Source organism: Strongylocentrotus purpuratus, unplaced genomic scaffold (genome assembly GCF_000002235.5).
Source record: "Strongylocentrotus purpuratus isolate Spur 01 unplaced genomic scaffold, Spur_5.0 spur5_contig_839, whole genome shotgun sequence".
In the NCBI taxonomy this organism is placed as follows: domain Eukaryota; kingdom Metazoa; phylum Echinodermata; class Echinoidea; order Camarodonta; family Strongylocentrotidae; genus Strongylocentrotus; species Strongylocentrotus purpuratus.
In genome coordinates this window covers 1,173,756-1,302,204 of record NW_022145545.1, presented here as the reverse complement: position 1 = coordinate 1,302,204, position 128,449 = coordinate 1,173,756, and the positions used below count along the sequence as shown (strand labels likewise).

Sequence of the window (128,449 nt, the reverse complement as noted above, 5' to 3'; positions counted from 1 at the left end):
GCCAAAGTCAGAAAAGGGAGGTTTGCCTGCCACTATCGCATAAACTAAGCACACCTTGTTTATTCGAAAGGTTTTATCATAATACACAATATTTCAGAGGTTTTTTTTCTTTTTGTATTCGTAGCGAACACCCCTCAATAGGAGGGGGCGTCAAAAAAGCGGCCCTTTTGAAGATAAAGGGTATTTTGTAAATAATTTTTCAAGGAGACCTTAAACCACCAGGAGTTTGGTGTTATATGAAAGAAAATTAAATTTTCCACATTTCGATACATTCTAACGAATTTGGGATTTCAGTTTAAACAAAAAAAAGTTTTGTAATTTTTTTTCGAAATATTGAATTTGATCAAAAACCATAAATTTCTATGTATCAAAATCGGAGAAGGGCATTTTTTCATAATTTTCAAGAAACTTGTCCATGTACAGGGAAAATATCCTGTGCAAAGGAGAGGTTTATATCTCTTTTTAATAAAAAGTTATAGCAACCCAAATTTTTTATTTCCACAAAAACAACATATAATGCATATATGTATATCCGTGTATTAGTGCATTAGAGACCTGTTTGGTGTGTTTACATCGAGTTTTAAAGATAACTTTTAAGTAAAACCTCTAATCACCATGGATTGGATTTCAAAAGAAGGATAATCAAAATAACTTAAATGTGAGAAAGGAAAATTTTGGCCAAAAATGTAATTTTGTCCAGTATCTCGGTATATTAACTGAAAAAAAGGTGATTGGACATTTTAGTAGTGCAGAAAGTTCAAAGGATTTTGATTTTGATAAGTACTTTTTCTGTACTCTGGGATGTTTCTGGAAAAGTGGGCATTGGCAGTTGCCCCCCCCCCCCCCCCGTGATATAAATGTTATTTCCATAGAATATATATGGTTTGTCTTTTTGTCTCTCTCTCTCCCGCTCTCTCTCTCTCTCTCTATCTCTCTCTCTCTCTCCCTCTCTCTATCTCTCTTGCAAACTAAATACCCAGTCCAATATTACAGGTTGGCAGAAGGTGATGTGGATAGTAGCAGGTTTCTACGGATTCGGGGGTTTGACCTTTATTATCTTCGGCACAGTCGAGCTTCAACATTGGGCTAAACAAGACTATCAAGCAATCCCAGACAGTCACGGTGACGAATAAGCGAGTTTTTATGAAAACTGATAATGTGGAAGGACTGATGTATTTTGCAATGTATTATATATCCATGTTTAGAACTGAGTTTGAAAAAGAAGTCGTAAGAGTGAATGAAACACAATCTTGGAAAACAGGAAATAATATTGTGTGGTAATGTCCAGCACTGTTCGGTAATAATTTCCATAAGATTTTCTATAAAAGAAGTCCACTGGCTCGTATTCTCCAACTAGTAATTCGAAGGCGTTTCTGCCTGCCAAGTTACCTCGTCGATTGAGCAATATTCTTACTGTTTTAAAGGTCGGGTTAAGTTGATTCCTGTTGATACGCAGGGCTGCATACATTTCATATTTTGTTATTCAAAATCCAAATTTATTTCATAGATTTCTACATATTATTCAAATTGATTTTCTCAGACCTCCTAACCTCCACCCTAAAAAAACTGCTCCAGATCTCATTCTTCTTGTGACATCATCTGTCAATCATTAGTGACTTAACAAGAGATAGTGGTATGTATTCCTTCCTCCTGATCAACACATGCTCACACTAATTGCATTCTTTCATGCAATACCTCCACATTACCCTTCTTTTCCTGGTGATGCTACAGCACGTCTGACATAGCAACTCCGATATAGTATGGTCTAGTGTAAATAAGGTGGTCAGCTCTGATCAAGCTACATACATTGTACCACTGTCTCTTGTTAGCTCAATAATGATTGACAGACGATGTCAAAAGATGAATGAGATCTGGAGCATTTTTTAGGGTAGAGCCTAGCAGGTCTGAGAAAATCATTTTTAATAATATTTAGAAATGTATGAAATATATTTAGATTTTGAATAACAAAATATGAGATGTATGCAGCACTGCACATCAACAGGAATCAACTTATATTTGGATGTCACCCGACCCTTACAACCTTCTACTATTGTATTTAGTCGTTTACTGAAATATCTTAAAGAGTTCGTGTGCTTTAATAAGATTAAGAGGCTATGAGTTTGAAATTATACCTGTTCTTATTTCTCATTCGTTTTTACATCAATGGGTATTACAAAGTAAAGAGTAGAAATTCTGTGTGCATTTAATTTTATAATAATCATGAAGTATTGGTGGGTCGCAGGCATATAGGTATTTTCACCTGGGGCTTTAATCTATACGTCAAAGTTGCCAAACACTTCAAATGTGTAATTTCATAGACAAGTCAAAATATTCAAGTATGTAACTTCCTCCCCCCAATATAAGAAACATTTTCACAATAGTAGGCCAGTTGTATTGCATGAAACTATGTGCTGCAAACACTACACAAATGTAGACTATTATGCACAGTAAAGTATATAGATTAAAACATAGTAGATCAAAGGTAGACTAACAAAATATCGGCAAATCCCTTTTTTTCCAAAGACTAATTGGGACATTTCCACCAGAGTAAGGGCCACACGTGCTTCTGTCAGTTCTGTGTTATAATTTGTATAAGCTTGTATATTAAATCATGTTGTGATGTCAATTAATCTTAGCTCCATTGAAATGTGTATTTTGAAATGTCATTCCCTTCCAAATGACATCAAACTCATAATGTAAAATGGAAAAATATTATCTACAAAATACTATTTTTCGTCAAAAGAGCTGCTTTTTTGGCTCCCCCTCTGATTCAGGGGGTGACCGATACAAAAAAAAACCTCTGAAACATTATATGTTATGATGAAATCTTTCGAATAAAGAAGTTTTGCTTGGTTTACGAGGTAGTGGCTAGGAACTCAAAATCTAATCATGATATTTGACTTTGGCCCTCCGTTTATAAGTGTATGCACCGGGGCCCAGAAACGCGAATGTGTTGTGTGTGCGTGTGAGTGCGTGTGAGTGTACGTGCGTGTGCGTGTGAGTGCATGTGGTGTGTGCGCGTATGTAGAGATAAGTATTGTATCTCTTGCCATCTCTTGATCCAGAGGCTCTTCAGAATTACCGGCCTGTGTCGAACCTTCCATTTCTGTCCAAGATCCTAGAGCGTGTTGTCTTCTCAAGACTATCAGAATATCTTCTAGATAATGATCTTCTGGACAATCGTCAGTCTGCATATCGGCCGCATCATGGTGTAGAGACCTCGCTCGTCAACCTATCAAATGATGTCTTAAGGGACATGGATGATGGAAGAATTACTGTTCTGTTACTACTTGATCTATCTTCCGCATTTGATACTGTCAATCATATAATTATGTTAGATACTTTGAAATCACTTGGTGTAGATGGAAAAGCTCTTAAATGGTTTAAGTCATACTTATTTGAAAGGTCTCAAATTGTTTGTGTTAATGATTCAAAGTCTGATCCTGCTGCGTTGGTTAGTGGTGTTCCGCAAGGATCTGTTGGAGGCCCAACACTTTTCTCAATTTACTTAAGTGGTCTAAAACAGATTTTACAATGTCACTCTTTTAATTACCATTGTTATGCAGACGATATCCAACTGTATACATCATTCCTACCTAACCAAACCAATGTCATTGATACCATCACAAAACTTGAAGCTTGTGTTCATGATATCAAGAAATGGATGAGCTCTAATTCCTTGAAATTAAATCAAGAGAAATCAGAGCTGTTGTTTATCGGTTCTAAAACTGTATTAGACAGGGTGAGCCTTCCCTCTATTAGGGTTGATGATGATGTTATCACTCCATCTAAATCATGTAGAAATCTTGGAGTTTTATTTGATTCTACGATGTCCATGTCAGTTCAGATCCTGGCTGTTTGTAAATCTGTCAGGTATCAACTACGTAATTTAGGCATTATTCGCAAGTATTTAACCCGCTCGGCCACAGAAAAAATAGTTCATGCCCTCATATCGTCTCGACTGGACTTTGGTAATGCACTTTTGTTTCAGCTGCCACAATCTCAACTCTCACGGTTACAAAAATTACAAAATTCAGCAGCCCGTATTGTTACCCTTACTAGACGTATTTCTCACATTACTCCTGTTTTGTCTTCACTACAGTGGTTACCTGTTGAATCCCGTATTGTATTTAAATTATTATTGCTTGTTTTTCACTGTATACATGGATCTGCCCCAGAGTACAATATTAATTTGTTAATGTCTTATAATCCTCCCAGACGCTTAAGATCTTCTGATTCTCAATTGCTTGTTGTTCCGAAAACTAAGAAATCATGGGGGGATCGGTCATTTGCACACGCTGGACCTTACCTATGGAACCAATTGCCACAACATATTCGTTATATTTCAAGTGTAGATTGCTTTAAACATGCCCTTAAAACTCATTTGTTCAAAGCAGCTTTTCAGTAGATTTAGTTTTATTTTCACATTGTCGTTGTTCATTTTTGTGTGTATTTTTTTGTGTACTTATATCTTTTCTTCTCCATGCGCCTCGAACACATTATTCATGTGGAGTTGGCGCATTACAAATACTCTGTATTATTATTATTATTATTATCTGTATCAATGGGTTGTGGAGAACGTGCATACACTGTGTGCGGGTAAGCCTGAGTCCGATGACCGGGGTGATTTTGCAAAGCGCTGTGAGAGGGCCTGCGGTCCTGAAAGGCGCTATTATAAGAACTAGCTATTATTATTATTATTACATACCTCTATCAATATTCATATGAGATAATTATATGGACACATTTTCTGCAGTATTCCTAAGCCTCTTGACAACCGACAACTATGATATTTATTTAGTTAGAAGACACATCATAAACTGACTGCGCAGTACACTGATCTATATGTAAATAACTTTATCTTTTATTGCTTCATACAATATTCGGCAAACTTATACACTATAGCAAAATAGTTAATCATCAGCATTGCACAATATACATTCGTATTTAATTTAAACTGATACATCTGTATCTCTGTTGACTCTGTATATATTATAATGTTAGTTTTGATTTCCACAAATATATAATTCCTTACATGAAATGTTTCATTCTTTCGTTTAACGTCGATCATCTTAGATAACTTTCAAAAGAATTGGTTCTTTTGTTTGATTGGGTTTCAAGGCAATTCAGTCATAATTGACTATTTATGCGGTACGAATCTTTAGCAGTATCTTATGCGTTTTAAATATATTTTTCGGCTACCGATGGACATTTAGCCCCTTGTAAGATGGGTTTGATAGAAATCGTTGACAGTCAGCTTCTAGATTTAGTGGCTTTTTTCTGAAGAGTTTTATATGCCTGTATATGCTACCACGCTGAGAATTTAACGTGGTAAATTATAAGTACAGTAAGTAAATTATAAGTACAAAAGCCTGTGAATATTGGAGTAAAAACGTATATTTCCATTCAAAGCACCCCCCCCCCCTCAATATAATACACTAACCATACCTTACTTAATATATGGCAAGATAAAATATTTATGCACACAATTTTAGACAATATGGTAAAGAGAAAGGTTCAACTTTGCAAGCGAAAACATCACAATCATAAATATGCGATTCGTTGCGGAAAGCTGTTATCTTAGATATCTTCTGGTGTGTTTTTTTTAAGTAGCCTGTTATTTTTTTCACAATCTTGAAGAAAACAAAATCATAAACAAAATCCAGGATATTGCAGATCAAAAGTATGTTTGACGGCAATTTGAACACGTCGGTCATAAAAATTAAAATGCATACAAATAAAAATACTATAGTCTATATGAAGAGTTGATGAATATAGGGAAAGACGACATGAATGATTTGAACCTTGAGGTAAAATATATACATAGTGGTTGTTTGCTCGCAGTGATACATACAAGATTGCTTCATGGAATACACTATTATTACATAGCTAAAATAAATGACAGCTCTTGAAATAAAAATTCAACTCTGGAACTGCATCATGATCCTATATAAAATGCCAAGAATATATTTTCTTGATTACGAGATTGCACACGCTCATTAACGTCATAGTATGCAATATTAAAAAAAGTGGAAACTGAAGATGATAAAGATGTATCACTAAGTTTTAAAAGAGAGTGTGAGAGATAGAGAGATAGAGAGATAGAGAGAGAAGGGGAAGGGAAGGGGGGTAAACAAGGAGAGAAAGAAAATGATAATGTAAGCACTGATAAAATAGTTGTAGAAGTTCAGAGAAAGATATATTATAAAAATGGATCAAAAGAAAAGAATGAGACAGGCAGAAAGGAAGAGAGAGAAATAACCGAGAGCATGGATAACAGAGGAGGACAGATTGCGAAAATATTAGATAAAAGCATATTGTTATGGTTCATTGAAAATGATTATGATGTCGGAGAATTCGGACCACTGTCTTTGGAACATTTTACTTCGATATCTGTATATACAGGTGAACCATTAAACCCTGCTTACGACTAACCTCTACTACTTAAATACAAAGCTACAAATTGTTTTTATGATTGTCAACGACTTAGTAGAACAATGAGTATTTACATGTTCCAGTCGCAATTACCATGCTGCAGGGCGATTACTAGAATACACACCCACACCCAATGAACAAGCAATTATCATTTAAACAGTGAACAAAATTCTGACACTATGTACGGCATATTGAACACGGGTATTAATATATCAAGATGGGTAACCAAGAACTAACTGGGATGGGAACATTGAGACATGGAGGGGAAAGACACTGCGAAAGCATACTAGGATGGCAGAAAACAGAGATATATGGAAAATGTTGCAATCAACCTCCAAACCGGGAGGAGATACCTTGATAGTAATATATATATATATGCACGAATCGTAACACAATGATATATACCCTGAAGATGATATCCAATTTAAAACGTTGGATGGAATGGTAAACTAGTTCCTAGTTTCGTCTGAACAATACTTAGCTATCAGGCTGATTCTTACAATAATGTAACAATGTAAATATCCATTGACCCTTTTTACAAAAAAGGGCGAGGATTAATGCATATTAGAGTAATTACCATCATGTTGGTATCGTCTTAAACGGGTACTTCTACTTCATATATATTTTATTTTCATTTACTCTTTTGAATTAAAAATTTGGAAATCAACTCTGTGGGGAGTCATATTAAGGATCACTTCCTTTCTGGAGTGGAAATCTATGCTAAACATGGAATCCACTCTAAAAAGAGTGATTCGTCCACTACTTTAGAGTGAATTCAACTATACTTTTAAAGGGAAGTGATCCATAATAATGATGACACCTCGAAGAGTAAAATTTTCACTCCTCTACATTCAATATTGGTCAACTGACCAATCTCTCAAACTATTTTCTTTGCTCGAGTATCAAAAGAAATATTCTCCATAGGAGAGTGTAATATAGGATGACTATCATCGATGAGAAGCACGTTCATTGGTGCAAGTTATCAGCAGGTACATCCATTCAAAAAGAAGTGACCATATTTTTAATTCAATTGTTTCAATCTTTGGTCCTATATTTTGTTTTGTTAAGGTACACCCCCTCCCCTTCCTCATCCCCTCTTCTCTTTACTGCATCATGATTAGGTGCGCTTGAGGTCAAAGGTCTTTCAATAGGGTATCCTCACAGGTCCTTGGTAGCGTAGAGAGGATCGGAAATGATGCTTTCATGCAGGTCGATGAAGAGAGGGATGTAAGTCAAGAAGTCCAGGAAGTCTACTGTTCCTTTGCCTTCTCGGGTAAACTTCTCCATCACCTGAGAACAATGATTACACCAATAGAGAGGAATTTTATCAAACAATTATTCACTTTAGACTTCCACTTGACCTATTCCTACATTGTTTCAGATATCTTTTTAGAAAGGTACAGGTAAATGATATTCTATAAGTTAAACAATTGACGTTTCTTTGAGATTTCGAGGCTGTAATCCTCCTCATGATAAACTGTGTCATGGTGTTGTACTACATCTATGCATCAGTTTTAAAAAAGGAAACATCTGGCTATATTTTATTTATTTATTTATTTATTCGGTTTAAAACATCAACACGTAAAGTTCAGGACTCATAATGGTTGATTTACAATGAAATTGAATAGTGTAAACAAAATTGAACCAAAATATGAAATTTGATTTCCACACTTACCAGGTCGGCATGCTCCCTTCGAAGGCCTCCTGCCTCTAGCTCTACCTGCAAGTTCCTGACGGGGACTTCCCCGGGGAAGCCGTGCTCGTCCTCGTCCTCCAGCAGATAGAAGAGCTCCTTGGCTCGATCCATCTTCACATCCAGGGCCTCGAAGTTGATCTTGTTGATGAGTTTCTTTATAAAAGGGCTATAAAGATGATAAGGAAGGAGGCAATGTTAGGATTTTTTAAGAATACCCGCATAAAATTACGCAAAATGTCTTGCATATTTAAAACATGCCAGTCGTCCTTATGTCTTATTTTGGACTCAAACAAGTGAAATAAATTCATGAAAATGCGTGATTTGTTTCTTTTTAAGAATGAGTGTTTCTGAATTGTCTTTCATTTAGTGATAAACTTTTGATACTTGCATAAAACAGGTGTTCAACTTGATATCAATACTATCACTAAAAAGCACAAAAGGGCTTTTTGTGCTTGCAAATCACATGTCATACCACCTCATGCCACGTGTGTATACTAGACGAAGAAAAAAAATTAAAGTGCGCGGAGGTGGAACATGGGGGGAATAATTAATATTGTGTTAAAAATGGTTGAAATATAACGTAAACGGTAAATACGATTATGTTTTTTAAAAAAGAAATGAGAAGGGACGAGTAATAAACATTAAAGAAAGACAAAAACGAGAGTTGAAATTTTCGAAGTAGTGGGGAAAAAAAGGGGGGGGGGGAATCGTTCTTTAAAATTAGAATGACCAGAAAATAATCGAGAAAAAAAAACAGAAGATAAAATAAAACTTAACTTACTCCAGTTTTGATATTTTCTCAGACAAGGCTGCAACAATGGTGAAGAGCTTGAAATCGATCCGACGCCGCTGAGGTAAATCAAGAACCTAAAACATAACACAAATTAATCAATTCTTAACAATTTTAAGCAGAAATAAAAGGGTTTTTTTTTTGTTTAAACAAAGTTTTAACTCGTTACGGAAGTCTCCCTGCCTGCACATATGACATAGCTCTATGCAGTCTTCTAGTTGGACCCCATAAGCTACATTTCATCTCTTTCATAAACATATTTGGTTGCCGTTTCCAACGGTCATTGTTATATACTATACGCTATATTGTAAAAAGAATTCACTTTAAAACTGATCAGGTCATTTACGCTATTGTAAAGGTCACAGAATTATAACCGAAGAATTGGGAATAAATATGTACCCGTAGTAGGATTATTTAAATGTAATACTCACATGATACACATATTGACATTCTTTTTCTGATATCAAGTGGCTGTTGACTTTTTGCAGTAAACCTTCCATGTTCGTCGTCTCGATTTCGTATGGCTGTTGGAAAGAAAAATTGAAAATATGAAAGGAAAAGAAAAAGTGTGAAAGTAGTTTTTATACAGGGTATTTCGCAAAATATTGTTTCTCTTGAACCTGTGGCATTTACTGGAAATAATGTGAATATCCTATTTGCAATCCCTCATGATAGATGATGTCATGCAGTGATTAGTATACCTCTCTTACGCTTCATTAAGTATCCTACCCTAAGATGTGAAATTTTATCCGAAATTTTATTTTCATAACTCAGCATTCTTATGATATTATCTCTATCAAACATTGCAAAACAGTAACAATCTTTCGTTTTAGGCAGGTCAGGGAGCAGAATCTTAAAAAATGACAAATAATGATAATAATTCATGATGGACAAAAAGGAGAGCATACGTTAAAGAGAAAAGAAGTGTGCGAAAGAGAGAGACTGAAAAAGACACGATGAAAGAGATCACACAAGTTATGTGTGTGATCTCTTTCATCGTGTGTGGGTGTGCGTGGGTGCGCGTGACTGTGCAACAGGTGGAAGCGAGACGAGAGACGATATATATATATATATATATATATATGTGATATTGGACAGGATGAAAAATAACGTGTGTGAGAGAAAAACGGATTAAACGAGAGCTTTGTTTATATTATTATATATAACAGAGAGAATGTGACTGAAGATGAAATAGAGAGCAAGAAGAGAGACTCAGGGAATAATTAAAAGGGGAGAGAGAGGGGAGAAAGAGTTTGTTCCTACCTCTTCTTGGTTCATCATATTAAAGAGAGTACTTTGTTTCCTTCTAAACTCTGGTTTAGATGCCATCCGTTCAGATGATTCGTTCTCTTTCATCTTCGTCTCCAGTTCTTCCAACATCTTCGTCTCACCTGCGCAGCAAAAGAACAAAAGTCAAAGTCAAACGCGGCAAAGAACTTTGCAACACCTCAAAGGGCAAGCATTTTAAAAGCTAAATTAAATCAATGTTACATCTGCTTTCGTATTGTTATGTTTTTAATTGTCCTTTGACTCCAGAAGATTGGTTGAGATATAGCTAATGACCATTGCCCCCCACCCCCTCGGTCACTATTCATTTGAAGTTTATTACATGACCTATCGTCCATCGTGCAACGAAAAAATATTTGTGGAGGAAGTTTAAATAAACGTTAACAAGTTAAACATAATCAAAAACTTTTGAAAGCGTGCAATTATATTTGTTGTCAACTTAATGAGTGGATAGTACTGGAAAGAGTCATTCTAGAGTACTCTCGTAGGCTGACTTCATTGTGATTATCTGTTCTTTCACTCGCGTAATGCTCAGATTTTCTAGAATCATATAGCGAAAATGTTTTTGATAACTTAGGATATTGTGTTGTATTACTGTATAGGATACTAAACGCGGCATGTTTTACCACCAATCAGAATTTAGCAGTTACTTGACTTTCCTATTAATAGCCAATTTAAAACAGTGTTTCTGATTGGCTGATAGTATCCTACCTTCTCGTTCTTTGATTTGTTTGTTCGCTGCTTCCAATCTCTCCTCTGTGATCTGTTTGCTGACTGAGAGTCGGCAAACCTCGGCATCAGTCTCGGCCTGTCAAAATAACCATCATCATTCAATTTGTAAAATTGAAAAAGAAAATATTGCAATTGCACAACTGAACTTCAAGAAGTATTCGTCTTGCAATAAATATTCCTCTTCCAATAAATATTCCTAATCTTAACTTCAGAAATGCTTAGAATGCATTAGTAAGTGATGTTAAACAAGTTTTTAGTATCTATCAACAGTTATGAACTGCATACTCCTCACTGTTCGTAATCACAGAGAGCCAACAGACGCACGTGGGTGTATCTCTCATGGAAGTTTTCTCTTTTTCTTCCTCCTTCTACTACTTCTCCTCATTATTGTTTCCTTCTTCTTCTCCTTATCCTCCTTTATTTTTATTTTTTATTCTTCTTTGTCCCTTTTCTCCTTGTTCTCCTCCTTCTTCTTCTTTTTTTTTATCTTCTTCTTCTTCTTCTTCTTCTTCTTCTTCTTCTTGTTTTTCTTCTTCTCCTTCTCCTTCTTCCTCTTCTTCTTCTTCTTCATCTTCTTCTTCTTCTTCTTCTTGTTTTTCTTCTTCTTCTCCTTCCTCTCCTTCTTCTTCTTCTTCTTCATCATCTTCTTCTTCTTCTTCTTCTTCTTCTTCTTCTTCATCTTCTTCTTCTTCTTCTTCTTCTTCTTCTTCTTCTTCTTCTTCTTCTTCTTCTTCTTCTTCTTCTTCTTCTTCTTCTTCTTCTTCAAAGGGGCAATTCGTCATATTTTCCCTTACCATAGCGACCTGTTTGTCCGTCATTCGGCTCAGAACCCACTGGTCGGTCCCATTTTTCAGGACAGGAAACTTGAAACCGCCGGTTGTAGGCGGTTCTGACGGCTTTGATGACGACGATGACGATGGTGGCGATGATGTGTCTGCTTCGCCAATTATCACGCTCTTTGGTTCCGATGTCTTGGAGTCTGTAAGAAAATAAAAGTTAATTTAGCCTTGATTTATAAAAGACTGACCAAACTGTCAATTTCGGATTAGTTTTCAACCTTCCAGCAAATAGGCTGAAGCGTCAAATGTTCCAGTTAAGTAAGCAAAAATAAGTAAAAATGAGCAAAAGGAACGAGAAGCTAAAGAACGTCACTGTGCCTTTATTCTAAAGTATTTCTTCGACATAAAGCATTCTTGACGTTCAGGTTGAAGCATAGAACCTATGATGTGAAATATATTTCAAGCAAACGTAACGATCACTGTTACTGCTTATTTTGTGCCGGGGAACTACATTCATTCCTAAACATCACAACCAATAAATAGCTCTCCCTTTTGTCATACCTTTGTCTTTCTTCTTCTTCTTCGACTTCTTGTCCTTCTTCTTCTTTGCCTCAGCTGCTGCTGCTGCATCCGGGTCCCAATCGAAACGGAATATCTCGAGAAACTCGGTTCGTGCGATGTTTGCGATCGCCTTATCACGAGAAGCTGTAACAAAATCGTTAAAAAAGGTCAATTAATACTTCAAAAATTATGACAAGAACTAAACAAGACTAAAAGTACTGCTTACTTTCAGTCAGTATGAGCTCTAGGGTTAAGACCATGGTGGAAATTCTGCCAAATCGATAACGACCCACCCCACCCCCACCCCACCTCAATAATTTCCATTTACAATTCCTATTTCAAAGATCTAAAATATTTGAACAAATTTAATGAGTAGGTGAGGAAACAAAACACTACGTTTTGCTATCGTCCTGTGTACATCAATAAAACATCTACATTGGTGAAGCTTTTTTCGTCTAGGTTGACTGATCTTACTTTCTAACTGGGCAACTTTCTCCTTCAAACTGGATACTTTTTGCCCTTGCCTCTCCAACAAAAAGCGGCTCTTGTCCAGTTTTTCTTCTACGTCAAACTAAAAAAAAGAAAGAAAAAACAGAAATAAGAATGGTGAGTCGATAATTGAACTGAAATGATATTAAATGGTTACCATTTTTTTTTTAAGACTGAACTGAAACCTATGAGATTCAATATGAAGTCAATACAAATCCTTAAACAGAGTCAAGCAAAGAAGTTGACGGAATGTTATATACGAGCTCTATTTGAAAGATTTGTTCAGCTTGTTTTGTTGGTTCTAAATGTTTTGTAATGAAACCATTGGTAATGATAGACAAAATATTTGGTATCCTGCCTGATACCTCTTTTTCTTGTTTATGAACCTATACAAGATTGCAGGTGATAAAATTACTATTGAAAATGTACCTGCGGGAAATAATAACAGCGTTCTGAACTGGTGAAAACATAGCTGTTAATTAAGGCACCCGGTCGATGTAAATGATAATCAGAAACAAATATTTAAAAATATGATCAATTACAAACAGTAATATAATTAAGTCCACGTACTTTGTCCTGAATTCCATATGATGCAATCTTCGCCCGCAACATTCTCTCCGGGTTGTCGCTGGAGGCGCTGTCCGCTCTGCCGCTATCAACGTCGGAATCTTTCCCACCGCCTTTACCGCCATCATTCTCGGCATCGTCCGCCGATAGCTTCATCGGACTGACATAATCGTCTTCATTGACCTCCATGGGCGTGTTTTTAAAGGTGGCATTGAACTCTTCTAAGTCACTTTTGAACTCGAGATTGACCTCACTTGACCTCACTATTGCACTTCCGTATCCGGATGATTGTTCTGTCATTATCGACCCCGTCTCGGATTGATCATCGACATCGTGGTCACCGACTGCCTTGTTCGTCGTCGTCGTCGTGTTCATCCACTGTCGTAACGTACGGTCTTCGACGTTGACCCCTGTACTTCGGAGATGGGTGTTGAAGATCCGCTGGTAATGGGGCACCCGTTCTTTGCTGAAGGGGTAGTAAACATAATAGCACTTCAAAATTATGCACAAATATTTGTCTACATTTTTCTATTCATCTGAACTCGTTAAAGGCAACTCAAATTTGATTCTTTAGATTTAACACTAATTCTAAAGATCATGATGACCTAGTGGATAAATTCCATTAAATAAAACTTGTCTTCAGAGTTCTATCATAACAAAGTACTGAAGCATAAATCAATGAGGTGTATAAATCAGTTCAGAAACGTATACTATAATTGCACTTGAGTTGTTGATGCCAACGTTTAGAATAAAAGAGAAACATTTCGATGCAGATGTAAGACAAAAGAAAAAAATTCTCCCATTACAACTAACAAATCTATTTAGGTTTCTATCTTTCCAAAAAGTTGTAAGCTTGCTAAAGAATTAAATTGCATTAATCTGTTCCCTAAACATTTTTTTCTGTTTCAATTATCAGATGCTCTCTGCTGGTTTCATTTAAAAAACACTCGACAATGAATATCAATTAAACATAGATAAGAGTGATGTTCAGAACAACAACAACAGTGATACTTACTGGACGATGCAGTACTTGGCAAGATAGTCGAGCGGATCTCTGACGGCTGGGTCTGGGCTGCTAGGTGGATTGCCGCTCGCCTCAACCTTCCGCCATTTTTTCTTCTTAGGTCTGCAAATGTACATAAGGAAATAGTGAGTTGGACTGATTTAAAGTGTATCATCACTACTATAAGCATGATAAGTGATACAATCAAATCGAATCCGGGAATTTATAGAGCGGCAATATCTTGTTCCCTTATGGTGAGACTTGAAACTTACTGCATATTTATGCTCTTCATGATTCACCTGCGAAACAACAATAGTGGCTAGTTTTAAGCACATATACTCACATTCATGTTATGTATTATATGACCAATAGTCTGAAATATTTTCTCCTGGCGATAAGGTTCTTTTTAATGTATCATCGTGTATAATGTGACCTTAACTCCTTTAGAAAAAGAGATAAGAGATAAGAATCCAAATGCCAAACTATTGTCGTGATTTTGTTAGTTGCTTCTAAAACTATGATAAAATATATTCCTTGTGATTAGTTAATTATGATTATATATTCGTCTTCAAAGCCGTTTTGAATTAATGCTGTTTATCATAATAATACAGCATATCATACAGTCAAAAATTAGACCGACATGCATAACAACAGCACGGTTTGGCACTTGCGAATAGATGATGCTAGGACTAAGTCCATATTTTTCGTTATATTTTTGTTACTTGTGTGACGATGAATCTATTTTCTTCACTTGAATCAACTAACTGAAATTACAAAGAATAACGTAATTTAGATGAATTCATCACCAATAAAATATTCAACATAAAAAATTACTAATAAAAGCATGAAAATTACTTGTATTCGGGTCGCCTCCTCCACATAATGGCCTCTGGTTGCTGGGGCACCGGCATGGGTTGTTTCCGTGGCTCGGGAACGGGTTCTTCGGGTGGTTTCGGGGCTGGTACGGGAACGGCGATTTCGGGAAGCGGCGGGAATTGTGCTTCTACTTTGCGAGCTACCGGGAACATGGGCACTTCGATATCCGTAAGCCTCGGACCTGTGTCCGGCAATACCCACTCGTCTGATGGCGGTGGCTGGTTCGATAAAAGAGTTGATAGTAATTTAGTCTGGAATTTTCTTCCATACATTCAATAATTTCTGAAACAATTTTGTTTTATCAGATTTTATTTTCCCAAGTTCGTAACTCATCCAAAATATATAAACAAATACAATAACGATTTTTGGCAGTTCAAAATGAAATGAATCTTAAAGCCTTTCCTTCCGAACCAGAGTGAATTTTTGAATGGAAAGATGATCTTAAGTCATTTTTCGTTTTAAGATTTTGGAGAAAAAAGATCTTACAATGTTTCAGAGCAAATAGCCGCTCTATATTTGTGTTATGGTGAACATAATTATCTTATATTAATGTATACAGTATTTTTTATAAATCATTCCAAGCGCATCAAAAGGTGAAGCTTACAAACAAATTGAGTTGAACAATATGATTATTAAAAATCTTTGTGAACGTTTTTCGAGGTTGCAAACAAAACATGACAGCGAGAAGGGTGATGAATAAAGGATAGCTTACCCTGACTGGCATAGGCGCGGCCACTCCGAGGGGTTTACTCTCTTTTCTCACCCTCTTTGGAACTTTGGCTCGTCGGGTCTTCTTCGGGGGATTGACCTTCGCTTTAGGCTCTGAAGAAGAAAAAATTAAAAAACTCATAACAGTTGTACTGACTGAAGTTTATACCACTGCCTAATCAAAAGTGGCTGTGAACACCTTCCTTTTTCTTCTCATTTCAGCCGAAACTTTGTAATTCTTATATCCCTTTCATACATCGAGACCGAAACAAATAGACAGACGCCAGCGAGAACATCAAAAAATTGCCTTGAATGGCCCAGATGGTTTGGAATCGGAGTGGAGTCGGTTTGGATGTAAGGCTTGGCTACTATTGTTTAACTTTATACCTCAGGAACCCCAGGGTTTGTGACCACCACTGACTTGACTACACATTCGCATATTCACGATGGCAATCCAGTGATTTTATGCACTTATTGGGCTACTAAAACTGCATGTAAAATAACAAAAGGGAGCCTTTAGCAGCTGAATGAGATTTGTAGAAGCCCTAACAAAGCTTTTTTGATTTAATACCACCTCCGGGAATCCATACAACTCTACTTCGATTTCTGAAAGAATATCTGTTCGTTCACATCCTTCATTAAACATCGAAGCCACTAAGGACTAAATTACTATATCATGGTTGTAATATCATGTAGAGACTCATCGTAATTACCTAACGTTAAGTCAACCTACATAACGAATAAATTGAACATAAGTAAGAAGAAAAAAACGCCCCTTTGTCTTAGTGCTTTCTTTCATTAGATCCCTTTGATTCCCAGTTCATGCTCGCTCTGCCGTGTCCTTCTACTATCAAAAGAAAGAGTGCTTCCTGTAACCATGGAAACATGGGATCTTCTGGTGGATAAGCTCGCTTGAGCTAAAGCCAATCCGATTTGTTTTCTACCAAAGGTTTTTGATGCTCTACTTGAAATATATATCCTCTCTTTCTCTCTCTCTCTCTCTCTCTCTCTCTCTCTCTCTATCCCTCTCTCTCTCTCTCTCTCTCTCTCTCTCTCTCTCTCTCTATCCTCTCTCTCTCTCTCTTTATTTGTTTTGTTTGGGGGTTGACGGCTTTGTTTGAATAACTTAGCACTTCTGGGGGGTGTTTCACAAAGATTTTAAGTCGAACTTAACTCTAAGTTGGACTTAAACATTATGGAGAGCCATATGTAGCCTTAAAGTAAAATATATTCAAAAGCAAAAAATTAAGTATTTTAGACTTTTCATAAATTCCACATCGAGAACATGAAATCTCCTTGATGATAGAAAATATGAATGATTTGAATCAACATTTTATGCCTTTTAAAATACCTTTTACAAAATATTTTCAAAGATGCTAACGGCATTCCATAATTGTTAAGTCCAACTTAAAGATAAGTTCAACTTAGGATCTTTGTGAAACACCCCCCAGATTTGCTATACTCAATATCTTCACAGCTAATAAGAATTATGTCAATAAGAAATTATATTTACTGATCACCTTCACTGCATTTCAGAACTTCTCTTTTTAACCCCATGCTCGATTTACCGATATATAAAACATAATTTGTACCTACACTATATGTTCAAAAGAGTAATAGCTTTCCAAGTTCTTGGCCCATTGAATGCTTTATGATTTTAAAATAGTCATATTTCATAACTTATCTAAAGCAAATTCGTTATTTGGATCATCTTTAAAAGTGTTTTTACGAGTACTTTACACATAATTATCATTATTTAACTATTTACGAATCTAGCTACAATATGCATATCAGTTCTATATAAATGCCAGAGATAGTTCATCTACACATAGATATATTTTCCTAAGAGATAAAAACAAGTATGTACCTTTGTCTTTGGATTGAAGGGAGAGAGGTTTAACTTGTTCCGGTTCAGAGGCAGGAATAGCTTTCTGTGTGGGTTCAACGGGTGGATCAGGAATAGGTGGTGGGAGGGGGTCTTGTTTCGGTGGAGGTGCTGGATCTTTTTCTGTAGAAACAATATAATAATCATGGATGATATATAGTTAGATAAACCTTTATTCTTGTTCGTGCTTTTCTGTTAGAAGCAGTTTTTAAGAAAATTGTGTCCAGTGATTGGACCACTCCATTTGACATTATTTGTATTTAGTTGGAATGCCGAATGCACACTGAAACAAACAAAAAACAACGAGATGCTTGTCAGATATTTTCTTTATCAGCCACATGGGCGTGAAGGGAATATCGTTGAAAAGACTGACTTCGTCCAATTATAAAGAATTACATTAGAAAAACAGCAGTCAAATATAACCAGCAACATAAACAGAGATAAATGTATTGGATGTTTTATCAAACCGCAGGTGTATCTGTCAGGTACTGACAATCCTGGCATTCAAATGCAGCAGTGATTTGCAGGAAAAATGGTGCATTATGATTATATTTACCTGGTGACTTATACGGTATAATGGGTATCTTGACATATTCCTTCCTTGATTTTTCTGAAAAGAAGGAAAGATATTGACGATAATATGGTTTAAAGAATAAAATAGCATGTGAACTGACAGTGACATATGCCTATATATAGCTTGAAGATCATTTGCCCTAACCCCCTCCTCCCAGCCCCCCCCCCCCCCAACGAAAAACAGGTTGAGGAGAAAAGAATAGACATGGGGAATGATTACGTCCTTTTACACATCCTTTTCAGCTTCATTGCAATGCTCCATAGCATTATAATTCATCTTGCATGCATCTTCAATGACTGGCGCTAAAATGGTATATTTGGACAGTTTAAAGCCTGGCTGCTCTATTTTGGCCATGAGGTATTAGACCTCCATGCGTGGTCCCTGACAGGTGGTTATCTCATCAAATCCACTCTTAATTAATATGAGAAAATGTGATCATGGGGGACCAACGGGTACCGCTTAGGCATTTCTTTGCTATATAGAGGGCGCAAGTAGCTACAAGTAGTGCAGTACCGCGTTTAATGCAAACTTTAATGAAATCATAATTTATCACCTTCTAGCAATTTTTTTAAATCACAAATTTATCTTCTTTCAAATGATTAAATTGTTATTTTGCTGAATTCAACTCCATTATGCACAAAAATATTAGTTTAGTTTAGTAATATTAGCTATTGTCACACGCTAGGTTAATACACTGAATATACAAGGGATCCTGAGTAAACAAAGGCTTGATGAAAGTATTATGAAATGTATATTTAAACAAATTAAGGAACATCTGTGAATTAAATCTTATCTACTTAAGGAATTACACAAGAAAAGGCAAAGCAGAGAAGAAATCTCAAATAGTATTAACCATCATCTTACCAAATATTGTACAATTAGGAGTTTGAAAATTAGTTTCCCTTTTGCAATAATGATTAGGCCTTAACTGTTTCGCTTTCGACAAAAAAGTTAAGCCAATCAAAATTCATCAGTAATTTTACTGAGCATTGAAAATTGTCATCTAAAATGGGTACGAAATGCATATACTGCACAGTTATTAATTCATCATTAAAGCTACGGTCACAAAGGTTCATAAGAATATCCCTGTTTTTCCATTGTCTGAAAATCGTTCGTACGGCTTGAGCTGTATGATAAAAATGCTTTACTCCACTAGCAATACTGTATTGTCTCTACACATTCACGGGAATGATTTTATTATTTACTTACAATCATAACCAACCTCCTTTAAATATTTTTTTATTAAAACAGCCTGCCACCATGGTTACGTTCAGTATAGGTTAGTTTCCAAACTTGAGTTAATTATACACCATACTCGGCTTACCTTCCTTTTTACTTTTCTTTTTCTGTTTCTGGGGTTTCTTTCTCTCAGGTGGAGGTTTTGTTTCTGAAAGCGTGCGTGAAGTTTCAATCATAAAATACTAATGATTCAAGGATTCAGAACGGCATCTTACATTTTGTACCGCAACAGGTAAAGAATTCTTTAACCACAAGCTCCAGCGAAAATACTGAGCAATGTAGTAAGCAAGAGATTAGACGATGTTTCAAATCATTGACTCCCCCCCCCCCCCCTCCATAAAAGAGATTCTACGATACACTAATATTGCGAAGATCAAAAGATAATTCGAATTTCTTTTAAAGGTAAAGACCAGTTCTGGTCATGTGATTGCATTGTGAAAGAAACGTTGTGAAATCGATCAGAAAGGTTGATCATCTAGCATATAAGTATTGGTGTGTACTGCAATGTTCTGGAATCATTAAAATGATAAGAAATTTGGTAAAGTTACAAGCACTGTAAACAGAAAGATGAGGACTACGCGATATCTATCCAGTCCGGATAGATATGATAATTTAGTCTCCCGGCTAAATTTGCATCATCATGTATTAGTCCAAACATATTCCTTCACATGATTGATAATAATAGCTTCCACTTCATTTTTAGAGAGGGGGGCATTTCCAAAACTAGTCTATACCTTTAAAAATGAGACAATACATGAGACAAAAAAAAGATATATTTCAATGCAACAGATTATCAATACATCTATGATCATACAAATTCTACATAATTTTAACCTAAATTGAAAATCAAGAACAATAGACAGCAACTCAAAGAATGCCTCGTTTAGCATTTTAGAATAATACTCAGTATTTATGAATTTCGGAATTGAAATAAAATGTCAGTACCTTTCTTTGGCTTCGGCGGCGTAGGGTCTTTTGGCGGCGGTTTCGGAGTGGGTTCTTTCAGAGGAGGTGGTGTCGGCTCCTTTGGTGGAGGGGGGCTGGGTTCGCGTGGGGGAGGTGGAGGCGGGGCCACTTTTGGTGGTGGGTTTGAATCCCGTTGAGGTGCTGAAAGAAGAAGTGTCAGTCATATTGATATTTTGACTAAGACTAACCACTTTAAGTGCAATTTTTAACGAAACAAGAACGTAAGAGAGAGTGGAACGTAAAAATATAAATTTTGAAAGTCCTTTTCTAAGCACAAATTATGATTTATTTATTTTTTAGACAAATATACACGGATATCAGTTCTGCCAAAATTTCCATAAGCAAATAGAGAAATAAAACAAATAACTCACCCGCTACTGGTTTCTTTGGAGGCTCTTGTTTCTTACTGCAAAATCAGAACATATAACACGAAATTACTTGTTGCGATCATGTGAATTCATCTATTCAGAAGGGCCCTAATCTCGTATTTCTGAACATAGAATTGAACATCATCTCAGCATACATGTAGATCTCATGCAAACTTTAAACAATGATACAAAATGATCTTAAAGGGAAAGATATAATGGCTTTTTTTCTTCAAATATTTATATAATGTGGGTTCAGTTTTCATGCCATGAGATCAGTATATTATCATTAAAGTTGAATGAACTTCATTTTACTGTTTTCATCATGAAAGTAGTAATCTGTTAATGAGCATTGAGTACATATGCTAGGATATGATTTCCTTGGGTAGTAGCATACACATTGATACAAAAATATAAATGATTAAATATAAGAATGTCGTTATATCCCATATCAAACAATATGACTATATGATTGCAATACATTCAGGATGGCTTTAATAACCTTTACTCCAAGATATGATTCAGTCACAATAAACCTGTCGAACTTGTGAATTTTACTGTTTTATATCAAGAAATGGGTTTGAAATTGAATTAATCAAAATGGTCAAAATACAAAAAACCTCACACTTGCGAGAATAACAATGATCACACGAATATAGGAATGTGATTGTAAGTGCACACTGGACCGGATAAGCAAGATCACGTGATGTGCAACGTTATAAAAATGGGTGAGCTGAGATAGATAACGTGATCAGGTGACTTTATCATGTGACCACACTTTTATTCTTTGTAAACCAGCAGCCCGTCCTTCTATAAAGCGTTAATTGACAGCAAGAAAGCAAAATATTATTTCATTTAGAAGGCATAAACAATTAAGCTCCATTACCAAGCAGTTTTGTGTCAGTATTATCACTTTTCCGTTGCTTGTAATGATTTATTGACAAACTAACAGCTCCCAGCTCCTGCAAAGCACAAATTTTCATGGGATAACAATAATTTGAAGATATTTTACTATTAACAACCGTGGCTACTCTATAGTTGTCCTATCGGTATTAGTCCCAAATTACATTCCGTTTTAAAAATATGGTAAGGTATTGGTTAAGCATTTTCTAGCGGAAGAGATTCCTTGATGATATTTTAAAAAAAACCTGTATATTAGATAATATCTTTAAAGGTATTTTTAAAAGAAAGCATATATTGTGTGTCTCCTGCATTTGTTTTTATCTAGTGGAGGGGACTTTTTTCAAAATGCAAATATTGAGTAACATCATTAAAAAACGCAGTTAGAAAATAACATAATTTGGATATAGAGTATGTGAAATACATTTTGTTTAACAGTGAAATAAACACGTCAAAAGATACCGATGAGGTTATGACAAAATGTGATTACAAAATAATAATAGTGCGGAGGCAAAATGTAGACTTAAAAAAAAGCACGATGATGTTATAATTGTGAATAAATGTTTTATTTTTTCACAGCTACGTGGAAAAAAGAAAACCACATGAGAGGTATTAGATGATTATTAGGAAGGTAATACTATGACGTTCAATATGAAAGGTTTAATTAGTGAATACACACAAAAAAATGAAGCAAAATGTATGATAAAACAAGCAAGGGAAAAGCATATAATGTCGCTTCGGTTATATTTGTATTGCAGGGTTTCCAGTATTAGAAGATATGGGTGGTGTGGGTGCGATGCAGTGCGTGCGTATAGTGCGAGTTGGTAGGTTGTGGATCCATTCTACTCACACTGGCCGAGTTTCCTTCTTCGGTTGCTCCTTCACGATTGGTGTGGGTTTCTCCTTAACAACCGGCTTTGGTTTCTCCTTTACAACCGGCTTTGGTTTCTCCTTTACAACCGGTTTGGGTTTCTCCTTTTCAACCGGTTTGGGTTTTTCCTTCACATGATCCTCTATTGTGATGACAGGTTTCTCTTTTTTAGGAGGTTCTTCCACTTTCTTCGGTTTCTCAACTGGTTTCAGAAGTTCCTTCTTAACCGGTTCAACTTTCTTTGTTACTTCTTTCTTCTGTGGCTTCTGTTTCGGTTCCGGTTGCACTTTTTCTTTTGGAGGTTCTTTAGGTTTGGGGACTTCCTTCGGTTTGGCCAGTTCTTTAATGGGTTTTTCGATAGGTTTTGGTGCGGGTTTCGGTTTCGGTTCTGGCTTGGGCTCGCTTTGTTTAGAATGAAAGTCCGAAACACAGGGATAAGACATAGACCGAAAGAACATGCAGTGATGAATCAAAATAAAAAGTATATTTGGAAAGAAAGAGAATGATTATACTACCTGTATTAATTATCTCTAACTCTACACAGGATGAACAATGCTTGTGAAAAATGTTTTGACTGGCAACAAATTCTTCTTTGAGAAACAAGAAATAGACAACGACAAATCAAAAACCTTTTGGGGTGACACGCGATAAGAATTTTTTACAACAACAAAAAAAAGCTTTTAGTGAAGAAAGTAAAACCTTTTCGGCATTTGGGTAACAAATTTGTACAACCTGAAAACTAGAAATAAAATGTAGTTAAACTGACAAATGAAAACAATCACATGAAATGCACGCTTTCAACAGTACTTGTAGCAACATTACGTTTACTCTTTAAAAGAAAACAATACAAAAGGTAAAGAAACGATTAATGCTCGCTTTTTTTGTTACACCATATTATTTTAAGAAGAAAAATCTGCTTTAATAACAATGACTGAACACAGATTTTTAAAGCAAATAACGAGAATCGATAAGTTGAGAGACCAAGAAAAATCAAAAGGGACCACAGAAAGACATAAACTTAGAGAAAAGGAGGGAGAAGAAATGAGATTGAAGCCTGAAGAAATACCGGGAGATAAAATGACTCTTGAGACTGTACAAGAGAAAATAAACCACGATAGCGGGTCACGTTTTAAACAAAATGTGCATGGACTATCGTCATATCTATATAAAAAAATAATTATTATTATTATAATTGAACGATTTATCATAAGAACACTATGGAAACAAAAGAAAAGGAAATAAAGCAATTTGTCAGCAACCACAGAGGTGTAAGCTGATATCTTGTTTGATGTACGCTCTTACCTTTTTCGTGGTGGAGGCTCTTTGGGTTTTTCGACAGGTTTGGGCTTTTCGACCGGTTTCGGCTTTTCGACAGGTTTCGGCGGCGGTGGTGGTGGAGGATCGGGCTTCTTCGGAGGAGGTTCGCGCTTTTTCGGCTCAATAGGCACCGTGGGTTTCTTTCCCTTCGGTGCAGGCGGTGGCGGAGGTGGGGTCAGCGGCCGGAGCCGTTCGGGTCTTTCCGGTGGCTTCCAAACCGTGCTTGTCGTCTTCGGTTCAGTCTTCGTCAACTCGAATTTTCGAGGCTCTTGCCATTCGGTTTCCTGTCGGGTGTGCTCGGCAAATTTCGTCGTCTGTTTCTCAGTTTTCTTCAGTCTGAATCCTTCACTTTTTGGAATGTTTAGATTTCGATCTGAGGAGAAGGGATCCTTGGATTCAATCACGTTCTTCTCAGTCTTCTTCAACTGAAATGCTTTAGGAGCTGAAATATAAGAATATGGTTCATCAAAAATTAGTCAAACAACCTGTAAACAAATGCATATAGGTGTCGGTAAAACCTTATGAATTGGAGTAGACAGTATCTTACCTGCCAAATAATTACCATTATTGAAAAAAGCTATACAGATTTTCGGATTTATAAAACAAATCATGAAATTAAAAATTGTCAACGATAGTGTGAGCCATAAACATTTAATCAAAATGTACCGTATTTGTCACGAAGATAAGGAAAGCCTTTGGAATCATTATTATTTTAATTGTAGTAATTAGAATACTCTGAATATCTTACGTTTGTATAGATTCTTCCTCCTCTCCGCCTCCTCCTCTTTTCGTATCACCTCTTCTTCCAGTCTCAACTTTCGAGCTTCTTCTAACTGTCGTTTTCTTTCCTCTTGGCGGCGCTCTTCCTCTTTAAGAGCTGAATACCAAAAGAAATACAAAGTTCGTTAGGACAATGGTGCTCGATTATTTCGGGGGAAAAGATCAATGTCTACTGGAAATAACCGTGATAACTGTTTTATTCCATCGTAAAAAATACTTTTTATAAGAAAGGGCGTCAATTATGAGTTTTTTCTTGTGATTTACGTAGTGGAATTGCAAAAAATAAACTGTTCATGAAAACAACAAAGCAAAACATTATAAATCGAACTGTGTTATGTTTAAACAAAACAATGACTCTCCTTTTAATTTGCAAGTTAGAAGAAAAAATTTAACAATTTGAACAAAATTCAGTGATGCTATATTTGAGATAATCATTTATTTTCGGTAGATAGTACACCACAAGAAAAATGAGGGAAAACAGTTGTTTATTTATAGAAGATAATCAATGCAATATGCATAGCTTTGACCATCATGTGTGACAAAACAGGTTTTTAAAACAGTTTACATGTATTATGAATGAGCACTAGATATATTTTTAGAGAAATGAAAATACCATGGTGGGAAGGGAAAAATATGATTTGATAAATGATTTGAAGAATGTACTATAATTCTATAAATATGGTGTTTTCCAAAGTATGAGTGAGAAATATTATGAAATGAACAGAAGTATGGATGAACCTTCTGAAGCAACACGGGTGGCAACCCCGGAGTCATCTGATTCGTCTCTCAATGTGAAGTATTCTGGCCAATAGTGTTTGAGAGCTGTGATGACGTCATGAACAAAGAATGATAATGCAGAGTAGCGAAATGATGGTTGATGATTGGCAAAATGGAGGAGAAACAAAAACAAAATAACGTTATTTCACATTAAAATAAGGTGCGTTTATTATTTTCAATGTTGCTATTTATAAGTAGTTTCTTTTTTTCCGTTAACCTCTTCTTCTTATCATTTTCCAATTAGTTTGTCCTCTATTCTTATTTTATATCTTATCCTATAGTATATGAATATCAGACGCAATTTTTTTTCACATCTTGTTTAGAATTGTCATGCAGTCAATTCAACTTATACAAAATGGACATCTAATACCTCTATAATGTTTAATAACATTAGTGTACGAAGCTATTGCCAGTAATGACATTTTCTTACATTTAATCAAACCGCATTATTGCATTTCATTTATCCGGTGCAATATGACCTGCTTTATCATTTTCGGTAGGGAAACTAATTGAAACTACGACGTAAAAGAAAAAGAAACTACGACGTAAAAAAAAAAAAACACTTACCTTCGCGACAAGCGTAGCAGTGTTCTGATCAATGAATTCGTAGGGAGGAAGAAAGTAAAATGTGTAAATATGGTTTGAGTGGAAAAGAGATCACATAATACAATTTGCTATTTAAGATTAAACATACACGTAGATATACCATTATCTCAACGTCGTCGAGTGAAAATGTAAGGTGATAATACGTTATATCATACCAAGAAGATCCAGCCAATTTACCAAGTGGAAGTAGACAGGCGCGGATCCAGGATTTCTTAGGGGAGGGGGCCCAACTTTTTTTTTTTTTGCTCCCGAAAATTTGAAAATCGCGCCGGCCGAAAAGTCGCTCAGTGGGGGGGGGGGGGGGGGGGGGGGGGGGGGGGGGGGGGTAGTGAGCACATTTTTTTTTTTTGATCCTCAAAAAAAATTCAATTTGCACCCCCCCCCCCCCTTGAGCGCCAGGGGGGGGGGGCCCAACCCCCCAAAAAGGTCAAAATCACGTGATTTTACATGATTTTTTTCTCAAGGGGGGGGGGGGCCGGGGCCCCCCCCCCCCCCCTGGATCCGCCACTGGAAGTAGAAACTGATTTCTTGATTGAATTACTTATTACTGAATTTTTCGTTCGGTGAATAAGTCATTATTTCATGCACACAGTGCACATTAGTGTTGTAATAAATATGACTAATATATCAACACGGGCATGCTCTTTAAAACAAAGTAGGTTCAAACACTTAAAAAATGTCTTAACCTTATAAAATAATTAGCAAAGCTCACTCGCTGTTTTAAACTTGTGTTCTTGAAAGACGAATTGACGGTTATTCCATCTATTTTGTCAGAAGCCAGTGAATAACACAGAATGCTAAACCTATTGTAAACAAGAGGTTTTTTCCACTGCGTCATTGCAAACGCCAATCATGGCTTTGAAGGCAATCAGCATGCCTGGAACATGTTAAAGCTAGGCAATTATTTCAGTAATTCAATGCCATGTTACTTTGCACCCGTCATGTAACAATCATCTTCTAGTACGATGGAACCTTTTGCATGACGCGTCAAACACTCTTACAAGTCTTTGACGCAGTAATACGTCACCAAATAACGCCTCGTGTGCAAACGCAGCAACTTGACTATTATGTGCACTTACGTTCATGCAAACTGACCCCCTTGACGTCTCCTGCCCTGATCTTCTCCATGATAGACAGCGGGATCGGGAGCGGTTTCTCCCGCGGGATCGACGGGAGCGGGAGAATCGGCTGCTCCAGTTTCGCTACGTTGATGTAATTCAACATCGCCCATTCTCCCTCGTCGATCTCGGCATCGTAGTTGCTTTCGATGTCATCATCGCTAGAAGACATGTCGGCTTTAGGTGGAATAAGGGTGTGATTTTGTGGCATGGGTGATAGGAAGAGGAGGAAGATGGGAGAGATTGAACGTTTGAGATGATTATGGATGGAGAAAAATGGGAGTGTATATGCAAGAATTGTATTCTGAATAAAAAAAGACCTGAGTGAAGAACCTAGTGATGAAGGATACAATAAAATGATTTGTTTTTCTTCCTGTAGAGAGAGAAAGTAGACTAGTTCGAGTCCAACTGGAAAAGTTTGAATGACAGACACCTTAGATCAGAAGGGTCCACACAATGTATGAAACGGAATGAATAGAAATAAACAGGTTTCATAGATGATTATGGGATAATGAATGACCAACTCGACTTTGATGACGTAATAAAATATGTAGAAAAGAATATTTATGCATGTGTATAGATTGAATTAATTTGATGAACAAAAGTATATTGAAAGATATTTAAAGCTTAAAATTCTTTGGAATCGTCTTTTAAGCAAGTGGAAATACATAATAAATGCCATTAATGATCATGATTATAAAGATGAAATGTAAACTACATGTACTAGTAGGCCCAAAACCAACACCATCTTCATATTAAGTATACCTGATATACCCGATGATGGTTGAGGTGAACCGCCATCTTTGACGATTTGTCCGCTGTATGGCTCGGCGGTTTGATGGAACATGGTGTAACCACCACCTACACGACGTGGCTTCGTCACATGGACACTGAAATGAAATAAAAAGATACAATAAATAAAGTTTAGAAATCATGACTGAATTTATGCGTACAAGCCGACATTCGGCCCAATTGTGAACTATTTTGAATAGAGGACGAAAGTGTGTTCATGAATCAAAATTAAAGCTTTGTCACTAAAGAAAGAGAAATATTAAAAACATAACATCAAGACAAAGTCATATCCAAAGTACTAAAGGCACTAAATAAGGTACTAGAAAACTGAGACTTCATTTTGAACCCGGGACATTCAGGTTCCCAAACAGCTGCCCTAATACTGGGTTACTAAACCACATTTTGGTGTTTTGCCCATGTACAAGTAAAAGCGTGTCGTTCAAAGTCACTGATGCCCCCTCCCCCGAAAAAATGAGTTGTGAATAGATGATTTAATTTACAAACAGAAGGCGATCTTCAACATTGAAAACAAACTCGTTTATCTTAAAAGGAAATGTTATAACCTTTTGTGAGTAAAAAAAATTGTTTAAACCTACAATGTACAATATGGTAAATTAATAGACAAAACTTACTGTGGTACTTTGCTGAGAGAGCAGCCATAGCAGACTTGAGTGGTAGCAACGTGTTGTTGGGCGGGGCCATTTAGTGGAAGCAACTGTGCATGCTCGATGCCCCCTTGATCAACATTCGTGTCATCCGCGGGATTGTCAAAAATGAATATTGGTGCCTAATGATCGGAAGAAATGAGGTGAAAAATACTGAAATGTGAGAGATGAATGAATTGACTTTTCTCGCCTATGCTATCACAGCAATAAAATGATTCTAATGATATTTAACAATGTTTTCGCATCCATTTTCATGACAAGACCCTCGATGCGCTATTGAGATCAAAATCAGTTGAATGATATCAAAATGATATCAACATAGTTATGAAATATTTCCGAACACTTTAAGTATGATAGGATTTGCGTGGTATAAACACGAAAGTGAAGAATCTCTTCGAAAACTATTGACTGTGAGACAGGTGAACTTGCACAGCTTCCGTTTTATGTACATATTGTACATCATTCTGTAATTATTACATAAAAAAGTAACACATTTAGATACACATGTACCACACAATATCATATAAGCAAAATATGTAGTTTTTAACAGTATCTTTCTATTGCAATTTGTTCTTGCTACATGTAATTTCAAAATAAATATGTTCACTAACCAAATGTTTTAGATCATCAATGGACCTCGATTTCCTTTAAATTTTTCCCAATTCAAAAGAAGATTGAGAAGAAGACTCCCATAAAACATATATCAAAAGCGTCACGGTCGGTATCATTATCAGTATCTCGCAACCACAAATCTTAGTCGATCTTTCTTTCTTCTTTTAAAGAAAATGCAACATTTATTATGAACCACAAAACGTGATTTCAAAAAATCTCAAATTTTATCTCATCATCTTGAAACAAACGAACAATTAAAATAATAATACCTTAATAAAGCTCTTACCTTGACACCAGATTGATGAGCAAGCTCGGCTGTACAGCCGGAACAGAACTTTGGAGGTTGGGAGCTGTCATCCCGCCGAACGGTAGGGGTGAGTTCCTTGGGGTGGAGGCGGGCAGTACCGACGAAAGGAAGATAGTCGGTGCTGTTCGGATCTGACGAAACCGACGTCGACCAGGACGACGACGCTGCCGCGGAGGCCTCCCATCGTTTCCTTAAGAGGTGAGAAGGGTAGCTGGCAGATAAGTTGGCGAAGAGACTGTCGTACAATCTGCAGATTTGAGAGGGGTAGATCAATGATTGTTATTTTCTATTGGAAGCATAATCTCTTTTTAGCATGCATAAATATGCAGTGAAAGAAAAAATAGCTGATAAAGAAACACCGTATTGCAGAATCATTATATATGAGCTTAAATTTCCAAATTATCGCTCTCGTTTTTGTCTTTTTATTTCATTATTTCTCAACCTTAATCTCTCTCCCTTTCTCTGTTTCTTTCTCTTTTTATCTCTCTCTCTCTCTCTCTCTCTCTCTCTCTCTACCTCTCTCTCTCTCTCTTCTCCACTCTCTCCTCAACTCGGTTTTTTAATGTGTAATCCAGAAATTTATTAATGTTGTCGAGATGGTATGCGTTACGCTCTTCTTAATTGAGGACATGGGGGCGTTAATATCGCCTCACCATACCGTGTCTATACCTTTCCCAGTGCTCGAGTTCCTTGCGATTTCTCCAATATTCCCTTCTTCGTATGTACGCATTAAAAGCACGACAGCAATATCGTTCATTTCGTCTACTCTTCCTTGGATTATTATCTTGTGGTGAATTGTCAGTCATTTTCCGGGTACTTAGCACATTGCCCAAAACAATAAAAAGAATCCTTCCTTCTAGATTTGGGGTTGAACCCAAGTTTTCATCAATTCGCGATCGTTCACCGTAAAACAAAACGAAAAACCTCATTGGTGTGCAACGCCGATAAAGAAGCTGATTACGATGCTAGATTAATAATAATACCCGGCTGTCTTTTCTCCTACACAGTCATGTACATACTACATTCCGTGTTACTTATCGTGATGGTGCGATAACTTCAAGGAAATTATTATACTGAATCCACGAGATGAATGGTGTAATCACACATACAAATTCTTCAGCCAATCATTTTATTCTCTGTTTAACGCGAACAACCACTGATTTCCTCGAACATATACAACATCATCAGCCAGAATCTTTGCACCTTCGAACAATTCCATAAACACGTAGGCTATATTCGCTATAATACTAAAAAGACGCAAGAATATAGGCAAACCAAAAATTGTCACATAATTATAGAGTTTAGTGCTGTAGGATGCAGTTGTCATGACATTTAATTATTGAATCACTCTAACGCCTCTCAATTTTGTCAGACTGATGTGAATGGGTGTTGAAGCTTATCTTTGCGTGTTTGTGTGTCTCAGGATTGCAATATTCCCACCTGCCTACCGACAGGCATAGTCGCCTGATAAATTGATTTCTTCAATTTCTGGTCAATAATTAAAACATTGCTCAAATTTACAATGCCACTACTATGAGCACAGCGCGTGAGCAAATCGAGCACCTGTTTCAAACGGAGGCAATTAAACAAAACGGATTGCCAACCTACACTCTGCATGCACTACTGCATTGTCAGCAACAGTCAGTTACTTTAGTTTTTATGACTCGGAAAGCTGTTTAGTGTCATTTTAAAGGTGTTATATTTCTCGGCATGTTTATAAACAGATGATTAAATATCAAACATGAGAGGATGCAAAGGAAAACTACAACATGTCCGTTTACACTAACAAGTGTCAAATTCACGCCCTGTGAAATCGATTGCCTCTCAGCTTTGCTTAAACAGTTATTTCAAACGTCGTAAGTATTCGGAAGGACTTGAAAATATAGAATTTAAGACGTGTTACTTTCCGACATGTTTGCCGGCAGACGGTTAAAATGTTACACATGAGTGAAACACTACAGTATACATTGTCCGTGTATATCATCGGTATAAAAACAATACCCTGAGCACAAACTAAGTCGTTGTTCAAGTATGTTGATACTTTAAGAAGTTCGGTAAAATTTACCCAATATTTGTTTAAAAAATAACATATGCGTGTTTGTTTGGTAAAATGTTACCCGATTATGGTTAAATTTGTATCCATTTTTTTCCATTCAAAGAGTATATTAGGTGAGTTAAAGGAAGGGAGTATACTTACGCATCAATAGGTGGAAGGCAAGCTTGCTTTTCGGCACTCTTCGCGTCCTGTAGAATTATAAAGGCAAAGGAAAATGGAAAAACAAATTTAGCAATCATCGGGCATTCCTGTATAGCTTTGATAACAACAATAATATAGTTTGGATGGTCAAATGAATGTAATTATGTAATCCCATCTCAACAAAAAATGTGCAGTTTGGAATAAGATGAGAACAAATGTGACAAACATACAATGATAAGCGCGCAATATACATTAGTTAAATAGTTGACATCGTCCCTTAAAATAATCCTTATTAATTAACTTGGCAAACATTTAATTGTAAACATTGAAAATATTTATGTAATTAAAATTTATGGCACATGTATATTTTTTATCTCTCTTTTTCTCTCCCTCTGTTTCATTGTATGCCTTTCCTGCATCCCCCTCTCTCTTTCTCTCTTTCTCTTATCTTCCTCATGGCCTATTCAGATCATTCTATAGCATTTAGACCATATACATACCAGACAAATTGTTTTCACGATAGGAAACTGAAATTCGAAAAACGATAAAGTTGGCACACTTAATGTTCCACCGAACGACATTTTAGCAGATTTAGGCGCAGCCTTACGTTGCACTCATTACAAATAAAACACACCAAGTATCACCCTGCTTATAAGAAAGCCTTTCCTCTAACATTCAAGTACTGCTTGTCCTAACCCATTCATGCCAATGTATCAACTTTCTTCAGACAGAGGAAATGTAAATAGTGACCTAAGAGTAAAACAAACTTTAAACAGAATGAAGTCGGACTTCATTTGACTTAGTTTTCAATTTAAAAGCTTTTAGCGGGTTCATACTGTTTACCGATGTAAAGAGACACAAGAGGTGTTGAATGTGTACTTGATATTCACAGGTGAGGCAGTTGGTGCGATGTCGCCCTCTGGTGTTGGTGAGAGAAAATTCATTGACAAAATGTGGACTGCAAAGCATATTTTCATTTTACACATGTACATGGGCAAATTGTTTAATAGATCTAGTGTTAAACGATTAAGAAAACTCGTAAAATTCATAACAGTAATAATACAATTCTTTTCGTTGGATTCTAAGGCTGAAAGGCATGGTCCTATTTTTGTTATTAAAACTGTAGTTACTCGTAGTGGTAGACAAACCAAACCACGTGATATTTTAGACTTATAACTTAAAACTGTATAGTGTATACTTAGTCTTTAGCTCATGTTTATTGTGTTTTAGAAACATCAAAATGTATATATCATGTCTATGTATTTTATTATCATATCTTACTTTGTTTTATATATCTTTCTGTATTGTATTGTAAATATGTTGTGCTCACATATCCCTGAAGGGGGTCGATAGAGTCAAATAAATATTATCTTATTATATCTTACATGCTATATCAGGTGTCGACTCTCTTATTTATTTTATCAATCCGTTTTATTTTTGTTGGTGTTAAAGGAAGATATGCTTACTTTTTGTAATGTAGCACGTGATTTCGTAATGTCTTTTGTAAAGATGCATAAATTGAAAACTTGGTAATGGTAGAATGGTAATGTATTTACCGCGCCTCCATCTTCAGCATTATTTATAATCGAATCTAACCTCTTGCACGAGCCAAAGAATAAAATGTTGAAAGTGCATAATATCACATTATCTTTACTGTTTAAACAACACAAAACAAAAATAAAAAATTGAATTGCTTATTCTAGTTTCCAGTTTATTGAGCTTTGTTTGATTAATTCATATTCCACGAAATTAGCCGAGATTATGACAAATTATCATCACCTCACTATATTTTGTTTGTTCTATCATTCTGAACTTTGTCTCCCGAATTCAAAGGACACTTTTCTACATGGTTTTGCCTTCAAATACACAAGAAAATTGATCTCTAGCTAGTTCACGGTCGTTATTTTAGGGACTGTTCGACAACTAAATGGACATAACTTTTACAATAAAGGAAGTCCGAGTTATTCATTATCGTGCCTGTTTCTCGATCGTAGTCAGGGACGTATGTTTTTGCTTTCCTAAAATATACATAATCTTTATTAATTGATGATCGGACTTAAAACTTATTATATCCTTCAAGTTTCTGGTGAGAAATTATCTTGTAACTTTCGTTTTGCTACACACAATACGGGACATGCCTGTGAAAGACTATAACTATTTTTTAAATGCATGTTTTCGATATCGAAAACTATACGTGCACGATCGGTTTAGTCCACCACTTAGACGATAATGGTACACCGTCATGAAAAAGAAGTGAAGCTGGTCCAGTTCCTTCAACAATTATCATAAGGAACGGGTACTTCATTTTATCTTTGGGAGAGGAAATTCCATACATTAAGCAAATTAGACGGTTCTATGGCAAATGGCTTGCTTCACACCTCCATTGCATGACGTCATAGGGTCTCTCATACGACAATATTTCCAAATGGAAGTTTTTATTTTTGAAAAATCTGCTTCCATACCAGCCAACGACTTCACTACCCACATCACTTGCAAGACTGATAATATATGGCCCAACGATGTACGACACATGCTCCAGCAACAATGCTCCGAGGTTAATTTCCATCATTAATCGAACTCCTGACTTTAACCTGTAAAATTAACATTAAACCTTATCTAAAACCCTAAACCTAATCTAAACCCCAGACAATCCAAACCCTAACCCCATAAAATTGACAAAATAAAGCCCGTGTTGCGTTTGTCACCGGAGCTGCATATTTAGTATGTCGGATCACCGAACCGAAAGCACCGAGAAACGAGTACCACTCTGGTTGCTAAGGGGAGCGCGACGCTTGTCGTACCGCCCCCTTGTTCGGAGCAACGTGCATTAGCGTGGCCGTGTCAATTTTGTGTGAAGCAGAGTCGGCTGTCATATAATACCATGAAGATGGACTTGCTTGACCTGCAGATTAGGAGAACATTCCATCTTATTGAGTCAATGTCAATCCGTATTATCATTAGTCAAGGCTGGATGAGAAAAGTGCATGACCCTTTCCACGGTATTGGCAAAGTAAAGTTTCGAGTTTCACCTATATATCAAACCACAACCACTCATTATATTTAGTATAGGCCTACTTGTTCGACTTATGTAAAAAAAAACAGATGAACAAGTATTTCCAGTTGTATTTTCTTTACATTGGCAATAAGCAATACACTTACTAAGGTTGCATAATACTAAGAAATATACTATCTTCTTATAAAATTGAGTCTGGTGTTGGTATATAAAAATGTCTCTCTCGAACAGACTTTTTGTTTAAATCCATTCTCAAATCATAGAGATTAAAGTCATACGTTTATGGGGGGAAAGGCTATAGGGGATCTCGTACCAAGATTCCGGGGGTGTTGATCAAATAATAAAAACACAATAAAACTAGAAGCACAATGACATATGGGTACAGTCTATATTGTTAGATTCCTTGAAACGCGCTCATGTTGTTCATTTGGTCATTTCCCTGTCCGTACCATTATTATAACCCCCTTAACATGCATAGTTCTATCATCGATGAATGACAAAAGAAATAAATATTTTATCGAGGGGTCAGGTTCTGCACTATCACGTTCGATAAGATAAAAAATATATTTTGTCATTAAAAACCACATGAATAGTTCGCATTTTTTTCTACTGTAGACTCACTTATTATGCTAAGGGTAAATCTTTGATTTGAAGCTATCAAACGGCAATAAATAAACTTGTTTACTATTAATTGACTATTTTATTCACTTTCGATTGTGACCTTAAAACGATTTTACTGCGGTGGATACAACCACATTCTCAATGCCAGCCACGTAATGAGGTCCATGTTGTATTCAATCAAGCATTAATTTCATTGTATCTCTCGGTAAAGCATACAAGAAAATGGCCAAGCTGAAAGTAATTAGCAAAGAGAGACTTCGATCACTAATTAAGGGTTGATTTTGCAAATAAGCATAGAGGTATTGGCTGTTTACCAAAGGCCTATCAAAGAATCATCATTAAATAGGGCACCATCATGAATAAATGGGATGAGGTGTTCTTTTAGTACAGATAATTCTGTAACATTGATTATGCATGACATGTGCCGATATAAGCGCTATATCAATGAAATGATTACTAATTTCGTTTTTTAAAGTTATTACTCTATCATTAGTGGTGGAGATCGAAATATAACGTTGAAAAAAAGGAGCAAATTCCGAACTATATATTTGAATCATCTCAAATTAAATATAATTTATTTCTTGAAAACCATTTTCATTATACACGCTTTTTGTTTCCTCAAATTTCCAACCCCTTCCGTTATGATCGCTGATCTATTATTTAAACCAAATTTCATCCTTTTTCACTCTGATGACATGCACGTTCGAGCCAAGAAAGTAAATGAAAAGGTCTTGATCCACTTTGATCTGGGGCTATTAACAAGTCAGACAAGGACTGTATACCAGTACCACCACAACCACACTAATTGCGGTTATATCTTCTCCCATCCAAAATCAATATCGTTCATGTTTTGTATGTTGCAGTATAAGACTCTATAAGGTAAAGGATTGTTTTGTTTGAGGCCGCTGTGGCAAATTGCCCTGAGGCGCTCATAAATAGTTGAAGTGACGGGATCGATAGTTAGATAAAACGAGAAAGGTGGAAGCTTGTATTGTTTCGGTGCTAAGGAACATTTTAAATACATGTTTTTATTGATTAGAATGCCGGGAGAATGAGAACGTGCTGGAAAGATGTGACGAAAACAAGTAGAGAAATGAGTTGGTGGAGGAAATAGACTAACATGGTAACGAAGGATGCGATCATGCGAACATACTCTAATGAGAAGGCCCCGAATAAAAGGATGACAGACATGATAGAGAAAAGCGATGGAATCGCACTCCCATACCAAGAAACGGAGAGACGCAATTTGCAAAAAGACAAAGAGAAAATAATCATCAGGAGCGGTTCTAGAAGAATAACTGTCGGGGGAGCTTGTGTTGAGGCGTAAAATAATGGCGGAATGCCCCCCCCCAAAAAAAGAAACACACACTCAACAACAACAACAAACAAACAAACAAAAAGACCCCCCCCCCAAAAAAAAAAAAAAAAAAAAAAAAAAAAAAAAACTAAACAAAAGGAAAAAATATTGTTTCGTGTTTTTGTGATGACTAATCATCACAAAAACACGAAACAAAACACACAAAAAGTATGGGAATTAATCAGGATAATATGAAGTTGATAAATTCTGATGATACATCACGTATAAGAGGTTTTCATGGCATAGGATCATTGTGGGAAAGCTAGGACGGTATCATTATTATAAAGTTTTATATAATTATAATGATAAATATCTAAAATCTAAAAATATGAAGGACCTTTATAATATAGTTCGATCCAGCATGTTGAAGAGGTGGTCATTCCTCGGCCCTTTTAAATGGTGATTTAACATTTTAGTTTTTAGAGTAAATTTGTTTATCTAACCTAACATTCTTCTGTTTTCATCTATCAGAAATATAAACGCAATAGTAATGCAAAACATATCGTTTTTGTTATTCTAAATTAAGAGCAAAGTGTATCTTTTTGTTCAAAGATTTCGTCAAACGAGAAAAAAAAAGATCGTTGGCATGGAGACAACCCGAATGTAAACATGTAGTCCTCTTATCTGTGTTTAATTAGTGACGCTCGTTATCAGATTTCTTGCAGGAGACATGTAGGAAATATTTGCCAACCAGATCTCAAAGATTAAATAACTTAACAATCAATTGTTTCCATTTTAAAACGGGGTCATAATACAGAGGATGAATTCAGCTTACAAATTACTTATGTTCAAATCCTGATTCCTCTCTATGCTATAATCATAATTTTACATTGCACGTTTCTTGTAATCTGTATTTCATGCAGTATAGAACCGGCTTGCCTTCAACTGAAATGGACGTTAAAATAATATTTCACCAAAATCATTGCTAAGTTTTGGAACAGAAATTAACGGAAATGAATAGAATTGAAGAAAACTACACATTCCAGTGGGCTTTCACGAATTGCCTTGAATTGTATTTAGTGTCTCAACGAAATAAGGGATTAAGTGGAGTTTAAGAATATACATAAAAGAATCGGATCGGGTTAAACTTACATCCTAGATTAAAGAAGGAAGAATGCAGACAGTATATAACAGGAAGAACGTTGTTAACGCATAAAGACAAGGAGCATATAAAAATACTTCGTAGACTTGGAAAAGAAAAAGAGCACGATTTGGACGATATTTGTGAATAGAGAGAGAAAAGGGAACAAACATCTAATCCTAAAAGTACACTAAAAGTACATAAAAGATTCACAGAAGATCCTACATTGGAGTGTTCTTGAGAATTGTCCCATTTATTGATACAAGAGAATTGAGAAGCCATACTTATGAATAGAGAGTGGATCTGGTGTTGGGCGACAGCGAGCTCGAGTCATTCAGTGAATCGGATTTAAAATAGGAGAGAGTATTGTGAGAATATAAAAGGGATGGCCCTGGAAACCATATAAAATAGACAAAAAGAGTAAATAGAAACCTTGTGAATCTTTTCTGTAATTGTTAGACTTAAAGCCCACGTGGTGTTCATAACTCCCTTACTATTCATGATACTAATATACCACATTCTTCGTCTCTTAACCATGAACACCTGTTGAAGATTATGTGAAACTTATCAATGCTGATACCAAACATTTAATACAAAAAATAAAAAATTAATTGAGCCGCCATCCTAGTCAAACATCGCTTATGATTGCGGTCTCCTGCACCTTTTTTTAACAGATAGTTCGGATAATACTTCAAATTTATGATAATATGTCATGGAAATATTACTTCGTTGTTATTATGTACATATATTATGTTTCTAAAAACATTTGGACAGAATTATGTTGTATTATACCTTACATTTATATGTTCTTTGTTATTCAGTTATATCATATTTGGAAAAATGCAGAAATAAAAGTTTAAACAAATATATATATATATATATATAATTATGTTTGTAAAGATCTTAACTTACCCCTTTCAAATGTGCATTTGGGGAAGTGATAATAGATGGAATATTCAACGTTTGAATAATTCCATGTCGAAACAGAAAATGATATGTCTTGAGTCTAATTAGAGCACTTTGATTAACACAATACACTTCGGGATTCTATACGCCAACGTATATCTCGGCTAATCATTTTATCAACTGATATATAAATCAGTACTAATACTAGCCAAGCCTAATCTAAAGCTTCTACCCCTTTTTTAATTCGACGTTTAGTCAATTTGTCTTACAATCTCAAAATTCCGGCTTCTTTTTACATTTTGTAAGCCTTTCTTTTGCATAATGTTGTTGTTTGTAACATCGAACGACGAATATTGATTGCACAATCAACGAAGGTAGCCTATGACACAGACAAAGAAGCAGCCCCCTTTTCCCTATAATGATAGCGTTATATTTAAAAGTTAAAAGGTGATCTGTTATGTCTATGACAAATGTTTGAAAAATTGAATTAAGGGCGGATTTATAATTAACACATGCACGTGAAATGTACACCCTTTCATAACATTTCATATATTTTACGCCCAAATACAATCATGCGTTTACAAAATACACTAATACATCAGTCACATCAAGAGAAAAAACAACCAATTCTTGGCAAATTGGGGTATGATAAAGTTATGAGATGTTCTGTCTTTTGTCGGTCCGTTGTCCCTCTGATGTTGGTCTTATGTCGGTCTCGTTGGTGACACTAAGGCATCACAAAACGACAAAAGTCAAACAAGAACAAAATTCTCTTTTAACATGTGTAAAAGATTATCTTTTAATTGGATGAGTTGTTAAATCGCTTTCAACCAGTTGGAAAATATAGTGAGGCAGAATTACACAACTTTGATATTATTTGCCTCCCTGTTATCATGATTTTATAGTTCAATGATAATGTTGAATTGGACTCATGGGCTTATACTTCACCCCCTGGGATCTCCTGATAATGTCCATTGTTCAATTTGAAATATGAACCCGACGGGGGGTAAATGTTTTATTTCATTATCAGTGTTTGTTAAAGGTAGATACGCTCTTTTCGTTTTTCAATAACACTAAGTCATATTTTGGTAGTTATCTTGCATATAACAGTCTGACAGTAATTTTATTTTTTTCACGCTTGTAAAATGTATTTGCTTATCATAACTTATGATACATAATTGAAATGTCAATCTATCTATTCATGAAAATAATAAATCTGCTGTATTAATTATTAATCATACTGCGTTACCGTCTTTATTTTATGGTTCAGAATTAGACATTATAGTAAAGTTTTCCTATAATCTCCATCCAGCCTGGATAATATCTTGAGTTCACCGTTATGCTTGATTGTATTATTATTCCTAAGAATAAAATCTTTATTAAAGAACAACGCGAACAACTCATGCCAAAAAGCATGAAAATGGGATGTAAGACATTATTATATGCTACGTGTTTTTTTAATATTTTTTAGCAATAATAACGGTTGTAACACTCTGATATGAAAATTGAAATTATGGAATTTACTCTAATTGCTTACAAGTAAGAACATAAAATCAAAATAATTGCCTTTTTTTCTTCTTTTTAGAATTTGATGACGCGAAAATGATTTACTTTGCAAAGGGAAGAATGAGATTCTTTTTTAAATTGTTTACAAGGATACCATTTTAGATATAATTTTGCGCTTTTATGTCCTTATAATCGAGACAAGGTGACATATCGAGGAATATATTTTCTTTAGATTCAGTCCCTGCAGTATTTATAACAGATGGAAGTTATCACTTTTTCAACATACGGATAGGTTTTGTAACCCTTGATCTTGTCCCGTCTGTTGTATATTAAAAACATAGGCGGGTACTATATCACGTCTGGATGATAAGATTACACATTAATGTTCTTGTCATGACACGTAACACCTGTATCAATGTTTTAATGGGTTTTTTATCAGCATGAATTATCGGACAATGAGGAGACATGAGAACATTATCTTATGTTGACATCACCATGTTCATTTATATAAATGATTCCATGTTAATACAAAATAAAATACTATATAATACTTAGTAAGAACTTTTAATCTTATAAAATAGCATTGTCGTTTAAAAATGTGTTCATCATTGTGCTCCCGTACTTAATTAAAGATATTTGAAATAATACTCCCATCATTATAGCATTCGAATTCTTTACAACTCCATAATTACATTATGCAGCAATTTTTGTAACATGTATACATTTCTATTTTATTGTAAAGTTAGTGTTCAATATATCACAAATGTGATGTTCCATGTACTCTCTTACCATTCAACGTGTGATTTTACCCTGGCAATGTATCCAGAGAAGAAAAAAACCTTCACATTATAACATTCTGAAAACCTATTCCGACGCAGAATTATTTGTGAAATAGATAAAAAAAATATTGATCATATTCATGTTTCAATGTTTCCATCATTGTCCGTGATGGTATGAGCATTATTAAAAACTGCCTTTCCAGTAAAATAACTTACTAGGCTATATAATGATTTTGATTTTGTTTTTCTTTAATGCAGGAATTGAAATTGATGCAATCTTTTAATTAAATTTCAATATTGGGGTAAGATTCAGAAAATACTTTTAAATGTATATTACCTTTTCAAAAATGTTTTTAAAAAGATTGAATGTATACTCCATGAGGATGATCTGCATATCATAGATTCCCTTTTGTTCCCTAGATCATATACTTCTTTACTTAATCATTTAGAAGAATAGCAAATAGGATGAGAGAATGTAAAAACTCATTGAATATAAAAATGATAAAAGAAATGGTAACTTACGGATTTAGTTCTTGGAAAAGTCCCGCTCCTTTTTCTACGCTCTTTCCTATTTCTCTTCGCCTCAAGGTAACCGCCTTTGAGTGAAGTTACAGGACCAGTTCTTGTAAAGTCAGGTCGAGCTGGTAGAGGAGCGTGAGGCAATCTCCACTCCTCGGGGTACTGGGGCCAGTTGCCCTCGGCAAGTCGTGCTCTGGCCCTAGCAATGGCCTTTTGGTAAGTGTTGTCCAGCCAGGAAGATTTGACTCGTCGAGTCAAAAAATGAATAGGCTGCTTCTGTCCGGCTCTATGAGTTCTTGCATCTTGGACCTGGTCGTCTTCTTTGAAGGAAACGACCAAGGGATTCCGACGGTCGACGTCCAACTCCACGCCGTCGCCGGCATCATCCTCGATCCCATGATCGTGGACGTTATCAGCAAGCACTGCATTCTCGTCCAAGGTGATTACTGTCCCATCATCTCGCGTGATTAACTTGAGGACGCTCTTGTTCTTGGACGCTCTGGATGTTACAGAGGTGATCTCTGATGATGCCGCCGCAACAGGGTCCACAGAGCTGTAGTCGTCCGCTGAAAACCCGCTGTCACTCTCATAGTATCGGTCATGGTAGGCCACGGGGTGTTTCAGCGAAGGGTTGAGCAACTCCATGTCTCTTCTCAACGAAAACTTCCACAAAATTTTCCTTCTGGTAATACTACATTGCTTCGCTTCTTACCCATTCTCCATAGTAAATATGATTTTCTGTTCGAAATATCCGACTATGTTTCTTACATTATCCTCTAAACTCTACTTTGCGCTTGTCAGTGAACAGTTTGCAAGCAATTCGTAATAACACACTGTATTTGTCCCCATGGAAGCTTTTCACAATGGGCCTCCTAATCGTCATAGGCCGATTGACATACTCGATTGAATACCCGGTACTCAATTGTCTCCCTTTGCTTACGTATGTTATCATCGATCTTTGGCCGGACCCTTTACTGTAGCTCGGAGCCCGTGAAGTGGCAGACTGGTGATCTATCACTTCTCAGGATACTTAATTGTGCGAACATCTCTCTCCGGACACTTGTCTCTTGTAACATTTTAAAACCGTTCGTTATCTTTCCCCAAATCTGATATTCATATATTTCCAACATATATATTTTATAACTTTATTAGCAACTTTCTCCAAATCCGAAATGCCTCTTTCTTTCTATGCCATATCTTAATCATTACTGCGAATGAGCACAATCCCTATACATGTAGTTCATAGGAGGATCATCGTTTTCATGTTAACCGTCGCAAATCTGTCTATACAAGAATCATTGTCATGGTGACAAGATATGGGTAGCCCACCACATACATATTTATCTCATCTGGGCTGAGTATAATTCTGTCAAATTACCAATAATGTTAATGCATGGAATTTGAACCTGCATAGGCCTACCTTATTATTCACAGTCCAATAACTTATCCGCTGGACGCCAACACCCCTGGTAAATCTCTCTCTCTCTCTCTCTCTCTCTTTCTTTCTATATCTTTCTCTCTCCCTTTCAGTCTTTCCCTATAACTTGTTTTTCTCTACTAAGCAACAAACTTGATCTCTAAGTTTCACATCACAACCCTCTCTTCTTCTTCTTCTTAGTAGTAGTAATGTTATTTATATCATTATTGTTATCATTATTATTATTTATTTGATTGTTATTAATATATAATTTCAATATTTATCATTATCATATAATTAATGTTGTTGTTCTTGTTGTTTTCATTATGATTATCATCATTATTCTTATTATCATTTTTATTATTATTATCATTATCATTATCATTATTATTATTATCATCTTCATTGATATTACTATATCATTATTGTTGTTTTTATTGTTGTTGTTATTCCTCGTCTAATTCCCTTGTGTTTAGTGTGGATCCGGAAATAGAGGGACATGATATCATGGGGTGCCCCAGACATGATTGAGTAGTTGGAGGGTCAAATGGAAGGATGTGGGAAAAGATTGTATTACCTTCTTTGTCATTTTCCCTCTCTCTTTTTTTCTTTCTTTCCCCTTCTCCCCCCCCCCCCCCCCCCTCTTCTTCTTCTTCTTCTTCTTCTTGTTTTATCTTCTCTTTTTTTTTCTCTCTTTTTTTTTCTTCTCTTTTTATCTCTAGTATTCGTCATTAGTTGTTTTTTTTTTTTTTTTTAAGGGAAAACGTGCCCCAATGCCACCGCAACAACGCTTAACAAATGTTTGGCTCCCTACTCTCCCCACCTTTTAAATGAAAAAAAAAATTGTAGATAACGAGCTTACAACTGTAAAGGATTTTAAGTCTCAAATATATTCAGGGTGGCCCATAATGGAATAAAATTCTATTATTTTGATAAGGGAATTCTTTCCCTAAATAACCGTTGGTGTGTTTTTTGTATTTTTTCTTCTTTATCTCCTTATACTTCGAGTTCATTCATTTCCCTTAAAGGTAAACGTTGGGTCCTCATCCAGGCAAATACCTCAGTGATATCCGTCAATCTTCTTTAAAAAATGAGGACATGTTGTGTATCATGAACAGTCAACGCTTTGCATAAATGCATAGGAATCGTTGCTCATTATCTCGGGATAGCCTACCGCAGTATCTACACTGTTGCCCATAAGGTTGAAACATTCTTTTATTACCTCATTTCGTGAAATGATTGTGACAAAGGTTTGTGCTTGATAGATAAAGTTTATATATTCTTAGAACTCTAATGATCACGCCCTGTGACTTTGTAGAGGTGTACTGTATATATCCAGAATAGATCATATTGTCACAATGACACAGAGGCGGCGCTCCCGGGGAATAGGGGGCACAGTGCCCCCGCTTTTCAGAAACCTTCAAAGTGCCCCCTTTTAAATAGGAAAGGTTCCCCTTTAACTTTGTAAGAAGTGCCCCTTTTTTACTTTGACAAGTGCCCCCATTACTTTGTAAAAGTGCCCCCATTACTTTGTAAAAGTGCCCCTTCCCCTTTTCACCACTGATAACTGCCCCTTTTATTTTGACACGTGCCCCTTTTCATTCGACAAGTTTCCCATGTTTCTTTGCAGTAAGTGTCCATTTTCCATTCTCATAACTGCCCTTTTTTTTGAATATCTAGTAAGTGCCTTTTTTCAGGTTCGAGAAGTGCCATGTCACCTTTGATAATTGCCCTATTCAAATCTGAGAAGTGCCCCTTTTACTTTGACAAGTGCCCTTTTTCCTTTTGTAAGAAGTGCTCCTCCCCGTTTTAATAACTTCACATTTTTACTCAGATGAGCGCACCTTTAATTTTCACACGTGCCCCTTCTCCTTTCTAATAAGTGCCCTTTTCCGGGGTTCCTTTCTAATAAATGTCCCTTTTAACCTATGAAAAATGCCCCTTCACATTCTGATAAGTGCTCTTTGCGTCTCTGATGAGTGCCTCTGTTCACCTCTAATGACTGCCCCTTTAATCTTGACACATACACCATTTCCTTTTTAATATATGCTCTATAACCTCCTCAAAGTGCCTCTTAATTTTCACACGTGCACCTTTTATTTTCACACGTGCCACTTCCCCCTTTTCTCATAAAAGCTTCCGTTCACCTACGATAAATGCCCCTATTAAAATCTAATAGATGCCCCCTTTTCTTTCAAAAAATGCAAATTTTCCTTTATTATAAAAGCCCATTTGTCATTCTCATAAGTGCCCCTCAGTGGCGGATCCAGGGGGGGGGGGCCCGGGGGGCCCGGCCCCCCCCCCCCCTTGAGAAAAAAAATCATGTAAAATCACGCGATTTTTACCTTTTTGGGGGGTTGGGCCCCCCCCCCCCCCTGGCGCTCAAGGGGGGGGGTGCAAATTTTAAAATTATCGAGGACCAAAAAAAAAAAAAATGTGCTCACTACCCCCCCCCCCCCCCTTACAATTTTACAAATCCAACTGCAAGATTTCCCTCTGTAGGTGCCCTTTTTTTCCCAGAAAGTGCCCCTTTTTGTTTGTGCCCCTCCCCCCCCCCCCCCAACCTTCGAAGTCGCTCCGCCGCCCCTGCAATAAGAAAATACTCAAAACTTTATGGATTTACAAAACAGTGTGTTCAGTTAGCACTGAATGTTTTGTCAACGTTTAGGTGACCTAGTGCCTGCATCTGCATGCTAATGACAGCAGATCCAAATCCGCGAATTTATGTTTTGCGAGGTCTTTTGAAAAGAAGTGATACATTTCGGTTTTGATTAATATTGGATGAACTGATTAGCCTAATACTGGTATCATGGGAAGCAAAGAAAAGGTTAGTAGCTGAGCAAGTATTGATGTATTCTCATTATGCCGTTCAACTTAAAGAACGTCTTTATTCTTTATTTGTTAATCAATTGCTTCGTAATGAAGAATTCTCGTAGTGTACGGACAGTGGTCATTTGCGCCCTGAGGTTGATGCCTTCCGCACTCTTGGAGAGTCGGTAGATCTCTGTCCTCCAAGTCCAATCATATTTCAAGTTTTGCATAAATCGAAAGTTGTTGTATTCATAGATCTATATCTGATGTTTCGTTCATTCTTTTTTTATATTTTTACTTCCTCTCATCTAAACATTATGTAGAAATATTGTAGGTCTATAACTAAAGCGTTTTATTCTGAATAAAAACATTGTAAACACTAAACAATGTAGATAATGATGATCGTGATTGATGATATAAAAAATGTCTAATAATTTTGTGTTATTGTTATCAAATAAATTACTTTCTAGTTACTAGAGATGTGCGCATGCGTCCCTGAATGAGGCCATGCATGACATTGCACGATTAGAACCATGGCTAAGCAAACCGTCGCGTTGTGCGTCTGGCTTCACGGGGAAGGTTGAGTGGCTGACAATCGGGTTTTTATTAAAGACCAATTTTCAATCTTTTCTGCTGCCAACAGATAATGGCACTGAGCACTCACATCCATGGGGGACCCGGTAGACTGCATCTCCTCCCACTGGTTCAAGAGTAAAGTGTTAAATGTTGGGCTTTGTTAGATCTGGCTTTGTTTTTAGTAGGCCCTAGGCCTAGACCTTTTAAAACCCACTGTTAACATGGTTAATATTTCAGCACTTGGTACTCACGCAGCAGTGTGATAATACATACCAGTTACCACCTATTAATGGAATGTACTTACACCGGAAGAAGAAGAAGCAGCATCAATTACAATTCCTGTCCCACAAACCCACAGCAAACAGATTGTACATGTGTAACTGAATAAATCCTGTCTCTCTTAATGTCTTTCAGGAAGCCATTGTAATTGTTCTAGATGTGGGTCCATCTATGAACCAAGCTCCTCCTGGTAACTGTACGACCCTTGAGACGGCACGGGATGTCATCACCATGATTCTACAGAGGAAGGTAAATAAGCAGTGTGTTCGAAGATAAATGTTCTGGTGCTAAGCCTTGTAAGCCATTATTATGGGGAAAAGAAACCCTGTGCAGTGTGCACATTTTGAATATCTGAGTTCGACAGAAATAGATCAAAATTTTGCAACAATTGTTTAGTTATTAATACATATTTCTTTGTTACTCCAAGGTGATACAAGCACAAAGATTGACAAGAGAAAGAAGTATATTTTTGATGCCAAGGGGACATAGAAAGCAAATAAAAACAAATGCAAGTTGTGATAGATTTCCTCATCATATTCCAACCAAGTCTTAATATGTTTAATAGTCTTGATGATTTTTATTTCACTTTTAAAAAATCATTTTCAAATGCATTTTACGATAGATTCATTAGCATAAGTTCCAACCGCTATGAATATATTATGAATAGTGCCATTAACCAAGACATTAAAAACATAATTATCAGTTCATGCCAAGTAACACTAATTTTTGTTTCACTTTGCCGTAGGTGTTTGCCGAGTCTAAAGACGAGATTGCCCTAATCCTCTTTGGCACTCCTGGATCAGCGAACAAAATGGACTATGATAACATCACGGTGGAAAGGCCCTTCAGATTGGCTGATCTTGATCTTATTCAACACATCAGGAGCAACATCCAAGCAAGCACAGAGTCAGGAGACTGTATCCTTTTATTTAATAATTTATAATTTCATTATACATACAGTGTAGGTGGTTGATTAATTTTTTTGCATCAACTACAGAGACTGTTTACAAACAAGGTGAGTTGCATTATATTCAGAATTTTTTGTCAACCCCATAGTCTAGCTGTACTCAGATAGATTGTTATTTATGTAATTTCATAACAAAAATGTCTAAAAGCAACAAGAAGACAAAAATTGATGTTGGCTGGAAAAAAAAGGAAGGGAGGAGGGGGACGAGAAACTAGAAATTTTATAAATGTAATGCTTCCTGGGAGAAATTTCAATTATTCAAACATATTTGTGGCTTATACACCCAGTAAATAAGATCGATTGATCGATCTGTATTGAAAAACAAGTCAGAAAAAATCTTGGAACCAGCGGGACTTGAACCTGCCATCTACTGCTTGCCGGGCAGCAACTCTACCACCAGGCCATCACTTTTTTTTTCTTTTTTTTCAATCGATCTTATTTTCTGGGTGTATAAGCCATAAATATGTTTGAATAATTGAAATTTCTCCCAGGAAGCATTACATTTATAAAGTTATTGTCCTATGGCGGACTAATGAATATTAATGAGTCAGAATGAATCAGGAGAGCTTGGGTATTTGTTTCTAGTTCATCGTGACTGTGCCATGGACCAGTGATGGCCTGGTGGTAGAGTCGCTGCCCGGCAAGCAGTAGATGGCAGGTTCAAGTCCCGCTGGTTCCAAGATTTTTTCTGACTTGTTTTTCAATACAGATCGATCAATCAATCTTATTTACTGGGTGTATAAGCCACAAATGTTTGAATAATTGAAATTTCTCCCAGGAAGCATTACATTTATAAAGTTATTGTCCTATGGCGGACTAATGAATATTAATGAGTCAGAATGAATCAGGAGAGCTTGGGTATTTGTTTCTAGTTCATCGTGACTGTGCCATGGACCAGTGATGGCCTAGTGGTAGAGTCGCTGCCCGGCAAGCAGTAGATGGCAGGTTCAAGTCCCGCTGGTTCCAAGATTTTTTCTAACATGTTTTTCAATACAGATCGATCAATCGATCTTATTTACTGGATGTATAAGCCACAAATATGTTTGAATAATTGAAATTTCTCCCAGGAAGCATTACATTTATAAAGTTATTGTCCTATGGCGGACTAATGAATATTAATGAGTCAGAATGAATCAGGAGAGCTTGGGTATTTGTTTCTAGTTCATCGTGACTGTGCCATGGACCAGTGATGGCCTGGTGGTAGAGTCGCTGCCCGGCAAGCAGTAGATGGCAGGTCCCGCTGGTTCCAAGATTTTTTCTGACTTGTTTTTCAATACAGATCGAGCAATCAATCTTATTTACTGGGTGTATAAGCCACAAATATGTTTGAATAAAACTAGAAATTATATTTATTTGGTCTAAAAGTGAAGTGGGTCTAACTTTATAGTCCAGTGAATTATGGAGCGCCAATTGTCAAGCTTTTTATTGCGTACAAATCATAAGATTCTGTAACAAAATAATAAACAAAAAATAATCTAGTCATGATCCTTGACTTATATTCCTTTTGAAATACCAGTTGTTGATGCTCTTATCGTTGCCATGGACCTGATCCACGATGCTACTTCCGAGAAGGCGTCAAAGTTCACGAAGAATCGCATCATTCTCTTCTCTGATCTGGGAGGAGAGTTTGCAGACGACAAGCTTCAGAATGTGACCCATAGCCTCAAAGCCATGAAGACGGAAGTTAACATGATGTAAGCTCTCAGCTCTTACTTCAGCAAAAATATAAATGTTCTAAGCATATGACAATTTTCATTCAATGTTTCTCCAGAAGTAGACTCATTTAACTTTTCTTCCTTATTTCAGACTGCATATTATATCATAAATACATTAAACCATAGCTCCAGTAAAATATGCTCAAAATTAGTATTGGTGTAAAAAAAAAAAATTATATATATTTTTTGTTCATTGTAAAATGACAAGTTGATAAAAAGGGATAATCTATGTTACTGTAGTAAGTTGACCAATGTGGAAAGAGTCAAATGATGTTGAGTTAAAAAAACAAAAGCACACTGTCTGAAGATCATTATGCCTACAGCACAGGTTCAAAAATGAAATCTACTAGTACGTATATATACAGTCAAACCTGCATTAGCGACCACCTGTTTAGAAAGAAATCCTGTCTTCAGAGACCACATTTGTTGTTTCCCTTGAAAATGGTTTCTCATTGAAACATGAACTAAAGGAACTTTTACATAAAGACAACCTGTGTACAAAGACCACTTTTCTTGTCTCCCGTGGGTGGTCTTTATAGACAGGTTTCACTGTATATGTAAAGAGGCTTCTTGTCCACATTCTTACTACAATTTTAAGATATCTGGGTACTTAGATCAAATTCATTCAACCTATTCTCTAATTTGCAGAGGACTTCCATTTGACAACACAGACGGAGGTGGTGATGGCGATGATGCCCGTGATCAGCCGTCCACCAGCCGAGGTCGTGGGCCGCCACGAAAGGTGAAGACCCCACAACAGATGGCTGGAGAGAGGCTGGTTATGAACATTGTGGAAGAAGTGAACGGATGCATCTATTCATTCGAGTGAGTCTTTTGATACTCATTGAATCCATTCTTGTTTCCAAAGAATGCATTTTATCAACAGAAAGGGTTAACTGGAATATTGAGCATGGTTCCATAGATTGAATGTTCATAGTTTCACAATCAAAAAGATTGTTTTACCTGTGAGACTTTTGCCTTATCACCACTGCAGGCATCATCAGACTGACGTTCCATGGCTGACATCAAAAGAATCATTTTCTTTGAAAATTGTATAGGTCCAAGCTGTAATAGGGTTATTAGATACTGAATCTTTGGTTTTGTTTTCAATATATGTTACAAAGTACTTTGCCCGTAAACACTACCCTTTGAAATTGATATACCGGTTGATGACTAAATGCTTCTAGTGCAGTAGATTCAAAGATACAAGTAATTTGTAAATTGTTTTATTTTGCTCGAGTTGATAGAAGCAAGTATATCATTGCTCAAAGTCGTGTATGTGACGCTTGAAATGACTATGTTTGGTTGTTTACAGCGAGGTGATCCCAGCAGTGACCATGTTTGAGAAGAGGGCAGTCAGACCTACGCCATGGAAGGTCAATCTAGAGATTGGATCAGAACTCAAAATACCAGTCTCAGGGTATCTCAAGGTATGATTTATATTTATCTTCTTAATAACCCCCTTCTCTGTGGTGTGGGCATAAAATAGCCCCCCCCCCCCCCTCCATGAATTAAATATAATATCATAGTTAAATAATGGACACAAAATTAGAGTAAAGAAGTGTTTTTTTCCTACTTAAAACTAACAGATATAGACATTAGAGCGCCGTAATGGCAGCACAGCTTAAGCCGGGGAAATAATCTCTCAAGTTTGGAAGCGCTTAGTGATTGTAATAAGCGCCATATTAAAACTGAGTATTAATATTATTATTATTATTATTATTATTATTATTATTATTATGAAGTTGGTTCTTATGGAAGATACCTAATGACCAATGGAACAATAGATTAGGTATTTAAATTGAAATTGAATAATCACTTAAAGCTGCTAGGGTATTCTTGTTTTACTTACCATCATTATATGAAATTGTGACAAATTCCATTTCTTTGTCTTTATATTTCATAAGGATTCATGTTTAGGATTAGGGTACGGGTTAGGACAAGGCTTTGGGTAAGGCATTAGGGTAACATGGTTCAGGTAAGGGTTATGCTAATCCATTACCCTGATGATGCAGATGTTATTAGTTGGTATAGGACAAATCATGCTTCGGGCCAGTGATGTGTGGGCCCAATTATTTATGGGACCAGTGGTGTCTAAAGATCATCTAAGATAGTGACAATCATCTTTAATGAGTAGCATTATTTGGCAGTTATCATGTAAGAGGGCACTTGCTTGTAATATGCCCCAGTGCCATTGATTAGGAGAGTTTGGCCAACCCGGTTCGAGTTGGACACAATATGGCGACTACTGCTTTGTTGAGCAAGCACAAAACAAAAGAATATACGCCATGTTCTGACCCAGTGAAACCAAGTTGGCCAAACTCTGTGTATAGATGGTATGCCCTGTATGGCAGATGACATCTGTTTATCATCCATGAATAAAATTAAATTAAAAATCCTCTTGATATGTCTATGATGAATGGTAGTCCTGATGTGAGAGAGCTCTATTATTCAGTGTTCATATCAAGAAATTGTTCATTTTTGGGTGAAGTATATGGGGATAAGTCATATGTTGTATGGGACTCATTGTACAGAATCTCCTAATAGAGATAGAGGTAGTTGTCCTCATTGTTGCTGCCTCAGAGATGATAGCATAATTAATGCGCCTCAGAATAGAATTTCTAGATAGACGGCACTATAGAAATGCCTATAATTATTAATTATCAATTAGCATAGGCATACGGTAGTTGGCCAGATTTATGGATATGACACCCATCTGTGTTGCTGAAGGAAATACCCTTTTGTTCCCCATATGACTAGGTGAAAGAAGCCACCGCTAAAAGCTGGAAGTCCACCTTCCAGAAAGGTCACAGGGAGTTCACCCCTCAGACTATCCGCTCTAAGCATCTCAACGATGACGAAGAAACAGAAGTAGAAAAGGAGGACCAGGTGGAAGGTGAGATCGATGAGCAAAAGAAAATGATTTATTACTTATAATAATAAGCCGAATGTATGGTTTTAATTGTAAGTTGTAGGAGGCTGACAGCTTGTAGTCCTATTAGAGGGACTAGGTCATATTTAATGGTAGAAGTGTTGTAGTAGTAGTTGAGTGGCTTAAGCACTTGACTTGAAATTCGTAAGGTCGTGGTTCGATCCCCAATACGGCACTTTTGTCCTTTGGCAAGGCATTTATCTTCATTTGCCACACTCGACCCAGGTGAGGTAAAACGGGTACCTGGCAGGAATTAATTCCTTGAAATGCTGGAGCGCTGTAATGGCAGCTAAAGCCGGGTAATAATAAATGCGCCTCGGAATAGAATTTCTAGATAGACGGCGCTATAGAAGTGCCTATAATTATCATTATTATTAATTATTAAGTGAATAAATCAGATGCCATTCGAAAGAAAATGCGCTTTGGAATTCCCATGCCACAATCTTTGATTTTATTTATGTAGGAAACATTAATTAAACATCTCCTTCCAACCTTAAAACAAAAAAATGAACATTGATTCATCAAATTATTAAAAAAAGGTCCATAAATAGAACTTAGATATGATAGTAATGTACATTGATATAGTGCTCAATACTCATTGTTTCTTAGCGTGTTATGCAGTGCACATATCATACGTTAATGATCAAATAGTGATCAACCTAATTTCATGCATTTTCGTTGAATGCAACCCTCACTTTTAATCATATGTTGACAGGATGGGGTTGTATTTTTCAAATTATTACAGGTGCTCAAAAGTACATTTTTTTTGTTATAAATTTTGTTGAATGTAGAAATGAGCATTACTTGTCACAAAAAATGCTTATTGTCATTTTTAGATTTAAATGTTCTTTAACTTTCATAGAATTGGAAAATAAAATATGACACAACTGACTTTTCCATCCTGCATCTTCTATATTCAGGTTATCGCTATGGTAACGACATCATCCCAATCTCAGAGGAGGATAAGAAAAACATGGATTACAAGAAACCTGGCAAAGTGATGCAAGTCCTTGGATTCACTAAAGATAGCAAAGTAAGCTATTAGAGAATAATTTGTATCTGATAACGATTAAAGGGAGTGTGACATGACGGACGACGCGACCGTAGCATTCGCGTGCGTGCAACATATGTTAAACCGAAGCGTGAGGAGAACTTCGGTCTGTTTTGCCAACGCTAGCGCGTGCTGACCCAGTTAATCAAGTCCATTCGTTTATGTGCAGTTGTCCAAAAGAAGACGTAGACGGCGTTAACCAGTATTTCCCATGATGCACTCCCTTTAAATGATGAAATTTAAAGGTAGTGCATAACTTTTGTTGAATTTGAAAGGTTGACCATGGTTTTCCTTAATTTTCAACTTGTGGATACACCTACATGCTTGAAGATAGAACATGATCCCTAAAGTGTTTGCTCTTGAAAATTCACATTTTGTAAAATGATGTTTACAGATGATTTTGATGATTTGTTTTTTACAATGAATATACTCATTAAATACAAAAAATAGTCTGTTAAATGTTACTACATGTACCTGATGTTTTATAGTATTCAAATATATATGCACTGTAAGCATTTTATATACCGGTACTTTGTTTATTTAGTACCGGTATTTAAAACAAGTTTATTGTTACATAATTCTTTCCTAAATACTGACTTAAATTTATTTGATATACCGGTAAATAAGATTTGTTGATGCTTAGAGTAATATTAAAGCTGTTTGAATTCACATGGCAAAAATAAAATATGTTTGAAGTGTACATTAACATTAGTCACTGAGCATCTAAAAGGCCTAGTAGTGTAATATGCACATTTGTTCTCCTTTTCACCAGATCAAAAAGCACCAGCAAATAGGCAACAGCGTGTACATCTTCTACGCCCAACCAGACGACCAGGCAGCGGCGATGTCTTTCTCGGCTCTCGTCAATGCTCTTTACGAGACCAACTCGGTGGCCATCGTTCGGAGAGCCTACTCGGGTAGTAGCGCCCCAAGGATTGGCTTCTTGGCCCCACACATCAAAGCTAATTATGAGGTGAGAGGGTATAATAATAATAATAATAATAATATTCTGTATTTATATAGCGCACATAACATCGATCCAATGATGTGCCTAAGTGGTTTACAGATACATTATTACCCTGGTCATCGGATTCAGGCTTACAGGGTAATGATGACCCCTTCATGTCATCAGCGACAAATCGGTACCTAGAGTTTGAGTGTTCAATAGTGCGTAGAGATGTAATGGTGGCTTTGTTTTTTGTGTGAAACAGGGACAGGTACACTCATTGTGAAGTTGTTTCCTGTGTAATACATTTTATTCCCAATTTAACAATGACACCACTTTTAAAAGTCTGAACATAACACTTGAATGGCTGCTGCATAAGTACTTGACGTCACAGAAGGTGTCAAAGTTCCCCTTGCCTTGGATAAAAAAAATCATGCCCAAGAATAATAATAATAATAATAATAGCTCGTTCTTATATAGCGAATTGGCATATTCTACGTAATGTTTGAGCGATTGATGATTGATTGATTGATGATTTGTTTTATCAAACTACTATTAAACCATGAATGGCTCCTGGCTGGACTGCTTCCCAGGGAGTGGAGCATGTGTATATGTTGTGTGTGGACAATCCTGAATCTGATGACCTGAGTAATAATATCTGTAAAGCACTTGGAGACATTTTCAATGTATTCAGCGCTATAAAAACCCAGAATACTATTTCACATATGATTGTTATTATTATTGTTAGGCTTGAAGGTAAACAAAGTGATGGACATATTGCTTTCGGTGCTATCCAAGGGACATTGGGATCAGAGCGTTAAAACTTACGGGCACTAGAACATAAATACAGTTGAAACCTTTGATTTCTGTTCAATTGAAATCAAAAATCAATCTTTTCAGGCGCTCTTCTACATTGAGCTTCCCTTTGCTGAAGATCTCCGGATGTATACCTTCATGTCATTAGACAACAACAAGAGATGCCAGCCATCAGGTTAGTCACATTTACAATCAACTGCAATGGCTTCATGTATGGCACATACATGTATCCACCACTAATTATTGGTGCTCCTATATTACCCTGGCTTTAGCGAGGGTACCGACTGCTGATGCGAAGACTTTTTTGACCTTCATTTCATTAGAAAATCTTGTTGGAACACTGATGAAAGTATTTTGGACAAGTGCATATTTTTTTTTTACTAACTATGAATTCCAATAGTCATTGTGTGGAATAAAACTATGATTTTGTTACATCCCAACCCCTACTTCATTTCAAGTTAGTTTCTAACATGTAAAAGTATTTGTATTTTTGTAATGTGTACAATGCCTTCTTTTAGTTAATTTGCCACTGGATTTGATTAGTTTCCTTTGGTAAGTCAGTAAGAATGTAAATATAATAGAGACTCAAGAAATAAACCCTAGATATTTTATATTTTAGGGGAAAAAAAACAAAAAAAACTTCCTCTTCATGATATAATGAACTGTGCCTATCATTGAGACAATTTACCATATTTGGTACCAGTATTATAAAAGTTTATTTGTGGTGTTGATATATATTAAATGTATATTGATCACTTTTTTTTAATCTTGCAGAGGAACAACTCGCAGCAGTTGATAGTCTCATTGACAACATGGATTTGATGACAGCAGAAGAGTAAGTCTTTGTATTTTATAATTTTATCATCATTATTCTCCTACTCGGGAGTAACGACTTCAAAATTCTAAAATCAAATTGGAATTGTAGTTTTTTTAATTCTCTGACTTAACCTGATAACTTCTGGTGGGTAATTTTATAAGTTTTCAATATTAATATAAAATTTTGAATAACTTGTACATACATGTTGTTCCACTTTTCTCAAACACATCATCTACATATCAAAGATGAAATCAGATTTTAATCTGAAATGACAGCCACTTGTTGTCATCAATTTTCTATGGAAATAAGCTGACTTCAGGATTATACACAAGTTGAAAATAGTTCAATGAGCATCTAGATTTCCCTCATAATCACACATTTCTTGACATACTATTTTTGAGGGCATTTATTATCATCTTTAGGGACATTTCTTATGCCACTTCGTATATATATTGTTTTTCAATTGATGATTTCATCTTTTATACCACTTGTTCCTTTACCTCACTGACAGAGATGAAGACGGAGATACAGAGGCCCTGAAACCAAAGAACACCTTAAACCCATACACTCAAAGACTATGTCAGGTGAGATCTGGCTGGACGTATTGTCCTGTCTCATATTGTGCATTTAATTAGATGTAAACTTCTCAATCGATATCTGTACATCTGAGTGATCCTTTTCCAGATGTGCAAGAAATCATACCTGAGCACATCCAAGCAACCTTTTTGTGTACAATACTAACAACATCTGAGGTTTTGAATATGTCTGATGATTGTATTCAATTTTAATTGCCCTTTTAGAACTCGGATGAGAAAAAATTCTGAAGCGAAATTAAACATTTAATGTCAATTTATGTGTTAATCTCCACATAATGGGTTAAGTATTGGACACCTACATGACCCAATACATTGGGCTTACCTATACAGTGTACAAATAGATTTGTGTTCAAATAATGCCTGAGCATTTATGATTTTGCAGTTGAAGGGCATTTTATCAAGAGCGGAGGCCTGCAAGTTTATTTTGTTAACTATTCTGACGATGCATTATTACTTTGCAATTGCAGTGCCTAATGCATCGCGCATTGAACCCAGATGACCCCATACCTGGCATTGAAACAGCGATAGCCACCTACCTACAACCTTGCAGGGCTGTAGCTGTCCAGTGCGAACCTGACGTAGAGGCGATGCAGAAGCTCTTCAAGCTGGAGAAGGCCAAAGCCAAGGAAAATGTCACAGGAGACAGCATATGGAAAGCCAGGTACAATAATGATAAAATAATAAGAATATTATTAATGATAGTGGGTTCTTGTTTAGCACTCCTGCCTAGCACATTGCTACTTTTGGCACTCCATTATTATCATCCCGGTTTTAGCACAGCTGCCATTGCAGTGCTCAAGAATTTTTAGGGAATTCATTCCTGCCAGGTACTGATGTACCTCACCTGGGTTGAGTGTTGCAAATATAGATTAATGTTCTGCTCAAGGACATTAGTGCTGTGACAGGGATTTGAACCTTTACCTCGTGGTTCACAGTCGAGGATCTGATCTACTGGACCACAATAACTTTAAAAGAGATCTTTGTGGGTTAGGAAAGATGTTGATTTTGATTTAATTTTTGTAGGCTGTAAATATCCCCTGTCTTTGACACTAAGCGTTTGAATCATGATATTTGATAAGCTGGCCAGAATCAAGTTTTGATTCTCATCTCCTTGTTTCATTGTTAAATTGGGCATGAGATACATATGGTCTGCTCAGAGCCAAGCGGATATTAACTTGTATCATTAAAAAAAAAATAACACCCTTCTTGTTCAGAAAAGACCACATATATCCTCATTAAAGTAGACGTTACAATGCAAGTACCCCATTATTCATGTGTGTAACAGAAGAAAATGAATCTGTTATAAATTCAAACATGTAAAATATTCAGATACTTTGCTTTTGTTACACATAGCATGTAAAGGTTTAGTAGATAAGACAGTTTAATAGCTTTATTACAAAGAATATTTTGTTAGCAATGAGTAAGTCTTTTTTTTTTCAACCAAGTTTTCCCTGTACCTTATACAAAGCCCAATTCCTATGTCTTTTCTCAACCTAGTGATGGGGGTGATGGGGAACCAGCGCGTAAGAAGGCAAAGGTCGATGATGAGGTCAACGGAGGTGATCTCAGTATGGCTGGAATGGCAATAGGGGTTGTCACAGAGGTATGTAATGGTGATGATGGCGATGATGATCGTGGTGATGATGGCGATGATGATGGTGGTGATGGTATTGGTGGTGGCGATGATAATGGTGATACGAATGAAGGTGATGATGATGATGGTAGTGGTGGTGGTAGTGGTGGTGGTGGTGGTGGTGGTGGCGATGATAATGGTGATACGAATGATGATGATGATGATGACTATGATGATGGTGGTGGCGGCGGCGGTGGTGGTGGTGGTTGTGGTGGTGGTGGTGGTGGTGGTGATGGTGATGAAGATGATGATGATGATGATGCTGATGATGATGATGATGATGATGCTATGAATGGTGATTATGGGGGTGGTGGTGGCATTAGGGACGATAATGAGGATGAAGCTGATGATGATGGTAATGATAAATAACCAACTATATATAACCGACTTACTCAACATTACCTGTAATATTATTACATAAGGCTGAAAATGTTGATGAGATTATCATATATTCCTGTCCTTGCACTTGATTTAATTTCTGTAGTATTGATTTAAACGATTCCTTAATTTTATTCATTTTTTTAATGAATATTTGTTTATCCTCTAGGTCGGTACAGTTGATCCAGTTGGAGATTTCAAGGCCATTATCTCACAGAAAGATGAAGATAGATTCAAGGAAGGTGAGATATACCCTCCTTTGATAAGATTTTCACAAATAACTTGCATTGTTACCAATTTTGACCAAGTGTGCAAAACAAAAAGATAAAGATAAAATGTGCAAAATAACAAAAAAAAATCAACAGAGCAATTTTACCATCATGTATTTTTATCCAAGGTTTGATGAAGTTTTGTGTACAGTTCAACCAGCAGAAAGAAGGTAATTTTAGAATGTCAAGAATTGATTATCAATGATCCTTTAACTGCAGAAACAATATATATCATAGATAATGCATACATCAAGAATATCATGCACAGTGTAGTGAAGATGACCAAAATAGAGCCATTTCCACTATTTCTCTTACTCTTTGATAATATTCCCACTGAATTTCTAAGTCAAGAAAGTTGTTGGTTTGTAGAATGTGTTCATACAGGTCATGCAGTATATAAATGTGAGGGTTGTTTGTCCTTTCAGCTGCTGGTCAGATGGGAAAGAGGATCCTACAGCTGGTCAAGGAATCCTTTGGATCCCAGCTCTACGGTAAAGCCTTGGACTGTCTCAGGGTCTACAGGGAACAAGCAATACAGGTAACGTTCTCAGCAACATATGTTGGGCTTTTGATAAGGCCTAAAAAAAAAATAGGTTGTATTGCCCTTCAGGTGCCAAAACATGGGTCGGTCGGTCAAAAATCTTTCTTTCTTTTTTTTCTCCCACTTTGGGCTGATATTTCTCAGTTTTGAATGCTTTGATATCTTTTTTCTCTAAAAATCAGTAAAAAAAAATTAAAATTAAAAGCTGACCGTTGATTTCATGATATTTGGGTCGGTCTCAAAGGGTAATACAACATATTTTTTTAAAGGCCTATGTGGGTGTACGTTTGATCATGATATGTGTCCTGAAATTGATATAGTTTGCAAAATAATGATAATTTTATTAAAGATGTTTATATCTGCATTTATTTCGATTATCAAAATTGTTATGAACATGTGAAAAGATTATTGACGAATCACAACTTGAGCACTTATTTCCTGCTTACCTGTAGTAGAATTAGGGCAGTGTTTTCAATAGAAGATGTTGCATGGATATTACTATTTAACTTGTCAAATTTCATTTCTCTTCAGCTGAGCGAACCAGAAACATTCAATGCTTATCTGAGGAAACTGAAGGATGAACTGAAAGAACTCTTGAAAGTAGATTTCTGGCAAGATGTAACAAAAGGTAAGATTACAGATATTGGTTGTTTGTTACAATGATATCTTAAAAAGCAAAGGAGCAAGTAATATCGAAAATGATTACCGGTACCTGCATTGATGTGAAGTATGATACTTACTTGGTATACTTGGGTGTAGAGACTGGTATCTTAGCTTATTTGTCCCTCTTTACTGTTGCATCCCGTCTCAAGTATGGTTCAAACTTAATTGGATCGTTTCTCCAATACCTTTCTAGGGATGACTTGAATTGGTTAATGGTGGTAGCATTGACTACTTCCTTTGGCAGGGCATTCCAATTCTTTACACTTTGTAAATGATCTTTGTCGTTCTTCAATATTAGTCAGGTTTCATGAACTCTCCTGATGATTTCATGAGATCTATGTAGGCACCATCATAATCTGTCGCTGATATCTTATTGGCTCTGAAACTATCGTCAGACTTTTCAGTTCTAGAACCATTGTCTTGGTATTGGACCCGGAAGTGCCTTTGCCAAATATACCCAGGACCAGTGCTGTCCTCTACGGTCGAATACCGTAGTGGTGATAACAAGAATGATTTTCCATGAATAGCCAAGATATCGGTCAGTTTCGAGTAGGTTTGTCAGTGTGACATGACCTTGATGTTCCTGCATAGAAGATGTAATGCGTTCATTGTAGCAGTAATGATTGATTAGCCTTCATTCAATGTTTCTTCTAACAGATGGTCTCACACTGATCGATGTTACAGAAGCAAGGGACAGCAAAGTATCTAAAGATGAAGCTGACAAGGTATGCTTTAAAGGCATCGTTTAACAATGTTAAATCTGAGATGCATGGCCCTTCGTGTTATCAGTGTCTGTGATTTGGTGTAATATTGAAGCCCTAAAAAATTGCGCTTCAAAATGATCATTGAGTGCCTCAAAAAAGTAAAAATCTTTGAGTGACCGGTTTTACCATACTCATTTTCCCCAATATACTGTAGTGTTATGAGAACCGTTAGGAAAACGCAAAATGAAATTTTGAATTTCAATCATAAATATCTTGATAATCAGACAGGTGATCGGCTTGTAAAAGTCATGGGATTCCTGAATGACCTAAAGGTTTATAATTATCATTGCAGCATGAGCTAAATCAAGGATTTTGTTTAAGGATCTGAGACAAATTTACTGGATCCCTTTAATGATTTCCACCTGTCATAAGATGCAGAAGTTCTATGATTTTAATTTTCATAATGGGTTTGTTTAGGTTGGTCCCGTAATGATTGACATACAATTCATGACCTCAACCATGTAAGATGATGTACAGAAAGAACTGCAGTACACTTTGGAGATGGAGCATTCTGTTAGATCTTTGATCTTATTTAATCTTGTTCAATCTTATTTAATCTCGTTCAATCTTATTTAATCTTGTTCAATCTTATTTAATCTCGTTCAATCTTATCTAGATCCTCCAAACTCTAATTGCATTGTCATCTTTTCAAGGGAGTCTCTCGTACTATTTCAAATTCTGATACTTGGAAGATGCTTTTAATATGATGTTCCATGTTCTTTGTATAGTTTATTCAGGAGGAGGAAGTTCCAATGGAAGACGAGCCAGCTGCAGCCAATGAGGAAGAAGATGCTGATGATTTGGTGAGTGTACTAACTATCAGTGTTCTAACCCCCTTTATTTTCTTCATATTGTTGCCATGAAATGTAGAATAATTTCTGCTTGGAACCAGAGGGGTATCTAGTAAGATTAAAATAAACCAATTTTCACTAACAACAGACAATGTAGTTGACTACATGGATTAGCTCAGTCTTTTATAAGGAGGCAATATGAATACTTTTGTTTTTTAACTGCTTGTACTTGTATTTGTAGTAATTTTGACCTCTTATTTTTGCCATATTGAAGGTACCAACACGATACCCACTATAAAAAAATATATAATTTTTTTTTTCAGTGAATATTATTTAATGAGAGAATTTAATTTTTTTAACAACTTAGAAAATTATTATAGAACACAAATTAACCTTTGAATGTTGTAAAAAGAAACATTTTCAAGGAATGATATTCCAGACAGATTAGCTGCTTAATCTTTACATATGCCCTTAGATTAAAAAACAAATATTCTGGTCATCTCTCCCTCCCCTCCAAAATGAAATGAATTGTAGTTATTATAATGATAAGGAGGAGTAAGAAAATAATTAAATATACCTTTTTCTTTGCATTGGCATGATTAGCCCTGTACTCTGTCTTCATTGATGCAGGAATACATTTTTGAAACAGAAAATTATTAATTAATCTATTTTTCTCATATTCTTCTGCAGCTGGATATGTTGTAAAGTTCTGAACCCCGTCAAAACTCACATCAAAACCAGGTGAAGTTAACTCCTTCATCGTCCAATGTGCTCAACTCAACTCTTCAACAGTTGGCCTTGTAATGTATGGTTGTTCCTTCACACAGACAATGATCTCCAAAAGATGAGCATTCTTCCCTTAATTTAACTGAAATTATGTACAGATAAAGCAATTTTTTCATGTCCGTTGGTCATTCTTCTCCATCGATTACCTCAAGCAGAAGCCTGTTGCATATTAAGACATGCATTGCAAGTTTGTATGCACAGTTGCAAATATTCAAAAAAATTATTCAGAAGTAGAATATTTTCTACATTTTTTTATTTTTTTTACTGTAGTAGTTGAAATTAATCATGATCATTATTATTGTTATAGTTCTTTTTTTAACTTTGAAAAATCTTTCGATTTTATAATTTCTTGATGCTGTCCATTTATAATTACATGCAAACTGTAGAGAAACAGTACCTTTTTTTAAAAGTAGTGAGCTGTTATTAATGCAATATTCTGGAAATTGAAATGTATTTATATTGTTAATAATACTTGCCCAGCCTTCGTAGCCATGATTTAAGTGTAGAATGATTTTTGTTGGACCAAAAATTCCACATAGGTATACACTATTCGGGACATTATGTATGGTAATCCTACTCTAAACTTACAGAGAAATATATTCATTTAAAGAATAAGAACCAAGAGTTTGGAAAGGCTAGAGGTGTTGGAGATCTGATACAGGGAATAAGTAATATTTTGGCTCAATTCAGACACATAAATCACTAATATTTTATCAACTTGCTAAGCTGACCTAGCTGCAAATATGTGAGCCAAAAGCTGCAGGGCAATTACATATAAACATCCTAGTCATTATATCGAATTATTATACAAGTAGAGCATGATTGTCAGTTGGTAATGCCTTAGAATTGTACATAAACTGGAAGACATCTTACTTCTGAGTATAGACATATCCATTTGCCATAGGATGGGATTTCTTCTAATATTACCTTTAACATTCCATTCAAAGGTTGTAAAAGAAATGCATATCATAGCATTGTAGAACATCATTTATCTACAAAATGCTAATGTATGCCTGATTACTAAAGCTATAGACAATTATTCATTTTGATAAGGTGTCCCTATCACTTATGTCAGTTTTGTTTGTTTATGTTAGCTGGTTATTCAAATCCTTTTGAAATATTGTAAGAATCAATCAGTTTTGTGCTTTCATTTTAGGTCATATAATCTAATCATTAATGTCACAAGATATGTATTGAGATGAATAGTAGTTTTCATCTTAACTGTTTAATTTGTTTTTTCTAAATTCCTGGTGAAGTTCCCTTAGATCCCAAATTGTTTGAGCTATTCCTATAGGATGTGCGTGTAATCCTTCTGTTATTGGCCAGGAGATCCTGCTCTTTGAATAAGCTAAAATTCCTGTCTCACAAGAGTCACAAATGATCATTCACCTAAGCTAGAAGATAATGATAGAGCCGCTAATGGTGTTCTTTATTGTCTTTAATAGTGATTAGGAGATGATCAGCTTACCAAGATCCTGTTACTAATCACACAGATTTTAGGGCTCAAAGCTATTGAAGCCAAGACTTAAAGAGGAGAAACTCTTTTTGTCTTGCTTCAAAGAGGCAGATTATCTGTCTTCATTATTGTTGAAGGTGCAAGATGATTAAATGAAGCAGTAACCAGCATGTATGATCAAATTCAGTATTTAATATGAAGTTAATACTGGAAAATGTGAAAGTCTAGAAGTCTTAGATTGTCCCAAGAAGCAGTTAAATGGAAATTAATGGATACAAAGCAGGAAAGTATTATTCCATGTCCTGAAATATAGGTTCTTTCCTAATTACTTCCATTTAAACTGCTCTCATTGGAGGGTACCTTCTGAAGCAAAGTTGCAAACTGTTAACTCCTGAAATGAACTTACTGTTGAATTCCAAACACTTTCACAATCTGTAACGGCACATCAGATTTGATCAGTCATGCATAAACCTTGCTCTTTTGAATAATTAATGCATCAGAGAAGATTTCATTCCATTTCACTTTGCTTTTTAATAGGAATTTATCTTGAGTTATTTTTTGCTTTGTGAAATAAACGATTTTGTTATAATATAGAAATCAGATTGTAATGTATCCTCCTTACAAATGCTATTACATCTTTCTTATCTTCCATACATGCCTTATATTAAGGTTTGCTAGAAAACATCATGGCAGTACTAGCTTACATGTGTAGGGAAAGAAACTATATCTTGAGTACAACTCGTGTATCTGTAGAAAATAATTATTTTCAGCTTCGCTAATTGCTTATGAAACCAGGAGGTCTTTTTATTTGTAAATGATTTGTAATCAATACTCTTTGAGGAAGGAACAAAGTTTCTCTCTTATTAAAGATGTAATTATTCTTGCTGTAATTAAGGTATGTAACGAAGAATGTTACATAATGGGATTTATGCCATGTTCTCTGATGTACATCTATAAGTCCGATTTTCATCTCGCAGCAGGCTAATGTGTGCACTGCTTCCTGACATAGGCCTATTTGAAGAAAAAAAAAACATATCTTGATGTCAAATATGATTAATAAGGAACCAACTTTTAACTAAACTTGATAGCAGAAAAGTAGGTCCAAAAATTTGGCAATACACATACACGAATTGTTAGATTTAATTTGCAATATTTTAGGTGATCAATAAGCACTGTAGACTATCTTGCACCAGATTTTCGCTCAATTTGTGACAGCATTTTAAGTTGGTCATCTTGAGAATGGAGGGAAAGGTTAGTGTTGATTTTTATCATCAGATCATGAGTTCTCTGATATGATCAGTTCAGGTGACATGTATTTGCACACACTATTCACCCCCAAACTTTCGTGAAGCAAATGCAAACATTTATCAAAGATAATTGCAATGCAATAAAATATTGATGTCATAATTTGTTCTCAAAATTGCATCAAAAAATAAGCAACTGACATGATTATATTCATGCCAATTTATGTTGTCTATTTTAAAGCAGAGCTTTCTAGCACATGTATGTCATTATATAATGTTCACACACTATTTGGGCATGATATCTATAGTAATCAACATTGTATTCGTTTTTGTATTTGAAAAACAAGTCTTTTTTTTATGTATGCCCAACATGTCATTTAATGATTTCCAGTAGGTTTTTTTTGTTGCTATAAGCTACCTTTAAAAGGTAGAGAGAATAAAGAATTTCTTTAGGAAATAGATTTTTAAAAGCTTATTTTGAGTTCTTGCTTTTATTGTTGTTTTGGTTTTAAACTTATTCTCAATAAATATAAATGTATATTACGCAAACAAAACAGTGTTTATAAAACATGACGCTCAACTTACGTTGCTTTGTCTTTTTCAAATATTTCTAATCTTACCCCTAAATTTCTACGTATCTTGTGAAATGTTGAAAACTTTGCCACATAATTTTATTGAAACCCTTACGATAAACACATTAAATAAGATATAAGTATGGATATAATTGACATTAAGCCAACACAAACTTGGGTAGAAATCATACCTCCTGCCGTAGGTCATTGATTGGTATCCCCTTTCTTCTCTCTTTCTAGTTTTCTTTGTTTCACTTTCTTCCCCTCTCTTTTCCTGTGTCAATTCTCTGAATCTATATACAGGGCCTTTTTTTAAATCTTTATCTGTACCCCCCCCCCCCCCCCCACAAAAAACCACCTCTCTCTCTCTCTCTCTCTCTCTCTCTCTCTCTCTATCTCTCTATCTCCCCACCCCTCACTCTTTCTGCAGGCAGAATTACTAATCTTAGCAAATGTGTTCCAGGGTTTTTATCCAAAATATCTTTCACTCTGCTATATTCAGAACAAAGTGATTTACCAAGTCCCACATGACAGATAATCCGTAATATAACCGCATTTCTCTTTCTCAGATCCCATAAAATTGGATTCCCTATCATGTGCTTTGTGAGCATTTCTTTTATCACCATCGTATTGTATTCTAATAGGCTGTATTGACGATAAAGCTTCGGCTAATAGGAGAAATCATGCCTTCTGTCTGCTTCAGATTTTTTTTTTGTCCCCATACAAGAAAAAAATTCTTAACAAATCGTGGGAGATTGTAATCATGGTTTACCGTATCTGAAACGCGTGTTAACAGTCCATGTAGTTGATAAGAAGTGGGAAATATATCATTTACCAAATATATCATTTTTAACATGGAGCCCGCGGGCCCTTTGCCCCCCCCCCCCCCCACACCACACACACACCCACCCCCAAACAACATCCGCCACTGTATAAAGTAAATGGAATTTTCATACGAGAGAGCTACATTGTAAAACGTGTGGGTTTAAAGAGTTGAATTGTGGACAGTGATTCCTGAATCCGCGTACAACAAACTGAGAACTCCCACCCGTAGAGAAAAAGAAGTAACTAGCCTATTCACAGAGAGCTACTAATCGGAGCCCTTAACCACTTTCTATTTTTCAGAGCTGAATAATAGGCTCTGTGATAATCTCTTGTACATTGTACATTTGTAATTGTTCCCCTATACATCATACCGGGAGGTCTTGGTTCATAGTATAGTGGTGTTGAGTCAGTCGAAAGCTATTCGGTGGTAAAGCGTGGGGGCCATTCTTTGAGGGGACACCCGGGGTCTTACTGCAGGGTGGTGCTTTTGAGAGGGATACAGGGGAGCTTGAGTCGTTTTCTTTTTACACCCCTTCATTTTGTTTTACTCTCGTTTATTTTTTTAAATTTCTATCATAATAATTAACCAACAAAAAGAAAATCGATGGAGGAGAGTTCCCTAGTGCCCCCATAGCTACGCCATTGTTTATGTCACTCACTTGACTCTCAACCCAATGGTTGAGTGTTCGAATCCCAGCCAGACACTAATGTCATTTGGCAAGACATTAATCCACATTTGCCACTCTCCACCCAGGTGTAAATGGGTACATGGCAATTGCTGGGGTAATAATATTGGCAGGGCCCTCAGGAATAACAACATTAGTGTTAATGAGGCTTCCCTAGTTAAACAAATCACTATCATTCTCATCGTCGCGAAACTATAATAGAGGTATGCCTATAAGAATACTCTCATGACAGATGAAGAAGACGTGTAGTTAATTTATGTGCGTGTGTGAGGAGAGTGGGATGGCGAAACTAAAACAACCCGTGTTCTCTTAGCTCGACTAACTGGCTCGAGTTTTATGAAGGAAATCATATCGAAATCTATACGCTTACATTTTGTTACTCATCTCTTTGCTTCTACCGAACCATGGGGTGGTGATATGAACGTTAAAAGACTACGTGACGCTCCAACATGAAAATAACGTACAAAAGCATATTTCAACAACGTGAAGCTATACACTGTGACAGAAAATTTGCTTTTGAATTGTTGTTCTTTTTTTTTGTTATTCTTGAGATCTTGATATAAAAATAGATCTTGATAAATAATCAGGAACACTGTAATCATCTGAGTATACGGTTTCCATATCCGTACTTACCTGGAACGAAGACCTACAAAGTAGAACAAAGCAGGTTTGTCAGGTATGAAACAGACTGGGCGCCGGGCGGGCAATATGGCGGAAGGTGCTCATTTTCGGAAGTTTCATAATTCCGAAGGTTCGTAATGCCGAAACATAAATTTACCATAACAAGGAGTTAATTATTACGAAAATGAAAAAGGGTTCATGATTCTGAAGATGAAAAAGGGGTCGGTATTTCGAAGGTTCGTAATTCCAAAAAAATAATAGCGCCTACAAACTTCTATGCATTTTCATAATTAGGGACCTTCAGAGTAATGAACCTGCGGGAAAAACAACATGAAACCAATGAATACATTATTCTAAATTGCTCATCACACTCTTCATGTGTGAATTTCCATTTTGAGGCTGTTAGAGGGTAAAGAAGATTTTAATCTTTTTCTCTTTGATTTGGCAAGTTTGCGTAATTTATGAAATTAATTGTAAGGATTTAACACACTCTCCGTTTAACTTCCCAGGTTGATTATAATGAGATGAATTATTTGGGATGGTTCAACGGTAATAGAGAGTCGGAAATACTTCAATTATGACAAATTACTAATTATCTTGAGGCTGCAGCGGTGTAGAGGTGGAATTATATTATGTACTTTCCAACACACAGAAGCATATTGCAGATCAACACATTGGTATTTACTTACAGAAAGCTAAGGTTGAAAAGGTCAAATCAAATGAGGATAACATATCTATATTCAGAAATATTTTGAAGTTTTAATCATCCAATATCTAATTGAATATTACATTTAATCAGTGCTTAATTATCAGAATTGCTATAATTATGTGGAACAGACATGTGTTCATATACATGTAGGTCTAAAATCTAAGACATGAAATGGATTTAAAATAAGCCTTCTGAAGTTCTAATTAAAGGGAAAGTCCACCCCCAAAATAAGTTTGTTTCGATAGAGGCAGAATAATAAGAAAATCAGGTGAGTGAAAGTTTGAGCAAATTCTGAATGAAAATAAGAAAGTTATGAATTATTGAAGTTGTGATCAATCAAATACAAATTGGCAACTCTGTGACTTATTATACGAGCTCTCCTTCATTTGCTTTGTGCATAATATTCCATAAAATCATGTTTTCTTCGTTATTGATGACGGAATATATATTTGTTCCTTGCAGGGGGAGCATAGAAACATATTTGCAATTATTATATTTAGGGTGCATGTATGGTTGAAATTTTTCTTGAGGGAAAATGAAAATTTTAGATTTTTTTAGTACTGAGCAAATGGAAGTTGAGCTCGCATGATACGTCATAGAGTTGCCAATTTGTGTTTGATTGATCACAACTTCAAAAATCCTAACTTCCTTATTTTTAATCGGAATTTGCTCAAACTTTCACTGACTTGTTTCTCTCATTTTTCTACTCCTATTAAAACTAACTTAATTTCAGGGTGGACTTTCCCTTTAAATGTAGACAAATGAAGAAAAAATGTATACAATGAAGAAAAAAATTTAAATGGATACTATACATGAAGAAGAAGAAGAAATGAAAAGGGGAATCAGAAACACTGAAGGAGGGTGGGAGAAGGAGAAGGCCCGACAACTCGTAGAAAACAATTAATGAACTATGTAAGACAATATCAAATGAAAATGTAAAAAATAGAGAAACAACAATATGAGACAATACCAAAAAAAGGACGAGAAGAAAGTATTTTTTAAATTAAAAAGTGTTTAATAATTATTTTCTATTTTTACAACTAGAAAATCTGAAACAAAGACGAGGGGGGAAGTCGAATAACAAGTTGCAATTCCAGTGTCTGTCCGGGAGAGCAAAAAAGCTTTCCTCTCCTTCACAGCTGTCATGGGCGATCGACTAGTAAAGTAGGGTGTGTCCCTGTCACATCGGGATTCATTAACCACAGTCTCGCTATGGTTGGAGGCTAGTATTCCATGTTAATAAACCACCTCCACACACACATTACAGTCGTCTTAATCATGATATATGATGTGAACATGAACAGGACAGATTTTCACAGGATATGGAGCATTATTTGAAGACATTTCACATTTTCTCGAATTTTTCTTTGAATCTGATTGTGATTTAAGTGTTAAAATAACTGTTGCAAACGGTCCTTTGATTGTAATGGTCTTAGTGCATAAAGTCATGCAGGTCTGTTCTACTTGGAAGCTAATAATCTGTTATTTGATGAGGAGCCAACATAATAATTACTTTGATGATGACATTAAACTTTATATCATGCTATGGAAACATGGACGTAATTAGTTGTAACTATAAGCAACTATAGGTTCTATGTTCATTTAGTCAAAACAATTAGAGTTGTAATTTACAGTTTTGCTAAGGCTCGTTGAGTTAATCAAACCGTATTCTTTAACAAAATTGATTAACCCAGAATTTATATGTGATTATTTTTTCATGCAGGATTTACTCAGAATGCACATCAACCAGTAGCCACTAAATAGATCACATTTACTAAACACACAGCAGAATTATTTAATCACATCCTCTTGCATCCATCGAGTATTAGAATAAATCACAACTCCCTCCAAACGTTGACACTAATAATGAATAATGGGCGTACAGACAGCACCACCAACAAAAGACAAGGGCGATGACACTCATTAGAGAGAGAGAAAAAAAGGAAAGGGAGAGAGGGGAGGGAGTGAGGGAGAGAGAGAGAGAGAGAGAGAGAGAGAGGGAGAGAGAGAGAGAGAGAGAGATAGAGAGAGAGAAGGGGAGAGAGTTAGGTAGTGAGGAAGGGAGGGGGCGAGGGAGAGAGAGAGGGGGCATTCAGGGACGAAAATATGTGTTAAACCATAAACGTACAAAAAACAGAACTTATAGTTATAAAACTAAGTTATTTTTTAATGTACAGCAGGACAATCGGAGAAACATTCAGAAATTTATTATAAGGAACCAGAGAGAAAAATCAGACACTAGTGATAAAGTTATGATTCTATAGTTTTTGTTTAAAGTATGAAATCATTATTTGATTGAGACACATCGGCACACCGGCACCTTAGTCATGAGTTTGTGATTTCATTACTCAATAGCTTTGCGTGATTTAATAACACATAATTTTCGCTTTATCCTATTTCCTCTGTGACTTTCTCCAAACTATCCAGAGCGAGAATGACATCGCAATCTCAAGACCCAGATTTTAGTAATTTTCATCATTTACTAAAGAAAATTATAACTCCTTAGTGGTTGTCTGATTTTCTTCAAACTTTGTTTTTCTGCTCTGTGGACCACTGAATTCAAATTATTAATGGACCGGAGTTGGTCTTTAATTCATTTATCTGAAATCTTGCATACTTTGTGCATATCTAATTGTTATGAGAACCTTTGTGTGTGAACTGTTCTTTGTTATACTTATAAAGCAATGGAAGAAGATGTTTTTCTCGATGATGATGACAGATGAAACAACACATTCAGAATTAAATAAATTGTAATAGGTTAGTCCTCGTTAAGCCGGAAATGGACATCATTTTGGTCTCGAATAAGGCAAGTGATTGAGAGAAGTGTCACCATTAAGTAAAATAAAGTCGCAAATATCTGTCGAATTGTGGAATCTCAGGCAATTAGATTGCCCTGTATGGGTGTGCCAATTGATTTCATTTTGAACTGTCACTCTAAAATTGTGATGTCGCAGGTTACCAATATAACCCCGAAGTGCATTACTATCGAGGTACGGTTTCACTTTGAATTTATTTTCTCCTTCAAAATTGATCCAAAAAAAATCAAACGCAAATCACAATATTCGACCATCCCACTCGAAAAAAATAAGAATCGGGTGGGGGGGGGGGTGGGGGGCGTTATCCACTACATTGTGAAGACCGACGAACCTTGGGCAGCTATCGGCCTATAACTATATGGAGTCGAGATATGATTTCTTGATTATTACCCTGATTATGGGGACTGACCTAGAAGGCCAACCATAGGATGGATGTTGACTTGAACCCGGATAGGTTTATAGGAAGACAAATGATATGACCACTATATCTATTCGCACATCCCTCGCAGACAATTGCTTTACAATGGCCTATTGGCAAAATGATGAATGCATCTGCAGGAGGGAGAGGGGGCTTCGAATATGGGTGGGTGGGGCCCGTGGGGGGGGGGGGGGTCATGGGACGTTGCTTTAATTACTTCATCACACAACTCATACAACCAAGAAGTGTAACAAATAAATGGATTCGAGACTCACCGGACTCGTAAAACGTTCGCTTCGTCTGAATCACGATCACCGCTTGGCATTGTCCAAGCTATCGAGATGATGCACCGGAAGTCACGTGGTCACTCGTAATACCCTCATCGCTGCCATTTTGTTGAGAGGTGTCACGCGATCGTTTCGTTTCACACTGTAGTCAGGATGAGTGTTACCAAAACAGGGAAATATAAAAAAATCACTGATGAAAGAAGAAAGGCTCAATCAGGGTTGAGTTGAAGTGATTCGGGCTGACATGGAGAGGAAATTGCGACTTGAAGTAAATCGACATCATTTTTTGAATGGCTTGGGTGCTTCCATCCGGAAAGTGTTTTCTTAAATGTGTAGAATACAGAGATTGTTCTTTTACAAAATGAGAACAAAAAGAAGGAGGTAGTAATGTTTTTTCTCTCTCCGTTAATTTTTTTCATTACTCTTAATTACGGTTATTTAGGAAACTGAAACTGAGGAGCTTTTTATTTTTTTCTTAAAATTTTAGACTTAGAGTGTTATTTTGCTTTCGTTCCTGCATGCATCCCATGTTCACAGAGGGAGGGGGTGAGCTGGCTCAAATGAAAATATCTGGCAAGTGCATGACAAGTAATTAACAAAACAGCATAATGACACAATGATAGCAGAACATCAAAAATAACACAACATTATGTATCAAAGTTCTAAACTTTCTCCAGGAGGTGGGGGTACACATGTTCTATAATCCATTTTCCGTTGTGTACAATCATTGTAGGACTCTGCCAATATACATGACGTAATGGCCTTAAATTAAGTCGTGAACAGATGCACGTGTTTACTATGTAGATGACAACTGTCTGATATCAGAAGCAAAAACGGAGATTGAGACTCAAGTTAAAGATCGCTTAAAAACCTATATAAAATGATGACAATGAGAATGAAAATGTATGACAAAATATGACATATGAGTATCTTTAACACGGAACGAGGACTCCAGACTTTTTAAAGTCATAATTTTATGGGTTTAAGCACCGTTCATCGAATGAGCTGAAGAAGGGTTATTGCTGGAGTTTGAAGCCCGAGACTACAGGACGATAGCTGTGATGACGAAGAATGGTGAAAAATTTCCGGTGTCACGTCAGATTCGAGCGCATTGCTGGGCGAGTTGATGAACAGATGTTTGACAGTAATAGGGAAATGGAACGCTGAAGAGAAACGTCCGATGTGTTGGCCCATTCGTGTATTTTTCAACGTGCTGTTAAGCATGAGGGACGCTTTTGACACCAATATAACTCAAAATATTTTACAAATGTCATTATTCGTTCGGACATAATTTTCAAACAATGTACTTAATATTTTCAACTTCAATTTACGCTTAATATATAAATTATGTTTAACGTCAATTGCATCTGCCTGTTTATTTTCTTCACAATTATGTAGATCAGCCTATTTCATTCTGTCATTATTGGGGAGGGAGGGAAACTGCCCCCAATAATGCCAGCATCGAAAGCGAGGATCAAAATCCTTGATTTGAAAAAAATATTCGCTCATTAAACATTTGCTTAGTCACGGTTCCATCTTAATTTATTACCGGGGTGATTAACGCTGGTGATGTTTGATGGATGAAATTATGATGTGATGAAATGATGAAGAAGTAAATAATATTGGACTATTAGCCGGTGTTGGCCCTATATGAATGTTTAAACAGTACTGTTATTTCCACTTGAAATGAACCGGACACATGCCTATTAATTATTACATTATTATACTTAAACTTTCCACAGTCGTCAACATTTGCAGACCATATAGCTAAATTGTACCCATATAATTTCACTCAATTGCTTTTAAGTTTTTGAAAGCTTACTCTCACTTTTGACCAATGTCAAGAACCAAAAATTTGAGTGACGTCATACTTTAAGCAGATGTCTGGACGTAGGCCTAAGTGAAATATAAAAAACTGGGTCACATGTCGATCACTCAGCATGAGCTAAGAACTTGCTCAACTCTTTCTCATCAAACCAATTTTTGCTTTTAAAAAAGAAAACCGTTTATAATGACAGTCTCATTATATTACAAATGGTTTGAGCTCCCATACATTGCCCTCCACATGCTTGCTCTTTTTTTTTTCTGAAAATGAGGCCTATTGGGTATGCTCTGTACGAGGTCTGTGCACCTCCTGTATCCCAGCGGGAACTCGTGGGGAGGAACTCCTGCTCCGTCCCGTATGACTCAACCACCCAGCTCGGCCCGGGAAAGACTCGAGACTTCAACCTTTTTTGTGTGTAGATATGACTTGTTTGAACCATCACAGACAGATGAAATGAAAAGAAAAAGAGACGAACAATTATTTTCTTGACAGTTATTGACAGGGTGCAGCCCCCTTAAGACAAAAAGAAACTAAATGCTTATGTTTTATTTCTTGTGGGCGGTTGCGACGGAAGAGTGATGTTAATCATGAAAAGCTTGACAAAATCCGTGAGAAAATCACCTCGAAAAATACGGTTGTTTGTTTCGTACTCAAGGCTCTACAGTTTTTAAAGAATCCGTGATAACGTACTTAAATAGGTACATACTTGATTTATTCTCACTTATCATGCTTATTGGTATATAGTCAATTGTCGGGATTCTATTTTGCGAGGCTTATAAACAGGTCTGGAACAAATTCACGACGAATCAAAATGTTAATTTTTAAACATGTCGAGAAGTATAGCTTGTATAAATGAGGTTGGCCAGATTATTATTAGCATTATTATTTGTTTAGGGGGAGGGGGTGATTGGATGGTGCGTGGGGGCGATATCATATCAAGAGATAGATTGACATGGATCTTTGTGTACCTGCACGGTTTTATCCAAATTAACCTTCGTTGATGCAAAACGAATTCACAAACGACTCCAAAAGTTGTACAAAGCTGGAGATTTTTCTTTTAAATCAACCTTTTACGGGTTAGTGGTCCTCCTATTTTGACCATGATGGGACACCCTATTATTACCGATTTCAATTTGACATCATGTACCCACGCATGTAGGCCATAAAAAGCACCATGTCACGTTCTTATCACGTTATTTTCACCTAAATTACCAATATCAGTGACTTTTATTTACAAATCTCTGCTGGTTTCGGAACAAGTTCATGACATTAAGATTACTTGATGTCAAAACATCGTCAATAACTTCACTTTGTTTTGAGTTAAGAATGAAAAATATTTCTTGTTTTTAAAGTGCTTAGTCTATTTAAAGTGTTGCTTTTTAAATGAAATACGATTTGTTTATTTTGTATGTCTATTTAAAGTTTGTTTCTTGTTTCACAATTTAAAATAAACAGGACCATGATGAAACATTACAAAGTTATTCATAAAACGCGTTGTAATTAGTTTTATCTGATAATCTTCATTCAAAACGTTGATAATCATGTTTGATAATCCAATGCGATATTTTTCTGATTTTAGGAGGTGGGGGACGTTTTGCTTATTTCCTACCAAATGTCAGTGTAATTATACATGGACTATTTTCATCGATCTTTCATTATGGCGAATTATTGTAAGATCATTTTGGTAATCTCTTCAAAATAGTTTCTACACCATCCAATCGTTATGATTCTACTACCATCGCGAATTCACACTTCCCTCTGAGTCTGACCAGCTAACACCACACGGCTTGTTACTGTGCTGTTGATAGTCGGGATTTCGTGAGGAATTCGGCAAATTCTGTCGGCTTTCATCGGACAAACAAAGGCGGGAAAAAGGGAACGACATAAAGAGGAGTTTCTGGATCAATCACAACCACCAGTCTGTCATCGTCGACTACCATTCCAGCTTTGCGATCGTCGGCTGTACCCCCAGCGAGAGCGATGACGACATGCATGCAGTGCATGGTCTGGCAAAATGTATACCATGATTCGATGTCGGTCAAGATCTACATTTTATGATGCTACTCAAGAATGATCATCTTACTTAAAGGAAATTATCTTAAACTATGATATATTGGAATCCTATTATATATTGTCTGGATCATTGATTACCTGTAACAATGGTAATGACTGCACATGTACTGGTGCCCCCTCCCCCTTTCCCTGCATATCTCTCTCTCTCTCTCTCTCTCTCTCTCTCTCACTCTCATCTCTCATCTCTTTCGCTTGCTTCTTCCTCTCTATCCCTCCTCCCTCCCACCCCTATCCTCCTCTCTTTTATCTCTCAGTTTCGAATAGCACAACAGTTCGGACGTGTGTAAATCTGTCGATATTTCTTAGTGACCTTAAACGTGGAAAGAAAATTGGCGTGTTATCATATCATGTAGGAGAAATCACCAGTCGCACAAAATAATCGTGACAAATTAACGTGTAAGCCATCGCTGGAGATGAGGCCTAAAATCTCGTCAAAAAGCAAATTCATTTAGAAGCCCAAGATATAATATAAGCTCTGTGCACATCAAGGGAGGAAGGATTGGAAGCTCATTTGCATATCCAAAAAAAGAATAATAATAGTGATAGGAATATATTATAAGCCGTCTTAAAGAGATGCTCCAAGAGCCGGAGTAATTTTAAAGTGAATGTTATTGAAAACAAGATCAACATATTGTGTATGTGGTGTAGCAAAATGGGGCTAGTGGATACGTGCCTCCCCTACCCCCCCCCCCCAAACTAAAATATGGGACAAAATAGCAGGGATTCGGCCTAATGCATTATGGCATAATTCGTCAAACTTGAGTGGCAATGTCAAAACATCATTTAAACTCTCTCTCTCTCTCTCTCTCTCTCTCACACACACACTCTGTCTCTCTCTCCCTTCTCTTCCACCCCGACTCTCTCTCTCTCTCTCTCACACTCTCTCTTCTCTTCGCCTTCTCGATCTTCCTTTTCTGCTCCTTTCTTTCTCTCACTATCTTCATCTTTTTCTTGTTCTAAACTATTCTTACCCCCCCCCCCCTCCTTATTACCGAAAAAGACCCCCAAAAGAAATGAACAATCCGGTTATATATTACATTTCAATTGTTACAGTGAACAAAATAATAAAAAATGATCCCTTTATTCTACAAATTATCGGTTCACTTATTGGCAGTGTGTTTCATATATATATACTACCGGCGTAAGATCCACTATAACGCGTCCTAGATATCAATTATTCATTCTCTTTACTACGGTAAAATAAATTATCATCCTAACTATAGATGTGAATAACCGCGTCTCCATAACTGATCAGTAACATGAACACCCAACAGACCTGAGTCTGCGAATACCCATTGCGGCGGGCTCTGCCTAACATTTTCTTACAAACTAAAATTTGAGCGCGCGGGCGCCGCAAGGAAACAGTCTGCTCAACCAATTAGAGGCGGGGATGTATCGTCTGCAAATTTCATTTATTTGATATTACCAGGCAGGTACGTTGATACTAAACTGTGCCTCACCATTATCAGGTGTTTGTAAGCGTCAGGAAATTATGCGCAGTTATTAGTGTATAGTAATTATGTGAGTCATGGACGGTCGATAACTTGCACGCATGAAGGCGTGGATATTCTAACAGTGCTAATTATAGAGGAGAAAAGACAGCCAACCTTTCTGTCTGCTGTTGTTCCAGATTACACAAATTGATGAATGAAAATGATCAGATAAATCATTAGTCAATTTATCGGGAAAATGTTTCAATGGTTTGAAAATATGAAACTACTATATCCTCTATAACGGATGCGCTCCACCTCAGTTAGATGTATTCCATGTGAATGTGAAGGTTGTTTGATCAGGTAATTTTAATAAGACAAATTATGTAAAAGAATAAAGGCCTTTTATGAAAATAATGTGTCTGGAAAAAAACAAACTAAATAAACGATACTGCTACAGTAACTGTAGATTATTGCTGATGATATGCAAATTGTAATTGAGTCTTGGTTCCATTGAAGATTTTTAAAACAATGCTTTAAGGTTTATTTTAGGTAAGCCGAGAGAATAGGGGATAAGGTGGCCCTAAAATAAGTAAGGCAAGCCATGAAGCCAACCTTAACTTATCAATTACAAGTTTTGAGCATTTTTCAAGTCTGTATAACCAGACTAATATGAATGTGGCAATATTACTTTGAAGGTAGCAAAGTACAGCTTCCGGAATTACTCGTAGCGTCATTTCACGCTATCGGCATTATCAGTCTTTTATAATAATCGTTTGATATTTTCAGAAGACAAATGAAAGGATTTACGGTCAGGAAACAGACAAGAAATTATAAAACGAAAGGGGGAAAAAAAAACAAGGATATATGCCTCAGATGCCTATCCAGTTCTGGGTATTAACATTAAAAAAGTAAATATCCGAGTCATACCCCCCCCCCCCCCCCCCTATTCTCCTCTTTTGGCGGACTTTACGCAGAAGTCAGAAACCCATGGAGGAGGGTATTATAGGGAAAGGGTATTATAAAGAGAGGTATTACCAGTGCTGTGAAAAGGCGACACGGGAATTCGCATTGCTATGGCTTCGTAAGAAGTTGTTATATAAACTACCAAACCCGACTTGATCCGCAAGCCTTTTCAGGTCATTTCTATTCAAATGGGAGCTTTCTTTCTACATGATACAGGAGAGGAAAAAATAAAAGAGAGAGAGGTTTTGAGGGTTGAATAGGGGTTCGTGCGTTGCGCCGGTGGACGGAGCGACACTTCGTAGAAAGGAATAGTTGAGTGAAGCGAGTGTGGCTTTCGCTTTTTGTCACTCCCGAGTGCTTCAGAGTAATTTTGTCTTTAAAAGTTGGGAAGAAAACAAGCTAGTGTAATCAAGCAGAAAGAAGGAGATAAAAGAAGAGTGACAAGTGCCTTACGAATAGGGGAGAATCCTTTGAAATGTTCCTGGTTGCGTGAAAAGGATAGGTGAGGAGTTTAGCCTCAACGATTTTCGCGCGAGTCAAACTCGATAACACAACTAATCCACTGCCCTATTATCGGACAGTGTCGCCTGCGAACGCAGAAAGCCAAGTTCGTGAAATAGTTCGTCCGAAACGCAAACTGGAAAGGTCGCGCATGTTCGTGCTCCCGCATTTATCTTCACCAATATCAGGAATATGCATATTTTTCCTTCGGTGATAACTATGGAATACTCCAGGAAAACTTACTTGGATTTAAACACAATGGCGAAGTATATATTGATCCTGAGTCTCTTTTTTGGACCAGGACTAAGTTGGGACGTTTTCTACTCTGGAGACGAGGACCAACTCAGCTTAGCCCGGGAGCGACGGGCGGCAAATTACAACCCTTCACCCCATATGAGTACGTGGGAAAGAAACGAAATCCAGCAAGAAATCCTGAACATTCTAGGCCTTCAACACCGGCCTAGGCCCCCGTCCCTTCGGGGTGGCCAGAACCATTCTGCGCCTCAGTTTATGATGGAGTTATATCGTACTTTGAATATCGACGAGCAGTCTGGACACCCTAGTGAAACTGAGCCCCAGCCCGGAGGTTTGGCGTCCAATGCCATCTACAACTCGCCCGATTCGTCGGGGATCGGGAGTGTTATGTCTGGCACAGTGTTTAACTATACAAGAAATGAAGTACAAGCCGTCAGTCAAGCCGATACCATTATGAGTTTACCTGGTAAGTGAACCTTCTTTATGCAGCTTCTGTAACTAATCATAAACCATAGACCCCACCTATACTAACCGGAGTACAACATTACCATATTCGTCCATAAGTAAACCTTAAGTAACCCTAAAGTAAGTAAACCATTAACTAATATCTGGATGAAATGATTCCAAATGCAGCGTAAAACATTTTAACTTTTCATGTTATCTAAACTTTGTATTTTGACTTGAAGCATATCACATTACCAGGCCCAAACTGCATTTCGTATCTAACATTCAGTTGTGAATAATTAGAGAAAACAAATTATCTTACAAGTTAATGTTATACCACTTCTGCACTATTCAACACATTTAAAAACTATGTACAGGTCTACATCTATTTCATGACGACGCCAACGATATTGTAAAAATCTAAAACAGGGTACAATGATATGTTAAGTATACTAAAAATGTTATGTTTAATCAACTAAACACACGAAATGAATAGTTAAGCTCTAGATTATCATTGTTAGTTATGTGATATATTTTCACCCGATATAAATGGGAAATACATCATATAAACTAAATTACAAAAGGCATGTGGATATAAATTAAAAATATCTTCATTCTATCGAGAGATAGATACAGTACTTTCTTAAAACTGTAGCCTTCATCATTACCATTATTTTAGCAGAATAAATCAAACTTCTCCAAAAGTTTAGTTAAAATTAAGCCAAAAAAGTAAGAAAGAAATTGCTGCACATTTTGAGTACAGTATAAGCTGAAACAAAAACCTAATTTGTACGAGCAACAAGCTTAATGTTTCTATTTTTTTAATTTGAATTTTGGATGACGAAAAAAGGTGTTTTTAATTCTCTTCAAATGCCTCTTAAAGAACCTGCTGATGTAAAGTTTTTGGGCATGGACAATATTATTATTATAAAATTAAAACTAAAAGGAAAAGTACCTTTATTAAAGACCAGTCATGGTATTGCGATTGCATTGTGAAAGAAACGTTGTGGAATCGATCAGAAAAGGTTGATCATCTAGCATATAAGTATTGGTGTGTATACTGCAAGGTTCTTGAATCATCAAAATGATAAGAAATATGGCCCAGTCTTCGTAAAGTTACAAGCACTGTACACCGAAAGATGTATATGGGACTATACGCACACACGTGTTTATCTCTCACAGACCATGTAGATAAACTAATTTACCAAATATATCAATTAGTAGGCGGTTTCCCGGCAAAATTTTTATCATCATATATTAGTCAAACATATTCTTTCACATGATTGGTAATAAGAGCTTCCATTTCATTTTTTGAAATTGGGGCGTTTCCAATACTGGTCTTTACCTTTAAATATTTCCAAGTTTTCGATTACATCTGTATAAAGGTTTGTCACTTGATCATTACAATTATACTCGAAAAGTGCCAAACTTGCGCCGAAATGTGATTCTATAAGATTCTGTTCAGTTCACAGAATTACTCCATTATAAACCAGTTCGTCATAAATATTCCTTGTCTCTGGGAGAAAAAAAAAAAAAAGTTATTTCACCAGATATTTTTATCAGCATATCGTTTTTGCTTCCCATGCATGGACAAGGACTCGTGTCAAAGTCAGTCGTATTTGTTTACCACCTGTCGTTGGGTTGAGTTGTTTACGTGTGGAAACCTCTCGATTCACAAACAAAAAATGACTGTTTGACACATTGGGGTCAACATTTGCTGGAGTCTTCCAAGGAAACACGACTTTTATCCAGCTTATTATATTCTTTCCATGGGAATTAGATGGAAAACTCTTGTCACTTTGAGCAATGAGTTAAAAGGGTGGATTTATGTGGATCCAAGAAGATTCCAAACTTCCCAAAACGTTTCATACATAGAATAAGTAATTATATGGAACATTATAGGAGAAGAAAGACTTGACATTATATTACATCAGCATGAACATAAATATTACAAACACATACCAAAATAGTGCTGACATCTATCTTTTTAAAACGACATTTCTTTTTATTAGTAAGTTACTTCCAATGAAATTAGGACTGTGCATGAAATGGAGACTTCAAACTATTAATATCATTGTGATACCATCCTTATTATGATTATTGCTGTGAGTAATGCATCATCTCAGTCTTTATAATCGTATTTTGTCGTTCCTATTATCAGTTTGAAAACCTCTTCATTAATAGTGATAGTATCATTATCGACACTATATTAACATGTTCATTAGTAATGTTATTTAATTCTATAGTTGAGCACTGTGAACTCGACAGACACTATTTAAATCTTGCCCCTGATCGCCATCTTCATCAACTTCCCACTTCTGTTTGTGGTACTCAATAATACAATTTACTTGGTGAACTTCAAAGAACTTGTCTATGTGCAGACAAACGACGAGTAGGGTTATATTTTTGGAATATAATTAAACCATGAATATACCGGTAATCATATCCTACCTTCCTATAAAGAGAGGAGAGATGGTCGAGATGAGCTAAAGAGAAACAAGTATAGAAAGAGTGAAAGAGAGAGATCGATTGGTAAGATAGTATGATGGAATGATCAATCTCAGTCATTGTGCAGTTGGCAACAGTTAGCATGGATGATTGGATTTATAAATGAAAGAATTCAATTTACTCAAAACTATTATACATTTCTCATCGTGCTATTACACATTTCAAATATCTTCAGGTTATTGACTTGAAACCCAACAAGCATGACAATAGACACCGTGGTGTCGTAGATCTTATCAGTGACCGATCTCAAAGCAAATTCTTGATTAAGTTCTAAAACCATGCGTTGTTGATGAAGTTTATATACTGTAGTATACATATTTTTAGATGCATTTTAGAAATAGATCAAGACGTGTAAAGTATTTCTAATAGTCATACGTTTCCGTAGATCCAAACGTTTATAATGCACTTTACACACACTGTACTCACTTCTTTCCTCCATAAAAAATACAGAGAAACTTGATTTTCGGTATGTCCTGTCTGATTTTCTTATACGAAGTCGAGTTTATAGGACTTAAGTAGTTTATTCGCTAGAAAACAGGCATCTGCTTTAGGTGGAATGTCAACCTTAATAATATTGATTATTGTTAGATCTGTTATAAAGAAAAGGATCTTTTTGTTAATCTTAAGGTTTAAAATAGAAAAACTATTACTAATTTTCAGTCATAATGTACGTTGCAATAACAATATTGCCATGGTCTTTGAATTATAATTGATAAATTATAATACGTTAATTGGAATGAGAAAAACATTTAAACATTTTTGACGGTGAGTACTGTGCACTGACTTCAAGAAACTCACTTTTTGAGATCTCAGTCAATTTAATTCAAAATATTGAAGTAATAGATACTTTATTAAAAATAGATGGATGTGTTTCCAGTACGAAATCAAGAGCACTTTCAAGTTTGTAGGCTATAAGTTTTGATTATAATTATATGTAATTATTTCTATATATGTCTTTATTTCTATTGTCTTCTACATTTGTAAAGCGCATTGGTATTACCTTCGGTAATTAAATGCGCTATATAAGAGCTAACTATTATTATTATTATTATAAGTAATTTGCAAGTGTTGTGTAATTTAAGGTATTTAGTTAAGGATGCTTGAATAACTAACTAAGAGACAGTAAGGCAAAAAATAATCAACTTAGTAATTCATTCCATATTTATGAGTAATTCACTCAGTGAGACAGTATTTTTTCCCCTCAACTTTTTTTTAATGAAGATGAATTATACAAGTCATGTTTGTCTACACCGCATTCAGGTGTGTCTCATTTCGAGGTACATCACATTTTTGGACATACTATTTGCGCCTAACCAAATCTCATAACTTTAGATCCCTTCGGGGTAAAAAAGTGTTATTGTTAAATCTTACTGAGATCGATGTATAACACTGAAAAATCTCTACAAGAATGAAGAAAAGAAAACCTGTATACAATGCATGGATTGAATTTATTGGAGGTTAAGGTGTATATGGTCCTTGCATGCATGCATTAGAGGCGTTTAAGCTCAAAAATATTCGCTGGCACAATGCTCGGTGTACCACAAAGGTTCTATTGTGACTGGAACGAGTGTAACATTGGAGAAGTGATGTCATCAATCAACTATTAAGGTAGTCATGGCAACCAGTGTTCTCTTTAAGCTATCGTCTGGATGACTGATAGCCTCAGATGTCTGGTACGCGGGAATGATACTACCAACTATTGTATCGTATAATAGTGACTACCCCCCCCCCCCCCCGACGGTCCTGATAGAGACCTTGAGGTGGAGGGGGAGGGGGCTCTATATTATTATAGCATGGTCTGTCTTGAAAGGAGGGGGATATCAACCTCTCAAAAGGTATTTGCCCCGATACTTTGTTTTTGTAACAGAGAAAAAATGGTAACATTTTGGAAAAATCGGACAAAGTATCCCAATAATATTCTTTAAGTGCATTATGCCAGAATGCTGGTATAACGAACAATTAAACTATCAGTTTAATCAGTCAGCAGTCGGAACCGATAATGGAAGTGAACATGAAATGAACGAACCCATGAAATACCCGTGGTTGTTTTACTACATATATAATTATTTAAAACTGATTGACCCTCCTCCCCCCCTCCCCCCCCCCCCCAAAAAAAAAAGTTGACATAATAAAAGGCTAATTCCAAAATGTGGTGATTATTTATGTTTATCACAGTTTCATTTCAACATGAACAGAGAAAGATGTGAAATAAACAAGTATATGCGTATAGTTACACTGTATTTACCTGCATGGATGCAGTTGTAGTTTTCTTTTTTGTTGAAAGGATATTCTCGATGTTTGGGGGGCTTTCGTGTGCGGCTAAAGAGATAATCCCAGGCAGCAAACGACTGGTGTACTTGTGTCAATCCGACGCACATATGACAACTCCAGCGCATAACATCGTGTCAACATTGAGTAAAATTGATGGAAAAGGATGGGTGTTTATGCGTTTTTTTCTCCGACTCTCCTTTTCTTGTCGTTACTCTCTTATTTGTTTCGGAGAGGATAGGAAACTGGCATTTTATGGCCCTGTCGCCTTTTGATACTCAATATCCTGCAGACTATTGATTGTGAAGTTGCAATGTTTTTCCCGCCTTTTTTCATGTCAAAAAGAATGGTTGCTTATTTCGGGATTTGGTTACGAACTAGTTGTTAAGGTGAAGGAATTGTTAAGACCCCACGTGGTGTATATTTTTATGTTGTAAACTTGCTTTTGAAGAAGAAACAAAATTAAAGCTACAATCTGACATGCATTTTCTTTTGACTATTTCCATTTGTTCCAATCATGATTGCTGTCGTTAGTAGTTGTAGTAGCAGAAGTAGTAGTAGTAGTAGTGATAGGATTAATAGTAGTGTTATAGTAGTAGAGGTAGTAGAAATAGAAGTAATAGTATTATACTTTATTGGATACCTTGTTTAGCACAAGGTATATCTGCCTCAATTAAGGTCCGCAAATTATAGTCAATATGTTGTGAACATGACTAATACAGCTCCCATACTACTACATAATGTTATTTTTCATTTTATTCGATATTATTATTAGACTCTGGGGATGATAGAGTTTACATGTATCATAATTATGTGCAAAGTTGAGAATGCACGTTTCAAGTATTGTCTCTTCTCTTAGAAATAACTGAGAATACTTTTATTTAGGTCATTACATAAACATATTCAATCTGATTGTATGATAATACATTCTTTTAAAATTAACTAGAATTGTTTTACCGCCCCACCCAGTTTAATCGAGTACCCCCTAATTAGTTAAATGCACCTGATAATTAATGAGAGATATCTCAATGGCAATACTTCCGTGTAGATTGATACGAGAAGGGGCCTGCTATCCTTGGATAATTGACTAAGGGGCGAACCAAGTATTTTAAAAAGGGGGAAAAAGAAGAGTATTCTACAATGCTTTAAAACGATTAGAGTGCTTCAAGTTAATTGTTTATTTTATGCTCTGTTAATCGCGACTTTGAATGTCTAACAAAATATATCGGCATTATAAATGATGCGAATCACCATCATCATCGTCAACAGTTAAAGAGAATTTAATTATATTAGTTTTTATTCTGTCTTCTGATTGTATGTCCGTAGAATAAAAGGCATGTTGAGAATGGTCCTTATCAAAGCAACTATTTGCAACTTCCCATGTCTGGAGAAATTACGCACTTACCGATTTTTTTTTTTCCACTTATTAGTTGATTTGCTGTTTATCTTATAAAGATTATTTTATTACTTCCGTTTTCAACCATCTTCACACTATTCAGAATATATATATGCCAGAATCATATGAAAAAGCTTAAGTTCGAATTGAAAATTCTTTTACAATAAACTATTATCAATAAGTCTAATCCACATCACAATAATTTACCGGCATTATGATATTATTCCTAATATTAGATGAATATTTCCGATCAATTTTTTTCTCTTATTTTTTATTTGTTTTATCTGTTGTAAATTATAATTTGTTGAATACTATGAATCGTGATTTGGGGAGGTCATTCAGGAAAAGAAATAAATGTATGATATGGGAAAACGTTGTGTATAAACAATTAATCAGGGAGTTGGAATGGATATAATGTACATAAATTATATTTGATATGATGTAAACCGTTTCGATTTGTGAAGGCTTTGCTGTGGTAGCAAAACCTCCAGAAGAGGTCACATCGATTGTTTGCGACAATCGACCTTGTTTGTTTATTGTATTGTTTCAATTTGTTTATTTCCAGCGTATAATGATACATCATTAAACTATTCTTGTTTTTACTTTTCATATTGACAAATATGAATAATTTACTGATTTACGTCGATTTTGGACGTATTATGGGTTTTTGTTCATGAATTTTTGTTAAAAGAACATAGAGATCTTGAAATTGAAATTGAAACACAATGCACAAAGAAGACAAAAAAGAAGCCAAATATGTTAGATTTTTCCAGCAGAAACAGACTATCCATTATCTGGTTATGCATTCGTGTACTCTATAGCCAATCACTGCTTCGTTATGTATCATTTCTTTTGTCTACAAATGACTAACCCAATAATTAGACCCAATTCCATTCCCGCTCAATGCCACACCAATTCCAAAGATAGCTCGCATACCGATACCGATCCCTTGAAGAAGAAAAAGACCAACTTGACTTTGGTCGACCCCTCTCCCTCTCTCTTCGACCCCTCTCCCTCTCTCTTCGACCTTCCGGAAGTTAAGGTTAGCTTATTTTATTGCTCCAGTTTAAAAGGGTAGTCCTGATTTGTTTATGGTTCTCTAATAACTCTGTCAAACTCTCTCTACTTCTGTTCGCCAAATGTCGTGGTGCGACGCACGTTGTTCTAACGGGGTGCTCCATGCATGTAGCCTGTCATGGAAACACATATGGCTTGCTATATGCATCAACAAAGCCAACGAACTTCATCATCGCAGGGGTGTACAAATGTAGTCTCCGACCATTAAGGAATTAAATAAATACATATATATAAATATGAAACCGAGCAAAATATCATGACGTAATGACGAAAGAAGAATGGTAACGGAACCAAAGACGTCAGTATCATAAGGTCCGTACAAAGAACTTTGGACCGAGTTCTCATATTGACGGGTCTTCTACCTTTGATGTCTTTCTGTAACAGTTACCAGCACCTTACATCTATTTTGTGAAAACGCTATGACGTCTGGTTTCAATTAAGTTTTGGATTTGTAACTGACTCTTCTCAATTATTTCAATATACATGTACATGTACATGTAATATTCATGTTTATGCATATAGACATTGTGAACTAAATACAGATTTATATATAAACAAATTGTGCTAATGATTACACAATATCCCAGACAATGTTACCCATGCATGTGCAGCCTTGCTATAATAGTAATAACCTGCACAGTGCACAGCTTTTTATCTTATTACATCGTAATAACCATTAGCAGCCCTCAGACCTTGAAGCTGATGATATGCTTATCTTATTTTGTCATTTCATTAATAAAACAACCTAAATATTGCAACATTGAAAAAAGCAGAGTCATGATACCCGAGGTCATTCCAAGTAGCATAGGAAGAAAGGCTAGTAAGAAAAAGAAAATGGTTAGGTTATAAACGCCATACTTTGTATTTTAATTAGTGGTGTCTGGCGTTGATTAAGACCAAAGGAACCAACCTTTCCGTCATCCTGACCGAACGCCCTTCCCTGTCTCCTGTCGAATTAAAATGAGAGTTGTCTCTAAAAGTTGGAAGGGTTCAACCACTGGGGTTCCTTTATCTTTGGATCTAGAATGGGAACTGTTATTATGATACCAGAGGCATGGAACCTATTTCTGAAAGTTTAAATCACATGGGACATTAATTGACAGAGTTGCATTGGGGCTGGGGTATTCTGCAAAGCTTTTCAAAATTTAGCCACGCATAAACCACCATTTAAACCAAGAACTACATATTGGCTAGAGACTTCAACATAGCAGCCAATAGGAAATCAGATTTGAAACCATTTACTATATGAAACCGATCCATTGATCGTGATTGGCTAGAGACTATTTGGTAGTAGCCAATCGGAATTCTCACTTTCTGAGTTCAAATCAAGGTATACGTACATGCTTGCTTGAACTCTGATTGCCAAGAAAATGTCAGATTTTTTCTTTTTCTTCATTAGTATGATTATTTTATTTGTTTAAATTATAGGTTGTTTGTTTTTTAATTGGGGGGGGGGGGGGGGAGTCATCAACTGTTCATAGCGTTCCTATAAAGGTTTACATTTTAATTGTCGATATGCCGGTGAGCCGGGGCACGTGGACTATTACAAGATGACAACCAATGGTCCTTTAATAACACATTTAAATATTATACGTTTCTCTAAACTTTTTTTACACCCTTTAAAAAATGGCTAAATTAAATTTGATTTGTACCTTTAACGGGGAGATACAACACATTACTGTACATACCCATGATTCATCAGAACCGATTAGACGATTTCAATGAGGGGTAAATAAATTTAGGGAAATGGGTAGCGCCCAGTTCTCCATGCCTAGAAAATATAATTAGGTCGAAACCGTCTTCTAATTATAGCCGTGATAATGTGGTCGCTGTTTGCTTCCTGTTTTGTTTGTCATGTCATAGTGAATATTGCGAATGTGCTGCAAATAGATGGGTTTCATAATGTGATTTCAGGTCCTATGCTTCTTTCACTTTTCAAGTGAAACATAAAAGTTAAAAATAAAAGTTACAGCTACTTTCATTTCCATTTTCCAGGTATCACTGCCGTTTAATGATCAAATCATTAATTTTCCACTGTAAAAATCAATGACAATTTATTTTTGTAAATGAGAGGGACAGGATCATACAAATCACAAAAAGGCCTTTTAGAAATGATCCGTTAACAGATATACAAACTTCAAACGAAAAAGTATCAAATATTTTATACACAAAATAACAATAACTAGAGGAAGGAGGAGAAGAGAAGGATTGCCTTGAACGTCAAATTGTGATTTGATTTTCTTTATCTTATTTCATATAACGTCTCTTTAATTTCACGTACTTGTTATCTTTGGTATGGAACGTTTCGAAATCGTGATTCGACAAAGAAAATTTAGAAGTCACCGTCTCATCCAGCTCAATTCTGTCAACACTTGGTTTTCTCTCGACTTCAAAATGTATCGACAATAAATTGTGAAAGGTGTTTCCGAGACGTAGGACTGAAAAAGATGGGTGTGACAGTTATTACTTTCAATTCCGCATTCAGCTTCTTCATCTTTAGGATGATGTGTACTTGTAGGTGGCCAAGTGTAAGAGAAATATATGTCCGATGAGGAATAACGTCCTATAGTCATGTACATGTATCTCAATATGAAGGGACTGACGACTTCGGCGCCCTTCCGACAGACAACGGTCTTTTCGTTTCAGCGCTGTAATATCTTTGCAAGTTTGCACGGTGCAGTTAAAGGCACACTGCCATACTTGTAGCTACTTGCTCCCTCTATATAGAAAACTTCCCCAATCGGTGCCTGTTGGTCCCCCATGATCCTCTTTTTCTTATGTTAAATGAGAGCTGAGTTAATGAGATAGCCACCTGTCACAGTGACCTCGATGGCTCTTTGTGTGGTCTAATCCCTTCTGGCCCAGTAGTGGTGACGGTCTTTAAGTGAATAGTTCAGTGCATTTGACAAACTCATAGTCACGTGATTTCAAGCCAGGAAACAAGTGTGCACCATCTCCACTCGCCGTTGAGTATTCATGCAACAATTTGCAACACTCACGTACACACATGCCGATAGTGAAACCTCACATACATGTACAATGTACGTATATGCATGTAACGACTCAACTATAAGAGGTAGAAAATAGAAATTTAGTTCCAATTAACATGGCGAAAGGGTCTATACCTCTTAAAGTTTGGATAGAGCAGTCGTTATCAACGTTTGGGGAAACAGGTAAAGACATGATAGATTATGAACCTTCAGAAGAACATTCGTTCAGACGCCGGACGATTGTTCCTGTTAGTGTAACCACATCTCCGCTGACTCGGTCAAGCTCATGGTGCATGCTACACTGTGAATATCCAAAACTGAGCTGTTATTGTGACCCGGACGCCTTTGGCTTTCTAGCGGGTCAATCTCTGTTTGTTGATGTTGTAATTCAAGTCAGATTCATTCGCCATCATTATCGAATCCATATAATAGTGTCGTTTATCTTTATATCAATGCTTGACGATGGATAGGCTATTCTTCAAAACTCAGACCAATTTTTTTCTTTTCTGTCCGAGAGCTCGATTCTTTCCTTTCCCCCCATTCATGCAAGCCGGAGGAGGGGACCGTGCTGGGGGGGGGGGGGGGATTTTGTATCACAGCCTGTGCTCGCTGCCTAGATTTCTTAACCTGATTTTTGTTTAAATTATTTCAAAGGCCAAAATTATAACAACAAATTTGTTACATTTATGTCTTGCATGATGAAAATTCACTCATTAGGAAACAAATTATCAACCGTTCTTGTACGCGAGTCTTATTCTTATTTACATGATTGCATGTGCTGCCGTATGGTATACTACTTCAAAATCCAAAAGGATACCCCTCTCTGCGTGATCTTTATTCTTTCTCAGACGATAATTTTATAGCAAATGGTCAAATAACAGTAAATTAAATTGTACACGATGATCTTGCATATAAGTAGGTAACAATTTCTGCATAATCGACCTGCAGTGGAAGAAGGATATCAAAATGTGCTCAAGGTGTAGGCAGCAGGTAATGTATTGTGGTTTTTGCTATCCTGCAATCCATATCTACCTGGAATCATGACTTTTCATCATTCTTCCAGATTATATATTATCATACTTAAATGCATCACGTGTTGATTTCAGCTGGGAGATGTTTTTTCCGAGATAGACTGATTGTCACGTTGATAAATACTGTAAATGAAATAAAGGAAGCCCGTGCAACCAACACACTTCCCTTGAAACGTCACAATTAATAATCCTCAGGTATTGTTACAGACATACGTGCACATGATCTCAAAAATATATCAGTATTTATCAAAGGAGGGGGCAAACTTGCCGGCAAGTGAGACAACCAAGTTTTCAACCAAGAAATAGAAAAGTCATTGAACATGTCAAATGGATAAAATTGTAGACAAGTGTATAATATTTGTATCTAAATTTGATGAACGCAACGAAGATCTTTTCGATATGTCATGAGTTAAGGGGTGCTGTGCCTCACCCTAACCCCCTAACGATGCCAAACCTTTTCTAAAGCGCCCCCTATTTATCCGAACTAAGTAGTAACCCTGAGAGATTATGAATGTACTCCTGTTTAAAGTTGGGCAGATTAATAATCTAAATGTACAATGACTTGCGTATGGTCACAGACCTTCCATGCGGCGCATATCGTTGTGCACCATCTCCAGTTAATATGTATGCCCCTACCGTCAATACTGCAATCCTTACAATACCCCCCCCCCCCTGATTCCTCTCTCTCTCTCTCTCTCTCTGACTCCCGTTTCTTCCTCCCCTTGGTAATGATCGGCATAATACTAGTGTAACTTCTTGTGGAATCTAATGCGTCCTCTTAAATCTTGACGACCTTTCATTCATATTTTCTTAAAGTCAACCACTCGATCCACAAGCTTGACTGGAAACCATTGGACTTGTCCAAAATACAAGTTCAGGTCAACATTTTATTCATTATGTCAGATGTGTAGTCTGTGACTTAATGCTCGGTTTTCGGTTGAAAACGACGATTGTTCGAAAAATAAAATCACCTTTCCCATTGGTTCCATTACAACATATCAAAATAATGAACAGTTATGGCACGAGCTCTATGGTATATATTCCGTCCTTGGAACGACGGCTTCAAGTCCCCTCCGATGACAAAATTTAGTCTTGCTTGTCATATCTTTAGCTTAAAATGCAGCCGTCATGTGGGCTTTTTATTGTTGACAATGATACAAATTGCAAACTTATTTTTATGAACATTATTATTTACCCCAATTCATCTGTTGTTAATTTTTACTGATTACATGCAGTGATTTGAAGAAATAATTTGATGTGAGTAATAGCCCGTTGCGCGGTAAGGCCTCCCGCTGAAGAAAAAAAATAGTCAGGATGGTAAAGATATAAACAAATAAGTTTTAGTTTCCATCCTCCCTAAAATGTTTAGAATTATTGTAATTGTGCGATTCTCAATCTTCAACATATTATCGAAAGGCTGTTTTTGAAAGACTATAAAACATACTGAAGACATCCGATGTAGAGGCACGAGAAATTTCGTTTATTTGAAGTCTAGTCATAAACATGTCAGCAAGATCGCAAATTATATCCGTTTCTCATCCCCAATTCAAATCAGACAGCTATCTCCATCGATTCTAAATTATTTCCCTTTTGACAATTGATTTGCTCTTGTCTGCTCTTCATTCGTCGCTTAATTATTCAAATTATTCTTCAATTAATTTTCCTTTCATCGTCTTCTATAAAATTTGTTGGCATGTCCCTGGCAAGAATATTCTTTTCTTTCAGAGCTGTCGTCACACTTAAATGTTATTCAGGTATTTCTTTTAGCCTAACTTCAGAATTGAATATGTAGGCCTATAATGCAAGGAGATAGGAACATCATTATATATATATATATATATATATATATATATATATATATATATATATATATATATATATATATTAATTAAAAGCATCTTTATTCGAAAATTTTTATTACGTTCGCTACTTAGTCTATGTACATCTCCTTTTAACTTGGTAGGCCTAAAAAGGAGAAAAAAAATACCCAGATTTAGGACTTATCTTATTTGAGGTAAATCATGCCTTTATAATGATGTGGGGGTATTGTTGTACAAAACAAAGACGTCGCTTCAAGAAATTCTTCGTTTATAACTCTGACATTTTTCTCCCTTTACTCAGACTATGTATGAATCACCTTCGTCGATTCGTAGAAACCATGATTGTTGTGATCATCATCATGCTGAATCTCCTTCACCTCTTCTTCATTGCGTTATGATCGCAACACGCTTACTCAGCATTGCCCAGCATGATGTTTAGCTAAAATTAGCGGCCCTGTGAAAAATTGATTCCAAACCTAGCCAAATTGAATTGTTTCTCAGCGGGTCGCACTGAGCAAAATTGTCAACTTTCGATGGAAACGTGAGAGCGTTTTTGCCCCAGACTCCAGCAGAGTTAATCAGAAAGTGGGATGTCGTTTCTTCGTAAATGATAACAAAAAAAACCAAGAAAAGTGTTACAAAGTTCTTGCTTCACACCTACATGTATGATATCAAGGAATCCTTGGTGATATTAAATAAAATGCACCCCATAATTTTATTGAATTTGAAAGAACCACAGGCATCCCGTCTCCATAGCGTATTTAGCTATTTCTGGCAAGCTCAAGCTGGAAAGAAGAAACGAATTATGTTGGAAATAGAATAGATGGTCGCAGTTTTTCTACGAAAATGGTGAATATTTTAAATGACAGAAACACACAACTTACACGAAATAAATCATAAGCCTACAGTATTGTAAAGGCTTATTTGATAACGTGCAAATCACCTCTGTATGTGTGATTTTCTTCTCAGTCTGAGTGATGGTTATGTTTCGCTACGTGCAGTCGAAGCTTGAAGTGTCTCGTAAAATATTGAACATCTATACGTCTCTCTTCTCGTCTCTTTCTCTTCCCAATTTGAGCATTTATTTGATAGGAGCCCCCCCCCCCCCCTCCTCCCCCCCCCCAAAAAAATACAATACAACTTTCAAAATAAATTTATAAATTAATAGAAAAAAAGATATACGAAAATACAGCCAAACGATTTTACAACCTATTAAAACTGTCGGTTATCTGATGTTTATCAACTTATAGCCTTATCCCAATTAACACTACAGGTCCGTCACGTGTTTTCTCTTTTTTTTCAATTTAAAAATCATACGATATAAAGTACATGTACATTGACCAAACCAGAGGAAAGGAGACAGTCAGAGAAGAATGGGATCAGATGTAAAGAGAAAGGGCGGCATTCCTTTGAGAGTTGATGAAGACAAAACCGAACCTTCATTAACCTAGATCTGTTTCCTATTGACTAATTCACTTCGACTTCTGTGACCGCTGGATGACTACTACAACACAAAGCTGTTGCGTTTTAGTATTACAGATTGCAACAAAAACAAAAAACTAATATTTACGGTTGCAGCCCCTTTTCTGAAACTATTACTCTTTTCTATTCCTAATAAATGTTCTATTTGTATATATCTAGTTTCATTAAACTGTTTTAATAACTTTTTGGTATTAATTGTACTTCGACAATATGGTGACATAGTAAATCACATCAGAACATCCTTAATTCAAAATCAGACAGCTTGTGGTTTGCGTAATTACTCCGCCAATGTACATGAAAACAGCATTATTTAGTAGGGAGATTTTCAAAGAGAATTTGGTAAAATATATTCCCTTTTAATTTAAGTTACATATTCATAAGTTTGAATGAATTCCATTGAAATTGTTAAATTTAAGTACGGCGGGAAAACTAACTAGGCCTATTGTGTTACCACGGTTACTAACAATGCCGTTAGTAAATTTACAATGAAGGCTTGTGGACTATGGATGTGAAACATTTTGAGAATAAAATACTTTGGACCATGCCTGATACTGTGGACCTACTACGAAGTAGGCCCATGCTGATACTATGGTGTATAAACTATAATTATGTGCCCTTTCCTCGAACCCAGAATACGCCAGAATCTTGCAAGACGTTTCATGGTCGGACGGCTCATTAAAACACCGAGAAAGCACGTTCTAAATACACTTCTGCTATTCCTTGATCTTTTTTCATCTGACCAAGATGTTTGGCAGTATCACCATCTCATCATTAAAGCAGGTGCACACGAGGCGTTATTCAGATTGCATCATTACCAACGTTAATCAAGCCTATATAGGCAATTAGTAGTCTGCAGACACAGACTCGCATTTGACACTTCAACACAATTCTGGCCGTGTTGTCAGAGCATGGACCTAACATGGTCAGAATAGCTACAGACGATAGCAGTCTGGGAAGTAAACGTAATCTAGTAGCTCAGACACTCTATGACACAATACGACAGACAACGATTTGTGTTTGCAAACTAGGTGATTAGGGAATGTAGCCATTCTACAAATGTCCCATTTTGCATTCACGTTTAGTGTGATGTCACTCGCATCGACTTGATAAATGTGCGAAGATTACAATGACATGTTACATAATCCGAATATGATTTCTATGCCTCTTATGGCATATAGTATTGTATTGGAATTACGTTTGAGATCATTTTCGCGATCATATAGAAGAGAAATCTACATAATTAAACTGGAAAGGAAAGCCGTCGGTGGATGAAATGAATAAACTATGGGATTAATTTATAACATAATAGGAATACATAGGTTAAAGAAGAAAAGGAAAGATGGACAAACGAGAAATGACAGAGGGAGAGAAAAATAGAGAGGAGGGGAGAGATTTAACAAATGAAATATATTGGGTCAGTCAAGTACTCGTTTCTCTAAAAAGAGGAAACTATCGAAAGCCATGCGTGACTAGAAACAATCCCGCGGGAGCCGACGAAAATCCGCAATGTCAGAAGTGGCATTCCATAAAAAAATCGTGCGGTGAGTTGCAAGAGGCATCAAGTTGATGAATTCCCACAAATTGTTTCAGAAATTTATCTCTCCGTTCATGCAAATCTCGAATGATCCAGTGTCTTTTGATGACAAGTCATGTCGTAAGATCTTCATTCTTTAGACGAAAAACGGGGATAGTGGTGGGCCATTTACGAGGTGGCGGGGGAAATTAAATATTATTCTCACGTTCTGAGTTAAGCAGTCACTAGGGCAGTGACCGCGGGAGAGCAAAAAAGGGAATGTGTACTTTGGTAAATTGCCCCCATGACTGCGCAACCTGTTGATGGTTAATAGTTTCTATATTAAAGAGCAAGGTTAGTGGGATGACTATGTGTCGCCTAAATGGGAACAGGCACTCCACATTATCAAGTTTATGTCCTGAGGATCATTAATGACCCAGTGGCACTTCTAGCACGTGCAGCAAGGCCGATATAACTCTTTCAAGTTCACAACTGTTCACATACGCACGCAAACGCACGAACACGCACGAACACGCACGCACACTGCGTACCCACACACACTTCACGCGTCGCAAAGGTATTGGAGCCAAAAACACGTACTGCTTTATTTTTATGTTGGAAGAATCAGTAAAGTAGAATCAACTACATTCTACAGTCATGGGATTCGGTTCCTAAATGTACAAAATCGTCTCTAGCAATCTACTATAGGATAATAATCATTTGATGTAAAAGTTTATGTTAGTATATAAATTTCTTACTCCTATCAGTTATTATATTTAAATACAGAATCGTAGACGATATTTCTTGAGATAATACCTAACAACTCATGGCTCAAGCATTTCTTACCCCATGAAAGACGATTGGACGATTTTGAAATAATATTCCACAAACTTTTCATTGTCACAAAAATATGACTTGTCAGTGGCAAAATATTAGGCACGTATAAGGATCGAACCTTTGAGCTCTCTGTTACTCATGACGATATCGTTTTTGCGATTTTCCGCCCAATTTAAAGAGGGGATAAATATAAACCCCTTCATTTATCGACGGGCTGATAGATAGATATATCAACATGTATTATTAACCATTGTAGCTTGCCTCTGGCTATGAGCTGAAACTCAATATGTATACCCGAGATGATTAACTATATTGTAGTAAGGAATTACATGGGAACAAAACTACGATACCGGGTAGGCGAGTACATATGCGCAACACATGTATGGCAAGGACTTTCTGCCCAGACTTCCCGGGTGATTCAAGGGCTGAATCATGGCTTGGACTACCGCACGGGTTTCACTTCTCTTCCATTTTGGCCAGTGAATGATGAAGATGATAATCCTCACTTTATTTTTTTTTAAACTTGGCAAGTGACTTGGAAAGTGCGTCTTTGTTTCAGTGTCGGTAATATATGAAATATTATCATTTGGGCTTTGCTTGATGTACTAATATTCTGCCGAGTTTCATCAAGGTGAAAACAATACAAATAACACATTCAGAGCTAAATGCACAGGGTCATCATCTTTTCTATCTGTGTCTGTCGTGTCAACCGACTTTTTGTTTCTACCTACATCTATCCGTAATTAGTTCATCAGGATTGATAAATTGTATCATCGCTTAGAAGCTTCTTCTTTCCATTTTGATTCTTCATGCACGTACGATGCAATAACGTGATCGAGAAGTTAAATCTGATATTTTAAATCACTCCACTTACATGTTAAACATGTCAATAGCAGAGTTGGGCCTTTTACTGAAGCCTTGTCATTAAATCTTATTTCGTGAGTCCTACCCCTCCCCTTCTACACATCTGGCCTGTACACCCCTTATATTACGCACCCTTTGCAACACAGATCCATTGACAACCGGAAATTCTTTCATTTTAAATTGATGGATGCACCATGAATGTCCCAAATTTAATTTACACCCGATCAATGACCGCACTAGGGAGCTGGCGATGATTAGATCAGGCTATCTTCTGCTTCAGGTATTTCTCTCTCAGGTCTGTAGGCGCTAGCCTTGTTGTGGCTCGCTCGTTTGGGCTGAATAGGGCTCTGTTCCACGTGAAAGAAAAGATTATTTAGCTACTTGACCTACAGTTAGCCAAGTATGTCACGAAATAACAACAAAAACATACGTTACGCGGACGGCAATCAAGCCCAAGAAATTGGATGGTGAACAATGTGCTTGACGCTGAAACTAAAATATCTGTATTCTTGAAGAAGCAGAAACGGTTGTCCCAATATCAAAGTTTTATCCCTATGGGATGTAGTCTATACCCAATTTAACAATAACAAAAACGGCAACGTGGACGTGTCGAAATTCGAAATTAAAATGATTACTTTAAAAATTTGGTGGAACTCGTTAGATGCAGGAACGATTAGTACTCTATCCGTTACATTTTCCTCTTTTCCTATCTCTATCTCACTGGGCTTTCTGCCAATTATTATTCTATTTCCCCTTTAATATACCAACCTCTGCCTCTTCTGCGTAATTCGTTAATGTGAGACGTTACTACCAATAATATCACATCTGGTTTATGGAGGTCAAGCTATTTCAGGTTTTCATGCTGTGATGGTTGGTTTATGAGATAGGGGAAACACCCCGGTGTGTGGGAGTGAACTGGGTTGTATTTTGCCACACACTGGACGCTGCTGTGTCAACCATTAACTCCACTGGGTGCCCCACCGCTATAGGCCTGACCAATATTATTCATAGAGAATGACAAAACCTTCCAGAATGTACAGAAAATCCCATTAAAAACTTCGTTAATCTGATCAAAGATGGATTTCACTGGCCAGAAAGGCTGAAACGAATATGAAACTTCTCATTTGGTTGTTGGTCTCTTCGATTCAGATGGAGAAGTAATACCATTACTCTTGCCTCCATGGAGTAGGTCTGTGCCATAGAAAGAGACAGTGGGCCCTATAATCTCCTCAGAGAGAGAGAGAGAGAGAGAGAGCCATCTCTGCCCAACGCGTTCCTAGTTGGACACAAACCAAAATGGCGAATGTTGCTATGTTGGGCAAGGAGTCCAAATAAAGACAAGTAGGCCTTACTCTGTGTAAAGAAGATTCTGTGGTCAATTTAAAAATGATTGCCCTTTTCTCTCTGAGATATTTGAATATGTATAGGATGGTCAATTTGCCCCTGACTGATGTATTGAAGGTCAGAATAAAGGGATGAAAATTAGCCCGGGATGAAGTGTGGCATGGAAATTAATTGAATAATTATACATTTCTAACTTATTTCACAATTTCTTTCATGGTCTATGACGTAATGAGAGTACATATATTTATGTACCTTTTTAACGCATGGATTTTTGTATAAGTCATAATAGTCCAAAACACTTTCAGACCTGCATATCCTTGAAGTCTACCGTGCTGTTATAATACTGCACCTAGTAACTATGATTAGTTTGTTCCATGTGCTTACGCTACAGTTAGTAATCTCCGCAGACTCGTAAATCTTCAAGAAAGTTCAATGTCGAACCCAAAAGCCCTTCATAAATGTCTTCGCAGGATTGCAGAAATTTCCATCTGATATTTCTAATGACCTGTTTCCTTGAGCCGATTGATTTATGCGCAGGTGTATAGCCAAAGATGCTGGAGAAATGAATGCGCATTGAGGGAGAGGGGGCTCTTGTTTTTGCATGGTGGGAAACTATGAGGGCGCAATATTTCTCGTTATGAATGAAAACCGGATACGAAGCTTTCAGTCGTAAGAAATTTATTTTTAAACTTCAGTTATACTTACAGTGACCTGAAGTCATACTGTCAATTCAAGTAATGATGGAGAACAAAAATATTCTATTCTCTCTTTCCCTCTCTCTCTCTCTCTCTCTCTCTGTTTTATTATTGTCATTATATCATTATGTTTTTATCTTCCCTTCCTCTCTGCTTGTCCCGTTATGTCTTTTTTTTTCTTCTTGAACAAAAAGATAATATTACGCTCATCATTTTTAGGTTTTCCTTTCTCCATTGTTTTCGCAATTATTCATTTATTCATATACCATTCACCCTTTTATACGTGCAATAGAGATATAGAGGGAGAGACTGGGATCTGGGAGACAGAGGGAGAGAGAGAGATGGTGGGGGTATGAGAGAACGATTGTTTAATACATGTACTAGTAGAACCCTGCTCAACTTTAATCAGGCTCATAGATCAATACACCGTCCGAATCCTGAATCTTCTGAATAAAACACAATCCAGAATTGTTTTCATTGGATAGGATGATCCTTGGGAGTCACTTCTTGATGTATGTGCCTAGACCTACTACCGTTCTGTACTTGCTTTGTGATGTAGGTCCATGCTTTGCGCATACTCATGGTCATAGTCTGAGCTAGTCTATACATTTGCAGACTAAATGAATACACTTCTTAAACCAACTCTGGATAATGCTCCACAAAATTTGACTCAAACGTAGTCAAAGAAAATTAGAATATAGATGATGTTACGTTGGGCACAGAAATGGAGTTAGACAATAATAACACCACGTCAGTTCCAAATTCATATTTATCGAGCACAGAATAGGGTCTGTATTGATAGACCAAATGTGGACTGGGTGGTAAACCCTGAACTGCGCCTCGGGCTACGAGGTCTCGCTGTTATCAAGTCACGATAACATAGCAATGAGAATCACATCATGGTAATTGACTGGGAATGTAGCTTGACCTTACTGTGTAAACACTTGAGGACACCATCAGAGTTCACTCTCACCCCCCCCCCCCCCCCCACCTCCACCTTCTTGGCCCTCCGCCCTTATCGCTCTGTCGCTGGGATTAGGTTCTCTTACCTCCCTGGTATTATCAAGCAAGTTCCAATCTCGCGATAACGTAGCAATACATGGTAATTGCCTGGAAACCGTGTGACCTTACCGCGTAAACACTCGAGGACACCATCAGATTTCACCCTCATCCTCACTCCTCCCCATCCTTTCTTGGCCCTGCCTTTGCCCTCTATCGCAGGGATTGTCATTATTGTGGGATAAATCTTTGTTACCAGGCACTAAAGTAGCGATGGATGACTTAGAATGTATCAAGACCGTCACAGGGTACGATGATCAACAAACGATCTTCAAGTTTTATTTCTTCCCAGAATCATAAGTTGTTCCACCTGTCATTATTTCAGAAATTAGAAACAATCTAGATATTGGTCGAGGGGATTCTACGAAATGTCATGTCAATTTCCTCCATTTTTGGGCAATGTTACGTCAGTTCTTAATTGCATGCTAGTCTGTATATGACTGTGATACTTTGTACATTTTTAGTTAGGCTTGTGAACGGATATTGGCCATTTGAGTACTGGCAGGAACAAGAACGGTAGATACAGACACCTGCGACCGACCTGTATCTTCATTGTCATGCGCAAACCGTTATTCTCGGGGGGGGGGGGGGGGGGAGGGGGTTGATCGGATTTCACATTCACGTTTACATACGATGTTATTCCACGAAGCACCAATTCAAGTTCCCTTATTCGTCCGTTATAGGAAAGTAAAGTACATGTTACTGCTTGTTCTGTACATTATTGTGATATACCTGTACAAAATATTTGAGTAAGGTTTGTAAACGGATATTCACCACACAGCGACACCTGTGACCGACCTGTGTCTTAATTGTCATCGGATACTCTTATTCTCGGGTTTCTCCAATTGTATCCGATTTCAAGTCCAAGTTTCAATACCCATTCACCGATCAAATGTCAACGGGAAGAGTGACAGAAATTAAACTACGTTGCATTTTTCTTCTTGTTTTTCTGTCATGATTCACCGTGGAGAAATTATGGCTGGGAAGATTCGGTCGTGACAAGTCATGTAAATATTCAACTCTTTATCGGCCATTAATGGTTGCTTGACGGGCTCAGATAAACACATCACACTGGCAGTAAATCTGTTTAAAAGGTTATTTTGACAAGTCATATACACACCCGGCCCTGTGTATCTCGATGCGACACGGTTTAGTTCTTTTACCCTTTGCGGGTTCTGTAATATCGAATTCCCTCGCTGATCAAGCTGAAAGTTTTGCGAAAACAGTTTGTGCACGCGCACACTTCATAGGTTATTCAAGGATTTTTTTTTCCCCCTTAGGTATACCCATTACACACCTGGGTGGAGAGTGGGACATGTAGATTAATGTCGTGCCAAAGGACATTAGTGCCGCGGTGGGGTTCGAACCATGAGCCATCTGATTCAGAGTCCACGGGAGTATCCACTATACTTCTACACCTCTATCAGCACTACCACTCTGTTTAATAGATAAGGATATTTTCAAGGCGCGCTCGTTGGATTGGCATATTTGATACATAATGTATTTTGAATGAATATCAAGCCCAAATGCAAATCAAAATTCATTTTATGAAATACCTCCATTTTGATTCCGATTTGAAAGAAAATTATAGATGTCATTCTAGGGGTCAGTGTCATGACCCTATTAGAAGGTCAATCTCCCTTTATGGAGATCATTACAAAGTTTCCCTGGACGTGTGTGATAAATCATAGAAAGACCACTGATGTGTTATAAATAATTAAACAAATCACCTTTCCGACTGTTTTGTGATGGAAATTAAAATTATTTATAAGAGGCATCTGTAAACAAAACACTACAATGATATTTATATTTCTTTACATTTGAGGAACGCCCAGGGATGGCAGGGACATAAGCGTGTTTTGTAGAGAATGGTACATACATGTTATAAGAAGCAAAGGAACGGCTGTCACAACTGTATAGGGTTGCCTACACAACCAACCCCTTTTCGTTTGCTGAATGAATATAGATAGGATTTGATAATCGAATTTAAAATTCGTAATTTATGGCAGTCTGAGGCCGATACAATTCAATTTCTTACCGGGAGAAAGCGGGAACTTTGGAAATTGCTCTTCTAGGATATCCCAAAGTCCCTTGCCGAAAGTACGGGCTACCTACCCGCTGCGGGTTCGTAGTACTTCCAGGTCCACTGTATATCTACCACATGTGGGCAGGTAGGCTGGTACTTCAGCCACCGTCACTTTAAATTGAATATTCAATGATTTGTTTAACGCATGATGCTCCCCCTCCCTTTCCCCGGCAGCCCCTGCCAATGTGAGCCTCCATATGTTTTTGCAGCCATTTATACTTAATATTCAGGCAGCGAGCTGGTCTGGTTATCATTTTTTCTTCGTAACATGTAAACCCTATCCTGATCGAGAAACATTACAACTTTATAAATGGATACCATTTAAATTTCATCATAGAATAAAACTCTCATAAGATTTGTTCGTGCGCTTGCTGCTTTTTAGTTACTGGTGGGAAGAAATAGTAATTGGGCGTACTCCCCAGATGAAATGGTACTGCTCCATACATTTTCATTTCATCAAAGGTGTGATCAGCAACACCTAGTAATCATAGCAACGCATACAAACTGAACACTTTAATAGAATTTCTTTTACGCACGTCTTATACACCTATTGTAATTTCTTCCATCTTAGTTACCATGGTTACTGCTGTCTCGAAGGTCACCATCCCCGTCGGCGACGCTTCAACCCTAATCTTCAATACTGACGTATACACTTAATAATGACAAGTATATTTGCAAATGAGATTTATTGAATGTTCCTTCAGTATTCTTTATAATTACACATCTTTCACGTGTTATTATTATGCTTATCATTTCTTGATGATGGCCTCGTTTCCCTGGTTACAAAATCATTTTGATTATTATTGTCACCTACCTCGATATCACCAAGGGCTTCCACTTATTAATACCACCTTTCTTTCTATCATGGCTTGTTGAAAACAATAATCAACAGTTTATGATGAGGGGACAGGGGCAGAATGCAGATGGGCTGTGGAGAAAGAGGTGTCTGTAGTGAGCTTCTACGTTACATTTCTGAAGTTTAAAGCTATTTACGTTCAATCTTACTCACGGGAAGCCTTTTATATGAAATTTATTATTTTTTTGTGGGATTGCGAACGGGGGGGGGGGTGAAATGAGTGTATACCTCCTCCAATCTATCCTTGATAAAACACTGTTGTATCCAAACGTTTATGACCAGCATTTTTTTCTTTAAAATAACTCCCAGCCCAATACGGCTCCACCACCCTTCACCATAATGCTGCCTCATCACCATCATTATCATCATCGCAATGATACATTCTTCATAACCATGATCATTGTTGTCATCCCCATAGTTAACATCGCCTTCATGATCATGATAATGATGATGATCATTATCGTCATCGTCAATATCATCATCGCTATCATTATTCTTCTTCAGTGTATACCACAATCAGCATCAACGTATTTAGTGTTTATTAGCTGTATACAATTATATCCACTTAAAATATTGTATCAAACCATATTATGTTCATGAAAATGTATGATGAAAAAAGAGAAAAAAGATGCAGAAACCAATAAATCAAATCAAATCAAATCAATGGTAACTAACTATTATAACGTTCTTCATCCTCAAACCAAAACGACAATGATCACTTATCACTAACATTACCAGAGAATTGATAAGTCATAGCCTGGTCTGTACTTGTAGACTAACACCCAGATATGAAACAAAATATTAGACTGTCATCGGCATATTTGTATCAGAATCACAGTCCCTTGATAGCAAATTGGAGCGAAGGGAAGATTGGATTACATCAAGCTATGGAATTACAAGACATTTGATGTTTCTTACCTTAACCTTCAGGTAGATAAGTGATGGTATTTATCTCTACAAAACCACCGATAAATGTGTGCTTGGGATTTGTCAACAGTTGAAATACAATCTACATCTTATGAATGTATGAGTCGTGTGTTTCGATCAAAATGAGGATCATGTTAAATTGTCGCTTTTCTAAATTCCATATATACATGTAGTTAAGGTATACCGGTAACTCAAATAAATGGAAAGCGTCTATTGGGAACAAGATTTACAAAGGCGCTACCTCTATGAGCATGATTACAAGCGGCAACACATTGATAAAGAAACTGTCCTGGCAAACTATTGATCAGCGCCGTGATTATTTTCTGGCTATGCTTATGTTTAAAGATAAACTCCAGTACTGGTAAAAAAAGAAGAAATTGATTCTCACAGAATCAAACGAAACTTACACTGAATGTTTAAGATTACAAATAAATGACATGTGCCAAACAATTTTGGAAGAAAATGTACACTGGCTGAGTAATGAGCATAGAAAGACAAGGAAACCAAGGTAGTACCATCCCCGACACCATGTGTGTTGTCCCATATATAGCTTTCTATGTGAGTGTTTGTTACTTTACCAAGACTCGGTCAAATTTATCATGATTTTGATGACTCCAGAACCTTGCAGTGCACATCAAACTTTACATGCTCCATGATCAACTGTTTCTGATCCTTTCACACCTTTTCTTTCACAATGCAATCGCATTACCAGTACTAAAGTTTATCTTTAAATGCATAAGGGGCATTGCTCCACCTCGTTTATCAAATAAAATAGAAATGTATTTCGACCGCCATGGCCTAAACACAAGAAATGCAAACTCCCTTAATGTAGTATTGCCAAAACCCAACGTAACCTTATTCAAACAATCTTTTAAGTATGCTGGAGCGGTTAATTGGAATAAGCTTCCCAATGATATCCAAAATGCCAATTCAGTAGAGAGTTTTAAATATCAATGTAAAAAATATTCCTTTAATGGATAAAATTTGTTCACTGCCGTTTCTCCTCACTACTACAGCATTATATGCAACAACATGTAATGATTGCTAACCCAATTACCTAGAAATTTCAAATACCTACATTACGTCATAAATTTGATATTTATCTTTATAATTATGCAATATAAACCATATTCACAATTCATTGGGCTTAATCTCGACATAAAATGTTTATTAACTTCATTGTTATATATAATTCTAATGTAAAATGTCATAATGTAAATGTCATATCGCATTATTTTATCTTTTTTCTCCTCTTTTCGTTTTCCCTAATCTTATTTTTACTACTTGTGTTGTTTTTGTTTTTTACCATTTGTATAAAACTTTTATTTTGTTTGTAACTTCTCTTAATGTCAGTTTGTATTTGTATTTTCCATCCTTATGCAGGACCATTATGTAAAACAGCCTGCGAGCTGATAAATGTTATCCTGTTAAAAGATGTTTTAATAAATAAAATAAATAAATAAATTACAAATTGTTTTTTTTTTTTTGTATCTAATGGCATTCTGGCTCCGATCAGACGAAATCCCCTTTGACAGAAAGCCCGATAAAATTAAGGCATACGAGACCTACAGTACAAAAATGATTCACTAGGCCGAAAAAAACGAGACTGAAATTTACTGCTCATTATTCACTGTGTTTGGTCTCACGGACCTTCTAGATAGCTTCAGGACCATAGAGATATATACTTAATAACACTAGAGGGCGTACTCGCTCAAATTGCTGTGTGGACCTGGAGCGGTGGCCGCCATTACTAAGGAGGGCAGAAAAACGAACGACCAGACAAAATATTGTGCTCAACGCAACGTACGCGTACTAGCCTAGCCTAGACAAATTTGTGAAAATGCCAGGTTCATGCGCTGCATTTGGTTGTTCAAACCGAAGAAAGAAAGGAAACTACATAATATTTCACAAGTAAGTTCTTTATAATGTTATGTTGATCATTTAAGGGGATTTTTAGAGCAAAAAATGTGGTTTATCAGTGACAAGCCACCGCATCTATTTCCTGCAGCAGCGGAGCGTGCCAGTCCACGCCGACCGCGCTGGCGGTGGAGCAGGCATGTGTTAAGGTTCTGAGCTGAGCTGGGGATGGTGAAAATAAGTTTGGTTTGGTTGCCAAATGACACACATCGCAGGTGTTCTTGTATTTTCAAAATGCAGTTAGTCTAAGAAGTATTTGCAAAATTGCTGGGGTCTGGGATTTTTCTTAATCAAATATCAATACATAGATCTAGATCTAGACTAAATCAGACATTAATGATTGATTAGATTAGACCCTAGACTAATGCCATTATTTAATGGCAAGTTAAAACTTATGACGGATAGGGGCTAGGGGTCAAGTACACGAGTACAGAATGGCTGAAATATGAAGGCAACCGTCAGATCCCTGGGCTGTAAATACTTAATAGTAATAATTAGACTCACAAGATCTATTTTCATTTGTATCTATTTATGCAGTGCACAGTGCAGTGGTAGATGATAATGTCAATGTTGTAACTAAGTTGTATAGAACCTAGGTCTAATTAGTATACAAATAACACACAGCCCAGCGTTCGTTAGTGGTGAATGCAGTGCACGCGAGCTTTCTTTACATTGGTGCCGTCTCTGTGTACGAGCGGAGTTCACAGTGCGAACCATCTGAAGACACTAAGCGTACACTGCATTTACGTTTCACACAACAGGGTCAAGTGCGTTATTTGTTTTATAAAATAGCGACACATGAAAATCAAAACAAACGAAAGTCTAGATCTGACGTTATTTAATGTTAGTTCTAGAAAATGAAAGGATAAGACCTTGCTCTACTCGTACGCTGCGCTGGATATCAATCTTTTAGCGTGCAATATCATTTTTGAGTTTTGACAGCGCTTTTTTGGCACGACTGTGCATGCACCAAAAATAGGTGCATGTCATGTGATGCGTTTTGACCAATCATGATGCTTAAAATGCTAGAGCTATTTTATAAAGGCCAACAACACACAACAAAATAAAATGAAACATATTTTCCCCATCTAAGTGAGAGCCGTGCAGTGCTTGATTAAATTTGAATGTGATAAAGCAGTTTACTGAGTAAAGCCAACTACATTCATTTTTATTGGTTTTCAGACTCCCACTGGGCAAACCGGAATTACTCAACAAGTGGCTGGCGAAGATTAGCCGAGAATCTTTTGTACCTCTCAAGCACCATTTAATATGCAGCGAACATTTCCTGAAAGAGGATTATTCGAGAGGTGAGACTATTAAATTTTTCTATTCTTCTGTCCCCAATTCTAAGATGTGGCATCTGGCCTTACACAATACATCTGTCACTGCCCAAAAATCCCATAGCATACATTTGCTACAAGAAGAGCAAGCATTTGTGTATGCGTTATATTTGAGTGGATGGGACATGTTCTTTTTGGTGAAATATGCCTAATTTACTTGATAAAATACCTCATGAAAAAAAATTGATGTATAAATGAATTAGGGCCATTCCATGAGAAGAAGGACATGACATCAAAAAAAGAAATGTACCTCTTATGTTAATTCTTTGATTTATCTCTAACCTTATGCCATGGATGTTCATAAAACATTAGGGCCTTTCAAATTCAATACAATTTTTTTTCATTTTTGTTGATTTCCTAAGATCTCAAACCATCATCAAAAACGTACATGTGGGACTGTAGCTGAAAAAACCCAATTTATTGCAGATTACACAGGATTCTTGTAATATTTTTTCCTGAAAATTTCGCTAAATAGAAAAAGATGAATATATTTCCATATTCTATGGGGTCCTGTGATATTTAATCTATTACATAGGGGTGAAAATGGCCTCCGGACAAAACGTAACGCGAGTTACCGTAACGTGAGTTACCGACATATTTGCTTCCTGCATTTTACTAGTCCATTGTTTCTTATCTTTAATATTGTTATCTCATACTAGTAAGTCACAACCTACAATCAAATTAAAGTAGGAAAGATTTTGTCAAGATTGTCTAGTATGAGGAGAAAAGAGGGTCTCATAGAATTGACCATGTCCTTATTTTGTAACGCGAGTTACCGAAATTCAATAATCCAAGAATCTAAAAATGTTTGTTCTTCAATTTTCTTTTTTGTTTCATTCAGTTGTTCTATATCTACCCTGTCCATGTTTGAAAAAAGTATCTTGTAGATCCTAGCAGTTCTAAAGATATAGGCACATTATCGTGTCAATGTACCCATTAAGTGTAACGCGAGTTACCATGGAATGGCCCATTATTGAGCAAATACCCACGAATCACACAAATGTGCAAATTATATTCATAGCACGCAAGTACTGTATATCTGCTTGACATGCGTCTTGGTCAAAATTTGTGGCAGTTTTCAAATACTGCACATTTTTCAAAGACCAATACATGTATTGCTGTATTCTTCAAGATTTTCTCCATGGCAGTGAGTTAATCTATTCCCATGAGGCAAGCTTTTTTTCTGAATTCTTGAAGGTGCTGCATGATTATATGAAATAGTAGAACAAATGTCATGTCCTGAGAGAAATCTTATTTTTTTTCCCGTTTGCTTTTATTGTAATGCAGGAATACATCCGAGAGAGGAACAGGAATCTACATGTACGCACCACCATCTCCTTCCTTGTGCTGTGCCCACCATCTTTCTAGGACATCCTCCCCATAAACAATCCCATGGTATGAAGAGACCCCCACCAAAACCCCGCTCAACATTTGAAAGTGTTCCAGTTCCAACAAAAAAAACCTATAACATTGCAAACGAACACGACTATTGTTCTCCTATCCCCATCGATCAGAAACTGACGATAACAAGACAGCAACTGCAAGATGCCAAAAAACAGCTGAAAGTGGTGAAGCAGATGGTAAAGAGGAGAGATGCAAAAATTGGTACTCTGTTGCAGGAAGTCACCAAAAACAAGCTCATCAGCAAGGATCAGCTGGACCTCCTTCATCACAACTTTGGAGAGAAGACATTTCAGCTCTTTGATAACGAGTTGAAAGCCAAAGACACCAACAAGCATGGTCACCGGTATTCTGAAGATCTTAAAAAATTTGCAGTGACCCTCCATTTTTACAGTTCCCAAGCATATGATTTCCTTCGCACCTATCTTCACCTCCCTCATCCATCCACCATTCGTCAGTGGGGAGCAGGTTTAAACTGCCAGCCTGGTACTCTCACCGAAGTTATCGCCCATCTGAAAGATATGGTTGCAGCAAACCCCATTATGGCACATTGCATGCTTATGCTGGATGCAATGGCCATAAAGAAGGAGGTTACATTCGAACAGAAAACCGGCAGCTATGGGGGATTCGTCGATTGTGGCAACTTTCTTCCTGCAGACGACGACAGCCTCGCTAAAGAAGCCCTAGTCTTCATGGCAGTGGGATTGACTGGCAATTGGAAATTTCCAGTAGCGTACTATCTAGTAGATCATCTCCCTGGAACCGTTCAAGCAGAGATCATCAAACAGCTGATATGCTCTCTTACTGAAGCAGGATTGATAGTGCATGGTGTTGTCTGCGATGGTTCTTATGCAAATCAGGCAACAGCATCATCATTGGGATGTTCCATCTCTCCAGATTCATTGACACCGTACTTCAGCCACCCTGCACGTCCTGAGGAGAAGGTGTACTTTGTGTTTGATGCGTGCCACCTTGTGAAGTTAGTCAGGAACTGCTTGGCAACGTTGGGTACCATCTACCATGACGATGAACCAATATCATGGTCATACATAGCAAAACTGAATGACATACAACAAAAGGACAATCTAAATCTCGCAAACAAGTTGAAGGCAAAACACATTCAATGGCAGAAGCACAAAATGAACGTCAAAGTGGCTGTCCAGGCTTTGAGCTCGTCAGTAGCTGATGCGATTGACTTTCTGCGAGAAGACTTGCACTTGCCACAGTTTGCAGGAAGCAAAAAGACCACGGAGTTCATTCGCATAATAGACAAGTTATTTGACTACATGAATTCGAAGACCCGCAGAGCTAAGGGCTACAAGAAACCTATGAATTCATTTAACCTGACTGCAAGAAGGAGGTGGCTGATGGAGACAAAAGCTTACTTGTCAGAGTTGAGAGATACGTCGAGACAGCCTCTCACAAAGGGCCGAAGGAAAACGGCTTGGGTGGGCTTCATGACCACCATTGAGTCCGTAGTGCAAATATCTGAGGATCTGCTATCTGCTCCACGACCTTTTGATTATGTCTGTACATACAAGATGTCTCAGGACCATCTCGAGATGTTTTTTAGTCGTATTCGGCGCAGAGGTGGATGGAATAACAATCCAAATGCACTGCAATTCAAGTGGGCACTTCGGGCTATTCTTCAAAAGAACAGTATAGCTCCATCCAAGAATGCCAATGTCAGTGTGGAAGAGCCTTCAAACAGGTTGTTTCTCCCAAACCAGTCAGATGCACTTCGTCACAATAACCCAGACATGCAGAAGTTTGCGAAGCTACTCAATGAGCCATCAGAGTTTCATGATCACATCCTCCATTATGTTGCAGGATATGTCAGCAGACACGTCATGGATGACTGTAAATGCACTCGGTGTTGTATGGCCCTCCACAGAAACTCTGCTACACCCGATGGAATCAGTGACCACACCTACTTTGCTGATGGTACTGCTGGTGCATTTACCAGACGGAAGGACCGAGGGGGATTGATCAAACCAAGGGATGACGTTTTCAGGATTGTGAAGACTACAGACAAGATCTTTAGGTACAGTTTTGTATGAAATATTTAGTATGCAAATTAAGATAGTTTTTAATTATTATATTTGTTGAAGTTAGTGTTACTGTTTACCTATTCTTTTTTTAAATTCTTCATATTGTATTTTTCTCTTTTTGTTTTCCTTTTATATTTTGTAATTTCTTAAAGGACTTGTGTTTGAAATGTTTGTGTCATTTGGGAAGTTTTTGCAAAGATTCATACAATATGTCAACAACAACAAATTTTCCTTTATTTCATATATTTCATATTTATGTTTTCATTCCATCGTCATTCTTCTTCATCGTTAGTAAAAAAAAAATTATGTTGCAGTTTATTTTTGTTACTTCCCCCATTCCCATTCATTTTTATTTTTGTATTTTGTTTCAATTGCCATCCTCATGGTTATTTTGCCTCATGGTGACATTTGTTTTTTAAGGTTTTATTAAAAGTATTCCATATCTACTTTTGTGTTACAATTTTGTTAAATGTTTTTCTTTTGGTGTTTAAATTATAGTGCTGAATTTATATTTTTCCTGTTTTCAGTTTTATACTTCAAGTTCTTATTCAAGTGCTGCCTTTATTTTTTTCAAGTTTTCAGTTTTATACTAACATGAACCATGGAACATGAATTCAATGGATGATCAAGGAAGAGGATGGATGTCAAAGATCCGATTGGAGATCGTCACACTACGCAGCCAGGATGTTACAGGTATATTCAGAGGTATATGTCAGAGAGGTTGTATTACTAGTATGACTATACTAGTCGGTAAGCCTCTTTAGTACCAGGGGAATCGTGTGGTTTGGATATAATGAGAAGGTACATGTTCTTTTTACGTTTTCAGATAATACAGATACAATGAGGCTCTGTTTATGGTATAATGAGCAAAATATGGCGCCCCCTATGATCTCTTCTAACAGGATTTACATACAGCCAACCTTTCAAGAAAGAGGATAGGCATTGGTCATGACTGTTTGAGCTTAATTAGTTTACAAAAGTAGTTTCAATGTTAATGTCAAAGGGAAGGCCACAGCTGATTAGATTTATAGGCTTTTGTCTGGATCTGCCAAAAGATACTAGACTTTCAATAATAGAGAGGGAAATTATATATATTGGGTTAAAGAAAAAAAAATGAATAGAATAAATAAAACAATATATGAAATGATTTGCATGTATTGATATCAATAAATAATTTTGTAATTTTCTGCTCCATCGGTTAAGTCATTACACCCCAGCCATACAAAGTATGAAGGGGGTATATAGGATTCCTATTTAATTTGTTTTTAAATCAAGACCAATGGAATTCTGAATTTTCTTCCATACAGGAGGGCTTTGGTGAACAATGGACCTATGAGGACATCAAATAACTTCATTAAGGAGGTCCAGATAGAAGTCATGCAGTCAGTCAGAAGAAGCGTGTTTGAAGACTTGATTGAACATTTCAGTGAGCAGGTCATAGCTGATGAAGACGACCATGGTCAACAGTTGGTGAAGATGATCAGTGGAGTTTTCCTCAGAACGCTGCTTCATCACCACGGTAGGCTCTTCACAGAGAGATATGTCAAGGAAAACAAATCCTCTAAACGACATCTGTTAACGAAACAAATCCTTTTTCTTGGGCAGTAATAACTTTAACCTAGGATTTTGGATGAGAACTTAGTTTGTCAAAACTAGGAAATGTATAAACTTGGATTGCCTTTGACAAGTTTCAAGCAGTTTTCATGTGGGACATGACATCTGAATTTATATCACAGGGACTGTATCTGGTGTGGATTGGCTACGATGTAAATAGGCTTTCTTGATCTGGAAAATGATACTATAATACTGTATTTGTATACACTGTTGCAAATGTTGAGGAGACCAGGGCTTAAAGCCCTCTTTGAATTTACGAAAAGCCATGTTTTTCTCTTTTTATAGTGAGCAAATTTCTCAGTCTATACAAAAACGAAAACATTGAACTTCATTCGTACAAACCAGAATGGTTTATAGTCAGATCAGTCTTTTATATTTTCCCTCTTGTCTGCATAGCTTATCCACTGGATAAAATAAAGTGCTTGGGACACTTGTGACCGTTGTTGCACAACTTAACCATTGTGTTCTGTCCTTTATCTTGACATGATAGCAAACTCAGTAAAGTAGAAGAGTTGATTACATTAGGGGTAAAAAAAATACATGTACTTGAATTTAAAATTGTTGTGAGGTACACTGTATTTGAAAATGGCTTTTCATGGGAAAATAACCATTTGTTGTCAAATCGACATAAGTGATTGCAATCATTTAAATAAATAGTCTGATTTTCAGACCCTTGTACCGAATGGTCGTACGTTTTTTGCTGCACAAAGATTCAGTCAGTTTAATTTTGGCCATTACAAGAAGTGTGTTATTGATGTAGACAAATGCTCATCAACCTGTTACAGCAATTTTTATATATGTTATTACCAAAGAAAAAAAGATGTCAGTCAGTCATTCTATAGTGTCTGACAGTGAAATCTAGAAAGTAATCGGGTTTCCTTGCATAATAGCTCACGGTTAAATTTCACAGATAGGACATACATGACATATTCATAATGTTAGCTGCAAAAGGGACATAGTATCTTTAAGCTCATTTATTTATTTTCTTCTTCAAATCAAATTATCAAAAGTTCATTCTCTAAATACTGGTTGCTGAAGAAAAGAAGAAAATAAGGAATACACTGTATCAAGGAGAATATCATGTATGGAGAAAAAAAGTGTGAATAAATAGTTATTCATCAATGTTCAGCTGTTTTTAGAATTGAATTATTCTGTCAGACAAAAAAAATTGAGATTTTCTAGAGAATGGGTGAAAGACATAATGTTCTGTTTGTTAACTTTACATGAATGCAAACTAAAGTGGAACTTAGAAGAGTTAATTACATTAGGGGTTAAAAAAGAATGTACTTAAATTTTGAATAGTTGTGAGGTAAACTGTATTTGAATATTTACTCTATAAGCTTCATAATTGTACCTGCTGTATTTGATTCAGTTGCTCTAATTTTTGGAAATTGTTTGCACTCTACATGTGCTTTGATTCTGCAGGTATGGATAACCTGAGATAAACATATAGAACTTTTTTATAACATTGTCTGGATTGCTCTCAACCAAGTGATTTGCATCAATAACGATGAAAAGCAAGAAATTCACATCAAGTGAGCCACGTTTTCAATAAACGAGAAGAATTCACAGATGTGTGGCAATTGAAAGGCTTTGTGTAATGCACAGTTGCACACCTTATACGAATCCATCGATCTTTTTTGTACATAGGTTTGAATTTTGGCCCAAAATGGAAAAGAAGAGATTTGATAACAGAACATTTATATGGAATAATGTCACTAGATGTAAACCCATAAGACTGTGCACTCTTTGGCTATCTAGTATCTACTGTGTAAATTTGAGGGTAAGCAGATTCAGAACTATTATTATACCTGATGAATAATGATGTCAAAAGACCTTGTTACTATGAGGTTTCACTGAATAGTGTATTGCAGTATCCTGAGATGTAAGTGTCTTCAATTATAGTTCTTCATAGCAATACAGGTGACTTGGAATATATATGCTCAATTACTATTTCTGGTTTGCATTTATTACTTGATGAAATGTCTTTGTAATAAGTAAATTTGGGGCTAAAATCTGAGATGTTGTTTTTGCAATGTCTGTCCTTTCAATTGTGATGTATTATAGCAGTATATATGTCCGATAGAATGTCAAAACTTAAATACCTATGCTGTAGAATATTCAACACAGGTGTGGTAATAAAAGGTTCATTTATTCATTTTTTTTTTCAAATCAAATTATCATAAGTTTATTCTCTAAAAACTGGTTGATGAAGAAAATAAGAAATACACTGTATCAAGGAGAATATTATTTATGGAGAAAAAGAGTGGTGTGAATAAATAATTATTACATCAATGATCAGCTGTTTTTTAAAGATATTTATATATATTTCTAGTGAACTGTAAAGAATTGAATTATTCTTTCAGACATTAGAGATTTTCTAGAGAATAGGTGAAAGACATAAGGTGTGAATTTGATATAAAATGAGTGAGAGAAGAAGAAAAAGAATGTTTGGATGGATGAATGAATGAATGATTGGATGAGTAAATAACATAATTTTTTTAAATAAATGTGTATAATTCTTTCCTTCCCCCTCTTCCTATCTTCAGTATCGTCCTATATCTGCATTTCTGTTATCTACCTATCCTTCTATATTATATCTATCTATCCATCTATTTATGTGTCTAGCTATCTACATACCCATCTATATCCCAAATCTATAAGTATCAATCTGTTTATAATAGCCATAAACATAAAATGAATACATTACCTTTAAAGCATTTTAAATCAATAAACCCTGGCTCTCATAATAACTGAATTAGAAAGACATTGGCCCTGTAGCATAAAACTTTGTTTAAAGGTAAAGACCAGTTATGGTCATGCGATTGCATTGTGAAAGAAACGTGGAATCGATCCGAAAAGGTTGATCTAGCATCTGCAAGGTTCTGGAATCATCAAAATGATAAGAAATTTGGCCCATTCTTCGTAAAGTTACAAGCACTATACACAGAAAGATGTATATGGGACTACCCTATATCTCTCACAGACAATGAGAGAAACAAATTTACCAAATATATGAATTAGTAGGCGGTTTCCCGGCAAATTTTTTATCATCATGTAGGCCTATTAGTCAAAACATATTCTTTCACATGATTGGTAATGAGAGCTTCCATTTCATTTTTTTAAATTGGGGCGTTTCCAATACTGGCCTTTACCTTTAATATCATGACATAAATATCAAATACAAGTCCTTGATTCTGAGTGGTTGGAAGCCAAGTAATATTTGATGTCATAATATCACAGTTTTATATTGACAAAGAGGAAGAAAAATTGAAGATATACTGAAATATAAATAGCTTTTTGTGTCCCTTTTACCTCACCATAACACCCGTAATTAATCTTGACCTACACCAGATACCATGACTGAGGCATGAGTAGGGTTCATGCATTATGCAAAATACCACAATTATAACGTTTCATACTCGAAAACCGATAAATCAACCCGAAAAATGAAGCTTCACATTGCATATCAGTAGCACAGTTTCGAAGGGAACATCCGGGTATTTCTCGAAGTTGTGCCCTCCTTAGTAATGGCGGACCGCGCTCCACGCGCGCACAGAGCTTTGAACGGGCGCGTATGACGAGTCCGCACTCTAGCCTTATTAAGTATATATCTCTATGTTCAGGACACACTCGGTCTCGTTGACACTGGGAAGAGTAGAAGGACTGTGAGACCAAACCGTAGCTTCGGTCAACCTTCGGTCTCATGATCCTTATATCAGCATGGCGGTATATAATCGTGTCATGCCTGTTGCACACGGTGATACCAACGGAATACAGATTTCTACAATATTTCCTTGTACAATTTTAACAATATTATGCGAGGGAGCGTAGCGACCGAGCGAGAAGATTTTTGAAGTTCTATTAGTCTAAACGCTGCACTCTTCGTCCCGCCAGAGCCAAGAAGTGTGTAGCATTCTTAAGTCAGTATTTGCTATACATTTTTTGGTGTACTTTTTCAATTTCTCTGGGGGACGATTTTTTTTAGGGGGAACGTGTCCCCCCTAAACGTGTACCCCCGGGATCGCCACCCCTGACAGCAGGTATGATACAGCCCCCAGCCCCCCTCACCTGTGTCATCGAAGTGATGATGAAGACATCATTCGATTCGTGCAGCTGAGACATGCTGTAAAGGCACATGTGAAACTTGCCCCAGGCATTTGCAATTAGACACTGTCTACTGCAATAATGCACCTTCATTCTCCACCTAGCCGCGTCCACACCACCCAATGCTTCAAGTATTTCAAGGAGTTGTGTTTAGTTCATAACTTCTTATGAGTACAGCTCAATTATGATTATCTAGGCGTCAGTTCATATAAAATATGATATTAAAAATTTAAATTAAAAAAAAAATCATATGAAAAAGTAAGAAACAGTATCAGTTGTAGGATTTGAACAAAGGTGTCTCCACTCCCCTATTTGTAGTGAGCATGTACATGCAGTTCTCCATATCGTAATCATTGAATATTGAAGTGTACCCAGGCGGCTTCAGTTTGGAATGTCGTCCGGACATCTATCCAGGAGAATTATATCCAAGGAACCCCCCCCCCCGGACAACTGCCCTCGAAAATTGCTGTCCCCGTCACCTTCGGACAAATGCTTAGTCTGAGTGAAGTTGTCAGGGTTGGTATATATGGAAGGAAATATTAAATTTTGAACAAGAATCATGTTGACTAAGAAGTACTTTATCACCATTTGTGGTTTATGGGCGTGGTCATTGAGAGGTATTCTTCACTGCAAAGACACTGTTCATTGAATATGGCATTTACAGTCTTTTTATTAACAAAGTGACAATGGCATATCAACATACCGATGAGGAGGGGCGTACAAAGCAAGAGCAACGAGTCTGGTATGTCTGGATGGGGGTGTTCTCCATAAGGAAATTGTTAATGGTATTTACTTAGTTAATTTACTATATATTAAATTCAACGATTTATTATTATTTTGAACGAAAGGTGAACTCGGTTAAACATTTCCAGTCTCAAAGTAAAAGCGATATGAGCTCTTTAAGCCATACCAGTCCAGGGGTGTTTCACAAAGATCCTAAGTTTAACTTATCTCTAAGTTGGACTTAACAATTATGGAAAGCCGTTGCCATCTATGAAAACATCGTTTAAAAGTTATTTCAAAAGGCAAAAAATGTTGGTTCAAATCTTTCACAATTTCTATTATCAAGGAAATTTCATGTTTTTGATGTGGAAATTTATAAAAAGTCTAAAATACTTGAATTTTTCGTTTTTGAAATATTTATTTTAAGGCTACAAACGGCTCTCCATAATTTTAAAGTCCAGCTTAGAGTTAAGTTCGACTTAGGATCTTTGTGAAACACCCCTGTAGTACCAGGGGATACCTGCGTTTCCAGACATGTACTTTCAAGAATCATACTCATGTGAAGTCCCACTGCGACTCTTTAGAGCCTCAAGAAAATATTCAAACAGCGGATTCTTGCGGATTCCTTCCGTTCCATAAACTGTTATTCTTCGGTTTTCTCCAAGGCAAGGTCTTTGCAAGGTTTCCTTTATCTACCCGTTGGATAACAGACGTTACAATTGTAACCAAATCGCTCTCACCGGTGCAGGGTAACCGAATCACTCGCTTCAGGCACAGTTAGGTTTCCCTTTTTTCATCCATGGATGCTGTTCAAAATCGGGTAACAATGGAGGCTTCTAGACGGGGAGAACTTACTAAGGTTTTTCTATTCTTTTCATTTTTCAGCCAATGCTTGAGGGAGAAACGTAAATATTTTGATAACTTGCAAGAGTCAGGGTCATAATGTACACGATCACAGCGAGAGGATTACGTAACTGCGGGTCAGCGTCCTCTATTTTTCATGGAGGGATTATTAGTCGCACAAGGTTTTAATGAAAATTGATAAGAACGAAATGAAAGAAATAGAAGATGGAATAATGAAGAAACTACAGAATGAAATATTCAAGATAATAAAATATGTCACAATAGACAGAAAAGTGTGAAATCTGATAGGGCTTTATTTACATATTGATTGGAGTATTTCACGAAGAGTAAAACTATGAAAAAAATGAGGAAGAAGAAATACAGGATTGAGAATGGAGAAGGCTATATGAAAAGAGATTGATATAAACCGAAACTTTTGCTCGCTCGACATTTTGATTTTAAAACACAAAATATCATGGAGCAAACGAAGAGACAGCATAATATTGTACTCTCTCTCATTGAATCTGATCATGGAGTTACTAAAGCTTTTAACTCCATGGTTTGATCGGCTGTTTGGGATTTCAAGTGGGAATCTATACGTACTGTTGTCCATCGACTGATGATGTCATTGTCTGTTAACATTTCGAATTTAATAGATAGTATGGTGTATCCATAATATAATGTAGCCGATGAAAGCCCCACCCCCTCCTCCCTTAGCATAAAAATCGTTTTACTCGCAGTGCGTCTTCAATTGCCGAAATACACCCCCCCCCCCCCTTTACAACTTACAAATAGACCTAAAGCCTATAAAAATGTGACAATAAATTGTTCCTTTGTTATATTAAGATCTCTCAAGGTTAAAGTCTTTTGTTTGGGGAATATCCCTGTTCGTTCATTCAACAATAATTTCTAGTTCTACATACGACATAACAGCTCGATTTTGTCGCCAAAAACGCATGCTCAAAGAGGACGATGCTATCAAATTTTACCGGTTTATATTTTGGATTTAGGCCTATACGATTGCACAGTGATTGCGCTGCCTACATGTATAAAAATGTAAAGCGAAAAACATACCAGGATAGAATTGGATAGAAATGGGAGTTGAAAAGTTTATGGGCTATTCTTGAACTTGGGGTAAATCAAAATTCGTTCGGACACGAGATAAAGACGCTTTGAAACAGCTTGGGATTTCGTCGGATATTATTGAGTGGGTATCCATTTCATCATTAGAGACCGGGGCCCGGGCCGGTTGACCTCATGGGATGAAACCGATAGCTTCTGACTTGGTGATAGGAGGAGAAAGAGGGTTTAGCCGAATCGAAAGGAAAATGGAATTGGAAGGAAGAGAGAGCGAGGAGAGAGGGAGGGGAGAGATAATAACAGAGATAGACAATGATCAAGAGGGAGAGATAAAGTGATAGACAGTTGTACATAAACATGTAGATAAACAGAGGTCCAGATAGCTATCTAGATAGATATATAGATGAGAGACAGAACATGGAATGCTAGAGAAGAGAGAAAGGAGAGGGAGAGATGAATAAATACATGTAATTTAGATAGAATTGTATAAGACCTTAGAGAAAGTCAGAAAGACAAACAGACAGGAAGAAAGTTTGAAATCAACTGCAGGCAAAAAAAAAAGAGAGGGAGGGGGAAATAACGCCAATCATTATCTAAAGCTAGCATAATTAACCATTCTAGACCTATTGATCCGATTTGGGGGCGAACTCAGATTGAAGTGAAATTCTCGATAAAAAATTAGCGCATATGATAATAATGTAATTGAGTAATGAGCTTCGAATGCGAGACAATAGTCGGTTATGTTATAATTTACTTTCTGATTAGCACGTTTGTGTGCTTGAAAGCAAACCTATAATTAGCTCCAGATACAATTTACGATTTGAATGAAGCTGACCATCAAAGAAGTTCTGTTCTCATGAAGTTCTGAAAAATTTGTCTTGAATGAAAAAAAGATCTTCACATCCCCACTGTTTCTTCCCACACCATGTAATCTAAGGATGGATGCCGCCATATTGAATTTATGTTGCTAAGGGGTTGAAGTTGGTAACTAGGGAGACGGAGGAAGAGGCTGTTATTGCATTCGGAAAGGCAATTTGCCATACAGATTCACATTCCAATTTAACATCCCATAATAGAGTTTGATAAATGTAGGGCTTTGCTGCTCAATGTATTTCTATCTGATTGGAATGATGCGTCGAACAGGATGGACAAACAACAACAACTTGTGCTTAAAGCTATAATGGGCATGATGGGCCTTGAGTGTAAATATGTAAGCTGAACAGCTCAAAGGCAATTTGATGTATCATTGAACAGTGTGAGTCGAACAAAGATACCTAAATTTTTAATGTCATGTTTACTATTGCAACATTCACACAGAAGGACACTGGCAAATGATATGCCCATACTTAAGTTGGTTGTTAAAATGCACACATTGAATGTTTCGTGCAGTTTGCAAATAATGGACCAATCTGGGTCATATCACATCATGTTTGTACTTTCCTTAACATGATGACAGGACCTGTTGTAGCTTTCAGCAATAACAATATAATCACTGAAATAATCTTATTACAAGCAAAAAACATCACTGATAATTGGTACTCAATGTGGAGAAAGGAAAGTTGAAATAATTATTATGTACTTTTAAATGACCGGAAGGAAAAGCATAGGTATATGGTTCATTAATGTATTTCTAATATTTACCTCTATACTTTGTTTGCCAACATGTGATGTTACTTCAGCGCAGTTATTACATTTTTAAAGGACACTGGGACATAAATAGCGCCACCAACTTTACAAGGACGCAGAATCACTGACGAGGTCCACCCATGCGAGGTTTTACCTTCGTTAGAAATGTCAGACCTATTTTTGGTAGCATTATCTGATGCGAATTTTTACATTTGAGTTTTGATTTATCGTTTATTAGAGTAGAACTTTTTTGAAACTTTTTTGAAACTTTTTCCCCAATGCTCTCCCTTATCATGTAAATTTTTACCTTATCGTCCTCTTCCCCCTTTTCTATATTTTAGTTTGTCCATCCCATTTCTATGTCTATCTCTCTCTCCCTCTCTCTTTCTTTCTCCCCCCCCCCCGCCTTCTCTCTCTCTCTCTCGATCTCTCGATCTCTCTCTCTCTCTCATATCATCTCACTCTTCTCTTCTTTCGACAGTCCAATACAAAGATACTTTGTCCTGTGTTTCCTTCAGTGAAACTCCATGTATATGAAATCGAATGAAACGAATAAAAACATTTTTCTGTCTCATCTTTTTCCTGCAGTCCACTACAAAGACGCGGCAGTCGCAAGACACGGAGCGCATCGGTACCGATTCGATATCGGCAGGATACCCCAAGGTGAGACGGTGACGTCAGCTGAGCTGCGCGTCTTCCGTGACGCGCGGGGGCAAGGCAGCTCCTTGTATCGAATCGATGTTCTGCTGCTGAGGGAACGAGGTAGTGATGGGTAAGCATTCGAATGTCCCCCGCGTTCATTAGACCAATTATCTGTTTATAGTGACCGACAATTAACTACCACATTTGTCTATAGGGGTGTTTTATGTTACTACATATTTCTTGTAACTATTTTATAAAGAATATTATTGTAAGACCTGTTTTGAAAGATCTAGAACCAATCTTTGTCAGCCTCATAATTAGAGATTGTAACTTAGCGATGGATTACTATCCGATTATTCGTAACTTCTTGTAAGACGAGGCCTTTAGCAGTTTCGAATTCGGCTATTCAATGACGAGGCCAAATTCTCTGCTTTCTGTAATCCATATTCGGGACCCTGGTTTACGTACGGGGATAGAGGGAGGTTATCGCCCAATGTGACTTATTTGGGAAGAAATGCAAATTCTATTGAGAATGTATCTATATTCCATGCGTTTCCGTTTGCAATCGTACAGTTACTGACTTACAACTATGACTAAAGTTAACTTTGATCGAAAAAATGTCCGGGGGTGGGGGGGGGGGGGGTCCCTTGATTTAAATAATATAAAGTGGTTATTAAAAAAATAATGTTTTATAGTGTTCCTTCGGTGCAGGGGCGGCGATTTCTTTTAATGACAGTGGGGGGGGGGGGGGGGGGGGCGAAATGCAAGATTTTCTGAAAATGAAGATTTTTGCATTTTTATTAGTTTAAAGGCTGCACCTCTTGGGGCCTCCAGAGCTTAAAAGTGTGTTTTCCGGGGGGAGGGGGGACGATACAAAAAATTGAGGGGGACGTGCCCCCCCCCGGATCGCCGCTTCTGCTTCGATGGATAATACTCTGAGCCAAATTAATGTTACTTTAAGATACTAAGTCAATTTGAATGATATAGTTCATAATAATGTTTAGAGGAAGGAAGTCATTTACCTTAAACTCGTTTTTATTCCTGTCGTAGTTCCAGGTCACCCGTGTATTTGGATAGTACCATTGTTGGCGCAGGGGATCATGGCTGGTTGGTCTTTGATATGACGTCAGCTACAAGTACATGGAGGTCCTACCCAGGGGCTAATGTTGGTCTTCAGCTCCGTGTTGAGTCTTTACAAGGTATGCTTATAACGATTCGGTAAACAATTTACAACTTAATATTAAATTCCAAAAATTAGGACAGGGTTTGAACAATTTCTTCATATTTCAGGGACGGATCCACGATTTTATAAATAGGGGTGCACAATGCCGAGAAAACTGCATAATAAATAAGGATTTTGTTTCTTCTTGTGTATCTAATTTATGTCAATGGTTTCATAAGGGGGCACGGGACGGGTGTAGCCCCCTAAAAAATATTTAAAAAAATAAAGATACAAAGTTTCTCATGGAAAACTCATATTTCGCCTAAACGAAAAATTGAAGGACCGACAATAACTGCCTATTAATAGATCGGCTTCTTATCTTGTTTGTTTTTTCACTGCCATGTTAACAAGGTAATATCCTCTGACGTGTTACTGTAATTAGGGATAATACATCTGCTCTGATGGAAGCCATATACGACCTCGTTAAAGTTTGTTTTTAGAAATGTTTTTCTTTCATTGCAATGGAAGTGCAGGTTTTTATATAATTTCATTGTGCATTGGTAATGAACGGCGACATTGAAACTATTTTATTATATTCCACCGACAACAACACTTTCATCATAAGAGTCACAATATTCATCATAATCATCAACAGCCAAATCATAACTTTTACCATCTGTCTATTATCATTCTCAACATCATCATCATAATCATCAGTCATCATTTATCGTCATCATAATCACCACCACCATCATCATCGTCGTCGTCACCACTACCACTCGGTTTTACCCCTATAATGAAAGACACACGCCACGCCAGAAAGCCATTGTTTGCTATAAATGAAAGTGTGTGAAAACGACTTATCCAATTAACTTATCCGCATTTCACCCCACCCCCCCCCTCCCATCTGTTGTTAGGTCTGAACATCGATCCCACGGACGCAGGGGTGGTTGGTGTCGGCAATAACGAGGGTCGAGAGCCTTTCATGGTGGTCTTCTTCCAACGCAACGAGGAGGTCATCGCGACAAACTCCCATCTCCGGCGTAATCGTCGAGCAGCGACTCGACAAAAGAAAGGCGGAAAGAGACCAAGAAAACCAGATACAGATAACGACATCGCTTCCAGGGGTAGGTTTTTTTTATGTCACCTAAAACACCACCGCTCTCTTTCAAAAGAAAGTGAAAACTTTAAAAGTTTCAGCCTTTACATTTTAAGTTTGCAATAAATAAATAACAAATTTTCTATTATAAGGAGAAGTCCAGAAACGTGTCCAGATCATTTTCACATTGAATTTTAGTAGGCCAACTTCTGATTTAATTGCGAATGGAATTTGTTACGTTGTCTCCTTAATAATTGTGTTTCACCACCTCCCCCTTTAAAGACAACAAACCCCTCCTACGAAGATTATGCACCCCCTGCCTTATCAATTATTGATTCACCTTAGCTAATGATTTGAGAAATGTCATTTGATCTCAGGAATAAAACTTCCAAGTAAAATCAAAATCTTCTTTCATAAAATTGAGTCCAAGGTTAGAAAGCACACGAGGTAACCAATGATCACATAAATTTTCTGCTATAATTGACAAAGTTTTTTATGAATGTGTTCAGTTGTTGTACGATATGAATTTTTTTTAGCCCCTCTCATGATAAGTATGATTAATTGTATATACAATTTGGCGTATATCTCTGTAACTGTGTAATTTTTATATAGATATTGCATATCATATTCAAGGAAATTGAGTTACATTTTAAAGATTATGCCATATAATGGATATATCAGCTATTTTCATGTAGACTGGTTGCAAATCGTCTATTTTCATTGAATCTTAATCATTTCCATTGCTCACCTATATTTCGATGCATTATTGCCAACTATATCACAATACCTCATTTCTTAGTATAGTCATGATAGTCATTGAATTTTTCTTATTTTTTCAGAAATATTATTTATTTTTCTCCGCATGTTTACAAAATCATTCAAATCTGTAGTTATCCTGATGTTAACTTATTCATTTTTACCTTCATTTATTTATGATTTTATTAGAACATTTTACCATTTGTCCCCCTTCGTAGTATATAGTATGCTGATGTATTTACCCCAACTCATTTCACCTATTTATTTCTTTTTTCCATTTCATCTTTGTGTTTCACCCTTTCAAATGCAGATAGTGCATCATCTCTAAATAGCGATTGGCAATGTAAACGAAAGAATTTGTTCGTCAATTTCGAAGACCTAGACTGGCAGGTAACACTTTGGGATCTTTACCCATATTTGTGTATTTTTGTCGATGTGGTAGACTAACCAATTTCTCTGTTTGTATTCGTGTGCACTTTTTTGTTTTCCCCTTTTTCAGACTTTAACTCTCGACTTCGAAAAAGGAAGCGTCTTTGCAAACGCAAATCCATGTTCGTGAATTTCGAAGATCTAGATTGGCAGGTAAAAGTAGTAGAATGAATTAGTTGCCTGTTAGTAGAACTTTCTTTTACAGTGATCGATACGAGGTCATGTGGTAAGGGTTACTAGCAAAGTCTACAGGGCCATAGGTTTGACACCTCACATGGTCATTTGTCATTAATCTTTTCGACCGTTAGCGTCAAAAAGCTTGTTTGAATTCATGCCAAATTTGTTTTCTTAAAGTATTTCTAGTATTGTTAGTGACGCAAAGATTTCTTAAATCTATTTTGGGAACGTTCCAATAGACCGATATCCCATGGACCGAGAATTTCGGTCTCGTTAGCATTCTGAAAAGGTATTAGAAGGTCCGTGAGACGGACGTGTCACATGATGCGTCGGTCATGATGCGTCGGTCTCGTGAAACCTTATGTTAAAATGCCAGCCTCATAAAGTTAGATCAATTATCTCAATGAAAGATCTTGGGGAACATGGCAACGAAGAAGAAAATATGAATTTGATTATCATCTTCCATTAAGATATTAATACTTTAAGCCAGGCACACGATGATACATACTTACTTCTTCCCAATATGCCATTCGCATTTCCATAATGAGAGTCTTAATCGTATACACGCCTACTACCACACGTATACAGTCATAACATAAATACATTTTTAAGAAAAACATTGGCATAAGGTATGATATGCTGTGATGATAAAAAAAATTATCTCAATGAAAGATCTTGGCGATCATGGCAATAAAGACGAAAATATGAATTTTTATTATCATCTTCCATTAAGATATTAATACTTTAAGCCAGGCACGCGATAATACATACTTCTTCCCAATATGCAATTCGCAATTCCATAAAGAGAGTATTCATTGTATACACGCATAACCACACGTATACAGTCATAACATAAATACATTTTTAAGAAAAACATTGGCATAAGGTATGATATGCTATGATGATAAAAAAAGAAAAAAATAGAAAAGTATTATCCGTAAAAAGGCAGTTTTTAGCTGGTCAGCGACTCTGTCCGAAAGAAAAAATAAAAATACACATATTTTTTAACAAAGTAATAATTATGGTGTATGAATAAACACCCCCACCCGATCTCTCTCACATGAGAATATTGTACAAGATGATGGGTTATCTCATTCTCAGTGGGAGAAAATAATTGCGTAGGAGAAATTAGGTCTCAATCGCAGATGGGATTTTTCACTTTTACTCGTATACATAGCAAGGATTATTCGCTTTGATGTGATATATATTTTTTGTCGCGGGTAACATCCGGTTATTAATTGTTGTCACCTTGTTTAGTTCGCACGAATAAAAATGAGTGATCGAGTGATCAATTAATTGATAATCGCCCGGTTCGCCCCAAAGAAAATTTTGTTTGTCCTTCTTTTTCACTTGGTAGGAAGTACTTATCGTTATTTTTGCATTCTTATTGGTATCGTTTTTCTGTTAATTTCTCTTCTCATTTCTTCTAACGGAACCCAATAGTATCTCTTGTCTTCTATGTCGTATCCAGTGTGTACAGTACCTTGATCTCTTTATCCTTACCTTGAGAGCTTTCGTATGTTCGATAACCTTACCCCTCCCACCCCCACACACACACACACACAAACAAGCTCTTCCGGTATTGTACCTACAACCCCCACCCCACCTTCTCTTCTTCCCTTCATTATCTCATCCCTCACTCTCCATCTCGTCTGTCTGCCTGTCTGTCTCTCTCCCTCTCTCCCACTCTCTCTCTCTCTCTCTGTTTCTCTCTTTCCCTCCCCTCCCTCTAGCGTCTTTATCCCTCTAATTTTTAAATAACTATGATTATTTTTGTTATATCTATGTACTTCAGATTTGTGGATTCGGTGTTTAATATGGACGATATCAATGGGAGCATTTAGCCTTCATATTTATTTACTTTTATTGTTAATTGAGCTCAGATCCATTAACATTAATTTTGCGCTTTTTATGATTTGCACAAAATTGATCGTAATCATAAAATATTGTGAAGATTTACGTTCACAAACAAATCGACTCAAAATTTGAATCCTGAATGTTCAATTGCATTTAGTTGTGTTTCTTCAATTATCAGAGAAAGGTCCTCAATGACTGACAACATGTACAAGTTTAAGATCGAAACGATTGACTAAAGCTCCATTTTAAGTTGGAAGTTTGATATATTATTATCATTATCTTCTTAGGGGGAATTTTGTATTGAAGTTTTTCATTATTTCAAACAAAGATTCAGCTATGAGAGATTTGATGTTGACATAGAAACCTAAACATGTCTATTTTTGAATCCGAGATCTGTATCATGATTTGTGAACTCGGTCGTAGGATGTATCAGTGGCACATGGGACAATTATCCTTATCTTGCCAGTCAAATAAAGGCCCAAAATTGAAAATCGTTGTGCAAAATGCAAAATAGATCGAAATTCATATTAATAAACTGTTATTCTTATCAAATATAATATGTAATCCCCGAGACCAACAGCCCAGAGACTGACGTGGCAGTCTTGTCGCCCTTCTTCCAACTTTTCCGAAGGTTCCTGAGACCGAAATTTATATCGTTTCATGGGCTGTTGGTCGACTGCATGTTCCTTCATTGTTATTTAATCCTTGCAAACTACTGTATTCGAATGTACCATTTAACTCAATCCTCCACCCCCCCCTCACTTTTTTAAACAGGAATGGATCATCGCGCCCCTTGGGTATGTGGCTTTCTACTGCCAGGGTGAGTGCGCCTTCCCCCTCAACGGGCACGCCAATGCCACCAACCACGCTATCGTGCAGACACTCGTCCACCACATGAGCCCTAGTACCGTACCTCAGCCCTGCTGCGCCCCGACCAAACTCAGTCCAATCACCGTACTCTATTACGATGACAGTCGCAACGTCGTGCTTAAGAAGTACAAGAACATGGTGGTCCGTGCGTGTGGTTGCCTCTAGCAACGGAAGATGCATCAGATTGATGTTTTCTTCTTTGATTTTTTATTCGTCGAGTACGGCTTTAAGAGGCTACCAGACAATTGGACTGATTTAATCGGAGTTTAAAATCTGAAGAAAGAAAGACAAGCGTCCACACATTGTAAGAGATAATTGTTAATTTGTTTTAATAATGTTTTATGATCAAGTATTCTGCAGGTCTTTGACAAATAGTTTGCTAACAAAGGTGGCTTTTTCAATCGGTTTTCAATCATATTTTATAATTCAACCCACTATCAATATAGTGTT

At 36.6% G+C, this 128,449-nt stretch overlaps 3 protein-coding genes across 6 annotated transcripts in view; 2 read left to right on the top strand and 1 right to left on the bottom strand.

The window, feature by feature from the left end:
- Positions 1-7,083: 7,083 nt before the first annotated feature.
- On the bottom strand, positions 7,084-42,618 carry LOC115918126 (titin-like). 3 transcript variants are annotated; one of them, XM_030987898.1, is made up of 29 exons: positions 41,680-42,618; positions 31,895-31,941; positions 29,677-29,944; positions 28,746-28,900; positions 28,087-28,211; positions 27,283-27,498; positions 26,165-26,188; positions 25,559-25,642; positions 24,789-24,917; positions 24,026-24,482; positions 22,703-23,125; positions 20,959-20,993; positions 20,567-20,728; positions 19,707-19,769; positions 18,365-18,418; positions 17,791-17,931; positions 15,928-16,037; positions 15,195-15,433; positions 14,352-14,462; positions 13,340-13,802; positions 12,755-12,851; positions 12,281-12,424; positions 11,735-11,919; positions 10,920-11,016; positions 10,185-10,312; positions 9,353-9,445; positions 8,913-8,998; positions 8,111-8,297; positions 7,084-7,725 (listed from the first exon to the last, which is right to left on the bottom strand). In XM_030987898.1, the coding sequence occupies exons 1-29, from the start codon at positions 42,319-42,321 to the stop codon at positions 7,594-7,596; spliced, it is 5,097 nt and encodes a 1,698-aa protein (XP_030843758.1). In that variant the 5' UTR covers positions 42,322-42,618; the 3' UTR covers positions 7,084-7,593. The 3 variants fall into 3 exon arrangements, with proteins under 3 accessions (XP_030843758.1, XP_030843765.1, XP_030843771.1); XM_030987905.1 differs by lacking the exon at positions 19,707-19,769 and having other exon boundaries at positions 7,085-7,725; XM_030987911.1 differs by lacking the exons at positions 25,559-25,642; positions 26,165-26,188; positions 27,283-27,498 and having other exon boundaries at positions 7,085-7,725; positions 41,680-42,617.
- Positions 42,619-45,785: 3,167 nt separating this feature from the next.
- On the top strand, positions 45,786-65,597 carry LOC593186 (X-ray repair cross-complementing protein 5). Its single transcript, XM_030987888.1, has 20 exons — positions 45,786-45,920; positions 46,895-47,008; positions 47,505-47,676; positions 49,243-49,420; positions 50,090-50,266; positions 50,757-50,871; positions 52,202-52,337; positions 53,294-53,406; positions 54,197-54,397; positions 55,271-55,361; positions 55,961-56,021; positions 56,515-56,587; positions 57,067-57,260; positions 58,097-58,202; positions 58,780-58,852; positions 59,305-59,417; positions 59,952-60,048; positions 60,741-60,808; positions 61,576-61,650; positions 62,329-65,597. Exons 1-20 carry the CDS (start codon positions 45,903-45,905, stop codon positions 62,341-62,343), a joined length of 2,190 nt encoding a protein of 729 aa, XP_030843748.1. The 5' UTR covers positions 45,786-45,902; the 3' UTR covers positions 62,344-65,597.
- Positions 65,598-121,519: 55,922 nt separating this feature from the next.
- LOC764641 (protein DVR-1 homolog) overlaps positions 121,520-128,449 on the top strand; it is a 10,163-nt gene continuing 3,233 nt past the window's right edge. Inside the window, exons 1-5 of one of the 2 annotated variants that reach the window (XM_011666397.2) lie at positions 121,520-121,779; positions 122,700-122,848; positions 123,729-123,938; positions 125,166-125,248; positions 127,904-128,449. The exon at positions 127,904-128,449 is cut by the window's right edge and continues 3,233 nt beyond it. In XM_011666397.2, coding sequence (XP_011664699.1) covers positions 121,535-121,779; positions 122,700-122,848; positions 123,729-123,938; positions 125,166-125,248; positions 127,904-128,164 — 948 coding nt within the window. In that variant the 5' untranslated portion in view covers positions 121,520-121,534 and the 3' untranslated portion in view covers positions 128,165-128,449. Of the gene's footprint in view, positions 121,780-122,699; positions 122,849-123,728; positions 123,939-124,976; positions 125,057-125,165; positions 125,249-127,903 lie in introns of both variants that reach the window. The other variant, XM_011666399.2, reaches the window with a different exon arrangement.

Coding starts and splice junctions, on each gene's coding strand:
- LOC115918126 (XM_030987898.1), bottom strand. CDS start 42,321: ATGGAGTTGCTCAACCCTTCGCTGAAACACCCCGTGGCCTACCATGAC. Junction 16,038..17,790: donor CCTTCAATCCAAAGACAAAG/GTACATACTTGT, acceptor TTTCTTCTTCAG/AGCCTAAAGCGAAGGTCAAT. Junction 10,313..10,919: donor ACAAATCAAAGAACGAGAAG/GTAGGATACTAT, acceptor TTTGCTGCGCAG/GTGAGACGAAGATGTTGGAA.
- LOC593186 (XM_030987888.1), top strand. Junction 55,362..55,960: donor CAAGAGATGCCAGCCATCAG/GTTAGTCACATT, acceptor TTAATCTTGCAG/AGGAACAACTCGCAGCAGTT. Junction 59,418..59,951: donor ACAGGGAACAAGCAATACAG/GTAACGTTCTCA, acceptor ATTTCTCTTCAG/CTGAGCGAACCAGAAACATT.